Source organism: Xenopus laevis, chromosome 5L (assembly GCF_017654675.1).
Source record: "Xenopus laevis strain J_2021 chromosome 5L, Xenopus_laevis_v10.1, whole genome shotgun sequence".
Taxonomy (NCBI): Eukaryota; Metazoa; Chordata; class Amphibia; order Anura; family Pipidae; genus Xenopus; species Xenopus laevis.
The window spans coordinates 70201299-70327985 of NC_054379.1; the positions used below are offsets into that span (position 1 = coordinate 70201299).

The 126687-nt window shown below is 37.2% G+C and overlaps 1 long non-coding RNA gene across 1 annotated transcript; it reads right to left on the reverse strand.

Moving 5' to 3' along the window:
* Positions 1–11364: 11364 nt before the first annotated feature.
* Positions 11365–102973, reverse strand: LOC121393697. The gene is made up of 6 exons (XR_005961268.1): positions 102738–102973; positions 24859–24970; positions 22442–22505; positions 13255–13335; positions 12702–12892; positions 11365–11390 (listed from the first exon to the last, which is right to left on the reverse strand). It is a non-coding gene; the product is annotated as an uncharacterized LOC121393697 (long non-coding RNA).
* Positions 102974–126687: the final 23714 nt, after the last annotated feature.

Below are 126687 nucleotides of genomic sequence, written 5' to 3' on the forward strand. Positions count from 1 at the left end.
AGATACGCTGCAGGCCCTTACAGAATTTGAACAGGGTACACTTATATTCGGAGGGGACTTTAATGTGGCCCTGGAACCGCTAGTGGATACCTCCTCAGGGCATTCCTGCATCTCACATAAAAAAATTGAAACCTTTAAAAAACAACTCAGAGCCCACACCCTAATAGATACATGGCGCCTCATCAATCCTACAACTAGGGATTACTCGTTTTATTCTCCAGTGCACAATGTCTATTCTAGGCTAGATCATATTTTCATTCGTCACTCTGACGTTACACTCCTTAAAGATGCTACGATAGATGTCATCTCCTGGTCCGACCATGCCCCGATTACTTGTACTCTCCTGCACTCATTGCCTATACGTAAATCCTCCACGTGGCGACTCAACGATACCCTTTTACGCGATCCACAGATTAAACTTGACATAGGCCAATCCCTGAAACTCTACTTTGCTGAAAACAATACCGAAGGGATTAGTCCCTGGACTTTATGGATGGCACACAAATGCGTGATCAGGGGGGAGCTAATTAAAATTGGTGCCAGGAAAAAGGCAGAGCATCGTGCTGCACTCACTAACTTAATAGCCAAAGTCCATGCTCTCGAAGCGCAACATAAGCAATCTAAACTTGCCCACATTTTTGAAGCCCTTACCCAAGCGAGAAAGGAACTCCGGGACAATTACTCCCTTTATTCCAACAAAGCCATTGAGTTCAACAAAAATTTTTTTTTGAGCATGGTAATAAATGCGGAAGACTGTTGGCAGCTATGCTCAAGAAAAAACAGCTTCGCAATCATATCACACAGATTAGATCCCCGCAGGGCCGCTTAGCTACCACTACGGCTGAAATAGCTGAAGTATTTAGACAATTCTATATCAATTTGTATCAATTACCTCAAACCCGAACACTTGGCCCTACCCTTACTGAAAGGCTACAAGCTTGCAGGAATTATATCCGCGGCTCCAATGTTCCTGTGATAGACAATGAGACCCGTGAGTTTTTAGACTCGCCGTTATCTAAGGAGGAAATCGCTTTAGCCCTGAAAACCACTAAATCTGGCAAAGCTCCGGGACCCGACGGCTTTACCATCTCCTACTACAAGGAAATGGAAAGCTATCTGACTCCCTATTTACTCGCTGCGTTCAATTCCGTATCCACTGGAGCCTCCATTCCACAAGAAGCCCTTGAGGCTCACATCACACTGATACATAAAAAAGGCAAAGACCCCTTAGACCCAGGCAACTTTCGTCCTATTTCCCTACTGAACACCGATATTAAATTATATGCCAAAGTGTTCGCCATGAGGCTCAATCAAATTCTCTCCCTTTTGGTTCACTCAGAACAGGTTGGTTTTGTCCCTGGTCGTGAGGCCAGAGACAACACCAACAAATTGTTTAGTATATTGCATCATTCCAAGATTGCTGGCTACCCTCTAGTAATGTTATCCACGGACGCTGAAAAGGCGTTTGATAGGGTTGATTGGGATTTCCTTCGCGCCACACTACTGGAATTTAACCTAGGCCCTAATATGATAAAGTGGATCTCTGATCTGTATACTCTCCCGACAGCCAAATTGAAGATTAATGGTGATTTATCGGATGCTTTTGCTATTAGGAACGGTACGCGCCAGGGTTGCCCGCTCTCACCCTTGCTCTTCATCCTTGCCTTAGAAAGTTTTCTTAATAGAGTTCGGGCCAACCCAGATATTAACGGTGTTCGAGTGGGCCTTAGGGAGCATAAAATAGCAGCCTATGCAGACGATCTTTTATTTTTTGTCAGGACACCACGAATTTCTTTGCCTAACTTGCTACTGGAGCTTCAAACCTATAACAAATTTAGCAATTTTAAGATAAACTTGTCGAAATCAGTGGCTTTCAATATCTCCTATCCTCCTGCTGATTTCGCGGCTATCTTACAAAACTTCCCGATAAAACCTGCTTATTCTCACTTTGTTTATTTAGGACTTAAAATATTCTCAGACCCTAAGCAAACTACTGAACACAATTATAAGGACTTGCTACAAGCTATCTCTCGCGACCTTCAGAACTGGTCCAAGCCACTTTTCTCTTGGATAGGTAGAATAAACGTACTGAAGATGAATGTCCTCCCGCGTTTTTTGTACCTATCCCAAACAATTCCATACCCCCCCCCCAAATTGCTGTTTCGGAATTTGAATAGCATCACTAGTAAATTTGTCTGGGCGAACAAGAACCCTAGAATCGCCCGTCAAAAGCTCTCAGCGAGCAAAAAACAGGGAGGACTGGGTCTCCCCAATTGGGTTAACTATCATAAGGCTGCTGTCTTAACCAGATGTCTGGATTGGTCCTTTCATAGACAGTCCAAATTGTGGACTAGAATTGAGCAAGATTCCATGGTCACACCCTTGTGGGCTAGCATATGGATGCCACACTCTCAAAGAGTATTCAGAGATAAAACCGATCTAAAGCTAAGGTACACTCTGGACACCTGGGACGGCCTGGTCAAGACTGGTAAATGGATTAATACCCCCCCTTTACATACCCCAGTTTTTGGTAACTCTGCATTCGCCCCTGGTCTAGATCTAGATTATTATAAAGGCTGGAAGCGACAATTGCATTCGGGGGCCAGCTTTTTTTATGTCGGGAATCGATTGAAACATATAGAAGAACTCATTCCTACTCAAGATATTTCTGATTTGGATAGGTTCAAGTACCGCCAGATTAGGCACTTTATTACTTCGATATTTCCTTTGCACATTCCACGTCCCGAGCCTACTGCAATAGAACTTGCCTGGGTGAAAGACAAGGCCCCTCCGAAAGCGATTTCCTTTTTCTATCAGATTATGTCTGAATTATCCCGGCGCCCGGCTCTTTACTTTAAATCTAAATGGGAATCTGACCTGGCCCTTGAGATACCTATGGACTCTTGGGACAAAATTACTCAGCTAATGCACACCTCCTCTACCTGTACGAAACTGCAGGAACTTAATTATAAGATATATACTAAATGGTACAAATACCCTACTAAGTTGGCTTTGATTTATGGGACAGCCTCGCCTCTCTGCTGGAGGTGCAAGGTCAATCAGGGCTCTTTATTGCATATATTTTGGAGCTGCCCCGTTCTGAAGCCATTCTGGATAGCCGTGAGGAATGCCATTTTAGAGATTACCGGGACTGACATTGAGGACGATCCCCTCGTAGCTTTACTACACAATACACATCTTTCCTGGTCTACTTACAAAAAATCTTTGACACCAATATTACTAGATTCCGCCAAGGCGCTAATTCCACTACACTGGAAACGGACTGACCCTCCAGTTATAAGAGACTGGTGTAACAAGGTGATGGAAGTCTATAGATTTGAGCTGCTGAGACCTACCTCGGAAAGAGAAACGAGGAATTTCACGAAAAAATGGTTTTATTGGACCCAATTCGTACATTCTGACCAGTACCTGCGGCTTTTCCAAACCTGAAGTCAGAGTAGGCTAAGGTGACTTTTTCGGGCCGTTGAATGTTTACTTTTATTTATATGGGATTTCTCTCACTAGCTTTTTCCCCCGGGCTTCGGCTGCGCTGACTCAGGTAATGGTCTTGTTGTTGCTAAGGGACATTTACTGATTTTTCCGTGAATAATCCTGGACAATTCTCTTTCTCTTTTCCCCTTTCCCATTCTTTCCCTTCTGATCTTTTTCTCTTTTCTTGACTTCTTCTATCCTTTCCGTTTTACTTGTTTGTTTTTTTTTGCTACAATAGCTTTTGATATACAAAAATACATATTGGTTTCCACCCCACTGACTTCTGTCTACACTGTCACATATGTACTCATTTGATATTACCCAGACGTTTCTCGTTTGGAGAGTCGATTGTTGAATTTAGGATTGTCTTAGATAGCATTGTGTCGACCACTCCGAGCTCATTCTCCATTTGCTCTAGCTGTTGTCACGTCATTGTGGTAGCTCGGAAACTGGTTTGACTGTAGACATGCTACTATGTTCTCTTATGTACTGCTGTGACCTGTTGCTTGCATTATGTCTTTTAATCTGTACTGTGGAGTGTGTGTAACCAATAAAAAATTTTATTTTGAAAAAAAAAAAGGTATCAGGAGGTAGTAGCCAGATCTGAGCTGGCTTATAAGTAAACTGTGTCAACAATTTTCAGAGCCAAATGAAAAACATTGGACTATTGCTAAACATGTGATGAGATACTTGAAAGGTACTATTGATTTTGAGTTAAGCTATAGAAAATGTAAGGAGAACTTAAAACTTGAGGTATATAGTGATACTTATTGGGCCTCAGACGTAAATGACAGAAGAAGTACAACAATGAAATGAAATGGACAGTGAATGTCAATATGAGAAAGAAGGTGCAATAGCTCTCACAAAGAACCCGGTTTGACGTCAAAGGTGCAAACATGTTGATATCAAATACCATTTTCTTAGATCTGTACTAAGCGAGGGGAAGATAACTCTTGAGTATTGTTCCACAAACAAAATGGTAGAAGATGTTATGACTAAGCCAGTAACAAAGTTTAAACTGGGGGAATTTGTACATTACATATTTGGAGTATAAACTAGTGTACTATACATTTATGCTAAATATTTCTTTCTGTAATATGAGAGCAGGTGGGGGTGTTAAGATATGTATTAATGTGTGTGCTCTCATACAGATCCCATAGTAACCTGATACAGTGTCATATAACATGATCTATGTCTGCTAATGCAGAAGTGTTAATAAAGTTTTGTCTTCTTGAAGCAAGAAAAGCATGGTGTCTGTGTGCAGTTTCTCCTCTATCTAAAGAAAGCTGCAGGCTCACGTGAGATTGGGCTACTGGTTATCCCATCTCTTAAGCAGAATGGAAACAGACCTGCTATCTAGAATGATACCTGAATGGGCTTTTCAGGATAACGGATCTTTACATAATTTGGATCTTCATCTTAAGTCTAATAGAAAATCAAGTAAACATTACATAAACTCAATATGTTGCTTTTGCTTCCAATTAGGATTAATTATATGTTAGTTTGGATCAAGTACAATGTACTGTTTTATTAGAAAGAAAAATAAAATCATTTTAAAAAATTTGGATTTTTTAGTAAAATAGAGTCTGTGGGGTATATTTATCAAAAAGTAAAGATAGAGATGGCCAGTTCTCTAAAATGAAATTATGCCACTCTCCATTCATTTCTATGGGATTTTGAAAGGCACATTTATCAAAGGATGAACTTTCACCCATTGATAAACTGTTTTAAAAATCCCATCGAAATGAATGGAGAGTGGAGGAATCTCTAACTTCACTTTTTGATAAATATACCCCTATGGGAGATGGCCTATCTCAGGCCTCAGGGTTTATCAAGTGGAAACTCTATGGGAAAAAACTGGAACTGAATTTGGAGAAAAGTTTTTTCTCCTCGAATCGAATCTTGTCCATGACTTGACATGCTAGACCATGAGATAACTTTTTCCTCATTGAATTGAATCTGGCCCATAGGCTGGACCATTAGCAAATGCCCTTGTGCTATAGGAAATGTCAGTTATTGAACTCATTGTACAGTAGCCTATTCAAAAGTTGCATTTATAGAATGTGACTAATTAACAAATGAAAGCAATAATTATACCTTACGTTAATTCAAGTGCATATGCATCACAAATCCTACTGACAATACTTTAATCAAATAAAACATGACAAGTAATAACACAAGAATCAGACATTCAGGAAACTGTTTCCTAAATAAACTCAATTTATCTCCAGTGTCAAGCTTTGCCATGTCTGCAACCTTCTTGTCATCCAAAACTACTCAGAGTAGAAGTGACACATTCTTCATTTTTGTAATTGAACTTAATACATTTTTTGCAAACTGGGAATTCCAGCCTGCTAACTAGTATGTTAATCAAAATTTGGGTTACAGCTTCAAGTCCTTAAGTAATGCTGAATGATTCCAGGGTTCCATCAGGAAATTTACCAAGACACATTTCTTCCAACAGCTGCCAAAGAGAATGTCTGTTTTCAATACTTGAAAAATAAACCTGATTTGCACTTTTTAAATAACCACATTTTTACTGCTTCTACTTGACTGCTGAGGAGCCCTCGCCTGTTTTGTGTAGCACATTCTGTTAAAACATTTTCCACATCAAACGTCTGCCTTCCCACTCTCAGTGCTTTATTGATACACTTCTTAGGATAGCATTTTGCTCACAACCAGACAAACTAATTGTCCCAATCCTTTATACAAGGTCTGCACAGATTTCAGCTTAAAAACAAAGATTGCTCTGAAAAGTTTCCCTGAAATTAAAATAACATTTAAAGGGGGTCCTTTTGTTTACAGGTATGAGTCAAGATGTTATTAATAATAAAAGTGTGGAAATCGATAAGCTGCCAAAGTTACTGTTTGCTGCTAGCATTTAGTTTTGGAAGTCAGGTAAGAGGCTGCAGTTTTTCAGTCTACTTTAACAGCTGGGAAAATCGAAGGGGTTATTTATGACCTCCAAAGCATTCTACCTTTTTGGTACATCACCTACCTGCCTTGCTGAATTGCTGCAGCCTTTTGAGCTCTATTTAATAGTGCAGAGACCTGTGGCTGCCTCAAACAATATAGATTCTGACTGCATTATTCAATGCTATATTTATGAGGTCCAGGAGAGGCTGGCCTGTACCTCCTGGCAAGCTGTCTGCTTCTCATGCCGGATTGGAAGGAGCAGAGTGCAGAATTTCCCAGGGTGCAAGTACTTGTTAGGTGAGCATTAAGAAGCAGGCTCTTGTGCCTTCAGTTCTTTAGTATTTGCCCTCAGGGAAAAGTAAATGTCCACCATAGTCTCTTATATTGCATAGCAGAAATGTAGCAGAACTCTATAAACCATAAAAGCTATTATGAGAAAATGAGAAACATTTGATAAATACCGTCATGTTTTTAGGGTTTTTTTTTTATCTTTTGGGACCTTACTTGGAAAACTTACTACTTTTGAGAGAGCAGGTAGAAAAGAAAGGAAAAGGATGTGCAAATAAATATTTCAATTTCCAAATTTAAAAATTACGTTAAATTGAGATGATCAAGAGCTGAAAACCACCTTTTGTGCCAATGATCCTGCTCATCCACAAGGAAGAAAATCACCTTATTTATTTGGTTGCTTAGACTGCGACTTGCCTGTCTTTCATTACTTTGGCTGAGTGTCTAAATGCTCCCAGTGCACCTATCAACTTTTCTTCTACACACTTTTATTAGCAGTTTGGATTCTAGCAATTCAGTTCTTCTGTAAGAATGTAATGCAAAAACACAGATAAAACATGTTAATGACACCTTTGGATACACACAATTCTCAGCGTGTAACATTCCTAACAGTAAACAAGTGATACTGTCAAATTTTGTGGAGCGATATAAACTTCTCACATTTTGCTTTTGTTCTGCTACAAAAATTTTACTTTCCAATTTCAGCTTGGAAAATGTTGTTCTGTTGAGTAGTACAGGGACAAAACACAGCAGCAGTCCAAAAAGAAGAAATGCAAATGTGTTTATTCACCTAATACTAACAAAGCACCCTCACAACACTTTGCTATTAAGTGGCACTAGGGTTTTGTGAATAAATATGCCTACACTGCATCTTTTCTGAATGCTTCTGCTTTTTTTTATTGAGAAAGACTTTAACCCTGCATAATGACCTAAAAGAGATATCACTGCTGTGTCCTAGTCACCTTGATAATCATCTGTTGACCAATAAATATGATGACTGGTTAACTTTAATTTTAAATGTATCTTACCGGTACATTTTCCAAGGGTTTGATATATATACAGTAATAATTAAGGCCACCAAAACAACTGGTTACAAAATAGGCATCTGTCAGGGTTTGGGAACTGCACATGACCATGTGTTGCAGAAACTCTTCTGCATAATAGGGAATAATACCACTAACAACAGTTGTATTGCCCTATATGCATGAGGAGGGTTAACAAAGAGTGCAGAAGATAAGAAATCAGTAAAAACACTAAAGTCCTGTAGTAGATTATTCTACAGATTTTCTAGATCTGTCCTCAGTAATAATAAGAGATAGATAAGCAGTCCTGTGTTTTTTGCTACTGTTCCAGTTATTCTCAGACAAAGCCCACTAAATGGCTTAAAATGTCTTGGAATGAGAGAAATTCAGACATTGCAATTTGTCATTCCTGGACTCCAGAAAAACATCAGCCACCTTGAGTTAATCCCCATCCTCAGTGGACTAGGACAGGCCCCCACCTTCCGATCCTAATTACTACTATACATAAGGACAAACAAGATTACTGATATAAGGGATGGAAGGTGAAGGTGAAAGGTGTCTGCTGTTCCTCTGCAGTCCAGGAATGAGTCTGATTTTCTCTCCTGTACTCCTGAAACAGCATACACCTTAGGTATACCAAAGCTACTGGGAGGGATCAATTAAAAATAGTAAGATTAATGACAAGACAAGTATTTGCATGATACTCTTTACTTACACACCACACTCAAACAGAAATTAACTTGGATACAAGCACATCAGTAAGTTGAAAATACTGTTCGCTAATTTACATCAAGAACAAATAACCCAAAAACCGAGTACTTGGGGCATCTCATGTCAAACTTCTAGAAACAAACAAAGGTATCTGGACTGAACCATGCTGCAGCTCTGCAAACTTTTCTATTAACTTCTCCCTTGACTGTCCAAGAATTGTCCATTGCTCTTGCCGGGTGTGCTTTCACTTCATGCAGCATTTGCAAACCCTGCTCCCTGTATACTGCTGATATGCAGGAGGTTACCCATCTGCTGAGGGTTTTCTTTGAAGCAATCTGGCCCTTCCTATGCCCTTGAGAAATAACAAACATTTTGTTGAGTCTTTCTTATAGAAGCTGTCCATTTCTTCTCAGTCTCAAGCAAATGTGGCTGTGTCTCAATGATCTTGGCAGTTTATGAATAATAATTTCTGGATTTGTTCCTAATCTAAATGAACAGCAACATACAGTGGTTTTGATGCTTTTCTGTTTTGATGCACACTGCTGTTCATCTGAGTCATTTGAATTATGGTTTATATATTTTCTCTGTGCGCAACAGGAGCACCAAATAGAGCATCACTTACATATCTATCTATTTTTTTTTTTTTTTAAATAATCTTTATTCAATTTTCAAAAGTATACAGAAAGCAAAAGAAGGCATCAAAAAGTAATAATAGTTGGCAGTATGACAGTTTCTGACAAAACTCAATATTGTTAAAGATGTACATCACAGTGCCAGCATATTAAATCAACATTGCATTAACACATCTGTTGCCTCGAGAAACTTCCCGTATCATGGAATGAGGAAGGAAATCAAGGGACAGTAAAGGTAGAAAAAAGGAGGAAAGAAAAGAAAGAAAGAAGGAGGAGGAAACAATAAAGTATCTCAACTAAAATGATGAACCATCTCAGTATATTGATATCCATGGTGGTATTCATGATGTGGGTGTGACATATGCAAAGTAGTATTAAAGTTTTGGACTGTTCTTTCTAAAGAGGTTGTCGGAACTATTATTTTGGCAATATTAGGACACAAATGTTATACTTCAAGTCCTCTATATTCATGTCTATCTAGTTTTATGGCTACATGCATGGACTTGTGTTTATCGAGTCCTTGATCAATGGACAATGCTTGTAGTTCACTTTTTTGTCTCGCTCAGACAATAACAACAAAGAATGCAAAATTTACAATGCAGTCATTCAGCTGACACCCTCTGCAAAGATGTGAATTAAGTCCCATGAAGGACATACTGTAGGGGCAAATTCATTATAGGGTGAATTTTTGCCAGCAACCACTTCGCCACACTCCTCGCCACTTCGCCAGGTACTAATTCGTTACCACTACACTAATATGTGAAGTTGCGTCTCAGCAGCCGAACGCTGGTTAATTTTCACTAGTGTTACTTCGACTTGGTGAACATTTCCTAGCAAATTTTCGCTAGCGTTCCTTTCTGCCTCGAAAACTTTGCTAGCACTCTTGCACTTAGGTTGGATACCTAAAAGTCATATGGACATCTTTTGTAGTAATGTTGGTGCAAGTGGCCACTTTTCGAAACACATGTCCAATGAGCCATAATAAAGACAGAAGAGATCCTCTAATGCCCTACACGTGAGCCCATCCTTAAACAAATGTGGCATGCCCCTCAAATTAGTTTTAAAAAATTGTTCACATTTAATTCTTTAATAGTTCGGACTTTTGAAGGCAAAAAAAGTCACCAGCGTTTTTTTACAACTTTAATGCATTTTCGTGATACAGGATATGATGTTACTGACATAAGATTGAGGTTCGTTTTAGCAGTTCGCCTGGTCTGAGGGGGCGAAGTAAACTGGCAAAATAGGTAACTTCCTGAAAAAAATTGCATCTTACTGAATTTGCGGAGTTATGACCGTTCGATAGAACGAAAAGTCATCTGGCAATAGGGTGCGAACGAACTCTATTGATGGTCTCATTCGCTAGCAAATTGTCCTCTCCGCCTGTTAGTGAATTGGCGATGACCCTGCGGATGAGATTTCTGGCAAATTGTTGCTAGCGATGACCACTTCGCCCTTTAGTGAATCTGCCCCAATAGAGGTCTGGCTTTTGGCTTCAATTTCAGAGAAAGAAAATTTCATTTTAATACTGACAAAACTGTGGTCGCAGTTAGCCAGTAGCAAAAATAACAAATAATAACAAATAAAACGTATTGTAGAAGTGATTCCTATATATAAAAGAAACACATACCTATTTTGCCTAATGAAGGGGCCTTAGTGCTTTGAAAGCTTGCAAATTCTGTTCGGCCCATAGCATAATTGGATGCATGTCCTTTATTAGAGCTTTGCACCTTGTGCCACCTTGATTCTTTATGTAACAATATATTCTTAGAAAATCAGATGGCACACACAGAAGCATATGTGCTAATTAGTTGTAGTTTTATTGAGATCCCCACATTCTTTATGTAACTTACTACTGTTGTATTGTCCAGTCTGCACAACAGGGAATGACCTCAAAGGTATAAGGCAAAACTTTGAATTGCCTGCCAAAGCACTTTCATATTTAAGATGTTTGAAGATACAACTGGAGCTGGATTAATCCAAGTGCCTTGGGCCTAATGGGTGAGAAGTGAACTTCCCATCGTTCCAGAGGAAGCATTACTTGGCTAAATTGCCTTAATCTCTCCACCAGCTCAATTCCTAACAGACCTTGCATGATAGTTCTATCTACTGGTAAAGGGTGCTTCTGTCCCAAAAAACATGTCTGAAGTGGCCTGGAATGCCTCTGAGTCCAAGGGACTAGACTGATACAAGATGTCGGTACAAAATGTTGGGAGGCACATGCTCATGTATAAATTCGAGGTGCTCATTCAGTACAAGGCTGTGTATCGAAGTCTCCAAAGTACATTCAAAAAGTAGAAAGTGGATTGCACACACAAAAGAAGTTTTATTTCTAAACAAAAAAGAAAAAGCAAAATCGGTTACAAAACCAGTGCATTTGCCCTACACGTTTCGACCACAGCCGTGGTGGCACAAAAAATGAGAATAAAGCAAATAAAAGGCAGAACGAGTTTAGTATAAGAAATTTATGTCACTGTGTCAAGCATTCTGCAGCACTCGAAACTAGGCGGTGTGTGATGTCACATCCACAATAAAGTGATACACTTGATAAAGGGCTTGTGGTCCGAAACATGTAGTGGCACAAAAACCAATAAATTAAATTGCAGCAAAGCTCTGCTTTTGAGGCTTACTTCACCTTTTTTGACTATTTACTAATGTGGACATAGGCTTGTGGTGACATGGATGTGGTTTAAAGTGGTGGTGGTGGTTTAAAAACAGGGAGTGGCTAACACTGGCTTCCAATATCGGTCCTTGTAGGCCAGAAAAATTCACTAGAGTCTGTAAAATCCTCACCCATCCTTGTTTCCAAGCAAGCCTATCCAAGCATCATTGGTACATTTGCATTTTGCCTTAATACCTGTTTATTATACTATGTGTATTTTACTGCTATGTGCATCCGGGTTGTAGACTGTGATTCAATGTTTCCCTCTCAGCAGTAATCTGTGTTAGGCCTCATTAGGACTGTATAACACGTATCAGATGTTTGTATATGTTTTATTGTATTTCATCTGTATCTTATATATCCAGAATGTATTCTGATACCACTGTATTGTTTGTATCTAAAGTTCTACCTTCTTTTGATCATCATCATTAAACAAGTTACAGAACCTATATAGTGTGGTCATTGAAGAGCGAGTAAACTGCCTGGTGATTCACCTCTCACAGTGACGGGGACAGGACAATAAGTATCTTTGAAATTGTTCTCTGCAACGTAGATAGGCTAAATGAGATGAACTGGTACTGGTGAGACCCCACTGCAAACTTCTCTCTTATCTTCCAGGGTTATGGGTTAATGCTAGTATGTATCCCTGAGAACCATGTAACTTATCTAATCATTCTCTTAAATGCTTTGACTTATCAGCTTGAGTGTTTCCATCCTGAAATGTCTTATCCTGACAAATTTGTTTACCTCTTTGAGGTCTAGAATATTTTAAGGTTTGTTAAAGTGGGGAATATATCTCTTCTCCTCCTTCTGCTCTTGGCACTTGAGTGAGGACCTCTTGTTGAAGTAAAATCTCTATTGACTGCACAGTAGTAGAAAACTTGTTTATGTACAAACAACCGATGCATTTCTGATCAGAATTGTTTGTTGAAGATCAAACTAATAAATAAAAACTGAAATACAGACTGAAATAGAGCTTACCACTTGACAATTTTCTTTGGAATCCAGGAATGGAAATTTCTGTAGCAGTATTCTTCCGAATGCCAGCTTGTACCTCAACTTTAGGATATCTAAAACCCAGTTGTCGGTGCGCCAAACTGACCAGGTTCTGAAGACGTTCTTTAATCTTCTTCCCACCACCAAAACCTGGGTATGCCCTATTTTAGTATCCTCTGTTGGAGCAAAAGGAAACAATTCTGTAGTTGAACATCTGTCTTTCTGTCCTCTCTGGAGCATGCTCTGTCCTTCACACCAGGAACTTCCTGGATTGTAAGACTTAAAATCTATTCTGCTGTTGAGCATATTGTAGGTAGCTAAACCGTCTCCTATTCTTCTGTTGTGGTAAGAAAAATCTTTTCCCACCAGATGCTTGGGACATGTATGATGGACAACACAAAAAAATAATGACAGAGACACCCACAGAGCTGGAGGATAAAGGCTGCAGCATTTATCATCTTCACATTGAATAAATATAAACCCCAAGTTTAATTTAACAAACACAAATTGTGCTTGAATTGAGCTGGCAGGAACTTACCTGTGTTGAGATACCTCAGTATCATCCAAATCACCGAAGAAACAGACTTCCTCATCAAGAGAAATAAATTCTTCATCTGATCTGCAGAAGTAAATGGTGTAGTATCAACAGTTGCTAAATGATTAAAGCAATCATCACAGAATTTTTTTCCTTCAAATCTTAGATTATCACATGCATGATAAGATCTTCTTTTCCATGACATAGGATCCATATATTATAGCAGCACATACAGCAGATAGAGAAACAGGAAAGAGTAGGCAAAGCTGACCCAGGCAGAACTTAAGAAGTGCAATAGCCAAATAAGAACGACTGAGTAAGTGACACTCCTAAAATATGCCCCCAGAAGGACAGTGCACATGACTAGCACCATACCTCCCAACATTTTGGAAATAAAAAGAGGGACAAAAGAGTTGGCGCCTGTAGCACAGTGAAAATTTTTTTGGTCATGCCAAATTTTTTGAGCCACACCCCCAAATTACCCTGTTCATTTTACAAAATGTGGCAGGTTATGAAAGTTTGAACATAGTTCTGTGTTTTGTTTTCAGTTACTACAGTTTTGCTAATGAAGGTGAATTGCCCTTTAAAGGACCAGTAACACCAAAAAATTTTATCTAAAAATTCCATTCCAAATGCTAAATGGGACATAGACATGTGGGAAAAGTTTCTCTGATCTGATTAGAACAAATTTTAACTTATTGACCTTAGCATAAAATGCTCTATGTCACTTTAAGCCAACACTTCTCATTGCCACTAGGGATGTAGCGAACTGTTCGCCGGCGAACTAGTTCGCGCGAACTTCGACTGTTCGCGTCCGCCGAATGTTCGCGAACGTCGCGCGACGTTCGCCAATATGTGTTCGCGTTCGATTCGAACAAAAATCGTTCGACCATTCGACCATTCGATTCCTTCGACCGCTAAAATCGAAGGATTTTCGTTCGAATCGAACGATCAAAGCCATTCGATTGAATGAAATCATTCGATCGAATGGTTTCGATCGTTCGATTCGAACGAAAATCCTTCGATCGAACGATTAAAATCCTTCGATCGTTCGAATCGAACGATTTTGCGGATGTTCGAAGTTCGCGAACTGTTCGCGAACTGTTCGCATTTTTGCCGGTGTTCGCGAACGGCGTTCGCGAACACATAAACGGCAGTTCGCTACATCCCTAATTGCCACAAGAACAGTGTGAGCTGGAACTGGGAAACTAATGAGGTTCAGTCTGCTAAAGACCTAGAACTAGGGCAGAATTGCCCCTTTTAGCATGACAATAAACACACAGCTATTTTGATGTCTATTTGGCCTAGTCAAAGACCAGACCTAAATATGAATTTGTGGCAAAGACTTGAAAACTGCTGTTCACCAATGGTCCCTATCCAATCTGACAGAGCCTGAGCTTGAAGATGCAAAAATTTCAGGATACAACAAACAAGTAGATAACAATTCACAAAGAGTCATACAATTCACCAACTGTACCAATGCCACAATATTAATCTCTTTTAAGATATTTAAATTCCATGCAGAACTACGTAGTTACCAACTGAAGTGGTTCTCAGTCTGACATTTCAGCCACATAGTAAAACACTGTCCAAGGTGAAAAGGGATTGTTTGCTATGTTCAAGATACACACAAAGGGGCAGATTTATCAAAATGTAAGATTAGAGTTCACCACAAAAAAAATCCACTCACTTTCTATTCGTTCCTATGGGATTTTTAGAATTTTATTTTATCAATGAGTGAAAGTTAAAGTTCACTATTTGATAAATACAATTCTAAAAATCCCATAGGAACGAATAGAAAGTGAGTGGATTTTTTTTGTGGTTAGCTCTAATCTCACATTTTGATGAATTAGCTCCTTAGTAAAGTTTCAAACTGTTGTGTGAAGTATCCCTAACTATCTTTTCAAGTGTCTAAACATTTAGGGGCAGATTTATCAAAATGTGAGATTAGAGCTTAATAAATAAAAACTCACCCACATTCTATTCATTCCTTTTGAAGTGTATTTATCAATGAGTGAAAGTCAGAACTCACCATTTGATGAACACAGTTCTCAAAATCCCATAAGAATGAATAGAACATGGGAGAGTTTTTATTTATTAAGCTTTGAAATCACATTTTGATAAATCTGCCCCATGATCTAGTCTGTTACTATGGGCAAATTTATCAAGTGAGAAATTAGAGCTAACCACAGTAAAACTCACCCACTCTCTATTCATTCCTATGGGACTTTGAGAATGGACCAGGAGGGACTTCAGCCCTCCTGAGTCATGGGAGGGTGGCAGCCTTAATTAATTGTCTGTCCTACGTAGTTTTTAGTGGATTTAACTTAGCTTGATCCCTTCCTTTCTTCTAATTGGCTGATTCAAAAAATGGGGTACATCTATTCCAAAAATGGCGTTAGAGTTGGCCTATGTAAGCAGGCACTTGTAGAGCTGGAGGCTCCGGTCAGCTGAATAATGAAGACCAGGATGGCGATTCCACCCCCCCACCCAGTTATTAAAAAAAAATATTGTAATTTGGTTGTATTGGAGGTATGCCCTTGGCTATCAGGACAGGAGGGGGCTTAGTTCTTCAGTTCTAGTTCTACAGTTGGGGGCAGATTAATCAAAGGTCGAGGTGAATTTTTGAATTAAAAAAATAGAGTATGAAAAATCAAAGTTTTTGGGGGGGAAAAACTTTGATTCGAATTCGATCTAATGCGCTATTACTTTGATTCATATGATTCTAATTCAGCTGAATAAGGACCTATTCGATCGATAACGGACCAATTTGGCCAAAAAAAACCTTCAACTTAATTTCGGTTGATCTTTTTGAATTCAAATTTCGACGTTTTTCAAATTCGAAATTAGACCCTTGATAAATATGACCCTAGGTGTGTAAATGCTAATTACATCTCCCATGCTACATACTTAGTTTAATACGTACTTAGTTTAACTTGTTATCAAATACATTTTTATGAAGATGTCATTATTCACTTGTTGCCATGAATATAACATATATAACAGTGAGATGTTGGATTGGATCAGATACTGCCAAGTAGAAACGCAACTGAGTTTTGTGCACTAAAAATTACAAGAGAATTACATTTAGTTTTCACTAAGTTGTGTGGTCTTTCTTCCTTCACATAACTGAACAGAAACAAATGTTATTTAATACATAATGCAATGTCCGTTTACACGCTGTCTGTGATGGATTCAGCCTACATATTAAATTACCTGACTGCTTTAGAAAATTATGTGTCTAGACATGTTAGAACCCCTTATGTGACTGCAAATGCATGAACCATATTTATCCTATTTCTCCGTTTGTACTGTGCATATTGTATGTATTACACAAAGCAGTAAAATGAAGACAAAGTGCATATAAGGATACTTGTTATATAAAAGACAATGACAAGGGTGTTTCTGAAACACTTCAAAATGCAAAAATGTGGGAAAATATACTAAAATGGACAATTGCATTTGGCACTACTTGAATATGAGAAAACATCTAGAGGCAGAGCTGAGTAAATCATTCACAGCATTCATTCATAATATATACATAAGTTAACAGGAGGCAAAATATACTGAAGGATATATGTGTTATTTCAAAACCAAAATCTATAGACATGTGCTAATATATCCTATGTTGTCCATTATGAAAACTTTCCCTTGGCTGAACCATGCCATCTACTCTGCTGGATATTAAAAAAACTTCTACAACTAGAAAGAACAACTAAAAGAGTGACATCTAATATACTGTATATTCCAAGCAAAAAGAGCATCCCCCCAAAGGCTGTATTAGAACTACGTATCTGTCAATAGTAATCAGAATTTGACTGAACGAAGACAAAATTAAAAGAGACTGATGCTGAATGGGGGATAGTGAATAGAGACTTCAGAAATGATACCGAATTTTAATTGATTAAAAAATCTCATTTCGGTATAATGAAGCTTGTATTCAATTGAATTTGGCACAAAACAACAAAACACATTATAATAACAATAATGTATGCTGACCGGGTAATCAGTGAGAAAACTCCACTGCAGATAAAGAATGATGGGGACAGCATTTTTACCTCTCATCAGTACTCTTGTTTTAATAAAAAAATCTTTGTGTTGACATTGATACATTTTAGAAACATGTTGGGTGCAGGTAGGATTCAGTTAAACATATTAAAAAGATCTTTCACAAAAACTATAAAGGACAAAACCATTGTAATGTTTCCTTAGCAGGATATCTCTCTATCAGTAAACTGTGACTACAGTGATACTCACGGCATGTTCTTAGAAGTCTTCCAAAAACAAACACAAATTCCCACTAAATACACCTCTGATTGAAATTCACCATATAAATGTAGTTAGTGTACCAATAAATATGGATCCCATTCATCACTGCAGATTGCTGAAATGGTTAAATTTTGCTGTCACCATAAGCCCATTTGATTTCTCCTGTTTATTTTTTTTTATTCATCCAGTGTATGTGTACAGAAAGGCATTTCAATAGAAGTTATTCAATAAAAATTTATTCAATAAAAAATCTTAATTCAAGCTCTGGGGTTGTCTTGTCCTCTGACAAAAATCCATTTTACTTCTCTTTTGTTTTAGCAAAGTGGATAAACGTTTTTTAAACATACTTTTGTTCCATTCCATATCTGATATATGACCGCGTGTACATTCTTTTAGTGCTCTAGCCGTTTGATCTATGTATTGCTTCCCATATTTTGTACATGTTAACAAGTAAATGCCATTCTTAGGGGCAAATGTACTTACCTTCGAAGTTGCGCCAGAGTTGGCTTTGCCACACTTCGCCAGGCGAAGTTTCACCACGGCGCCACTAATTCACTAAAATCCGAAGTTGCGCTCAGGGAGGCGAAAGGTATCAAAGTTATGCTAGAGTTAATTGTCAAAAAAAAGGGAAGTTACGCTAGCGATGCCTAATTTGCATACGGTGCCAAGTTAAAGTACAATGGATGTATATGTAGCAGCAAATACATTACACTACACAAGCTGGGAAAGCGTCATAAAATAAAATAGAGTTGTTATTTTGCCCTAGACATGTGCCCACTGTATAGTTTAGGTGCCATTTGCTAGGAAATGTAGGGAGGAAGGAGGGTACTCCCAAAAAATGTTATGATCTTTTTCAGCCTATCACCCTTAAAAAAGTAAAAGACGCCAGCGTTTTTTGGGACTTAGAAACAATTTAAACTTTTTTTGAAGCAATCCCTATCTACTCTATTGCACTTCGCCTGGTCTGAGGTGGTGAAGGCAAGTCTGGCGCAAGAGGTAAAGTTCAGTAAAACGCGCAAGTTAGTGAATTAGCGTAGTTACGTCCCTTCGCCATAGCGCAACTTCACCTGGCATAAGGTTGCGAAGTAGTGTTAGAGTAGGTCCACTTCGCTAGCGAATTTACGCCAGCACCCGTTAGTAAATCGGCGAAGTAACGAAATTATGTCACCCTGGCGAATTTTAGCTAGCATTAGCCACTTCGCCCTTTAGTAAATTTGCCCCTTAGAGTTGCAATTTGTATATTGCTCTTATTGGTCACTGTAGAAAGTGAAGGTCTTTGCCACAGACACATAGGGGCAAATTCCCTATGCGCCGAAGCGCCTAACGATAGCGTCAATTCGCTAGCGTTGGCCATTTTCGTTACTTCGCAAATTCACTAACGGACGCTGGCGTAACATTGCTAGTGTAACTTCGCCCCCTTACGCCTGGCGAATTTGCGCAACGGACGTAACTACGCAAATTCACTAACGCGCGCATTGTTCTGAACGCTACCTTTTACGCTAGACTTCCTTCGCCACCTCAGACCAGGCGAAGCGCAATAGAGTAGATAGGGATTTCTTCAAAAAAAGTTAAAATTTTAAAAAAGTCCCAAAAATCGCTGGCGTTTTTTCTATATTATGGCTGAAAAAGATCGAAAATTTTTTTGGGGCTCCCCTCCTTCCCCCCTACATTTCCTAACTCATGGCAACTTAACTATACAGTGGGCACATGTGTAGGGCAAAATAAAAATTTTATTTGATGTTTTGAAGGTTTCCCAGGCATTTGTAGTGCTGCTCATATTCCTCCATTGAAATGTGAATTTGGCGCCGTATGCAAATTAACCATCGCTAGCGTAACTTCGCTTCGCTTAGCGAATCAACGCTAGCACAACTTTGCAACCTTATGCTACCCCTGAGTGCAACTTTGGATTTTAGTGAATTTGCGAAGCGCTGGCGAAACTACGCCTGGCGAAGTGCGGCGAAGTGCGGCAAAGTGCAGCGGAGTTACGCCTGGCGCAACTATGAATCTTAGTGAATTTGCCCCATAGGGGGAATTTTCGGTATTGCGAAAGAGCGTTACTACGCAAATTCACTAAGTTTTTGATTTTACTGACCGTTACCTCTATCGCCAGACTTGCCTTCGCCACCTCAGACCAGGCGAAGTGCAATAGAGTAGATAGGAGTTCCTCAAAAGAAGTTGAAAATGTTTCTAAGTCCCAAAAAACACTGGCGTTTTTTCCTATTTAAAGGGTGATAGACTGAAAAAGATCGTAAATTTTTTGGGGGTACCCTCCTTCCTCTCTAAATTTGCTTACATATGGCACATAAACTATACTGTGGGCACATGTGTAGGGCATTATAACAACTTTATATAATTTTATTAAGGTTCCCTGGCCTTGTGTAGTGTAATGTATTTGCTGCAGCATATACGGCCATTGTACTTTAACTGCATGCCGTATGCTAATTAGCCAACGCTAGCTTAACTTCGAACTGCTGAGCGTAATTTCGCCAGCGTTCGGTACCCTGTGCGCAACTTCGGATCTTCATGAATTAGCGTTGTCCAGGTGAATTTACGCCTGTCGAAGTGTTGTGATGTGCGCAAAGCCAGCGCTGACGAATTTTCGCTCGTCAGTGAATTTGCCCCCTAGTTGCATGTCAGACACCAGGTGAAACCACATCTGTACAAGCCCTTGCATATCAACCAAGTGGGATTGTGTAAATTTCCATAAGCATGGAGTGCACCCAGGCAAGCTTTCACATGCAAATGGGATTATCGTCTTATATATTGACATGTGTGTTTAAATTACAACATATATGTGGTATCTGTAATTTATAAAAAATGTGTATATGTATTTCATTTTAAAGGAAGTTCTTGTATGGCAACTGCATTCATTTAGACCATCTTAAAGGCAGTATATATTCAGTTCAAAGGGAATCTATTATATAAGGGACAGAGAATGCTAGAATCACAAGAAGAAACGATTGTGCTGTGTATAGATTCCTACCTGCCAGTTACTGCACGCAATAGAAAAATGGTTATCTTGAAATTAAGACATTTATGATGCAACTATTGTTTGTCAATAACAAGATAACATGAAAAAATATATAGATCTGAAAATTCCAGCAAGATGCTGTTCTAAGTATGCTCTTAGTAGTTCATGGTGGCACAAGCTACTTCTTGGTGTGGAGCATAATGGTTGGGTGGCCTTACATATTTCTGAAAGTATGGTATACTGTATATATGCAGCCTATATCATAAGACTTTGATGGACACTATTTTTGTTTCCTTAGATTAAAGTGTTTCATCACCTTTTTTGATGTCATTAGAGCTATTTTACAGCTCTAATATCCAATTTAAATAAATAATATGCAAATTCTTAGAAACTTCATATAAATATTATTGCTTTTCATGCAATGCACACATGGCAACCCTGGTCTATCAATGCCTATAAGAAAAAAAAAACTGATAATTAACCAAACAAGTAAGAAAATGTATTGCAAGTGGCAACTATTTATTTTATTCAATATATTTTTTATTCAGCAAAAAATAAGTTTTGAACAAACAGACCTATCATTTTAATCAGTGGAAACAGATATGCAATATTTCTGTTTGGCATAATGAATTTATTTTTGTTTCTGAACTGATCTGACAGGAAAATATAATTATTCCTCAAATTCCCAGTCTTTTCTTTCGAATGAAAGAAAAATAATCTATCCTTCTCACTACATCACAGAAGCCTGACAGGTATGAGAAAGTTGGATTCCTACAGCACCAGAGTTCACAGGTTTAACAGAATATTTAGTGTGTGTGTGAGGAATGTCTCTCATTCTGCCTCAAATTAAGGCAATAACATTATGATGCTTTTTTTTTTATCGTGATTACATGCAGGGTTGGAGTGAGCTGGAAAGACACAGGGAAAAAACCAAGTGGGTCCTGCCTGCCCAGGCCTGCTCCCCTGATCAGCCGTCCCTGTTAAAGAGACAGAAAGAGATCAATGGTACACAGTGTGATGCATTGCAACTCAGCATGCAGGGGGAGATTGGACATTGGGGGAAGGGTCCTGCTGGGTGCGAGCAGGGCCCTAAGTGTTACAGTCCTAGTTTCTGAAGGAAACACTATATCTATGTATACTTTTCAGTTCCCCCCCATTTAACAACTCCTTAATTCCTTATTTTTATTGGAATCTTTCTATCATTTCATCTCTTTCTTCTCTTTCATAGAAATTATATTTTGAGGTTTTTCAAAATTTTAATGCACTATTCTCCTAGCTGTGATATATTAGCTGTGGTACAATGGTGTTACATTTCTGTTATTTCTCATCAGTTATTAATACAGTGCCAAAATATGGACTTCCTATTTGCTTTACGCATGGCTTTAATATACTGCTTTTATAAACTTACTTTAAATACTCTCTGGGATCCATGGCAAGGACCCTATCTGATTTTACATATGTATCAACATTTCAAGGAGGTTGTGCAGATTAAGCCCCATAATTAGAGCTATTATATAACATAGTGCTGATTTGACTTTGCTAAGGCTAATAGCAATAGCACTGCGTTTACCTATAGCATTTTATGAAATTGAGCTCTAGGGAGCATGCATATATCTTGACATTATGTTAAAAAGGTGCCTTATTATGGTACATAGATGTATTTTGTTTCACTTACTTTTTGCCTAGATGAAGAGTAGACTATATATGCTTTTAAGTACCAAGAGAACTTTTTAAACAAAGCAATGAATGTGCTATGGTTCGGTGGTAATGGGAAAGAGACAACATCTGTAGCTGGTAAATGCATGTTTTTTTACAGCTCAAGTGTCTTGAGGATATCTTGGTAACATGCAGTTTCTTTTGATAATCATCATAAATAAAAGAAAATGAATTGCAAATGTAAGACAAATTGGGCCGAAATATATTTTGACAATGCTAAAATATTTTACCTACCATTGTTTATTTAACAATCAGTTTTGTAGTTTGGATTTGAAATCCCACACAGAGATTAGGAAGTCTAAAAAAAAGATAACAAAATAAACCAATTTTATTCTACAGTATTAGTTTTCATGGTAATAGAGGGCAGGAAAAGGTTTGCTTATAAATGTAAAAGCTATATAATAAATGCCATTATTCAGTTATTACGTGGCTTGACAGTTATATATATCATTACATTTAAAGGTAAAAGAGAGACAGAGAAACAGGATTAATAATTGCATTACAAAGTTATTAAAGATTGCATGCCTGTATTTTGGCAATTTCAGTCCTGAAAATCTAAATTAGTCTGTTAGATTGGGATGGACTGAAATTTATCATAGATATGTTTTATCTAACAAATCTGCATCTATAAGCAGAGGCCAAATACACGTATAGCATGTGAACCACACATACCCATAGAAAGAGAAAGTTATTTATAAAAATCTACAAATTAGAAGGTTATTTATATGGTGTCGAAATACAGAATCAGGGATTAGGTAGCTAGGATCAGCTTTCTGGGGTAAAGCAGCCACGGCACAATCACAACTCATGAGAGTGTAGTCTCTTTTCGGCAGTATATTTATTCACTTTCCACAAATACACAAAATAAACAGTTCAAAATAAAATCTTACACAACTTAATGGGTTCTAACTAACACAGGTCAGTTGTCCTAACTAACCAGGAGTAGGCCTACTGCCTGTCTCCCCAAAACAGAGAACATTCAGAAAAAACAAAATCCCAAACCTTGTGGTGATTTCAATCATCTCAGTGAGCTCACTGTCAGGGGGCCTATCGGCTCTCAGTGGGAGAAGTCAGGAAGCCCAACAAGGGTTAAAGTCCAAGTATGCAGTACAAATAGGAATCAGGCACAATCGTTAGTAAAAGTCCAGGCAAGAGTTCAAACAGGCAGGCAGATAAGGATCAGAGTCAGGATCACAGGAGGAACCAAAACCATGAATCAGACAGACAATAATACACCCAGGTACTCACGGGATAGAAGACCTATAATTGGGCAGGGTTTCAGCATCCAGGGCGCCCTTTTATTACAAAATCCCAACACCAGCGATGACGTCATCATGCAGCGACGCCGCACCCATTTGTTCAACATGGGCGCCGCCATCTTGGATTTTCATTGCGACCGCCGGGGAGGTAAGCAGCGCCATTGGGTGCTTCCAGCAGTCCTGACACTCACACAGGCAGCTTTCCTGTGTCTTTTTCCCAGACTGGAGCTCTCCCCACTTTCATTGAGCTGCCTTTTAATTATCCACCTGAGATGCCTCAGGTAGACCCAAAAGACCCAGGCTGGACTAGCAGTCCCAGCCCTCTGGAACCTGAGACATAAATAAGCTCCATCCTGGACTATACTAGTGGTGACCTCACCACAACAGGTATGGGAAACCTTATCTGGGCTCGTAGAAAGCTACTAATTATGGAATGCCATCCCCCAAGTTATTCTAATGTATAAAAGTGGTCTTATTTTTCTTTTGTAATAAAAAAGTACCTTGTACTTGATCCTAACTAAGCAAAATGAATCCATATTGATTTCAAAGCAATCCTATTGGGGTTATTTATTGTTTACATGATTTTTAGCAAACTTCTCCGCCCCCATATAATATAATAAAAGGCACAGTTGCAGTAACCCATAGCAATCAATAAGATGTTTACTTTAAAACAGGTGACCAGTAAATTCTACCTGCTGATTGGTAGCTACAATATGTGTAACTGCACCTGGGCAAACTAAGTGCCTTTTATTATATAACCAATTTTAAGGTATAATAATCCAAATCAAAAACCCAGGTACCAAACATTGTGTATAATAGATCCTGTACCTGTAGCTGTTTTTATTACATTGGGGAAAGTGAGAGGAGTGTTGAAATAGCTGTCGTTGTAGTGTTAGAAATGGGGTCAAAGTAGTAACAGTCACTGAAATATGTACTAATATTATAAAGACATCAGAAAACTAAAGAGATCTAACCGGGTCTGAGTTGCAAAATTCTTTTTCCAAGTAATGATAAAACAGTACCTGTACTTGATGGTTTCATAAATCCATATTGGTGGCAAAACAATCATATTGGTTTATTTAATGTTTAATTATTTTTAGTAGCCTTAAGGTGATACAGACACTAAAAAGCTACTCTTCAAAATAAACATGGGGATCAGATAGGCAATGTAGATGGCAAATACTTTTATGGCAAAATTATAAATAGCATGCAAAAACAATGTTATGATAGATGTATAAAAAGGTTTCATTTCTGGTGTCAGTATGTCAAAAAATGGCCAGCCAAGTTGCATTGAACTCATATCAGAAGGAAACATACTGTATATTTTGTAAAATGTCTCTGTTTAAATAAGGTCTATGACATTAGAAAATATATGAGAGGCCATTTACTTACCTCAGGTGCAGTTGCAGGCTTACAAAAAATTTGACTCATCAGTGCAATTTGCATTAGGTGCATCTCCCTCCTCGCAGTCACAATGATGCTGTAGTTATGGGAAAATGTTGCACTGTAGGTATAAAAACATGTGTCCAAATTTGTGCTTTGCTCTGGACTTGCAGTAAGAAAATAACCCCTATAAAGTCTTCCAAAGAACACACCATATGTCTTCTAGCTCAGCAGTCCCCAGTTTGAAGGATGACTACTAGAATTACAATTCTAGCTACAGGTTTCTCTACAGACTTGCAAAAATTCTACTAAAAGCAGAACCCTAAGTAGACAACTAACTATAATGTTTCTCTTCCATGAAGCAGGAAACTTCTGCTAACATCAGTCTTCACCAATGTCCTTTTGAGGCCCCAGAACTTTCTGCAGTGGTACCAACAGATAACCCACATTGTACAGACAAGGGTGAAGCTAGATAGTAATTAAGGTCAGGAAAAAAGGTCACGGCAGGCAGCAAGATGCATAGTCAAAGACAGGCAAGACTCCTTAACAATCTAAATAACCAGAAGCCAGCTTGGCCAACATAAAATGGTAATTAGGAATTTAAAGGCACACTGGCACCAAAGAAGGCAAAGAGAAAATGATTGCCCCCTGGCATCTTAAAATGCATATCACTATGAATTGGCATGAGCACAGCACAATTTCATCTGAGACATGCGCACCCGTGTAGAGACAATGGGGTTCCCATCTGGGGATCAGTGTATCTGGAGGTAAGGGGACATGCACATTTCAAGTCTACTGTTACAGAACTTTTTGCATTCCCTTAATCAAAAATAAATAAAAAAACAGAGCAATCCATCTGGGCACAGGTTTCATAGCCATGTAATAGGCAGCATGAGGATAGGACTGTGGAAAACTCCTATTTGCTTCTTAGTTATGCATTATTTGTGCAACTGCCAAGGGAAACAGCCTGCCTTAATGCAGGGAAAACGTGGGTGGCACTTTATTGCAGTGAATTCTTTTCGTTAAGAATAGGTAGGTGTAAGGGCACCCATAATTGAGTAAATCTTAAATAAATGCAGCTGACTTTTATGCAATACAAAAGGGAACATTGAAGTAAATACAGTATATACAGGTATATACAGGTGTGGGACCTATAATCCAGGTACTGCTTTATTAACAGAGAAAATGCATTTTTAAAAATGTAAATTATTTGGTTAAAATGGAGTCTTCCCTTAATTTTCTGGACATTGGGCTTCCAGATTATGGATCTCATGCTCAAACTATAATGCTTGATCCACCCTTCCAAAGGCAATTGTTGTAGGGAAGATTCAGTCTACTAATGTATACAGTCAAGATATTTTTTCTCATTAATAACAAAATATCACATCATTTATTAGCAGGTAATGTGTTACTAAATGGTTAATTCCATAACAACCCTTGGTGTCCCAGAGACTTGCCCTTATGCCTTTCTCTTTGCTTTCTCCTGCTCATCATCAGCAAGTGTTATAAATAAATATGAATGCAGTTCAGGTCTGTCCTTTGTATCATGGAAGAAATAGTAATCGTAGAGCGTATATGAGGTCAGTTTAAAAAAAGCACTGACATTTCTTACTTTATGGGGATCTCCCTGGTTCAGTTTCATATTCCTTCAGTAAGTAAACTGGCATCTCAAATGACTTTTAGTGGAAGCTGCACAATGCAACAGGTGTGGAAGACAGCTTACTCTTATATTACCAGCCCTTGTGCATTAGTTATGGGTTTTTAGGAAGTGTCTCTTTGGGACATAACATAAAAATAGAGCTGTGAACAAATCCTACAATGACATAAGCATGTAATGAATTGATAACCATAACTAATGTCCTTACACTGGAAATAGTTTCTGTGATCATTTCAATGCCCATTATTGTAATATTTCTAGCACAGAGGTGTAAGTACTTGGTCTTTACTTGAGTAATAATCTATTTGTCAAATTGTATTTTTAGAGCCAAACAAATAATATGCTTATAAACGGTGCTTAGTGATGTCATTGGTTATCATCTGTGTTTAGTGATAATAGTGCAATTTGTGTCACATGACTTAAGGAAATGTTCACCCACTTTCTGTTCATCCATATGGGAGTTTTAGAAGTGTATTAATGAAATAGTGAACTGCCCCTAAATATTTCACAGCTTATCAAAAAGCAAACATCACATTGTTTTTTCAACGTATCTTTTATCACATTAAAAAATCACAATAAAAATCTTTTGGGATCCTCACAAATTACAAAAGCATCAAGCTTTTAAACTTCAAACATTCTATAGAAACTGAAATTCTGCTCATAAATGAATTTTCTACAATAATTTGACAGACTTTTCTCCATTTAGAGAATCATGACAGCTATTTGTGCTTTGAGGGCCAGTTGTAAGGCTTGGATCTTACAAAGCTGAATGATTTATAATGTTTGGTTTTGCAAAACTGGTTATTAAATAACATATCATTCAGCACTGAGCAAAGCTAAATCCTGCAGTTCTCATAATTAACATCTCTGGCTGTTTGATACAGATAGCAGAAGTAACCACAGCATAGATTAAAATTTATAGAGGAACCACAGAATTTTGCCTAGCTGTAATCTAACAAAATTAATTCCTCCAGCACTTGACAGAAACACAGAAAGCCGTGAAGCCTTTTATTGTCTTCTTGTCGAAGCTGGAAACTCACTCTTTTTTGGAAAATCACAGTCACAGATTTTCAGTGCTAAATTAGGTATTAGATATCGCAAAAATTGACAAAATTGTTCCACAAATTGATTCCATTCTTTAACATTATCTGTATCAAGAAACACTCTTTGCAGTTCTATATCAGGGGTGATTCTGGAGCCCAGATTCTGACCCCCTTTCACTCCGTGCTTAAAAATCAGCATCAGAACGGGTCACGGAAGGGGGGGCTGCATCGCTAGTGCAATGAAAGCAATATCGCTTTCTGCACTAGCGGAGCCGAATTTCTGTTTTTTGCGGCTTTTGCTTCACCTTGCCTCATGGCAGGAGTGGTCCTGATCATTGCACACTGCATCAGTGTATCTGTACTGCCTCCTGGTCTGTATTGTATGCAAGTGTGCTTATTGACATGGGAATATTGGATGTGCCACCTTCAAGCTGGTGGTAATTCCAGGGTTCCCACTGTCAGCTGTGACAATAGGTGCAGCAGACTTGCAGCTAGTGGATAAAAGGCAAATGTCATAGCAATATCTAGCGGTGGAAGTGACACAAACCCCACTACCGCCAGCTGCAATAATTTTAATGCATTGGACACAACTGCGCAATTGCTGTGCTTAACCACAATAATAATAGGCACACACAAACTAAAAAAAGGCACAAATCCCTTTTAAAAAAATATATTTTATTAGCACATCATATTTGCATAACAGTTAAAAAATAAGATAAATCCTAAAGAATAAATCAAAATTATTTCACAATGTATTGACATGTAAGATCATAGGAGTTTTCATATCAATAAGAATAAGAGAAGAACAGCTCATAGATAACCTGTCAATGGAGAGCACTGTATGCTATTTGCTGTAGTTCTGCACTGCTTTCTTTGTACATTAAGCATATGCCATCATAATTCAATGCCTGCTTAAAGTAAAAATACTGGAACATTACCCAAAATAAAAATAAGTTCTCTTTACAAAACTCAACTTCTATATGTAGCTTGCATACTGTATCAAACATATAGATTTATAAATGCTTTCAATAGTTTATTTTGTACTTTTGTACATAGTGATGATTATTACTCCCTATGAAATTACTTTGTCTAATTTGACGTTGAAACAATTTGTCCTTTATTTTATTCATTTTGCTCTATGCACAATATGAAAAATGGCCCACTAGAAGCCAAACATATTCCATGTGTGTGGTTCCCAGTCCTTTATCAACTCAAGTGATGTGTTATGGTTAGATTTCCAGAATATTAACACAATATGGCATAATACCGCACAATTCATCTTAATATAGTTTTCTTTTTCTTGGTAGCACAACAAAAGTCTCATTATAATGAAAAAAAGTAGCTATTCTTGGAACATAAATATTTTGTTTAAAATGAATTTCAAGCTAAAAAGAAAGTTAGCTATCCTATGTACACAAATACAAAAACTTAATGACCTATTTATTATAAAAGATGAAACCATATTTCCTTACTACTTATTTCAGATTACTTGAGCTTTAAATGTCAAAACTACAACTAACTTTTACTTTCAGCCAACCTGTACTTTTTTCCATATAGACCAGGGACGTCCAACCTGCAGCTGTTGAGGGGTGGTAGGACATGAAGGTCAGGACAGTAAATGTCCATGTGTTATGTTGAATGTTATGCTATCTTGTACATGAAGGATTTGCCATTATATCCTGACTCAATTCCAACTCTCAGATTACAGTTCAGAAAATCACTCAGTACAGGATGAATGTAAAAAGCCCTCTCTGGTTCCTTCTCTGTTATATGGGCCCACTCCCTTTCAGACTCATGTCTATGGTGGTGAGTTGCAGTTGCCCTATCATGTGGAGTTAGGCTTATCCTATGTCCAGCCAGTGTGATTATAATTATCATGGGCCAGAATAAGTTCCCATCTGAAGATACCTGTCATATGAATTCACAGAACTCTTTTTTGGAAGTTCTAGTTAAGAGAACCAGAAGGTTTATTTTAGCAGGTGCATCTAGATCAGACGACATGTTTCTGCTTTTTTGGATGCTTTTGTTGTTGTTCAGCCTCCTCCTCCTTTTCAGGCTTTGCTTCTTGTACTAGGCCAAGACTTTAATTCATTTTTTTGGACTTCCTGGTCACATCTGAACATATGGCCTCTTCTGGGTTGGGTGGTAGGCCTGTCATCAAGATCTTTAATTCATTTGCCACCCCTCCTTTGCTTTTTTCACCATCCCTGAGACTCAGACCATGAAAAATTATGATAAACAAGCTTGACATCCTGCCTGGATTTAAAGCAGGGATCTGTAGATGATGTGTAAATTTCTGTGCAATCTGCAATACCTTGCTCTTTATGAGCAGATAGGTTTATGGTTCAATTTTTTCCCATCTTTGAGCTTTCAGGTAATCGTAGTCTGCTTCAGTTAGTTTACTGTGGGCTTTTCTCTAAAATACCTACTGTAGCTCCGAGCTCATTCGCTCTCTATTGTACGTCAAGTGCTATGATTCTACGTCTTTCCCTAGTATTGACCTGTTCTGACCTTGTTTTGTTCCTGTTTTTGGGTTTGCCTCACAATTCAGTCTACAGTTATTAATTTGGTTCTGCCTTTGTCCATCTGACTATGCTTAGCTCTGTCCTTACCTTATTTACTGATTCGGCTATCTGCAATCTGACCAAGTATGAGGTGTAAAGGAATATTATACTATTTAGCCTATGATTAAGCGCCTTTGTGCACTAAATGAATAAGGCTTTATGTCCTATATTTGCCTAAACTAAATTCTGCAGTTATTTTACTCTGTGGGAGTGCCTGCTGTTCTCTACATGGCTTGATACCTCCAGCTTGAGCTGTCAGTCTGGGGCATGTGCAACCACACCCACGTGTAACCTGGAAAGATTCTCTACTTTCATGTTTACACATCAAGAATTTCTCTATCATAATTTGAATATTGTACTGAGCTAAGATTCTGGTCTGTTGATACCCAGTGTAATGACAGATTTTTATAGCCATTTCCAAGTAGACTTTTTCAATGGAATCAGAGATTAATACTATCAGAGCTTGTCTTATTATATGCTGCCCACCTCTTTAGGTCTTACAACTGAAGAAGCCACTTGGATGAGGGGTGAAACGTCAAGAAAACTCAGAAAGTCCAGTAATGCTCTTTGGATTTTGTAAGGAATCAACTGCCTTCCAATACCTTGTTAATGATGTCCTGTGTAATGTTGCCTTTTACATTCCCACTGCCTGTTTAGATTAGATCCTGATCTCCTCTATAAAAGAGCTCATCTGTCATGTTAACCATATCCTTTACCATCTGAAAGAGAATAAGATTGAAATGGTTTCTTTTCATCAATCAAATATGCTTTTAAGTTGAAATGGACCCTGCCAAAGTTTCCTGTTGAACTGTTTTTTGGGCTTTGTCAGTAACTACAGATGTTTTAAGGTTGTTTTAAGGATTGCTACCCAAATCACAGCTCTTATGAAAAAAGAGGCTAAAGTCCTGTGGATTTCTGAGGCTTAATATACTTTGCCAGAATTAAACAGGGTTTAAAAAATGCTATAACACTACCCCAAAAGAATCATATATGCATCTATTTGACTAAAAGTCCAAAGCATCAAAGCCATTCCTTGAACTTCCGCATTGTTGTGCTTGTTACCACTGCCGTTTGGTCTCCTATTAAATAGTTGCACAAGTGAGTCTATTTAAGCAGGGGAACCCTGATTCTATATGGTACCCAAAGTGGCTTGCGTCACTAGACACAGAGTGCTTGCATTTACATGCTTCAGCAGTATTGTTGCCAGGCTTTCAGATTTTGTTGCTGTGGTCTGTTTTAGCTTCTTTCTATTCCTGATGAACTGATATTTCCATGGATTTTGTTGTGGATCTTCATTACATAACATCATGTTTGTGGCAGTTCTCCCATAATCAGGGCAACTGGGTTGAGCATCATTCTTCCTTGGGAACAATGATTCATGAGTCCACAATTTTCTTTACAACTTGTGGTTATGGTTATGGCCCTAATCCTGCTGCTTTCCCTATTTTTGTTGAAGGTGAATGCAGAATCTCTAGTTTGGTCCCAGGTCCATCAAGCCTTGACTAAATCTATTTACCTTCTCTAAAAAGCTGCTGACAAATAATTGTCCAGCAACTGCCTTTTACATTGGTGACATATGACATCAAACATTGTCAACCCTCTCCAAAGTGAGAGCCTAGTAATATTAAATTGTTCACAATTACAGTCAAAACGAATCTAACAAATCATCAGTCCACTAAGAAGCCTCTGTATAATAAGCTGCTCTTTATCTAAAAAGATAACAGGCTGTAGCTGGGTAAAGGAAGGGGTGTTATATATGCAGAGGGCTATTCAGTGGACTGTTGATTTGTTTGGGAACAGAAAATAGAATGTAACTTTAGTTTAGAGCAAGAAATCACAATAATTTCTTAATTAAAACAATAAGCAAGAAATATGTTCAGCACAAGTTTATTCATTAAACTAATGATGAAAAATGGGGTATCCTGCACCTTTGAACAGCAAAGGAGAAAATAAATAAGCAAAGGAAGAAAGCACATAAATCATTGTTATTTACCCACTACTTTACTTTTAGTTTAATTATATATCCTCCCTTATAAATTTAAAATTTTGTTGGGCTAAATTATTAATTCCTTTCCTTACTTTTGGGATGTCTGATTTAATCAACAATTGCATAATTATATCTCTGGAGATCTGTAGCATCATAATGTTCTGCACCGCTCAGCGGATAAAATCAATTTCTCAGGTCAGCATGATTTCTGGAAAAACATCCAGTTCTTTGTGATTAAGATAAAATAAAATTGTGGGTTAAGCAAATCAGCTTCTCTATTAAATGCTTTTTAAGTTGCTCCATGTGTTCATGCAGGAAAGGAAATGTACTAAATAGCAACAAAAAAAAAATCTTTTTCAAAGAAATTTTTTGCATTGTACTTTCAGAGCATTTTGAGAGATTATAAAGTGTGCTGGAAAGCCAAGACTGAAATGATTTAAGGTCAGCTGATCTACGGTCAGTTATTTTGTAATCCGCATTCCGAGGAAACCCCTCACGGTAGAGGGTAATTCACAAATACCCCCTAAAAGACAGTGAGGACAAACTGTCTGTCTAGGAGACTGCAAGGTGTAAAGCCAGACAGAGCTAAATGAATAAACAGCTAACTAAATTATCATACCCATGCTATAGTGGAGTGGTCTGGTTGTTGTATGTCCATAAATATCTTTCAGATAATTACAAATAAAAAATCCATTGCATCCATCCATTAATTTATCCTTCTTCTAAAAGAGTCCAAACACTCCCACATTATGATGATCTATCTCAGGGTTAACCAATATTCTGATAAGGTCAGAATAATATATGTGTTAGTCTTGGGGTGTTTGGACATTTCCCACCTGACCTGTCTGCTGAAGTGTGTGTTTTAGTGCTTAGCTGGAAACAAAGTCTGATTAGCCTTCAGTAAGCTTCGATGTACAGAGTCGGGTGCTTGTGGCCCTTAAACAGGGTCATGGCAGCTTTTAAGTTTTGGTGTGTTGGGGCTGCTTTACAGGTTAGCGAGGAACTGCGTGGTTATACATGTTAGCCTTTACAGCTGCAGTCTGTGGTGGCACACGTGACATGAGTTAATAGGTATTGGGTTAACTTGTACCACTGCAGTTATTGTACTTTCATTTTTTAGTTAACTGCTTAAAACGTATCATTGTTGACATAGTTCAATGCACTAGTTGCAATCTTTGTCAGTAAATGAGCCCTTGTATAGCTTCGTAGGCATTCACCATTACTTTGAGGCATTTTGATGGCATGTTAGTAGGTGTATTCTGATAATTAGATGGCATTAAATCATTTTCCAAATTTGTAATACACTGTGTTTTAAATTCAAGATCCTGAAAATATTTGAATGGATTTGTTTTTTGCAGATGTTTCTTGACATCGCAATCTGTATTCTTTTTCATGCAATAATCCAAAAAAGTCAGGGTTTTCGTCCGACAACTCAAAGTCGTATGATTCGAGCATTGGATTCAAAAAAGTCACATGATTAGAATTATCTCATGATTTTTTCAAGACTTTTCCCGCAAGCTTTCAAGCTGATTTTTTTATATATGAGTTACATTCGTGGATCTGAGTTAGGTCAAATTGTTTTATTAAAAAATGCGATAAATTTATGTTTTAGTAAATGCCCCCAGATGAGGGAATGTAATATGTTTTGATAGAGCTAAAAACCTGCGCAAAGACACTTGCAAAGTTGCAAACAAATAGCTTTTGCGAACATTCATAACACGCGTAATTAAATTTCGCAACTGCAAAGTCCTTTTAGCGACAAAATATTTAACAAAACTCCAGAGCAGGTGTTAACACTAAATCTTTGCTTAACGAAAATGCGCAATATAATATTCACCAACTGATTTTACATTGCAAGCTAAACATTCGTAAAGATGCCATTTTAAATAACGCTTGTGACTTTTAATTACATTCCTCCTTAAATGTATAAACCCCATACAAGCTCTTGAAAAATAATACTTTTTCCGCAGTGATAATTCTTTTAAAATATAAGTTAAGGTTATAAAGATTGGGAGAAAGATTCTTTTTCAAATTTAGCTATTTATCATATATCTTAGTACAGCGTGTTGGGCTATGGGATCCTTAACTCGTCCATCATTTTTTCCATCATGATTTCAAAGAATCCAAACAACACCTTATAACAATTTCACTAAGGATTTATGTTCATTGTCAGTCCATGTACTGATTTTAAAATGTTCATCAGTTGGTATCTATTTTTATATACTTTTTTATATATACTGCCTGTATAATAATATTTGTGAGGATATTAAAAACTACTTTTTATATGTGTAAACACAACTTATGCGGACAGTAAGGGAAAGTGGTAGAATTTATGTCAGCTTAGTTCTAAACAGTTTTCTTTTGATGAAAACCCAGTTTATCTGTGAGCACTCTACACATGTCTTCTGTTAAGCAGTGAGCACAACTAGGTACAACGTGACTTTCTACTTTCTGCTTCTTTGTTATAGACATGTCTTCACTATGTTGCAATAGGCTTTCTTTCAAGTTCATAGCACATATAAAAATAACATCACCAGTCATGATGCATACAAAACTAAAAAAAATATCTGTTTTATTAAAAATGATTTTTTTATAATTTTTCTTCACTTTTTAGAGGATTGAGAGCATACTAACAAAATATTTGGGTATGTCATGGAAGAGTAAATACAGTCTTTGGCCATGCAGTAAAATAACTGAAGAGTAGCAGCTTCGGGCTTTATAGATAGCACCCCCATAAAGCTACTTAAGCTTTACCCAGTGTCACATTTCTGCCAGTAACAGCATTATCTTTCTACTATGACAGTGTGTTTGTCTATTGTTTAAAGCCAAGAAGTGGCTATTTTAATAGCAGGTCAAGCCTCAGCCAAATGTGTTGAATTGAAGGCCACCATGGAAGAATGGTATGATATTGTCTTTCCTACAGCAAGTGAACTGCAGTCAGCTTAGGATAATATCCATTACACTGTAATACTGTATTATATTACAGCTCATTCAAATACCTAATTGACTTGCACATTCAACATTTATAGACATAACCTAATTTGGATGAAAATGATAACTTTAAAGTTAAATGTTTGCAAAAAATCTAAAATAAGCACTTTGTCTAAACCACCCCAACCAACTATCCCCTTTTCTGAATTTACGCTGCAAATGTTGTACTATTACATCATAAAACTAATAATTTTCAATCACACTCATATTGTTCCTGTGTTTACATAACAAATGCAGCATTAGTTCATTATAAGCTCTAGCCAACATAGCTCCTGGTCCTCCTGTTTTATTTTGTAACCCTGATTGCACTTTTTTGTGAAATTATGTAGTTTTAGATTTCATTACCAAGTACCCTAAATATTTTGGATTTCTACATGCAAGCAATAGTAGTATTGAAAGAAAAATCTAAATCAGTGCCAGGTTGCTTTAGGAAGTAGGCTCTTTGTACAAGAACATGGTTGGAATGGGCTGGCTGGACACAGAGAAAAAACCCAGTGGGCCCTGGTCCTCATGGGCCCCTGACAGCCAAGACCTGCTCCTCTGGCTGCCCCACAAAGACACAATGTTCTAAAATAGCCCAATGCACACCTTAGCAAATTTAGCACACCATGGTGTATGCAAAAGCAAAAAAATGCTTTAATATACTTAAAACATACATATAGCAATATATCCATATTACAAACAATAGCGTGTACATACCACCAGTGTTCAAAGTACAAATCAGCAAATATGTTAAAGCCGACACGTTGTGCAAAAGGTGAGAAATCCCAACATTTCGGATAACCTAATTTTTAAGGGGTTTCTAGTGTGAAAAACAATGCTGAAATGTTTAAATAACTAAAAAGAGGAACAAACAATCCATGAAGTGCACATGCCAAACAGTGACTTTCACTATGTCAGTTCTGCTGACATCACATCAGCAGTCATGACTAGCTGTTGGCTAAGGGTTCTGTCAATCAGACTCCCAGGTGGAAAAGAAAAAAATAACCACTTGCTACACACAAGCATTCTGCAAACATTTTGATGTGGCACAAGTCCTGTGATGTGGCACATGTGTAATGTATTGTGTAAAATAAAAGGGCAGATCGGTAGGCACAGCTTTAAGGGTCCTAGTCTTTGGGGGTATGCAAACTAATATTACTGCTCCGTATGTCACAGAGGTCACAAATCTTAAGTCTATAAGGTATCCCAAAAATTTGGGTGACTGATCACTTCTGCTCTGTTTATAGCCTTCATAGTTCACATTGCGGAATTGGTTATGCTTTATGCCTTTCTTTCTAACACTCTAGGGCAAGTGTGTGACTCCACTGATTATCCTCTGGCTTCTTTTCTCTTTCCCAGGGGAAACTCCTTACAAACATATTTACACACACACACGCAGCAGAATGAAACTAATCTGCAGGGAAATAAATGGCCAAATATTTGACCCTTCTTGCAAAATGCATATGCTTCTTCTTCAGGCTGCAGTAAACCACAGTATGAACATAGTACTGCACTCATCAAGTCATGAAATAAGTTAAATATAAAAAAAAGATATCCAATAATAAATTGTATGACCTGAAGAGTTTGGTATTATTGTGTATATATAATATATATATAATATATATGTATTTATTTCCTGCTTAATTGTGGCAAACAGCTAATAAAAAGAAAAACCTTTGCTTGTACTATTGTACTATGAAAAGGCTATGAACAAACTTGAGCTTTAGCTTCTGTTGCAGATATGCACATGAAAAGAATGCCAAAGAATGTCAAAGGAAATAATATTACATTCTGCTCTAAATATTTTAATGTGTCGAATGTAGTGACGGTGGCCTGATAAAAAACCACTAGAACACCCCAAAAATATAAATAATTTATTTCCTGCATTCAGTTTCTGTAGCAACTTCCAGTGTTAGCCCACTAAACACCACAGCCTCACAAAGTTTTTTTTTCAAATTTCCACCATTCTACAAATGATGTAATACCCTGTAAGTATTTATTTAAAGGAGAAGGAAAGCTACGGAGGCATTTTATTGCCAATAGATTAGCTGCAACAGTGCAAGCTAGAATGCTATATTTATTCTGTAGAATGTTTTACCATACCTGAGTAAAATGCTCTAGAAACTCTCTGTTTGTTTAAGTTAGGAGCTGCAGTATTAATGTGGTGTTACATCACTTCCTGCCTGAGTCTCTCCCTGCTCTGGGCTCAGATTACAGTAGAGAAGGGAGGGGGGAGGGGAAGAGGAGCAAACTGAGCATGCTCTTGCCCAGGGCAAAAAGGTTTAAGCTGAAGGCAGGAAGTCTGATACAGAAGCCCATGTGTACACAATAGAAGGAAAGAAATGCAGTGTTTCTTTTGACAGGGGACTCAGAGGAACATTACTTTGGGGGTTTACTGGTATATTTAGATTGGCCTTTCTGATAAGGCTTACTTAGTTTTAACCTTTCCTTCTCCTTTAAGCACAGAGTATTGCAGTGCCACCACTACCCTGAGACAGGGGGACCAAGAGGAGAAAGATATAAATAAAGCTACAGAGAACAGCTTGAAGCCATTGATTCTCACTCTCAGAGGGAAGCTGTCTTTCTTTGTTTCTAATACAAACCCTCTGCATAACGTACATCAGTTTTAATCTAATCACTTGCCAGTCTTGAGTTGCCCTTGAAAATGTTTTTTATGAAAAAATGAGTATAATCAGATGCTGCAGGACACTGTGGTTGCTTTTCATCTTCGAAGTTAATTTTCTATGGAATTTGACATAGTCGATTTATAAGATCCACATGTACGCGCCAGCTAATCAGTCTATTTCACATTCTTATTGAATCAGGAATTCAAATTGCGTGTGCAATGACTAAATGTGCAATAAATGTGAAAAACCTGCTATTCTATATATATATATATTTATATTATACTTGCTAAAAGGCTACTGTGTGCTACTGCTAAGAGCATATATAATACAAGTGGCACACTCCAATCTGAATTGTAAATTATGGGTCAGCACTCAAGGAAAATTATGTATATGGAAACATTTGCCACTTATCAGAAGTGCAAAGCTTTTTCCATATACACATTTGTATTATGCACACAGGCATAACGTGCAATTTGGAATTGAGTGTTCCAGTTCAAATATACAAATATATTTTATAAAGGATAGAGTGCTATCAGAAATGTCACTTTAAGTTAATAGTCGACTAGAAAATAATTGAAACATTAAATAAAGCCAATAGTCTGTAATTCGGAGCTTTCTGATTTTTAAATTGCAATAATTATATCAAAACTTTATATACTTTACCAAGTTTACCAATCATTCCTTTTGGACAATTGTACAGGAAGTGCCTAAATATAAAATGAAATGAGAATTCCTCAAATGCCTTCCTGTAAAATGGCCAAAATGTTACAGGTTAAACATAATTTTCTGCTACTTCCAAACTTTTTTGCAAAAATTAATTATATGCTACTAATCAATGTCATTGTCAAGAGGGATTTGTATATATGGCATTATAATATACTATCTGCAGGGTTAAAACTGCCTATACATTTCTAGTACTGTACTGAGAGCAATCAACTGCCAGTAGTTGCTGGAAGAGTAGCAGGTTGGGCAACACTGAAATGTTACTGCCTTCATGTTGCACTACTGTTACTCTCTGATACGCATTCTATATGACTTCCTCTGCCTACTTACAGTCACTGCTCTATGGGACCCCACTGGTTGCGGGGTCTAAGGAAGTCTCTTTGCAACAGCTCAAAATGTTTTTATAAAAAATAATTTTGCAGTACAAATGGTGAGATCAACATATATTAATAGGCTACTGTAGAAAAATATTCTGGCTATTGTGCCAAAGTCATGCAATACCACATGCTCCACCTTAACACAGAAAAACACACTTTTTGAATTTTAGGCTGTCTTAAACACAATCAGCACATCTGTATTATATGATAGAATTCATGTGAGGTAAATCCTTAATATTGCTGCCAGGTCTACATGAAACCTGATCTGAGTCTGAATGCTCACTACCTAATTTGTTCTACTGATGAAAGGATCCAGGCATTCCTGAATATGGCCCCTGCCTGGAGATGTCAGATAAGGGTTTTTATTTTTGTTTGCATTTTTTCTTCAGCTGGTCAATGGACAGGTTCTTACATTAACATAAATCTAAAATGAATTGTAAGGCTTACTTGCAATTAATTTTTATATTTCTTGCCGCTCACAGAGGCATTGGAAATGAAATCCCAGAGTAGGTATTAGATATGATGTCAGGAGGTTTAGGAACAGATAACTTTTGATGGTCTGTGGATAGCATCTAGAAAACTAAGCTCTGTGGAAGATTCTGTACATTAAGATAATAGCTTTTGAAGGGATCTTATAATTGTTAGACTAAATAGAAAATAAGAATTCATATTTAAATAAAAATTAAACCTATACGATATTATTTAAGCGTAAAAAAAAAATCTATATCTATCTATAGCTATATCTATATCTATATCTATATATCTATGTATCTATATCTATATCTCTATATCTCTATATCTCTCTATCTATCTATCTATCCATTATCTCTATATATATATATATATATATATATATATATATATATATATATATATATATATATATATATATATATATATATATATATTTGCTCTGATATTTTTAAAATGTTCCTGGTATGGGACCTGTTATCCAGAATGCACGGGGGCCGGGGTTTTCCAGATAAGGGTTCTTTCTGTAATTTTGATCTCCATACTTAAAGTCTTGCTAAAAAAAAATCATTTAAACATTAATTAAATGCAACATAATTGTCTTAAAAGTAATAAAGATTTATTATATTTTAGTTTGGATCAAGTACAAGGTGCTGTTTTATAATTACAGAGAAAATTAAATAGGTTTTAGCATTTTTAATAATTTGATTAAAATTGTGTTTTTGGGAAATGGCCTTCCTGTAAGTCAGAGCTTTCTGCATAACAGGTTTCCAGTAACAGATCCCATACCTGTACTGGAAAACATTACACACACCACTATTGGTGAAAAGGAAGCACACAAGACAGAGGACCTTTAACAAAACTTCGATTGTTACTCTCAATTTACCACATTTAATCCAGTTTACTTACTAATGTGTCTGCATAGGTAACCTCCAGATATTCTTGTTTGCTCCAACACTCCAAAACATACAGTACAGAAAGGTAAATTGTCTTCTGATTACATAGATGTGTGTTGCTTGAACATGACAGGGTCTTCAGATTTTAAGCTCAACTGGGAGAAAGACTGATGATGAGTATAGTCGGTGCCATATAAACAAAGGATAATGGAATGCCAAATAGCACAGGGTGGAATATACAGGTACAGGATCTGTTATCTGGAAACATATTATCCAGAAAGCTCTGAATTACGGAACCCATATGGACTCCATTTTCTTCAAATTATTTTGTACTTAATCCTAATATAATTCATCCCTACTGGAAACAAAACCAGTCTGTTTGGTTTATTTAGGGGATTATTTACTAAAACTTGTTTCTTTCATGATATTACCAACTCCCATCCATGAATTTGGCTAATGTACTAATAATTAAACTCTAAAAAAATCGGATTAAAAAACTCAAACTAAAAGTTTATGACCTTAAAAAACTCCAATTTATAGAGTTTTTGAGTGAAAACCAGCCTCAAATACCCCAAAAACCCAGAAAACTGTGAAAGCAAAAAACATCTTCCAGTATTTAAAGGCCATAGACTTTTACATGAATTCTTTTGGGGCATAATAAATCTCTGAAAATTCAGTTTTTTTTAGTGAAAACAAATTAGAATTTTTAGAGAAAACAAAACTAGACCTTTAATAAATACATAATTTAATGTTTAAATGATTTTCTGGTAGATTTAAAGTATAAATATCCAAATTACCGAAAGATCCCTTATCTGGAAAACCTCGATAACAGGTCTCATTCATGTACACACTAAAAATAACTCTCAACATATACTATAAACACATTAAGATAATTAAGTTAAATGATTCAGAATAAATAGCAAATATGGTACCGGTCAAAGAGAAGTTAAATACTTATTTTAATCCTGTACACACATACCAATTTTTAATATACTCTGAAATAAATTGTATGAGCCTATTTATCAAAGGTCGGATCTTAGTGGTTTTATGGTGGTGGCAAACGCCCAGCGACAAATCTTTCTAACTAATCTCCCCAAATGCCTTCTCGTCCACAAGAATGCGAATCCCGGCAGGATACCGCTTCATTTCCTGAAAGTGGCCAGAAGTTGTCTCAAGAGGAAACTTCAGGTGTCTTCGGTATTCTGAAGCAATGCGTATGCCATTCCGCTGGCGATTCTCATTCTTGCCGGCGGGAAGTCATTTGGGGAGATTAGTCACCCGCAGTAGAGAAGATTTGTCGCTGGGTGACTAATCGCCCCAACTGAGAGAGAGAGATTTTTGAAACCACAAACTCTTAGGGTCCCATTTATTAAAACTTGAATTTACCTGGTTGAGGTTTTTAAAGATAAAGGTCAAGGTTTTTAAAAATAAAAACTGGGTTAAAAGTCTGGAGTGAGTTGATGTCTAACAGAACATTACTTCCTGCTTTGCAGCTCTCTATCTCTGAGTTAGTCAGCTACTTGAAGGTGGACCACATGGGACATAACTGTTCAGTGAGTTTGCAATTGATCCTCAGCATTCAGCACAGATTCAAAAACAAACAGTTATGACCCATGTGCCCCCCATGGTACTGATTGGTCACTGCCTGGTAACCAATCAGTCGAAGAACCAAGAGAGCTGAAAAACAGAAAGTAGTGTTCTGGCTATTATGTTAGACATCCAGTCACTCCAGACTTTATAGATTAAGGGGCAGATTTACTAAACTCGAGTGAATAGTTGGAATGCAAAAATATTAGAATTTCGAAGTATTTTTTTGGGTACTTCGACCATTAAATTAGTCAAATTTGATCAAATTCGATCGAATCGAATGATTCGAACAATTCGAAGTAAAAATTGTTCGAATATTCGACCATTCGATAATCGAAGTACTGTCTCTTTAAAAAAAACATCGACTTCATACTTCGCCACATTAAAGCTACCGAAGTACAATGTTAGCCTATGGGGACCTTCCAGAGCACTTTTCTAAGTTTTTTTTGATCTAATACAAATCATTTGATCGATCGCTTAAAATCATTCGAATCGTTCGATTCAAAGGATTTTATCATTCGATCGAAGGATTTTTATTCGATCGTTCGACGAACGTTTTGCACTACAATCCTTCGAATTCGATATTCGAATTCGAAGGATTTTACTTCGAGGGTCGAATTTGAGGGTTTTTTAACTCTCGAAATTCGACCCTTGATAACTATATTGGCAAAAGTTTTATCTATTTACCCAGTTCTTATTTTTATACTGAACAATTCCTTTAAGGGGAAAACTTTGTGGAAGGGAGTTTGGTTGACTTAGTTTTCATAAAAAACTTAGATTAATTTTAGTAAATCAGTTTTAAGTTTTAGTAAACCAGCCCCTTAGTGTTATGCTTGACCGAAAAATACATGCGTAAATAATATATACTATAATTTTAATAAACATATGGGCAAAAAGCATACAAAGTCAGCAGCTAGTGCTGTTCTGTCAATCCTTGTGGTTATCAGAGGAACTGGGATATATTCTGCTTCCATCTTTATGTAAAATAAAGGAAAATGCTGCTTATTAATGTCAATATTACTGTATATACAAGTCCCCTATACTGTTTGCAACCTATTGTAAAAGCCTCTTTCTTTGTTTGTTTCAGGCATCCATGGCCTGCTTTGAGAGTATCTCCAATACTAAGCATGGTCATTAGGAAGGGAATTCATAAGAATAATAATATGGGTTGCAAATACACAATAGTTCAGGCTGTGCCAAGCTAACATTTAGGCTAAAGGATAAACCATGACTTTAATTTAAACAAATGTCAGTGCACATTATATTACAGTTTAACAAGTGATTCATGTGAACATAAGCAGGGAGTAGGGTCAAAAAAATACGATTCAGTTAACTCCCTGCATCTGGGTGGCTTTCTGGAAGGCATGCATCGATGTTTTAAGACTGGTTTCTAATCAAATCTAAAAAATTAGATTCTTACTTAGGCTGAAATGAAGAAATAAATTAGAAACAAATATTTTACTTGGGGACAACAGTTAAAAATACATGAAAACACTACTGTGTTTGGTTTAAACCGGTCAGATGTAATCATTAAGAAGAATTTATTTGAGCCCCATACACATTAGTGTTTACTGGTCAATAAAATCTGCCTTTATGTCAACCATTAGACCTGAAGTGAAGGTACTATGTAGCATAGCTAGAAAATACATGACTTCTGTGACTTGACACAAGTAGCATTCTCTCCATGCAAAGAAATGTTGCTGAAACTCACATTTTTTCACCCCATAGGGCTGCTGGGTAATGGTGGTTACTGTTCAGTTAAAAAATCACTTCAGATTTACTAAGCTCTTTGCCAGCGCTGGAACAATTTGCTCCAGAACAGAAAAGAGCTTTTCAGAATTGTTAATCCCCCCATTAACTCCATTACATTTGTTTTAACACAATGCTCATTCATTATTGAGGATTAAAGATTCAGTGTGGCATTAGACTAATGGCACACCAGCAGAAAAATGCATTAAAGAGCCCATGCTGTCTGACTTTCAAAAAAGTGTATAGTAAGTAAGTATTATCCGGATCTATTATTCGGAGTTTTCTGGGCAAGGGGTTTTAAATATTTAAATGTTAAATAAACCCAAGAGAATTGTTTTGCCACCAATATGTTTTCAGGCATCTTTGGTGATGTTTTATTATTTTTTATAAAAAAAAAAAATAGTTTTTATTATTGGACTTGGACTTCAATGGGCTGTATGGTAAGGGGCCATCCAGTAATTCAGTGCTTTCTAGATATTGGTGGTGGTGGAGGTGTGAAATATTACGGAATATACAGTGGGAAGCAAAATAAATTCAGAATGCTTTATATAGAAGGAAGCTACTTACCCACTTCCCTTGTGCTTGATAACGTAAACACAGCTGTATCTGTAGACATTCAAACTAATATTCATGTTTGCAACACTTCTTCAATTTACAACAAAAATAACTAATTTGTGAAAATATGTTCTAAGACTGACATGGTTAACTTTAGATTTCTTGAACTTAAAACACTTAAAATGTGGATTTCTTAGGCTGATTATGTTTAGCAAACCATATCTAAGTAGCACCCTTAAATAATAATTTTGTTTTGAAACCTTCCTTTTGATGTGGTTAGCGCACGTGTTCTTTCTTTCATTGATATCCAATAATCATGTTTGAGGTCATGGAAATGAATTACAGATGTGGTTTGTGATGTAATTATTAAGCAGAAGAAGGCTTAGTTGTGGTCTCAATTATGGTTTTAGAAAGAGTTAATTATGGTTCAATGACTTCCATTCTACAATGTGCAATACCATAAAGGCAATGGTTTATGGCAATAAGTGAACATTTAATATGTTTCATTGGTATAATTGGTAATTTTCTTTTCTAGAAATCCATATATTGTATCCATAATGTTCTCTGAATTTAACCTGGGAGAGTTGCGTAATATGTTGTTGGCTCAAGTAATGGTACATAAATTTCTGTGAAGCACGAGTTCCTCTGTGTGAGCATTTCAAACAAACAGCAGTTCCTAATAGTTCTTTCTATTTCTTGGTGGATAATATGCCAGCAAATCTTTACCCACTGAGGTTCCTTGGCTTATTGGCAACATTGGAATGATGTCATACAAAAAAAAATATTCTGTCAAAGCGAATTAAAATATAATGTGATTCTTTTGTTTTTAAGTTGGAGTGCATTTTATTATTTCCATATGTTAAATGAAACAAATATAAATGTATTTTTATAGGGGTACTAATGCCATGTGCAACGAACATAGCTCAATTGTGTCAGTATTACTTTCACAGAAATGGTTCAGCACAAGAAAAGTTTACCTGGAAGTGTTCAAAGTGTAGGGAGATCTATTAGTTTTGAAAATTGCAGTCATGCTCAAGTGGAACAAATGTGTTTCCTATCAAAATGTTTTAAGCTGACATTAATAGATAAAAAAAACCTGCATCTATGATGACGGCATTGTATTAACAATTAACTGATAAATATATTGATACTACTGATCATTTGATATTAATAATACTGAAGGATGCATATTCTGTCATATATTTGTCATATAAGTCATATATTGTATGGCAGGGTTAAAGGTTAAAATCCCATAAGAATGAATAGAAAATGGGTGTTTTTTTGTCGTGAGTTCTAATTTAACACTTTGATAAATCTGGCCCTAGATGTTATATAGTAGAGTATAGACAAGGTATATTATTCATATCATCCTTTACCCCATTGTCACTGGTGCACAAACACATCCTAAGACAATTAACCTGCCAGTATGTTTCCTGATGTCAAAGGTAGCCTTCATGCAAACATAGGGTAAAACATACAAACTCCACATAGATAAGATCATGTTTGTAATTAACCCTCAGAATACAGCACTGTCTGCCAGGAATGCTTTCCTCCTGGAAGGACTTCATCCAATTCTGTACATTTAAAGTTGCCAAGTATACTAGGTATGACCCTAGTATGTGAATAGTATATGTATCTGTTCTGCTATTTTTCTGCACAATTGCTGTCTACGCAAATCTTGACTAAATAAAGGCAGGCCTATGTTTATGTACTATCATAGCACCTTACTACACTGCCTCCAATCTGTGGGGCCTATTCTGACAAAAGGATGGAAACTGGAGGCATGATCTGGTCCCAGTAGAGGTGCAGGGAAATGTTGTTTATTAAAAGTCAGTTAGTCTGGACTGCGAACAGTAGAAGTCAAGGCAACTTAGTTAAGTGGAAAAAAAAATTTCCGTTTATATATTAATCTGTACATAAAATAGGGATGAGCGAAAGATTTTTACTGTGGAAATGACGGCAATAGACTCCAATCGGAGAAAAAAATATGTTGACGCACATCAAAAAAAAATTTCGCCCATAGACTTTAATGCATTTCGGCAAATTTTCATCAGCTGCAAATTTTTGGTGAAGCAAAATGTATCAAATTCACCCATAGCCTTGATTAAGTGTCCCTCTGTGGCATGAAACGTGGAAGCCTTGTTTATTGATTATGTACAGATTAAAATTAATTAGAATGTTTTTACACTCCACTAAGCTGCCTTGACTTCTGGTGTTTGGAGTCCGTAAAATGCCAGGGGCATTAAACAAACTTGTTTAAGTAAAATACTTTCTAGTGCAGGTAGCATTACTCATTATCATAAAACGCCCTATTTAATTCAATGCAAAACTATTATTTAAACTACGAACAATTTATTTTGCAACAAAACCCAATATATTTGACTTATTTAATTTATTCCTATAAAATACATCCTGTTTTACACTGTTTCTATGAGTTCTCCTCTATGTAGCCATCTTTTTTTCAGTTGTTTACAGATAACCCAACATTGATCTTTTATCCACAGTGGAGCATAAAGCTAATGGCAGATAAGTAATTTTCCCTGCCAACATTAAAATGCCAATGGTGAATAGGCCAATACCACCCACATCAGCACTGTGTGTGTTTTGTACGGAATGAATGAGATCCACCTTTCACCCAATCATTTACTGACCCCGCGTGCACAGTGAAAGGCAGATCTCATTATTTTATTCAAGTATGTCTAGAGTGCTGTACAAGAGTGCTGATGTGGGTGGTCTAGAGTGCTGGCATAGTCTAGAGTGCTGGCATAGTGCCGAGAGACGGGCGAATTGCTAATGTGGTGCTTCTATTCAAAAAAGGATCCGATTCTCAGCCTCAAAACTATAGGCCACTTAGTCTGACGTCAGTGGTAGGAAAGCTTTTCGAAGGGTTAATAAAGGATAAGATACTGGACTTCATCGCAAATCATAATACTATGAGTTTGTGCCAGCATGGTTTTATGCGTAATAGATCTTGCCAGACTAACTTAATTTCTTTTTATGAGAAGGTAAGTAGAGACCTCGATTCTGGGATGGCAGTGGATGTGATTTACTTAGACTTTGCTAAAGCATTTGATACAGTGCCACACAAAAGGTTACTGGTTAAATTAAGGAATGTTAGCCTCGAACATAGTATTTGTACTTGGATAGAAAACTGGCTAAAAGATAGACTACAAAGGGTAGTGGTAAATGGAACATTTTCTAATTGGACCAGTGTTGTTAGTGGAGTACCGTAGGGCTCTGTTCTAGGTCCCTTGCTTTTCAACTTGTTTAATGACCTGGAGGTGGGCATTGAAAGTACTATTTCTTTTTTTGCAGATGATACTAAATTGTGCAGAACTATAGGTTCCATGCAGGATGCTGCCACTTTGCAGAGTGATTTGTCTAAATTGGAAAACTGGGCAGCAAACTGGAAAATGAGGTTCAATGTTGATAAATGCAAGGTTATGCACTTTGGCAAAAGTAATATAAATGCAAGTTATACACTAAATGGCAGTGTGCTGGGAGTTTCCTTAAATGAGAAGGATCTAGGGGTCTTTGTAGATAACAAGTTGTCTAATTCTGGGCAGTGTCATTCTGTGGCTACTAAAGCAAATGAAGTTCTGTCTTGCATAAAAAAGGGCATTCACTCAAGGGATGAAAACATAATTATGCCTCTTTATAGGTCCCTGGTAAGGCCTCATCTGGAGTATGAAGTGTAGTTTTGGACTCCAGTCCTTAAGAGGGATATAAATGAGCTGGAGAGAGTGCAGAGACGTGCAACTAAATTGGTTAGAGGTATGGAAGACTTCAATTATGAGGGTAGACTGTCAAGGTTGGGGTTGTTTTCTCTGGAAAAAAGGCGCTTGCGAGGGGACATGATTACACTTTACAAGTACATTAGAGGACATTATAGACAAATAGCAGGGGACCTTTTTACCCATAAAGTGGATCACAGTACCAGAGGCCACCCCTTTAGACTAGAAGAAAAGAACTTTCATTTGAAGCAACGTAGGGGGTTCTTCACAGTCAGGACAGTAAGGTTGTGGAATGCACAGCCGGGTGATGTTGTGATGGCTGATTCAGTTAATGCCTTTAAGAATGGCTTGGATGATTTTTTGGACAGACATAATATCAAAGGCTATTGTGATACTAAGCTCTATAGTTAGTATAGGTATGGGTATATAGAATTTAATTAAATGTAGGGGAGTGTGTGTGTATGGATGCTGGGTTTTCATTTGGAGGGGTTGAACTTTGTATGAAGCAGCTATAGGATCTGCAAAGGTGTGAATCATACCGCCCAATCTCCCTCTTAACAGCTGACATAAAGATACTAGCAAAAGTCCTAGCGAATCGCCTTGCTAAGGTAATTACCCGCCTAGTGGGAGGTGATCAAACAGGATTCATCCCGGGTAAGACAACAGCCATCAACCTAAGGAGGCTATATCTGAACTTATCCATACCACATCCTAACAGCACAAAAAGGGCAGTGGCTGCACTTGATATTGCCAAAGCCTTCGACACAGTCATGGGGGAGGTATTATCTACTGCCAGGTTTGGTGCAACATTTACTTTGTATGTTAAATTACTGTATGATAAACGTAATGCTTTTCTCAGAGTAAATACATCCTCATCATCTACATTCAACCTGAGGAGAGGCACTAGACAGGGATGTCCCCTTTCCCTCCTCCTATTTGCTCTGGCAATAGAGCCATTTGCCCAAGCAGTGAGGACTTATTCATGGATAGTGGGCCTGAGGGTGGAGGAAAGAGTGGAGAAAATCCAGCTCTTTGTGGACGACATCCTAATATACCTGGGGGATAGGGGCCCTTCACTGACCAACTTAACTGCCCTTACAGCCCAATTTGGGAGGCTTTCGGGACAGGTTGCATAAAATAAACCCCTGACATATCCCCACTGTGCAACCGTTGCAACAATCAGCAAGGTACCCTATTACATACCATGTGGGACTGTCCTAGACTTGAATAGTACTGGTCAGATATGCGACACCCTCTCCCATTAGCTAGGTTCCCATTGCCTAGAAACCCTAAGGTTTGCCTCCTGGGGATAATGGCCGACCAGGATATACCATCTGGGAAGCAGGCTTACCTACAGAGAGTGCTATTTCTGGCCAGAAAGGGTATAACATATTTATAGAAAGGCCCTGACCCTCCGACATATGAGCAATGGTACAAGGCAGTTGGAGACTTATGTTATATAGAGAAAGCTATCTACACAAAAAATGGGAATTACCAGAGGTATGAGGAAATCTGGGATAATTGGCTCAGGGCACAAGAGGTCTTGAATATTTAAAATAAAACAGTTTACTTGCATTATATGTAAATGTTAAACCCTGTGTGAACAGAGAATGGATAACCTGTGAACATGTGAAACTGATGAAAATGTACCTGTAAGTTACAGGATAGTCAGGCAGGCAAGGGTCAGGATAATCAGAATTCAGGATAGTCAGACAGGCATGATCAATATCAGGAATCAGACAAAATCGCACCCAGGATACTAAACAAATTAGACCTAACAACGGGCAATTCTTTGAATGGAAAGCCCCTTTAAATACTGTTAATTCTCGCGCCATTGTGCACTGACGTCATGACGCAGACGACGTTGCGTGCATAAAAGCCAGAAGTGAGCGCCGTGCGTGCCCTAAGGCAGACCAGAGCAAATGGGCAAACTAGAAGCACTGCAGAGTGGGTGTTCCCGCCGGCCCACTAGACCACCAGGGTGAGTGCCCCTTACATTACCCCCCCCTCAAGGAGGGGCCACCGGACCCCCAGGCTTGTTAGGAAACTTGTTAGGTCAGCCCTAACATAGGAAACAGGAGCCCAGCAGTTCTCCTCAGGGCCATATCCCTTTCGCTGTACCAAGTATTGTAACTTACCTCGCACAAGGCGAGAGTCAAGGAGTTTCTGAACTAAAAATTCGGGCTGACCTTCTACCAACACTGGAGGAAGACAAGATTGTTGTCGGACCTGTATGGCTGGTTTCAAAAGAGAGACATGGGAGGAATCAGAGATTTTAAAATTATCAGGTAGTTTGAGACTAACACAGGAAAGAGTAATAGTTTCCACAATAGGATGAGGACCAATAAACCTGGGACCCAACATGAGAGAAGGAACCTTAAGTTTGATATTCTTTGTGGATAACCAGACTGGGTCTCCTACCTGATATTTGGGTGCCTCCCTACAAAACCTATTGGCTGCTTTTTTTTGAGCAACAATAGCTGCAGAAAGGGAGTCATGTGCCCCAGACCAAATTTTTGAAAAATTAGTTATGGAAGCATTAACAGAAGGTACAGAGGATAAACGACCACAGTATGAAAATGCCTCAGGATGTAACCCATACACAATAAAAAATGGAGATTGCCCGGTAGAAGCATGAGATGAATTATTATAAGTAAATTCTGCCCAGGGTAACAACACAGACCAAGTGCATTGATTATCAGACACTTATAGCATCTTAAGAATTGTTCAAGGGACTGGTTAACTCTTTCCGTCTGACCATTGGTTTGTGGGTGATAAGCCGTGGAAATAGATAAATCGATCCCAACCAACGAGCAAAAGGCTTGCCAGAACTTAGAAACAAATTGTACCCCTCTATCAGAAACAATGTTGATAAGAAAACCATGTAGTTTGAAAATGCGAGAAACAAATAATTCTGCCAAAATTATCAAAGAGGAAAGGTGTGGAAGAGGAATAAAATGACTCATTTTGCTGAATCTATAAACCTCCACCCAAATCATAGTTTTACCCTGTGAAGGAGGAAGGTCCACAATAAAATCCATAGACAGATGGGACCAGGGTCTATTAGGAATAGGCAACGGCCTTAAACAACTCTTGTGATAAATTGCTAGAGGATTTTGACCTTTGACAAACAGGACAAGTATTGACAAACTTTTGTACATCTTGTTTAAATGAAGGCCACCACACATTGCGAGACAATAAAGCAGACATTTTAGCAATACCAGGATGTCCCGCCATTTTAGAATTGTGAGCTTCACTAAGTTCCTGTTCCCTCAGATTTTCAGGAACAAATAATTTCCCAGAAGGAGTATCCACTCTCTCCAGCTCATTTATATCCCTCTTAAGGACTGGAGTCCAAAACTGCACTGCATACTCCAGATGAGGCCTCACCAGGGACCTATAAAGAGGCATAATTATGTTTTCATAATGCCCTTTTTTATGCAAGACAGAACTTTATTTGTAGCCACAGAATGACACTGCCTAGAATTAGTCAACTTCTTATCTACAAAAATCCCTAGATCCTTCTCATTTAAGGAAACTCCCAGCACACTGCCATTTAGTGCATAACTTGCTTTTATTGTATCTCCTGATCAGCCCCAGAGCTTCTGAACCAATGCGTGTGTGGTTGGGCTTCATGCCGCCCCCTAAAATCCTGCCATTTCACAAATCAAGGCCTGCCTCCTTGTGTGGCCCTCTGTGTTTTTTTTTTATTATTTCACTATTTTGTTCAACAACTCCCAGTTTGGAATATCTGGCTGCTAAATTACCTGAGCAACCAAGAAATGGTTTGAATTCAAGACTGGTATATGCATAGTTGAGGACCTGAATATAAAAATAAGTAATAAAAAATGTAACAATAACAATAAAATTGTAGTGTTAAAAGCAAATTTTTTGGGCTGCTGGGGTCTGTGAACCCCACGAGGAAAGAGTCAGAAGAGTTAACTTAAAGGTGAACCAACCCTTTAACAACAGTTAGGGTTTATATTAATAAAGTAGGTTGCTTGTATAAATTAGCTCTTTGTATTTTTGTATGTAAGAATTTTTTGCACAGTTTTATGAAACTTTTATAACGGCATATTTATATAGGAGCAGTTTATGCAAATACTTTTAGGTAGATTTCAGCAGCAGTTTGTTATGTTTTGGTAGCCGAGGATGAGTAGAGTATAACAGTGCTTTATTCGCAGGCTCATGCAGCCATTACACAACAGTAAGCAATTATCAAACTGTAATCTTTTATTAGAAAACCGTGTTTAATTTAAAAGGAATGTTAAGGACTTAGACGTAATGAATCTGTGTAAGCTATGCCCTGTGAGGAGGGATGTTATGAAGAATATGTAGTTCATAAAAACTTGTCTTTGGACTCCACTCAAAGGAGAGGGTGAATGTGATGGATGGCCTAAGGTAGGAGGCATCAGTAAAGGAGAAGCCAATACCCCAAGTTTGGCTGGACACCTTAGTGGCAGTCTAGAGAAAAGTACCTCATGAATAACAGCTTTTAGTTAGTGGCAGGGTATTTCCTGTTATATAAAACTCTTTATGAAAAATACATTGTTTTTTTCTATTAAGGCGCTAATACACAATATTCTACAATCTGCCTATAATAACTAATCCTTGCCCCTAGAGTTTACAGTCTGTGACTGTCCATGGCTTAATGCATCCAATCAGGCTTTATGTCTTGTCATGTGATCCTTGCTGACAATCTAAACATTCCAGCAAGCTACTGTTTGGATTCAAACTCCAGTGTTTGTATTTCTGGGACTGTGTTCTTACCATCTGAGCCACTGGAGGGGTTTAGGGCTGGTCCTGACCCTGACCACCACTTGTATTCTTTCTGTCTGCTCTTGCTTCTGACTACCATATTAGGTTCATGTGTTGATAATCATGTAATCTTTATAAGCCGGTTCCTGACCATTGCTCTGTCATTAAGCTCACAGACATAGATCTATCCCTCCTGCTATATGTGTTTCTGAGACCCCATCTGGTTTCTAGTTCTTGAGTCCCTGCCTTGTTCTGTGACCCCAGCCTTGTTCCTGCACTCCTGCCTCTTCTTGTCCTGTCTCTGTGGACTTCCCGGTTTTGACCTTTAGCCTGTTCTTGGATATCATTGCCTGCTGCCAGACCTGACCTTTTGGCCTGATTACAGGACTCTGTTTCTGCCTGGCAATCACTGGCCTGTATATTTTTTTTATATTTTTCACCTTGCACCTATTCCTATTTTGTTTTTTGTCTCCATTAAACTCTGCATTTTCTTCATTGCTTTAAAATTTGGTTCTGCCATTTATGGATGTACCCTTGGTAACCCAGTATGCAGACTCCCACCTGATTGCTTTTCTGAGGTGTCAGATTGAAACAGCTACATTATGATTCTCAGGGCCCAAAAAGCACTTGTGTTTTACTGACCCATGAAATATGAGAAATCTTATTTAAACAGTGTCCACATATTGCAATACATGTTTAAATGATCCTTTATGAGACACAAGATGTGGTGTTTAAATGCAAAATATGGTTGAATGTACTTAGTAGTAATACATTTTCATGCACAATCCAAAAAGAAACCCAGTTCACAGTTCATGCTATGGGTCTTTTTACCAATACTTGCTCATCGCAATGCTGCTTAGCCCAGCCTCCGCCAGCCTGCTCCCTATCCATTCACACATTCCACCGGTAACGCACCAGAGGCTGCTTTCAAAATGCTTTTTGCCGCCCCTGGTAACTTCTGGGGAGCTGCCGCCTGAGGCAAGGTACGCACCTTGCCTCATGGCAGAAACTCCCCTGCCATCATCACTCTGAGCAGCTATCATTTGCTTCCTTACTTCCCCTTCTGCCAGTCGGCCCGTCTGTCTGCCAATTGGAGCTATATATATATATCTAGTATAGGTAAATCTAAAACAACTGGACTTGCTGAGTAATCATTGAAGACATTTCACTACTCATCCGAGCAGCTTCTTCAGTTCAACTGACTGGTGTGGAAAGTTCTCGGAATATAAACTCTTTCACTAATCCAATCACAATGCCACATTGTAACTCTTCACACAATTCTTCACACAGAGTTGTTGATTCTGTGTAGTTACTGTTATAGGATTACCCAATGTGTCATGCAACTCCTAGAAACAGGTGTTACTTGTGAGAGTTGCATGAATGGACGTGTGAAGTGTTCTGAATCCACCGGGGTACAGATGTGAGAACAGCATTGTATGTAGCAGATGGGTGGTGTTTAAGGCACCCGCCTATGTTCAGGGATGGTTTCTCCACCTTGACATGAATCGCCTCTTTCACATCTCATTCAAACCAGCGGCCTTCTGTCTAACCAAGTATGTTTGTTGCTAGATTTGTGCCTTAACACCACATACTTCAAATAAAAGGACCGTTTATATAGACAGAAACATGGCTGTGCAATGGGTTCTCCAGTCTCTCCCATTGTAGCTAACTTGTACATGGAGGAAGTGGAAAGGAGGGCCTCACTTACATTCCAGGGAACTACACTGAGTCACTGGTTCAGGTATGTGGATGACACTTGGGTTAATATCAAATCCAATGAAGTGGCGGCCTTTACAGAACACATTAACTCAGTGGGAAATAACATCAAGTTCACAAGGGAAGATGTCCACGAGAACAAACTTGCCTTTTTGGACTGTTTGATATGCATCCGAGGCGGGTAAACTGAAAACAGAAGTATACAGGAAACCCACTCATACAAATCAATGTCTGTTGCTCGATTCCAACCATCCGCTGGAACACAAACTGGGTGTCAGAACTCTGCACCACAGGGCGGAATGTGTGGCAACTGATACAGAGTCCACAGACAAAGAACAAAAACATCTCAGAAGAGCTTTGAAAGTGGGTGGCTACCCAGACAGGAACACCAATCAAAATAACCGCCCAGAGACACATAGTAGGTGTAACCTAGTCATCTCATTTGTAGTTGGAGTGTCAGAGAAACTCTAGCATCACACTGAGATAAAAACTGGTACACCTAAAGGATCCAACACCAAAAGAAAAACAAAGCAATATGGTATACGGAGTTCAGTGTAGCGAGGAGTGCACAGATCTATACATTGGGAAGACAAAACAACCAAGCAAATGTTTCAGCATAGGAGGGCAAACTCTACAGGCCAAGGTGTCTTTCTACACCTAAAAGACAAGGGACAATCCTTTGAAGATAGCAAGGTCCAAATCTTGGATAAAGAAGACCGCTTGTTTGAACGAAGCATGAAAGAGGTGATTCATGTCAAGGTGGAGACACCATCCCTGAACAGAGGCGGGGGCCTTCGACACCACCTGTCTGCTACATACAATGCTGTTCTCACATCTGTACCCCGGCGGATTCAGAACACTTCACACATCCATGCATGCAAGTCTCACAAGTAACACCTGTTTCTAGGAGTTGCATGACACATTGGGTAATCCGAGAACTTCCCACACCAAGCGGTTGAACTGAAGAAGCTGCTCTGATGAGTAGTGAAACATCTTCAATGATTACTCAGCAAGTCCAGTATATACAATACTTTGTGCGTTGTGTCTACAGTACAACTCTTTATTATTTATATTACTTTCTAATATTTATGATAAGAAGTATTTACTATTTTACTTTGATTGTGTGGGATCTCTTTTATATATAATATATATATATAGAGAGAGAGAGAGAGGGAGAGAGAGAGAGACTGCTACATAATTCCTCACAAAGCCTTCCCAAATATGAAACATTTTTCATATCTTTTTAAATAGAATAACTGCATTCATATGTGTTCAATAGTTTTCCAGATGTTAACTTATTGTGATTTACTCATGTAAATATGTTCTAGAGGCTTTGTAAAAGCTAGAACTTAATGTATCTGGATCTGTTTTCATGTAGATCATGCTAAAGAAAGTAAATGTTTGGTTTAATAAACATTGATTATTAGAAAATATTTACTGTTTTTTTTCAAGTTTGTATAGGAGAGAATTGAGACTTGAGAGTCAAGATAATGTCATCCCAGTCCATATGGTCAGCCCGGCACATGGGTAAACTCAGCTTCACTCACCCAAAACATATCATATGAACCATCCTTGGGTGCAATTGCTGTGAACATCAAAGGATATGTTGATTTATTTGCATCTGGAGAGCACTGTTTGCTTTGATCCTTTATACATTTACTTATCTACATATCAAGATTTCCTAAAGGTCAGAGTTCAGTCATCGTATTGTGTTTGATTTACTGATATAGTATTATGCTATCTTTCCCATGGTATTCAGTGAAACCCACATTATACTATAGACCAACCTCAAAAGTACACCTTTTATGACACAAGTCTTGGGTGAATATATTACTTTAGAAAACAATAAAGTGAAACAATATTCCAATGACCCAAGTGACCTTGAACTGCCTGAGGATGCTTTCTTCTCTACAGAATCAAAACAAGATAGCCTTGACCAAAAGCAATGTATTCTCAAGGGCCAAGAAGGGTTTCTTTATTCAACCACAAGCAAACAAAAACACTACTAATGTATCATCACCTTGACTTGACAGACAAAAAAACACAGTGTGCAAGGAATTTCAAGCTGCCTTTTGAACTGAACACCATCTCAGCACTAGCTCATTTTATGTTATTGCTAAAACTCAAAACAAATGCAATGGTGATATTACATTAAAGGATAAAATTGTCATAAAAGATAAATGCAGGATGGGGTGTTTTTGTTGATAGTCTGTTGAATTAGGCTACTTATCATAATAAATCTACCCAATCAAAACTTCTCCCCCTAAGATTTCCATATCACTAAATGTCATGTCCTTTTTTAATTGAGAACTATTTGTTGGTTATAAATTACCTAAATGGATAAAGGCATGCATTTATTATATGGGTTCCTACTCAATCTGCCTTGCTCCCTAAAATACCTGAGAGGTAGATTTAGTGACCCCCACCCCCAACTCTGTGCAATGCAAACAACAAAGATCAGATCCCACAAATCCAAAAATTACATAATGGAGCATAAAACTGCTTCTGTATATAACTCATGACTATGTTCTCAGTCATCAATTAAGTGAACATAAAGTGTGACAGTTATTTATTAATCACTTATTATATGCTAAGGCTCTGATGTTATATTATTAATAGCTGGTGTTTTGCCTGTGCAATTTAATGTTATAGCTTTAAAATAATGGAAAAAAATGCGCTCTGACTTGCAAACCATTTGCATTGCTCAGAAGTTCTCTAATGTTATGGAATTCCACAAAGTTGCTCTCAGGCAAGTAGCCAGGTCTTGGCTGTTATATATGGCTGGTATATGATGATGTTTCTACTGCCCAACAATTTTCCTTCAAGGTACTCATTCCGTTCCTCTTAGATAGGATAAGGGTTGCATTGAAAGTACTGCCTTTCTGTATTACGGGGCAGCAGCAAACTTTTTAGATATTAGTTTTTCTCATAAACACGGCATTCTCATACAACCTCTTGTACCATCATTTAGGCTATTGGCCATCGATTGAAGTTCCATAGGGTGTGGGTTAGTGTCTACCAGGTCTGATAATCTCATCATGTCCATGGGTAGTTACTATGAACAAATCTTCTACATCATTAATTGTCCCCATTTTCCTGTGATTCTAGGCTTCCCCTGATTACAAAAACACAACCCTCAAGTGGATTGGGTTGCTAACTAGTTATGTCAATGGGGAATAGACTGTGGGAATACTTGTCTAAAACCTTTTCATTGTTTACCGACTATAAAAATCAATTGTATATTGAATCTGCTAAGCGCTTGAATCCCAGGCAGGCCATTTGGGCATTATTTTTTTACCTGCTTTAACTTTATTATCACCTACAAGACCAGGGATAGAAATGCTAAGGCAGATGCCCTTTCCAGAAGTTTTGTCTCTAATCCCTGAGAGAGGTCTGAACCAATTGTCTCTAAGGAAGTGATTGTAGCAACACCGAGCCCAGATCTGCATTCCTCTTTGTCTGAAGCCCAGGTTAATTTACACATTAATGTACTTCCGGGCAAACTCTTCGTTCCGAAAAAATGTTGTGAGGCGGTTTTGGTGGATACTCACTCTCCCAAGGTAGCCAGGCATCCAGGCTGCAGTAAAACCTTTTCTCTTCTGTCCTGCACCTTCTGGTGGCCAACATTAAGACAGGATGTTGGTAACTATATTGATTCATGTCCAGTCTGTCAATGTTCAAAATCTTCCAGGTCCTTACCTCATTGGCTGCTACAGTCGCTTCCTATTGCTGAAAGGCCATGGATAAGACTCATATTTCCATGGATTCCATTGTGGAATTACCTAATCTCCCCGAATCTGAGCGTGTGCCCTGACCCTTATGGTCCTAAGGAGAGATCTTGGGTCCCTGCCTCTGATGTTTGGGCTGATCGGCTTATACGTCAATTTCATGCTAAATTCTTGACTAGGGGTCCAATATAACAGCACCTGGGAGGTGGCTAGGATGCCTGCTGCCTTGCCTGCGGGGATGCCCATTGCCTCCTCTCTTGCATGCCCCTTATTGGTTTGATGCACGTGCTGCTCGTTCACGTCTTTTATTCTCAATGCCATGCATGACGTCAGGGCGTATGGCGTGAAATTCCAATATTTAAAGCTGCCACATACTATTCTTTCTGCCTAACGTAGGTCTATTTTACATAGTTCCTGGGTGTTTCTCTATTCCTTGACCATTGCTTGTCCTTGACCACCACTGTATTGCTACCTTAACTGAACATTGCTTGTTACTGACTATTGAGTTCTACATGACAGGTTTAACTGGAGTATTTTTGGATTTGGATTTTTAGCAGCAGCGTATAATAAATTTCTAAAAATTTAGTTTTTCCTCTAAAAATTCAAGTTTTTTCCCTTTAAAAACTTACCAGAGTGCTTGGGACCTTGGGTTTTCTTGATAAGGGGGGGTTTCTGTAATTTGGCTCTCCATACCTTAACTGTACTATGGGATCATTTAAACATTAATTTAATGTTTATGGATGAATTATATCTTAGTTGGGAATTATATCTTAGTTGGGATCAAGTACAAGGTACTGTTTTATTATTACAGAGAAAAAAGGAAATATTTGATTAAAATGGAGTCTATGGGAGATGGCCTTCCCGTGGTTCAGAACATTCTGGGTAACAGGTTTACTGACAATAGATTCCATACCTCTAACCCAAAATAATAGGGTATTATATTATTATTACCACATATAAGTGCCAATATATTCCACAGCATTGATTAATACATATGACCATTTTTGCCGAAATGGATAAATATGTGTGCCAGGTCTAGTACCCGATAACCTTTGAAGAGCAAAGCAGTACATTCTACCTGCTAAATGCTTGCTATGTGTTATCAGACCTATATTAATGGTTTCAACTTTTATTACTTACACTAGTGTTCTGACCTACTGCCATACAATATCATAAGATGATGATACAGACTAGAGACTTTTGGCAGACTCCTCTCATATATCCACTGGCTGTAGCATTGGCCAGCACTGCATGTGCTCTTCTACTGCTTATTTACTAAAGTATTTAGAAGCATGCAAACCTACTATCAAAATTATAGTTGGTGCATTCATGGTGTTTCTTCTTATTGGGTGTCACTGTCAACATACTGGCCTTTGTATATTATTACAGCATCATATTCTTTGTAACACCCCTGGCTTGCTTGCACTCTGTCAAGATCATTATGATTAGAAATATTGCTGCCACCGGCATTGTGCATGTATTATGAACTGGGGCCTCTCTTTTCCTGGAATTGTTGCCTGACATTTATTTACACTCCTTTGATGCTGAAATAAGCTGTTTATTATGTTTATTGGTACATGTACTTTACTAATTAAACGTTGAGCTGGGTTGAAACTAAAGTCAAAGCTCAACCTTTACCAAAACCCTTTCTATAAAGCTGATAATACATTAAACAACTGGTATATAAACATATTTTCCACCTTACTAATCAAACAAACTGACAAAAATGGAAAATTGGTATGCAGGCCTCTAAGTAACTTGAAGATTGACAACTGAAAACAACAGTAATTATAACAAAGTACCTGTTTACTTGGCAAATGAGAGCATACTCCACAGTCAAACGTAATTTTCTGGTTAAAGATATACTGTCGTCAAAATAAATACCTTTGCCTGAAAACAACATGTAATATTCTGTAAAGTAGTATAGTTTTGGAAAACAAGTTTTTCTTCATTTCTGGAAAAGTTATTGGTACTTTACTTGTATGATTGGTTGGTGGAATTAAATGCTACTAGTTCTGTTACCTATAATATGTTACAAAAATATGAGCAGGCACTCCACAAAAACAGAACATGGAGGCTAAATAAAATAGTATCCCTTTTAAAAGTTACCACTATGAAGATTTCTGGGGTTATGCAGTTAAATGACCAATACAATCCAGCACTGGATGTATTATCTATTTATTCCTCGGTAATTATTAAACAGAATATTTTTGCAATGGAATACAGAAATTGACGATGACTCGTTTATGATTGCAATAGTTCACAGATTGTGTCTTCTTGAACTCATCTATACTTGTTTTGTCAAATAGAGGCAATAGAGCCCTCTCCTTTACACTTACCTTGAGTATTTCCAAGCTTTGTTTTTTGTGTTGCTCATAGAGGTAGCACCAATTAAATTACACAAAGCTGTACACTCTGTTTTTCTATAAAAATATAAAAATATGTCAATAATTATCCCCATATAGCTAGGAATTGAATTAAGTGGGGGGAACATAAGAATTTGTGACAACAGCACAATTCAAACACAATAGGGGTCATTTATAAATTGAAAGAAGGAGTCACAGTGCAGAAAATTGGTTGCAATCCACCATGTTTTTGAAGTTTGCACCCCTCCTTTCATACTAGATGAATCGCTGTAGGTCTCTAAGGTCTGTTTCAGGCCTGTGGCTGATGCAGAAGACAGTGTTGGTTGCACTGGGCTGCACTGTATTTATGAGGGTTGTCATACAGGGGTAGAAGTTAAGGAGCACTGGCGGGTATAGGTACTTACTGCCTGGTAGCACCAAAATAGGGCTTCCCACAGTGTACTGCACCTTGTGTGGGATTTTTCATCTGGAATGAGGTGTAGAGTGCAGCCAGTGCCTCAAGAGAAGTGCTTCCCTAATAAGAACTAAGGGGCATACTTTTGCACATCTTGCTGAAATAAAGTTTTTATTTCTGCTTTATGCTTTTTAGAAGTGTAATTCTGTTTGTACTTATACTTTTAACATCAATACTTATAAACAGCAAAATACCTGACTGGTTCAAAGTAAAGGATAATGTGGGAAAGATTATATAACTGCACTTTGTTGAGTGCTAGAGTATTCCCAAGTGCTCAAATACAGATGTAAAAAATACAACAAATGACATTTGCTTAATGATGTTGTACAGTTACGGTAACATCATTAGGATCCAGGATTAGAATGTCACACCATGAACACATAAGCACCTGTGGCACTACAAAGACCTGCCAATTGTGACCCTGCAACATAAGGGCAGTCCCCTTGACAGAAGGAAAGTGAATGATTACATTGCCTCAGGCAGAATCTGGGGGGCAGTAAGCTGCCTCTATAAAAAAAAGTAACAAAATGCACATTTTACAAATAACATTCTTACATTCTTTATTGCAGAGAACTTTAAAGTGGATTAAACAATATCTAATCTAAAGTCTGAGTATGGTCAAAGTAAAAACAATAAAAACATATATTATCTATACCAATAATGTTTATCTCTTTTCCTATGTTTCCCTTAAAGAGGACATTACTATAAATAAATGAAAGTGTTCTAATAAAGTCTATGATGAGTGCATCAATAGGAGGGGCAAGAGTTGTGACAGCTCTAATACATTTTGTGAATATATTGTGATTTTTTCTTCCTTGAACATGAAGGGGCACATTTACTAAGCTCGAGTGAAGGATTCGAAGTAAAAAAACTTTGGATTTCGAAGGTTTTTTTTGGGGTACTTCGACAATCGAATAGGCTACTTCGACCTTCAACTACGGCTTCGATTCGAACTAAAAATCGTTCGACTATTCGACCATTTGATAGTCTAAGTACTGTCTCTTTAAAAAAAACTTGACTACATACTTCGCCACTTTAAACCTACCGAGCTCCAATGTTAGCCTTCCCCATAAGTTTTCTAAGATATTTCTGATGCAAGGAAAATCGGTCGATCGATAGATCAAAATCCTTCGAATCGAATGATTATTCCTTCGATCGATCAAAGTATTTGCAATAAATCCTTCGACTTCGATATTCGAAGGATTTTACTTCGTTGGTCGAATATCAAGGGTTAATTGACCCTCGATATTTGACCCTTAGTAAATGTGCCCCAAAGTGATCTATGATCAGTCTGTACTCTCAGTATAAGCAGCTATAAGCAGCTATGCCAGCTATGGGCTACAGTGTTTTTTTAGCGTATCTGTGATTATAATGTATTTTTTTTTTGTAAAAATTCAAAAGTCTCATTCCTTTCTATGAATCTGCTGAATACTTCCACCACCTTAATGAGGCAGCTGGGCAGTATGCATATACTGTTCCATTTGGGTGTAGCTGTTGATTTGCAGTGGGAAACACACATGATGGAAGGAATATCATTGATATAGATACCAATTGCCAACATATTTACCACTGCTTTGAAGTTTACGTGCTTTCAAGGACTAAAGATTTTGCTGTGACTTGCTGACTAGTGTTTCTTTTAGCCTTCACTTCACATAGTTTATAAGCAACATTTTTGTAATGTCTTAAACTTCTGTAAGGCTGAAGAAAGCAACTAAATGGGGCTTGAACTGACAGTCCAGCATCTCCTGCCATAATGAATTAATTTGACGACAGGATAGTTCATTCCCCTGGGTCGGCATTCAGAACAGCAATTAGGTGAATAACCACATACAATTAATGTGATTTGTCAGATATTGTTACACAAACCTTCATCTTCATAATTGATTCTGAATTATTTTTATCACTGACACAGCCAGGTTGATGTAGTTATCAACTGCGTTGACCTCTATTTGAAAAGGCTTCAATATGTGATGGGCATGATCAAGAATGCTTGTGTAATGCTGCTGCTTTTTCTAACTTTTTGTTGCATAGTTTCTACTCAGCTTGTTTCGCCCTTACTCAATACTGGTTTACAATGCAATTTATGATATTCTATGAGCCAGAAGCAGAAGTTACTTCATTTTTTTAAAACTAATATACATCAGTTAGATCAACAAAGAGTTTGTATTGTACATGTATTTGACGAATGTTTAGTGACCCATTCATCATTGTAAAAAATAAAGATTGCCTGGTTTTCAGTCCCTGGGTAGACAAAAAACATATGTGGAAAGGTGCTATTTTATGTCTTCACCACTCCCCATAACACACTTATGGGGGAATGTAATAAAAGTCTCAAAGAGCAAAACAATTTGCACAAATAACAATAAGAATTTGCATTTCGCAATGTAATACGCTTCTTTGAACTATTATTGCATTGCGAATTTTAATTGCACATTACAAATTTTAATTGTGCATTGTCCACTTTTTAGAAGTGCTTGAAGGTGTCGTAAGACTTTTATTACATTAATTGCACACTGGCGCAAACTGTAAAATTTGCAAACCTTCTTCCACTGTCGGAAGTGGTGGCTAAACAAAAGCTATATTAAATTCGCATAAAGGCATAACTTTTCGCATTGCGAATATTTTTTCCGTTACCGACTTTTATTACATTCCCCTATTAGTACTGTATATTAAGGATTGGTCAAGTACACTCATTTCATTACTCCTCAGTACACAAAACAAAAGGGTGATCTATAGGTTACAATCACTTCTGCCTGGAGGTTTTTATTGATTAAGTTTTTTTACTTTCAGGGAAAAAAATGTAATAATCTTTTCAAATATCAATCTTGAATATGTTAAATTCCATAGGGATACTGACATTTGTATACAACAGATACATTGGTGATTGAAATAATGGGAAATTCAAAGTAAATGCATAGGTTATATTTGCAACAAGTGAGATTTTGTTTGTATTCCTGCTCCAATTTCCATCCTGTAGACAAACATCTATTTTCTGTATGCTACATAATCTGCATTACAGATATTCTCACAAGATATATGGCTTTACAAAAATCATATGCATTTCTACTATGACAGATTAGTTATAAAGTGACAGACTTCATCTTTCTAACAGTAAAGTCATAACAGAATTAAAAATTTTTTTTAAGGAATTCTACTGCTTTATTATACATTTTACATGGGGACTAAGTTTTACCTAAAACTCCCAAAAATGGTTGCCCCTTTATTGGCCAGATCCGGTGACTGTAGCAGGGAATGATGGGAGCTACGACATTGAGCTGGCCACTGCCACTGTATAAACTATAGGAAAAATGGCAATAGCACTCCCTTTAGTGAAAAAATTTAATTTTTATTATTACATAGTATCTATTTCCAACGTTTCAGTCCCTATTGGGACCTTTTTCAAGGAAGATATATATATATATATATATATATATATATATATATATATATATATATAACAAGGGAAAGTTTTGCTCACCACTAGTTTTTAAAACCATTAGGCGAGGGTGCAACGAGGCTGTGACCACAAAATATATATCTAGACAATTATAAGAGTCCTCAGCACTCAACCCATCAATATATTTAAGACAGAGACATTTTGTGCATACTGCTACTGAAAAATACCTTACCCTTTAAACAAAACAGGGATTGTTTGTCCATATATTGCAATATATTTAAGCTGGCCAACTACATCAAAGTCATCCCATGTCTGGCCAGTCCTACACTCAATTTTCATCTGATTCATTAAAGGGATACTGTCAAGGGAAATTTTTTTTTTTCAAAATGAATCAGTTAATAGTGCTGCTCCAGCAGAATTCTGCACTGAAATCCATTTCTCAAAAGAGCAAACAGATTTTTTTATATTAAATTTTGAAATCTGACATGGGGCTAGACATTTTGTCAATTTCCCAGCTGCCCCTGGTCATGTGACTTGTGCCTGCACTTTAGGAGAGAAATGCTTTCTGGCAGGCTGCTGTTTTTCCTTCTCAATGTAACTGAATGTGTCTCAGTGGGACATGGGTTTTACTATTGAGTGTTGTTCTTAGATCTACCAGGCAGCTCTTATCTTGTGTTAGGGAGCTGCTATCTGGTTACCTTCCCTTGTTCTTTTGTTTGGCTGCTGGGGGGGAAAGGGAGGGGGGTTATATCACTCCAACTTGCATTACAGCAGTAAAGAGTGATTGAAGTTTATCAGAGCACAAGTCACATGACTTGGGGCAGCTGGGAAATTGACAATATGTCTAGCCCCATGTCAGATTTCAAAACTGAATATAAAAAAATCTGTTTGCTCTTTTGAGAAATGGATTTCAGAGAAGAATTCTGCTGGAGCAGCACTATTAACTGATTCATTTTGAAAAAAAATATTTTTTCCCATGACAGTATCCCTTTAAGAATTCTATTGCTTCATTATACATTTTACAAAGGGACAACTACGTTTTACCTGCAACTTACTTGCTGCTTTCAAAGTAAAACTCCCAAACTTGGCTGCCCTTTTATTAGACACCAGTGGGATCACCTGACTATAGTTGGAGAGGGTGGGAGCTACAACATGGAGCTGGTCACTGTTCCTGTATAACTATAACAAACAAGGGAAAGTTGTGCTCACCACTAGTTTTTAAAACCATTAGGCGGGGGTGCAATGAGGCTGTGACCACAAAATACATATAGACAAATACAAGAGTCCTCAGCACTCAACCCCTCTCCAACTATAGTCAGGTGATTAAATATATACAGTAATAGGTGCTGATAATTCATGACACAGTTGAAAGGAATTCCCTTTAGAAAAAAATTATATTCCATGAGATGACAAGTATGTTTATAGATTGCCCCTGCTTTTGTACACTTGCGTTTTGCGAAACTAAGTTATAACCTTTTTCTCTTGAGTTTTTACATTTCAACTAAATATCAAGGAAAACTTCACACTGCTCTAAAACAAGCCTCTCATGGCATGTGTCTAACACTTAACACTTTACATTTACATTGCAAGCAGCTTTTCACTGTTGATATCAAATAACTTCCCAAAATGGACATTGATTAGTCATGTGACAAGTATTAAATGATTCTGATGAGATGTTAAAAGACATTTTCACACCCTAAAGGACATGCACTTGGAAATTCAGAACCATTTATTTTTGAGCAGGTTGAAATAATTTTGTTAAGAAAAACAAGCTGCTATTGAATTCATTTTTCATTAGAAACAGTAATTCGGGACTAGGGTACTCCAAAAACTCAATCGTTCACATATGTAACGGTACAAAATATGCTAAATGGTTTCTTCATTTGTCATCGGCCTTGTTGAGTGAATACTGACAAAAGGGTCCTTCTTAGAAGAAAAAGAATAAAATCAAACACAGGTTTGCTTTCAAAATGTAAGATATTCAATGTAAAAAACTACATCAACTTATCACCAACATTTAACATATGTAATGACCTAGAAACTGAAATCATAAAGAAATGCGACAGTGCTAAACGTTTGGATGACAGAACAAATGCTTCGAGGGCAAACAGTACTCTAAAGAAAAAAATACTTATTTTAATTACTTCCTGTGACATTTTATTCACTTATTCCCTAAAATGTTATGTTTTAGACAAAATCTGCATATGTTACTAAATTATTTCCTGAAGTGAGTGGATTCCATATGGTTCCAAGAAAGTAAAAATGCTTGGCGCATGGGTCATTCCTAATGAAATTCTTGGTTATTTAGCTCCAGGCATTGCACTGTTTGCATTAATGTTCTTTAACATGAAAAAAAAAAAATCTTGAAGGGAGTTTACAGTCTGCTTGATTGGCCATACCATGAAAAACTTAATCTTCCATAAAGATGCCTTTACTAATAGGGGAACTGAACATGCCAAATGTTTAAGCACCATTTCATTTTAACAGGAAGTCATTACTTTCTGCGCTAAACTAAGGTTATGTGGTTTAGAAATGCAAAAACACCAGCGCCTGAAGTAGTCACTTTCTACTGTATGTGTTGTAAGCCTAGCTATCCTGGCCTGAACAGACAGCATAAAGGCTGAAGTCATGGAAAATATGATGGCTTGTTAGTGCCCATAAAATATTTAGACAAGTGGCAACATGACGGGAAGATAGAAAGAGCACAATTGCATTGACCCATCATTCTTTAGTACTTTCCAGTAAGTCCATGCCAGTTTTAACCACTAGGTTTTTCCTTTGATCAAAAACTGGTTGTGCCTATTACTTAAACAGCAACATGATACCTTTATTATGGGGTGGCTTATTCATCAAAATTTAAATTTGTGAATTTTACCGTTTGTTTTAAATTCAAATTAACTTGTAAAATTCAAATATTTGTTTATTTATGAAAGAACAGAAAAAAGCTCAAATCTATTGACTTCAGATTCTGATTTCCATTGGGTCTACAGCTTCCATTGACTGCTACATGAATTTGCCAGCTTTTTGATGCTGAATTTTTTGGCTCTTAATAAATCTCTACAATTGTAAGTTTGAAAACCCTTATTAGATTTTTTAGTTTTCAAATTACTGTAAAGATGAATTCAAACATTGATAAATCAGCCACTTACTGACTTTAGTAATTAAAATGTTAGGTTAGTATGGACATCAGTCTATGCTGTCAATGCATTTTTATGTGTCCACGTTTGTATGTCATTATATAAATTTTCTTACTGCAGTGTTCAAAAAACTGTATAGGTACTTGGGTACATAACAAATATATTGCTTTTATTAATGTATTTAAGTGGATTAGAGGAGCTTCTGCCTTGAGTAGCTGTCTTGGTTTAGATGTATGAATTTCAAGTTGCTTATGAGCTACTGGTTGGGGATTACTGGTATATGGGACCTTTTTCCTTAATTGTTATATACAATGATAAAGAACTGGTAGTAGTAGCCATTTCCATTTTTTTAAATATTGTATACTCCAATGTACTTCCCAATGTAAAAATAATAAAGGGCTACAGGGGGTGTCATCAGAAGATAAGGCCCGTGGCACAGGTACCATTGGCTGCTACTGCTAGTGCGAAAAGTGGCATCCTAAATACTTTCCAATACCTATCACAGCTTCCCTATGAAAAAAATGGGAAGAGCTCTAAAACACATTGAGGAATCTGTTAAGGCTGTAGTAGTCAGAATTCTTCTATGTTTGTTTGTCTGCCCTAAACTAAATCACAGATCAGTGGTCGTGAACTTTTTATTAAATTAGAGCATTGACTGTTGAATATGTAGTGTAATCTACCACATAAGTACTGAATTGCATCAGGAATCCATTTATTTTATTAGGTTGTAGCATAGTGCATTACTCTAATTTAAATTCAATAAATTTGCACATTCTGAGAATTTAACAAGAAAAATGAAGTTGGCAGATGATGTTTGTCAGTATGCACTCCAAAGATTATATACATACAGTAGATGTATATAAAGCTGATCCTTCATTAGCATGGATACATCTCCAGTGACTAATACAGTCCTATAGATTTTAGAGAGTTTAAGAAATGCAGAATTGGCGAACCGGTGGACTTGGTGTAGAGAACTAAAACTCTTTTAAAGTGCATGGGTCCCTGAACATGTTAAGTTGCAAATTTACTGTCTCATAAATCGGTCTGCTTTGTAAGTAATTTATATACAGCCAAGAGAAAATCCACTAAATCCATGGTACAAATTAGCAATTTCATGTGCTCTTAAACTCTTACATCATTCAGTCATGAATAATACAGTAATGTGAGGCTGCTACCACACAAGAGCAAAAGTATAACTGCTTAGCCTTTCTCTAACTGGTGCTGTAGCAGAAATAAAACAGACATTCAGTATAAAAGATAGACCTAAATAGTATAAATGCTTGCACAGAAATGAGTGTGAGGAGCAAATCGCTTTCCTAATGTTTAAAACTTACTTACTAAAAATGTTTTTCTTCTTTTGTTTTTGTTTCTTAGCTTGACATAGGATACACATTCTGATGTGAATGTAAATGCCTCAAGGTGCTTTCCAGCAAATAAAAGAAGTCCTGCAATGTTTCTAGGCAAAGAAAGCTGAAGAAGCTGACCTCAGCGAAATGCATCAGATGTGACATCACTTCTAGTCTTAGCAGTGAGTGGATGTACAGGTGGAACAAACGGGAGAGGGAGATGCTGGCAGCAACCATTTATATGACAATGGTTCACCTCCATGATCTGCACTATAAGACTGGATTGTTTGATATGCTCTCAGAAGTGTCACTTATTGCACTAAGTTTTAAAAAAATAAAGGCAAATTACACTATGGGTGCTGTCCCTGCTTTTTAATGTCTTTACTGAAAAAGGAATACCGTGAAGTTGATATTGATATGCTGTTTTGAAATCAGGAATCTTGTAAATTGCCAATCCCACCAGAAGTGAAGAAGCCACATGGTGAGTTTTACCGATTAAAGAAAACACAATTGCACCTTATTTTAATTAATTTTACCTTTTGAAACAAGAACTACAAGCACCTTGTTTTACTTAATTATAATTGTATTCTGGAGATAGCACCTTGTAGAAATCACTATGGCTCTTTAGAACACAGAAAAGTCTGTGCATAGACTTTCTATGGTTCAAAATACACACAGATTAGTGTTGTAACTCTTTGGTGACTGTACTGAATATTAACAATATTGTACTAGGTTCTCTTATTTGATTTTTTCTATAGCCTGTGGCACTGATCTATTATTTCTAGGCAAAGAGAAAAAGAAAATTTGCCAGTGCACGGTTTGGCTATAAAAATAATTATAATAAAAAAACAAGATTTTGTTACCACACTTTGGTCAAAATATGCAAGCTCATGTGCCACGCCAAGGCCCCTCATTGTATGTCTGTCCTACACTATTTGTGAGCATTATAAGTTTGTAGTGCATTTAAAATCAAGTCCCCCAGCAACCAATGTGACTAAGTGGTAAGACCTTTGCACACTTATCCTTAGCTCAGGAGCTCTAGTGAGAAAGCTGGGAGCTTTTAAGCCCCAGCCCACAAACATGCACCTGTAAATAATTACCTTCCTACACTATCTATTATAATTTTAAGTTTGTAGTGCATTTAAAAATAAGTCCCCCAGTAGACAATGTGACTGAGTATTAAGACCACGGTACACTTTCCCTTAACTCATGGGCAATAGTGAAATAGCAAAGAGCTTTTTAGCCAAAACCAATTAACATACATCTATAAATAATTCTCTGTTTTAAAGGCTGAATGGCAGCTATAGGGAATGTTTGGCTACAATTTGTACACGAAACACAGAAAGAAATTGCCAGTGTTTGGTATAACTCACTCTGTGGCGTTGACCAGCTGCTATAAACACCATTGTGCCAGCGTTCAGTCTAACCCACATATTACAAAAAATTAGGTGTTAGAACCACACTTTGGCATATGCAAGTTCACATGCCACACCAAGGCCCCTCAATGTACGTGATGCAACTAGAACCCAAACGACTGAAAGACGAACTTATGCAACCGAGAAAATTCTGTAACTATAATAATGTTTAAAAATATATAAATCCCAGAGATGCAAACCTGGATCCTAAGTTCTAAGGGTCTATTTTGGCACCGTCTGCCCCTTGATCCCTGCTCTGCAGCTTCAAAGGATTTTGTGTGACATTTATATGTATTTCTATGCATTAGAGCTGGTATATATGGATTTAGGTTCAAATTACTGAAAGAGGGTGACAAGCCTGCTACTGCAGGTGATTGGATGAGGAGGGTATAGATCAGGGTGAAAAACATGGGTGGATTGACATGTCTGAAATACTTTTTTATCTCTAGTCTAATATTTTTTTTAATCTTTTATATCTAAATCATCACATTGTTGTCTTTCTTTTAGCTCGAGAAGCTAAAAATTGTCAGGGATAAAGTTCATTTTCCAACTCATTTAAAGGTGCCTATGCCATCATGGAAAGCTGTGTAAATCACAAAGATAATAATTCATGATTGTCATCCCACACATAAATCACACTACTTGACACACAGCAATTCATTTGGATGCCTGCTACATTTGATCAAGCAGAAAAAGAAAATTCCAACACAACCAAAAAATTCCAACAAGTCAGGCTCCTTGTCACTCCACAAACCAACAATAACATTTTGACTTTATGTAACTATGTAAAATGCATCTATACTGACTGCCAATATGCAGGGATGAGCATAATTATAACACATTAATCCCCTTGCAAAGGTATTAACCCTTGCTGGGAACAGAGCCTCCTGAGTGCCATCACCCTTTATATTTAAGAAGAACAGACAGTACAATACTAGGGTTTCTCTTTCATTCTTTTAAAACCGGATCCATAATAAAGTGTTGCATTTGTGAGGATTGTGTATCAGATATTGCCCATCAATAAGAGATTAAAATGTGAAATGTGATACTGCTGAATCAGAATTTCTGATGTAATTCTCCATGTTTTTTTACACAGAGAATGCAATTTTTTCACAATTAAAGCATAAATTAACCCTGCTGTTTTTTTATTGTTTGTTTTGTAAGAATTGGATTGGTACTAATTATAACTTAGTTTGTATCAAGTATAAGGTACTGTTTTATTACAACAGAGGGGAAAAAAACATTTTGAAAAATTTTGATAATTTTGCATAAAATTGAGTCTATAGGAGACAGCCTTTCTGTAATTTGGAGCTTTCTGCATAATGGATTTCTGAATAACTGATCCCAAACCCGTATTATGAATTTGTAGTGGCTGTACTAGGGATTGATGCATAGGTCCTGAAAAGGACTAGGCAATGAACAATGAGCATGGGTTAAATCAAATCATGAAATGGACATTGGCAAAGTTCAGCATTTTGTTAGTATGAAGCAATATACATTGTCAGTCACAACATAAATTTTGGGTTTAGTGCTGACAAAAAAAGGTTAAAGCCTGTCACTACTTTCCAGCATTTATTGATTTTCCTACTTGAGAGTCAAATGCAAAATGAAGAACACTGAAAGCCTGATAAGAAGCAGCTCCCAGAGTATCAGTAACACGATCCACGGGAACAAGCCAAAAGTGCTGTGGTTTTATTATCTCAAGAATAACAAGTAGTAACATTGTGTGTGGTAGAATGTATGTACAAGCTCCAGTATGTGCTGTGAGGCACAAGGCCAAGGTCTGCGTGTCTTGAGCATCAGGAGAATATATACAGTTTTACTACCACAATCTTAAAGGGGAACTGTCATTAAAAGAAAATTGCCTCCAAAAGCATACTAATTATTTTTATAAAGAGGTTTTAGCACTTATGCTCTTTTTGGCATAGAGATAGTTTCTCAACCTAAAATTTTTCCTACTGTAAACAGCTAAGCCATTGTGTTTATCGGTACTACACAGCAAATAGCTGACTCACGCTGGAATCAGCCAGTCAGAGAATGTGAAATCTCTCAGTGACTCACAGCATGAGTGTGTTGTGTAATTTGCAAACAAGTATGGGATGAGGAATGCATGAACACATTGCTAAATAGGCAAACAACTGCAAGAAAAAATAATAAATAATATTAAAAATAAGGCTTAAATGATCCAATCGTTTCAGCCTTTATAGACTACATTTTTGGCAAACTAATTATATTGAAAACATTTATTTATTTCACACAGCCTATCTATTTACCCAGTTTTTATTCTTTACACTGAACAAATCCTTTAAGACATACTCCCCAATACTCGCAGTTCTGACTGCTGCTGTGCCTGAAATTATTATGCAGCTTGCTGGTTATCATGTACCATGCTTACATGACAAGTAGACAGCATAGTTGTGTCATTGTTTTTCTTTTCTATCCCTTAAAGGACAAGGAAAGTTTTTTTCTCATTACCCCTTTATCTAGTGTCACTTTGTGTACCTGATCACTAAGATAAAGTTTCAAAAATGTGCTCCTGTGTCTTATAGAGCCCAGTGGAAGCTAACGATATTTCTTCTTTCTCTGCACCAACATTTTCCAATCTCTGACGTTATAAACATGGCGCTGGCGACCACAATGCAAATTCGCCAAATCTCTTCCTTCTCCTGTGACGTTAGTACGTCTAAAAAGCTTGTGCACTGTTACAAAATGCGAGACGTGTGCAGACTCCCCGGTTTTGGGGGCAAATTCACTAAACAACGAAACGCCTAACGCTAGCGTGAATGCGCCAGCGTAGCGCATTTTCGTTATTTCGCCGATTCACTAACGGACGCTGGCGTAAATTTGCTAGTGTTACTTCGCACCCTTACGCCTGCCGAATTTGCGCAACGGACGTAACTACGCAAATTCACTGGCGCAAATTATTCTGAACGCTACCTTTTATGCCAGACTTCCTTTGCCACCTCAGACCAGGCGAAGTGCAATAGTGTAGATAGGGATTGCTTCAAAAAATTTTCTAAGTCCCAAAAAACGCTGGCGTTTTTTCATTTTTTATGGGTGATAGGCTGAAAAAGATCGAAAAATTTTTTGGGGCTACCCTCCTTTCCCCCTACATTTCCTAACTCATGGCAACTTAACTATACAGTGGGCACATGTGTAGGGCAAAATAAAAATTTTATTTGCTTTTTGAAGGTTTCCCAGGCTTGTGTAGTAATGCTACATATACCTCCATTGTAACTTGAATTTGGCGCCGTATGCAAATTAAGGATCGCTAGCGTAACTTTGCTTGGCGAATTAACGCTAGTGCAACTTCGCAACCTTACGCTTCCCCTGAGCGCAACTTCGGATTTTAGTGAATTTGCGTATCGCTGGCGAAAATACACCTGGCGAAGCAGACGCTGGCGCAATAACGAATCTTAGTGAATGTCCCACTTGGTCTCACTGCAGGAGCGTTGCATGTGGGGCATTTCAATTATTTTTTCTAATACAATGCTGCAGATCTGACAGCAAACTTTAAAAAAGGATGGCAAGTTGGCAACACAGGAGCTATGACTCTCAAAGAAGACTTCTTTATTATTACACTTATCCTTTAAGAAGCCATTTGGAGGTTTATTTGGGTTTGTGTAGTGAAAGATACCAAGTTTTCTTCAGGGCAAGTCACCAATAGCAAACAATCAACAGGAAGCATTTATAGGTCACTTGTTTAAATGCAAACATATTATTTGTTTTTTTACTGCACTTTGGCAACTTAGTGTCTTGTATAACATACTGGTTTGGAGTCTGGTACGATGAGCAAAAATTTTTAGTAATGAAGGACTTCAGAACTTGCCGTTTGTTTTGGAATCATAGTGATGAACTGTGTTTATTCAGGGCGAGGAATTGAAAGGTATATTGTGTAACATCAATTGGTCAATCATCTGTTTGCATAGATGAGTCTTTGGAGACACGTCAAAAGCTTAAATTGTGGACTTTGTATTTGCTTCTTTACCTGATTTTAAGCTTAATTTGAATTGCTGATAAACACTTTTTAAATGCATATGAAGGCAACAGAGGCCAATTGCTGAAAACATGGCGTAATCTGAGTAATTTTAATAAACATGAGTCAGCGCTGAAAGATCAGGGAAACAAGTGTATAGCAAAAATATATTATAGTGTAGTATATTATATGACTAGTTATATAGCATGTTTTTTCAAATCCCAAATACTGCTATCTATATTCTTCTTAACATGGGGTATATATTTTCTATACACACCATTTGAATTCAACATGTGTAGATCTTAGGTGGGTACTCACAGATGTTTAAGCTATTGACTTGTATATATCAAAGGACCAAAGTCATGTTGCCAGAAGTTACTTCCTGTTATTATTGAATATACAAAGTGCCGAAATAGTGTAAAAACCTTTATTATATATACAAATTCAGTTTAAAATGATACTCACAATTGTGATGTTTAAAAAGTCATATCAATCCCTTAGTACACTAGTATTATTTTAGAGTCTCAAATTGATGATAAAATTCCTCTTTGTCTCCTCTTTCGCGTGTCTCCTTATATGCTCTTGGGGATGATGTCAGACGCCTCTGACTGACGCGTTCAGCGATTCCTGTCTTACTCAGAGGTTTTAATGACACAGTGCACATGCTTCATCTCTCTTAAGGGACTCAGTTGCCATGGTGTAGCGTCTATTTGTTTTACTTTACTTTCTTTACTACAGATTGACTGTGTTGGCATGGTAACCCTCTCTTATCTCCCACTGTTCCACTCTGTATTACTTCTGGCTAAAGATCTCTTCCATGAAATGCAAATTACACTTCTTAAATACAAATTTCCTAATCACCAAATAAAAACTTATGTACAAACAGGAAAAATTAAGCCAATATTACCGAAAGAAAATATTAATGATTAATTATGTTATCAATAAATAACCCAACCTCTAATTGGTAACCACTTGACCCAACATTACTGAAATACTGTGTTAATCAGAAGTATATATATATATATATATATATATATATATATATATATATATATATATATATATATGTGTGTACTGTATATCAAAGGATAAATACAGTAAAAAAAATGTAAAACATTTTAAAACTCTCCTGAGAAATACACTAAGTTAATACTCACTATGGCTTAAGGATGATTTATATATACATATATATAAACAATAAAAAACTTTATTAGAATAACTTTATTATCAAGATAAAGACCCCATTGAGGGTCAAAACGTAGTTTCTAATAAAGTTTTTATTGTTTAGGTCCCTAGAGTGCAACAGTATTTTTTGCAAAACTCTATATAACATTACTATTAGCACCAGGGCATTATCTTTTTTAGTGTGTGCAGCAGCCCTACGTACTTTATATATATATATATATATATATATATATATATATATATATATATATATACTGTCAGTACAGTGAACGCACTCCTCCCGGATTTAGATTGTCGATGGTGGTGCGTTGGTCAAGGCTTTATGATATATTCCAATAAATGGACCCGCACTCTTTCATTTTGGTGAAATAAATCAATGTGCTTTATTCACAAATTCATCTCCAACGTTTCGGTCCTCATCCTTGAAAAAGGTCCCAGAGGGGACCGAAACGTTGGAGATGAATTTGTGAATAAAGCACATTGATTTATTATATATATATATATATATATACCTTAATGACAAGGGATTTGTCTTTCTTTACATTTTCCAGGGCTAGTTTTTCACTTTTTGTTATATTTGATTTATTGGTTTTATTATTTTGAACTTCATATATTTAATGCAATTGTGCCAAATCCCTCTTTACTAGTTCTTCATATATCTTTATATGTTATTTCTTTTTTATTGGGTGGGGATATATTCAGACTTATTGTTTAAAGAGGCATGGATATATTTCGGAGCTTATCACTTACTGATTGATACTGTAATTTCTCTCAGTATAATCGATTTTCAAAACTGCCTTCGGTAGCATCAATTTTTTTTTAAACTTTTTCTGTACCTATAAACATTCCAAACGTATTCATTCTACTGGTTGGTGCCAATGTGCTAATCTCTAATACTTAAATTTTGTCTTGTGTTTACACTTTTTTACTTAAATTAAAGATTCCTTTAGATATTAGTGATTTTCCTTTAGTTAGTGATTTTCCTTGATGCCCCGTTGTGTACATCTTTGTGTATTCCCACGTGTTGCCTCTCTGTTTCAAGTCTCCTATCATTTTCCAATGTGCTGTGTGGCGTACTAGTCACCAGTGGTGTATAACGATTTTGAAAAATCTCACCTTCTTCTCGTTTATAATGCTTATAATACAGGTCTTCACATTCTGTTACAAATTCTGAATCCCCTTTTCAAAAGGTGGGCTCTATTTCAGCCCTCGTGTGATTCTATTTTCGAAATATTTACCTGGTGGGATTTTACTCTTTTCTTTTGACATAAACCATTGCTAATTAATCAAAACAAGCAAACATTTTCATGTCCAAAAGATTACTCTAAGCTCAGCAATTGACTAATTCCCCTTTAAAAATAGTATCCAGATCATAAGCCTTTGCATACATACTCCTCCAGAGGACCGTGGATTTGTAGAAAAATAAAGACTCTTTTTATAGTAGATTCCCCTTTTTTCCCGAAAAAAACTCATTCTCTCACGAGCAGAAATCCATTTAATTTGAATAAACGTGAGTCAGCACTGAAAGTTCAGAGAAACAAGCATATAGCAAAAAGATATTATAGTGTAGAATATTATATATAGCTTGGTTTTTTAGACCCCAAACACCAAAAGGGGGACTCCGGTGATCTTGGATAACCTACTATAAAAAAAAGTATCTGAGTAACAAGTGGAAACATTTTTTACAGGCAACTGCATGTGTGTTCTGTTTAATGCACATTGTTATAACCAGATGTCCATGGGTATGCAAGTATTAAATCTGGTGAGCTTGTTCTGTAAAAGAGACATTAACATCTATGCATCAAAGTCTTTGCCAACTCCACAACACATAGCTCACACTTGCTAAGAATTACATTTAACATTTTTCAAATCAATTACATTTTAAGCACTCTATTTCCCCTACTGGGTACCATTAATTAATGGACTCTAAATTCCTTTGATCAGTTTGCCCCATGCATATAAGTAAATGTAATGTATAACTCCCTCTGACTTCATTCTTAGGTTTGGGTTTCTTCTGTTGTATTGTTTGTATTTTTACCAATAGATAACACATCACTGAGGAAAATGTTGGCTCATTAAAAACAAGCTATAACAGAAGGCAAATATATATTTAAGTAATGTAGAATCTGATTCCCATCAGTTAGTAAGTTACAATATACCAAAGACATTCAAAGAATTTGAAAAACTTGCCAAATCCTTTCATTTGCTAAAAATGTGAGATTGGTCTTTGTACCCAAGTCATATTTGTTACAGCAGAATTAATGTGCTTTCATTTTAACTAAATATCTGTGCTCAGAATACTGTATATTTCATTATTATTTTCATTAATGGGGCACTATCCCTATTTAACATATGCTTATTTATTTGAATGTTTGCTAAAAAAGGAGCAGACGTCATAGCACAAATCATGTAGTATCAGTTTATAGAGTATTACTAAAACCAAGGGCAGAAGAAACCCATCCTGTAGTTTAGTACAGGTATGGGATCCATTATCTGGAAACCCGTTATCCAGAAAGCTCCGAATTATGGAAAGGCTGTCTCCTATAGACTCCATTTTATACAATAATACACATTTTTAAAAATTATTTCCTTTTTCCGCTGTAATAATAAAGCAGTACATTGTACTTGATCCAAACTAAGATATAATTGATCCCAATTGGAAGCAAAGCCAGCCTATTGTGCTTATTTAATGTTTAAAAGTTTTTCTAGTAGATATAAGGTATGATGATCCCAATTACGGAAAGGTCTGTTATCTGGAAAATTCCAGGTCCTGAGCATTCTGGATAACATGTCCCATACCAGTACTAATATACACATATACTAACTCTACTAATATACACATATACTAACTACTTATGTACACATGTACTAATGTGTAGACTGCCCACATAATATCAGTGAAAATGTATTTTATTGTGCACAATAAGCAAACAGCACTAAAGTTAGCCTTCAGACAAAGCATGTCAAGTGTCTAGTCTCAGTCTTTTTCTCCTGTTTAAAAGGTAACAAAAATGGTTAGCTAAAATGTCCCTCATGGCACCACTATAGTAGATTGTTAGTTACATTAGGCTCTTATATCTGGTTAAGGCCCTCACAATATAAATGATGTGCATACTGATTTACCTAACACTTTATACCATGATTTCCTAATGTTTTTTTGATGGGGGGGGTTAAATTACAAGCATCTACTTTGCAACCTAAAATTAGTTTTCGAATCAGTTTCTGCCTTGCAGCACTAGGGTTCATTCTAGGGAGTTTATATATGTTCTCCCATGTCTACATGGGTTTCCTCCTTCACTCTATAAACAAGGCAGATTACTGATGAATCTGACACCAGAAATTAAACTATCATAATATTGCCTTTGAAAGCTACTTATAACTTTTCCATAAAGTATTTGCAGGATACCTTTACATTACCTGTCTGATGCCCCATGTTCCTCTATGAGGAGGTTGCCAAATTTGTGCAGCAGGAGTCGGTTAGCATTAGAAACTTTAACTGACAGGCTGAGATGGGACAGTCAGGTTGGCAAAACAGGCTTAGAAACTTTAACGAACAATAACTTACAAAAACAAACCTCTCAGCAAAAAACAATCAACATGACCTATAGGTAACTTTTAATGCACATTAATATTTTAAAAAGTAGTTTTTTAGTGTCAGTATCCCTTTAAAGGATTTGCCTTGACAAAGCCAAAGGCGAAATGCGCGTTGGCAGACCTCTAGCACTTTAATATTTGGATTGGATTACTAATACTGCTTTTATAACTTTTTTAAGTTTGGAGATTTTAACCTAATGTTACAGCATTTGTACCTCTTCAATCTCTTTAATTACAAGGCTCTGGTGGATTTGTGGTTTTATAGGGAAGTTCAGCTCTCCTTCTAAGATAGCAAAGTAGACTTGAGACCACAGTCCCCAGTGTTCTACTTTCTCCCTGTGTGGGGTCCCAGGGCCTAGAAAAACAACCAGGCAGTAGTTTCTTGGGACTTCTCCACCTCTTCACTATTTTCAATTATCTTACTTTTTTTTCTCAAATGCTGGTTTTGGTTTATTAATTCACTACCTATACTAGACAGCATTGACTGTCCATGATAAAACCGATTTTATTTTTCACGGCACATTGGCAATTTGAGATTGCTATTTGATTTTGGCACTAGCACTTTAAAAGTATTAATTTAATGGTGGGTCATCTGTGTTTTACCTAATGTAATTTAAGAATTGCTTTATAGAAAGAATCAGCACATAGCAAATTTACTTAAGGTTGAATATCGAGGGTTAATTAACCCTCGATATTCAACTGTCGAAGTTAAATCCTTCGACTTCAATTAGTTCGATTCGAAGGATTTTAATCCATCGATCGAACGATTTTTGTTAGACCAAAAAAAGATTGCTAAGCCTATGGGTACCTTCCCCATAGGCTAACATTGACTTTGGTAGCTTTTAGGTGGCGAACAAGGGGGGCGAAGTTGTTTCTTAAAGAGACAGTACTTCGACTATCGAATGAATGAATAGTCGATCTATTTTTAGTTCAAATTGTTCGATTCGAAGTCGTAGTCGAAGGTCGAAGTAGCCCATTCGATGGTCGAAGTAGCCAAAAAAAACATTCAAAATTCGAATTCTATTCCTTCACTCGAGCTAAGTAAATGGGCCCCATAATGTTCGTGTAAGCATTAAATTAATGAACAAAGCACGCAGATAACACTGTTTACAACAAAGCAATTGCCAGTATTATATTATTCAACCTATCTATTTATTGCACTAAGCACTGGTTTAATTCTGAATTGGTCTGGGGTGTGGAAGTTAGGGTGGTTTTATTTCTTTTATCTATGCTTTAGATTGATTTGTATAAGTAATACATACCACCCTCCATCCAGGAAGTGAATTGTTTTAATTAGTAAGGTTCCTACAAACCAACCTTTTCTAATTTAAAGGGATTCTGTCATGATTTTTATGATGTCGTTTTTTTAGTTGTAATATTGGTGTTTAGGCAGCCATCTCAGGCCATTTTGCCTGGTCATGTGCTTTTTAGCACTTTAGGATGGAACTGATTTCTGGCAGGCTATTGTTTCTCCTACTCAATGTAACTAAATGTGACGCAGTGGGACCTAGATTTTACTATTGAGTTTTGTTCTTATATCTACCAGGCAGCTGTTATCTTGTGTCAGGGAGCTGCTATCTGGTTACCTTCCATTTTTCTGTTTTTAGGCTGCTGGGGGTGATATCACTCCAACTTACAGTACAGCAGTAAAGAGTGACTGAAGTTCACCAGAGCACAAGTCACATGACTGGGGCAGCTGGGAAACTGACAATACGTCTAGCCCCATGTCAGATTTCAAAATGAAATATAAAAAAGAGAAATCGATTTCAGTGCAGTATTCTGCTGCAGCAGCACTATTAACTGATGCATTTTAAAAAAAAACTATTTACCATGACAATATCCCTTTAAAAATCAGAAGCCTGTTTATACTGTGATTGTCACTACAGGAACTAGCTCTATAAATGTCCCTAATCTGCACTTTTATCTGCTCACTACTTAGCTCTTCTAGAGTATCTTAACTTAGAAATCAACCCCTGAGATTCTAACCAACACTTTAAGGATCCGATATTATACAAGCTTACCATGTCTAAGCTCAACCAAGTTCCACCAATATATCCTACCCAGGAAAACACCATGCATACAGATAGGTCTTTAACCTCAAAATTCACTAAGGGCAATCACACACTACTATAAGAGAAGACATTGTAGGGATGTCACTTAACAGCATCCTTATTTAAAGGAGAACTAAAGCCTAACTAAAGAAGTAGGCTAGAAATGTTGGAAATTATGATTTGGGCTTTTGTACCAACCATCTGAAGATATCCCAGCAAGATATCCCCCATCTTCTTTTCTACTGATTCACTGCACATGCTTTGTGCTGCTGTCAGTTACTGAGCATAGGGACCGAAAATATACAGTACACAGGGAGGCACATTTATTTAAGGGTCATTTTTAGAATTCAAATGAGTTTTTGAATAAAAAGAATATCTAAAACCTAATACTAATTTTACTGACTCGAAAACTCGAATTCAAATCTAATTCAAGTTTTTTTAAACTCGATTAAATTCAAATATACTCGAAATTCAACTTAAAAAAAATTGAATATCTAAAACTCAGATGGATTTTACCAACTCGTTTGCCCATAACGAAAATAAAACACCAGCACACATTTAACCTTACATTCGCAAAGACTTTATTAAGAAATATCTTTCCAATACTCCGCTTGCGCTCCTCTTCTGAAAAGGCGACATGGCGACGATCCATCTGGCAGCGCACGATTTCTCCTCCCTCCTTCTATAGGTGATAGCCAGGGAGGAGAAATTGAGCGCCGCCAGATGGATCGTCACCATGTCACCTTTTCAGAAAAGGAGCACAAGCAGAGTAAGATATCAGTAAGATATTTCTTAATAAAGTATTTGCGAATGTAAAGTTAAATGTGTACTGGTGTTTTTTTTTCTTTAAGGGAGAACTAATTTCTTATAAAAAGTAATTTCATGTTACTGTTCCTTTAACAAAGCCTTTGTTCTCTCTTTCTCTCTCTTTTATGATTTCCACAAAGTTATTTGATTTGCCTCATTCCATTCTCCAATTTTAAGTCAGATGTTTACTCTGAGCCAAATGCAATTCTCTCCACCTGTAAATTATACTATATCCACCTGCTTCGGAAAGAGTCTAATCAGGTTTAGTATAATTTTACAGTGACGGAAAATAGTTATAAAAAAAGGAAGCTTTAAAAGTTATTTCATTTCATGTTGCTGTATTAAGTCAATTAAAAAAGATGCTTTCTACTGTATTTTACTACCCTCTCCTGATTCTTTTACAAACTTGAAAAAATGTACTGCTTATTGTAAAATATAAGGATTCTGAAAGTCAACATACATTTTCATGAACATATAAACACATTATATTATAATATTAGTCTCAGCTAGTTTGAGAGGAGGAAGAATTAGGGTAGAAAAGAGGTATTTTAAGTGATTAGCATTCTATGTTGCTCCTTCCTTGTTTTCCTGAATGCTGCACAAAATAGGGGTATGCCAGGGATGCCACAATTCTGCTTTTGTGGTGCCTGTATAGTACGCAATGCCAATAGGTGCTGGCAAAACCATATATAAGTGGCACATTACTTTATGTTCCATTCTGCAAATGCAACTAATTGTTGCATCTACAGGTGCTGTGCACAAATTAACGAGGGGCAAAGTACCAAAACATGGTATGTTACCCCTGAATTTTTCCTTTGCACCATGCATCCCAGAGGAAGGTAATCCTGTCATTCTGCAACTTTTAAATAACACAATAGATAATAAGCTCTATAGCAGATGTTTAGATGGTATGGAGTAACACAAGGCCATCTTTATTTGTTTGCAGTCATATACCCTGTGCCACTGTCTTTGCTATCCCCTACATAGTTTTATTGGTGGATGTATGCAGTCAGAACTGTAGCAAGTAGGTAAGATGGTAGAAAGGGCTTGGCATTTAGGATACATAAGCAGAGTGTGGGTAGGTAGTACCGCGGAATCCCCTAAGGATCTATGTTGAGCTTTTTTTGGGAGCATAACTGCTGTTGCACCCCAATAGACTTTTCAGCATATCTGGACATGTATGGATTTGTTTTTTAGTCTCATGAGACAACAATAACATTTATGAACTGTGAAGAATGCATGTAAGTTTAGGTGTTTCTATATTGCTAGGATTGACAGGGTAGGTTGACTATGATCACAAACAAAAATATAGTTCACTTGTAATTAATGTTCACTCACTTGTATTACCCAATTTCAGGCTGTGTAGAGGTATATAAACCAGAATAGGGATACTAAAAACAAGACAAAGCAGTAAAACCCCACACTACCTTACAAAAATTAATTGAGATCTAATTATATAAGTGCTTAGTGCTATTATAAACATATGCTTAGTTCTCAATCAATTTAGCACCAACATACAATTAATGGTATTTCAATCGATTGTGTTATATATCAATAATTAAAAAGATTAAGGTGCTCAAGTGCTATAAATCAGGTGATGTGACCTGCAATAAAATTTATCTACACACAATAGATGAATAATCTTAAAGTTCATGGTTCTTATATGGATTAAATGAGGTGCTAGTGCTGTAGTGATAATTTTAAAGTGAGTTCATGGTCTCAAACAATTAAAAATAAAGCGTAAGCAATTCGTGAATAAAATCTAGAATTCAGAAAATAGTATAGAGGTGGAGTTGTCCCGAAGAAACTAGCTGCGTTGTTCTAAGCACTTATATAATTAGATCTCAATTAATTTTAGTAAGGTAGTGTGGGGTTTTACTGCTTTTTCTTGTTTTTAGTAGGGTAGGTTGACTAGCCAAAGTTTTATCAGTACAGAATGTGCTATTTACTCATATTAAAGATATTTGTCACTAAATATATATACGTGTGTGTATATGCAGTATATATATATATATATGTGTATATATATATATATATATATATATATATATATATATATATATATATATACAACAATGATGTCACCTCTACAAGAATGTTAAACATTTATATGATGCGATTAGTAACTTCTGATGCATTGAATTGCATAAAAGTAAAACGTTTGTTCCTTAACCGTCACTTAACATGTTTTCACAGCTAGTACAAAGTTACTGCTAATTGCAATATACACATAATATACATACCATTAGCCAATGTAGAGCAGGAACAGGCTAAATAAACAGGCAGTTAATATATGCTGTCTGATATATTTAAAAATATACACATATAACATTCCAGAGAAATACGATACTAGAAAATAACAGACCCAGGTCCAACAGAAAGCATTCGTATTGCGCACACTTTCTTGTTTTGGACTCCCTCTAGAGTTTACCAGGAGAATGATCTCTCCCATGTTCTGTTCTTGAAATGATACTTTTGGCAGATTTATTCCTGAGGACATCCGCAGACATTATTAACCAGTGTATTTACTGTTTATATAAAAGGCACTTTCAGATCATTGTATGTTTGCAGATACAGGTGGTATACCATATACTGAGTATATCCTATTATGTAAATATTGATCTCTGAACAGCAGGGATCTCAGGGATTTTTTTTTGTAAAGTATCCTTGTAAAAGAATAGAAAATAACAGAATGTTGAAAAAATCTCAAAGAAAAAAACAGTGGTGAGAACAGAACTTCAAGTACACAGTAATTACACTATTGAGCAGAGATAAATGTATATGCATAAAGATAATTTAGTATTGGCTTACATACACATACTATACAGTTTTTTAAAGAAGTGTTCACAAAATCTACATTTTCTGCACATGGCTGACAAACAATTAGATTGACTGTTGCAATGATGTAAAAGGGAAATGATCTGCAGCAAGTAGCAGGGGTCTTTATCTCTGCTACAAGTAGCAGCAATCAGAATACCCTTGTGACACTGCCCTTATGTCACAGACAAATGAGCATCCCAGAAAAGAAAATTTCCTTTGTACTCATCTTTCTGTTCTCAGTGGATTATGGAGCTCCTCTTAACGTCCTGTTGAAAGGCTACCCTAAAACTCAGCAGGACTTTACTTGGACAGATAATAGTTACCAGGGAAGTTTCCACTCATTCCCTGGATTCCAAATAAACTATGATTTTCTAAGATATGGTGCAGAAAAGTTTTGAAACAAAAATAGGGGAAGAAAGGCAATATATATCTGAAGGCCAGTATTAAAAAATGGGGGGAGGGGTTGTTATGTTGATGAAGAGACAAAAAAGTATACCAGAGAATCTGTAGTTTATATCTATATCTAACTGTCTACAACACTCTTTCATAATCATTTCTACTTCTAATGTACATTACTATTTCCATGACCAGTTTGCTTCTCATTTCACAAAGGATATTATAATTCACCTAAGTATTCCATGACCAGAAAAATCCAACCAGTGGCCTTCATGTATAATGGAATGCCTTGGTGACTCTTAAAATATTTCTGTTTTACTTGCCCATTTTATTCCTTTCATATTCTGCCTTCTATTTGTTTGGATGGCACAATCTTACAATTGTTCTAACTTTTTGGTTTTACAGAATAATATTTTTATTGATGCACAGTTGTTATTGTTTCTGGTTCATGTGGGCCTTATCTGTGTGAAAAAAAACTGATGCACACTGTTAAATTTTAGATTACTAAGTTCCATTAAAGCAGGGATGCCTTAAAGGTAGATCAGGATCTACCAGTAGACCTCTAGCTGCTGATCAGTAGATCTCAAGACACTGTCAACAAACAGCTTGCCTAAAATAACTCTTCTTTTTCATGCTTTTCTTTCAGATATTTATTATGTTAAGGTTACATAAGGAATAGTTAAATATAGCAATAAAATGATCTCATAAAGCAATATAATATTTAAGTAATATTTTCCATGGAACAGAATGCTAACAATGCTTTTATGGATGTAGAGCATAACGGGACAACATCACTAAAAGTAGACCTTGTATAATTAAAGTATGGACACTCCTGCATTAACGCTTATCCTCCTGCAGCTGCACAAATAAGCACACAGTAGGGTGAGTTTCATCAGGAACCATTGCTATGTTTTTGAAATACTGTATAGCTATGGGAAGTGCCTCCAGAGGGAATCAATGGCAAGACATGGAGAAACAATGTTCCCTGCCTACTATAAACTATTTTCTCAAAGAGTACATTACAGTATAAAATGGAGAAAACATGACACATAACATGGCTTACTAACTACTCCCTTTTCTGTTTTAAAGAAATATTAAATGGAAAAAAAATCCAATGTTTGATAGGAATTTATTTTTTAGTTCTGCGCTAAAACAATTGACAATTCCTTGGACACCTATTGGCCCTCTTTAGCCATTGACTAATCCATATTAATACAGGCATACAGGCTTAACTAATAGCAAGTCTGCTGTATAGGAAGTTACAACCCTTTTCCTGTCTTTAAATCCTTCTGCTTATCACTAGCTGTTGTAATCTGCATTGTTTAGCCACAGACAGAGATAAAAGCAAATCAGTGTGGAGTCCTTGTTCCCGCTTTGCAATGCAGATTGCAGCTGTGAGCCGCAAGATGAGCTGTGAGATAGTGGCAAAATTAATATAACATATTTGGCTGATACAGAAAATAGGGATTAAATGAGTTTTGGACCATAGAATATAGACATAGTATATGCAAAATGCATTAATGTATATAAATATGAGGTATGTTGTCTTCCTTTATTGAACAAAACATATAGATCTATTTGTTTATTTTCATTAACTATTATTTACATAGCTCCAATGGAGCTTACAATCTAAAGTCCCAATCAAATTCATACACAGTAGGTCAAATTAATCAGGAGCCAATTTACCTTACATCTGTGTATTTTGCAATATAAAATCCACAAAGGGTTTCTCTAGCCCTAAAATGATTAACTTGCAATGTTGTTTTTATTGCAGCAATCTCCTTCATTTTCATTTTAAACTCCCAGTGTTTTCTTGGGTGTTATATAAAATGAGTTTTGATTTTGTATATTTGATGTACATCTTTGCTGCCATGTCTGTGTTCTGTAATAGGCTTGCACGACTCTGAGTTCTGTATGATTGAATGTTTATTGTATGATTTGCTATGAAAACTCTATAAGAAGGCTGGATATTTTTACAACTGGCTAGATTTCCTGTGCTTTCACCTTGTAATATTTGCACATGGGGCTCCTGTAGATTTCAGCTTTTCAAAACTTCATTGCCCCAATCAACGAGTCTCCTTTGGTACATGCTATAAAGCACTGAAGTGAGGTCTGCTGGAACCATGTAGAATCTCATAGACTGGAACTCAAGCCCTTTTCTTCTTTGTTTGTTTATTTAATAACACTGCTGTTTAAAAAGGTGGTGGTTTCTTATCCACTAGAACTGTGTTTTTTTGTGTCTGGGATCCTCTGGTTTGGCAGCTTTAGCACCTCATTAATTAGAACTGTGACAGGGTCCTGCTGGTTTACAACCCCCTGTACGGTTGTTAGAAAATCACAATCCTGTGTTAGAATGTGAAATGCTACACCTAGTTAGGCACCAGGTGCCCTGCTGGACTCTGGGTCACTGAAAGTTAATTAGCAGACTGTCCTAGCAGAATCCCTTATTTGTTACATATGCTGTACATCATTCCAAAAATATAAAGGAAACATGAACTGAATAGTACTTTGCTTCTGTATGAGTTTCCAGGGCTCAGCAACATTCTGAAACATGGCTGAACTTTTGATAACTGAAATTTTATGTGCTGCTGTTCTGCTGTTGTCTCTGAATTTCTTACTTTTTATGCACTTACTCAGCCAGAGGCTGTTCATTAAGTGCTCAGGAACAACTCAGATTGAGAAGTGGGAATGACAATGGTTTCCCTGTTGCTGAATATGCAATTGCAAGGGCCTTCACAAGAAATAAATTCCATCTCTGCCTGAGAGATGCTATTTCATATGGAAGAGGTAAATAGAATATAGAATTGTAGGGACATTAGCCAGCAAATAGATGCAGGAGCAATTGTGGAGAAAAAAAAAACAATGCAGGGTTGCTTTTCAGTTAAAGGGACATTATCTTGATGAAGCATAGCTTTTGTAAATAATATGTGATGAAAGGGCTTTTATTGCTGACTAATAAAAGCCCATGAGTATCTTTAAGTCCATTTCTCAGAAAGGCTTGCTTCAAAAAATATTGCTCAGTAACTTGCTTTCTGACATTTTCTGGAAGGTCTTACACATAGGAAAAAAAACACATATACACATGACCAATATACACATGAACAATAGAACCTATGCCAATATGCTTATTAGAACATTTATGCAGTTAACTGAATGGAATTTGTAAAAATGTTTGCTTCCAATGAACAGGTAACCCTAACTATAAAAATCTTATGTTTTTAACAGTCTAGAAGGTATTGTTTAATAAAAATATCTAGTTTCTAATAGTATTTAAAATAACACAGATTTATGTTTAAAAAGTACATTATATACCTGTAGGCCTCTTTATTGTTTGTACTTATCTCATATATCATTTTAATATCACATTTTTTGTTTTTTTTACTACAACAAAAAGTACCTTACAATTTATGGTTTCCAGCACTTAATTTTTAGACTAGTGGCAGAGAGAACTGGCTTTAGTAAAGTTGGAATGTTGGGATCTTCTGGATACGTGTGCCAAATGTTTAAGAGCCAGCAATGAAGTCAATTCTTCATTATATAAATCAAAAAGTAAAAGTATTGCAAACAGCCATCTTTCACTATTCCAGTTCCCTGCAAAAGAATGTATAAAAATGTTTGCCCATATATGTTTTTTTATTGCTTACAATCTGCTATTTCTGGTAAATATTAATGGGTTGAAAATTAAAATTATTACTAAAAAAATTAAAACTTTATGGCTATTTATGTGATAAACCAAGGTATTCCCAGTGTATATGCAATGCTTCATTCAAAGGTTAAGCAACCATTTAACTACACACACACACACATTATATTTTTATATACTGTGTATATATATATATATATATATATATATATATATATATATATATATATATATATAATACAGAGTAGTTCAGCACACCAAAAACATAGCTAAGTAATCCCAACTAGATTACCTTGATGCTATCCATTGCAGCTGTATTTAGTGCATCCTCTGTATTTAGTGCATCCTCTTCCTTTTGGAATATATATATATATATATATATATATATATATATATATATATATATATATATATATATATATATATATATATATATATATATCTATATATATAGACAAATACAAGAGTCCTCTGCACTATTAGACACCAGTGGGATCACCTGAAAGGGTAAGGCATTTTTCAGTAGCAGTATGCACAAAATGTCTCAATGTCTTAAATATATTGATAATGGGTTGAGTGCAGAGGACTCTTGTATTTGTCTAGATGTATTTTGTGATCACAGCCTCATTGCACCCCCCGCCTAATGGTTTTAAAAATTAGTGGTGAGCACAACTTTCCCTTGTTTGTTATAGTTGTACAGGAGCAGTGACCAGCTCCATGTTGTAGACCCCACCCTTCCCAGCTATAGTCAGGTGATCCCACTGGTGTCTAATAAAAGGGCAGCCAAGTTTGGGAGTTTTACTTTGAAAGCAGCTAGTAAGATGCAGGTAAAACATAGTCCCTTTGTAAAATGTATAATGAAGCAATAGAATTCTTAATGAATCAGATGAAAATTGAGCGTAGGACTGGCCAGATATGGGATGACTTTGACGTAGTTGGCCAGTTTAAATATATTCCAATATATGGACAAACAATCCCTGTTTTGTTTAAAGGGTAAGGCATTTTTCAGTAGTAGTATGCACAAAATGTCTCTGTCTTAAATATATTCATAGCGGGGAGGACTCTTGTATTTGTCTATATGTATTTTGTGGTCACAGCATCATTGCACCCCCACCTAATGGTTTTAAAATTTAGTGGTGAGCACAACTTTCCCTTGTTTGATATATATATTACAATTATTACATTTTTTTATTGTAGAGCTTCAGACTAACGTTTCGGCCTCCTACAAGGCCTTTCTCAAAGTGTCTTATTTAACAAAAGGGATGCATTATATACATGATATGGTGGGAAGAACCATTATGATGATGCCCTGTGTTAATTAGCAATGCCAGCTAATTGTCTTACAAGTAAAACCCCCTTGTATACAGTTTAACTGCTTATCATTTAATAAGTATTTTGTATCAATATGCCCCTCTCCTTAATTAATCTAAGTCTCCACACATCACTGTTTATCTTAAAAAAAAGAACACATTTTAAAAACAAATCGCAACTCATATCTGCTATCGATATTGCTATCAACATCTAATGCTTTTGTAGCAGAAATTAAAAAGCCAAAGTTACTTATGTTACAGTCTTTGAGGATGTATCGATTAACACATGGACATATTCCTCTTTTTATGTTACAATAGTCTAGTAATACACTATAATTGCCATATCTTAAGGTCTGTGTGTGCTGATCTCTTTAACCCCACAATGTATCAAAAAAAACTTTCATTACAGTGGCTCATCCCCCTATCCCTATATACTCATCGCTTAATGTACATGTCACAAGGATCAGTCCGCTTAACCCCTCCCCAGTGGATATCTCCCAACTGAAATACCAGAATACCCCTGGAAAAACTCTGTATCCCCAGAATACCCAACCATAATTAAATGAGTAAATTGCTCAAATATAAATAAATAAATAGACCCACACTGGTGTAACATCCCCCTCGCGGCAACTTTGGGCGACTTCGGAAACGAATCGGCGTGTGTGATTAGCGTTGGCGATTTTTCATTTTAGCCGGCGCAGAGTGAGGGAAGGCGTTCGGGGAGATTGGTCACCGCAAAGTTGAGGCGATTAGTCGCCAGGCGACTACATCTCCCCGAAACGCTCAGTGTGACCTTACCCTAATAGTGTGATAGGACATAAGATATCACTTAATAACTAACATGTGTATAAAATGTATTAATTAATTTAAATTAAATTCCCATGTTTAAGTGAGACGAATCTATATTCAGTCAAAGGGATACTGTCATGGGAAAACATGTTTTTTCAAAATGCATCAGTTAACAGTGCTGCTCCAACAGAATTCTGCACTGAAATCCATTTTTCAAAAGAGCAAACAGATTTTTTTTTATATTCAATTTTGAAATCTGACATGGGGCTAGACATATTGACAGTTTACCAGCTGCCCCAGTCATGTGACTTGTGCTCTGATAAACTTCAGTCACTCTTTACTGCTGTACTGCAAGTTGGAGCAATATCACCCCCTGCCTCCTCCACCCCCAGCAGCCTAACAACAGAACAATGGGAAGGTAACCAGATAGCAACTCCCTAACACAAGATAACAGCTCCCTGGTAGATCAGAAAAACAACACTCAATAGTGAATGCCAAGTCCCACTGAGACTGATTCAGTTACATTAAAGGAGAAGGAAACCCTTTTGGCGCAAACCCCTCCTCCCCCCCCGTAGGTGTATTAATTATGGGAAGGACATCTCCCATAGACTCCATCTTAATCAAATAATTAAAATTTTATGTTTAATGTTTTTAATGTTTTCTCTGTAATAACAAAAGAACCTTGTACTTGATCCAAACTAAGATATAATAGAAGGAGTTGTTCACCTTTGGGATAACTTTTAGTATGATGTAGAGAGTGATATTCTGAGACAATTTGCAATTGGTTGTCATTTTTTATTATTGAAGGTTTTTGAGTTATTTAGCTTTTTATTCCGCAGCTCTTCAATTTGTATCTTAAGCAATTTGGTAACTATGGTCCAAATTACCCTAGCAACCATGCATTGATGATTGAATAAGAGACTGGAATAAGAATAGGAGAGGCCTGAATAGAAGGATCAGTAAAAAAGAGTAACAATAACAATACATTTGTAGTTTCCAGACAGGGAATTTTCAAATATTCTTTGTAAATAAATTATCCAATCCATGAGATTTACAAGACAAATGAAACTACAAAGACAGATTTTTTCAGAAGGTCCCTTTGACATCTTGCTCTTATTTTCTCCAGTCACATATTTATTCCATCTTTAACCATTTATCCTTTATAATAGGCATAAAAGCCACCCTCCAGGGTTCCCTAGCTTTAGTATACTGTAGTTTTTCTCTTGTGGATAATTAGCTACCTTTATCCTGTCAGTAAAATACAAATGACAAGGTTATTTTTTGTCAAGCTCTAAACAAGTATTATTGGACCACCAAAGCCTTTAAACAATATATCTTAATTTAAGATAGCAGTGGGACCATTGGCTAAATCATACAATTTTACTAGGCAAGGCCATTCTGTTAGAAATGTGTTAGAAATGTGTTTGGTTGGTGATTATAAACCAAGCTCAACCAAACTCCCAGCCACTATTTTATCTTATTTATCAATAAAATAACTCGAAAAAGTCGGACTGGGGAAAACACTTGATAAAATTGAGCGAAAACTCAAATTGTTCAAATTTTTTCAACTTCACTCACCAATCACTCAATTTTTTCGGGGTTATCGCCCAAAAACCCCAAATTTTGGGGATTATTAAGATAAACCCAGTGCAGACCATGATATCTTCAAATTGGGATAGGGAAATCTGCCACTTACTTATACATGACCTCGAAAGGTTTGAGATGTCCGGTTTTTGGTTTCGGGATTTTTGCAGCATCAGAGTATAATAAAAAAATGTTAGTTTTTTTTTCCCACGACCAGAAACATTGAGGTTTAATAAATAACCTCCTAAGTGTAGTTGGATTTAGGATGATCATATATCATGGTCAAAACCTTTTAATGCAAAGGGCTGCTGTAGCTATTCCCAGAAGTAATCCTCATTGAATGCTGACTTACTAGGTACCTGTGCTGGTGTCTGCGTCCCAATTTAACCTAGATTGAAGCAAAGTATTAGAGTACGCAGGATGTGGTTTGCTCCATGAACATGACAATGTTTAAACACTGAGTGAGCTTAAGGCAGTGCTGTAAAAATAGAGCAGAACCAGCAGCTACTTTTTAATAAACCACTGGTATAATGTCATAAGTTGAGTGGAGTGCGCAAGCCAGTACCCACAAGGAAAGAAAGGGGGTTTGTTAGCCTGTGCAGAACAGGGAATATAATAAAGTAATAGTTTTACAGGTTTTCAGTGCCTTCTGTTTGTAACTATTTTGGCACCTCTTACCTTTACAATTCTCTTTTCTACACAGTAAAAATCATACATCTTGTCAATTTTACTGGGAAATTTCCTCTTTGCATGTGCTGCATATTAGTAAAATCCAGAATTTTGCAAAACTCTGGTGTCATCTACTGTATATTTTAAGTGTTGCTAACAGAAGATGCCTGGTGTTTAATTTGGGTGATGATTGCGAGTAATGGGATCCTCACAGCATTTCAAATTTAAAGTGAGGCTGGACTATCCTCTCTATAATTTGACATGGACTAATTTTGTTTCCTAAGGTACTGAGAGATGATGATGCTATATAAATAAATACTGATAACGATGATTTTAACATAGGTGCTTCTGGAAAACCACAGTTTTCTGAAACAAGCATGCAAGCAAAGAACTTGGTCTATAAGACACTGCAGACAGATTTCAATATTGATAGGTGAACTTGAAGGGAATTAGTTAACAAAAATCTATGTAGCAGTCAGGTAGCCATTGTAACTGTAGCCTTACAAACATGGAAACAATCTTAATTCACCCAAATAACAAATTGGTCAATGTGTACCAAGGCTAACAAACATAGTTATATGATTAAGTTATTCAGCAAACCATATGTCAAATCAAGGAAGATGACACCCATGACAAAACTATGAGTAGAAAAATATTTGTGCTCGAAGAAACAAAGAGCTGGAATTCTCCAAGACTTTAGTTTTCAAGGTAATAATGTTAAAGTAAACTTGAGCAGATGAGCACCTACTTAACTCTGTAAACTAGGTCTGTTCTCTCAAAGAAAACATTTCTAAAAAACAATTACACTGAACAGATTGATGTGTGTAGCCAGTATACTTGCCCTTACAGGAAAATAATGTGTGAAACACAGCAAGCTATACAAACTCAGCACTGTAAACATGACAGTGATTATTCAGTCTGCTCCTTTCTTCTAAATATTAGGCATTCGGGGAGCAAATTCAGTGAATAAATTAAAACGTGCTTCAGGAGAGAAGCAGCAAACGTTTTGTAACTGTAGGACCTGTTTTACAGGAGCAGTACAAACAGTTCTAAACAATTTAAAGATATGATGTGTGTGGTCTTGTGTGTTAGCATGAAGTGTGAAAGCCATAATGACTATTACCTTTATAAACCATTAACGATTCTAAACCTCAGTGATGCTTCACACTGCAAATCAAGACAAGTATTAAGAGATACATTAGTTGCAGGTACTAAACTGTAGCTAAATCATAACAAAATGGGGTTGGGGTGCATGTCATGCCCCCCTCCTGGTATTACATGGTAATAAATGCTCTCATGAGTTCTAAACTTAATCTAATCATTTAGCCCTCATTTCAGTAAATGCAACCTTAATATGGGAGGCCGATTTATCAACATTCTCATTTTAGTGGTTTTAGAGGTTGTTGAAACCACGAATAAACTCATTTTCTCTAAAACCATGAATGCCATGTAATTTATTAAAAGATTTGAATAGAAAAAACACGAATAGAAAAAAAATGCTGAATGACAGCTACTATCGAAAAACAAAACCTGGAAACCTCCAAAAGTCTGAATGGTTAAAAAAAGGTCCAATAGAATCCAGCCCCACTCCCACAGATTTATATAGGACTTGCTGACTACTTTTACTTGGAGAAATTTTGTATTAGAGTTTTTTGTGGTTGTTACATTTAATAAATCTTGAATTTTTAGAGTTGTAGGGAAATAATAAAACCATGAATTTTACAGAATAAATGCAGTTTGTGAAAAAAATAGAAACCTGAATGTTAAATCAGTTAATCAGTTTAATTAGCCCCTAAGTCTAAGAAGCTATGGTATTTTTCTATGAGGTATATTTGATGAGGTCTGATTATTATTTTTCCTTATATGGGTAATGTAAAAGTCCCAGTAATTTTTTTTAACATCCACTGCATGGATGTGTTGAATTCTTTACTGCTATAGCCTATCATAACTCTGTTATTGGGGATAAATGTTAAATATTATACCAAACATACTTTAAGCATGTTGACTTATTACATACATTACCCTATTACCTTGCTTCCTATGTTTACATCATCAAATGTTTTTCATTCTGACTCAACACAGTGACAGTTCTCATCTGCAACTTACTTTTTGGCATCCGTGAAATTGAACTGAGGACTAGAACGACATGAACAGAGGTAACATCAGCAGGTAGAGCCCAGACATATAATTTCTTTGACATAACATCTGTAAGGTTGAGTGGACCATTTACCATTGTTGACCTTAACTAATTCAGTTGCCATTTTAGCCCGTTATTTTGCCTCCTAATGTTTCTTTAAAAATAAACATTCAACAACAGACTATCACTAAATTGTGTCCTTTGGGCTTAGAGCCTAAAAAGTCTATAAAAAAAAGATTTGGGCATTGAATTACTGTTACTAACAAAAAAAGGTTATATTTGTTTCTGCTTAAGGCATTTCCCATGAAGAACCCTTCCAAAATCAATGTGTGCGCAAGAAAGCAGGACAATCAAAGCACTTGTAATGAACGTAGGCCTCTGTGAGGTAATTTACTTTAGAAGGAAAAAAACTAAACTTCAAGAAACAAAAGCATATCTTGAAAATACTGCATTAATTTACCAGATCAACATGAGATTTCAGAAAAATTCAATTCCATTTTTTACCTTTTCTTCTTTTTGTTTGCATCTCTGTGTTTTGTTAATAAAGGGATCATAAACTGCAAATGCTGTAAAACCTATCTGCCCCATTTCCTCAAGAATTCAACCTTTGCCTCCCTATGCTATAAAATTGCTTTAAAATTAAGTGAATTGAGCCTTGATAGATTTCTACAATAATTTATGTCTACCTGACTTGTTATTTACATGTAACATCCCCCTCTACCACCACATAGTAGGCATAAAGAGAAAAACATTTTCAGCAGAGTTTTTAATAGGAAAAACCTATAGGTAACCATATACGGGTCAAATAACTGCTGATTCATCCAGTACAGAGCAAGTCAGAAAATGAATAGCCCCTGTATCAGATGGAATGCCAGTTGAAAATCGTCCAAATAGATGGTGGGTTTGAAAATCCTGTCTGGCTAAGACCAATAATGGTATGCTCCATTTGTTGTACCATTAGCCCAGCTTATGAGTGGCCAATTCAGACAAAGATCCAGTCAACTGGCAACCTTGCCAAATAAACAAATCTTTATGTATGTGTGCATCTTTATGTATGGCAATTTTAAGGCTAATGTCAAACCTGGTGTTTTCTCTGCCAGAGTATTTTGTATATGGCAGGTTTACTTGAGTTTTGGATAATTCTCCACCAACATAAATAATCAGGTGTGGCATTAGCATAAGGCTAGTGCCACACTGGGTGTATACGCGCAGGCCAAGAAACAACCTCTCTGCTCACATTCCACTTGTGCATGCCTCTACACTGACAGGCATTGCGTCAGCCAGGGAGAAGATTTTGGTGCAGCAAATATGAGTGTCAGGATCCAAGATGGATGTGCTCATGGAAATGTAGTGATGCAACGACACGTATTTCGGCAGACAGGAGAGGACAGGTTGGCAGACACCCAGGTTCAATGCCTGAATATGGGTTCTAGTGTTACTGGGTGCACTAGAATAATTTGACTGATTCCTGGATCCTGACCTTCTTGCTATATCTCCGCTACGCTGATTGCTGCCTACCCGTGACTTTTTGCCTGGATATTGACCTTGTTCTGATGAATCCTTTGTGTACCGCAAACTGGGCTTTCACCTGACATTCATCACCGCATCTTTCTACTTGGTCCCGACTCTAACCAAATAGACCCTGACAGTGAGTATGCATTTTAGCCCCAAAATTGTAGGGTCTGCACCCAGTAGCCTTATGTGGCACTACCCTAAAGAACCAGTAATGTGAAAAAGGAATTTTACATTAAAGGATTGTATCAATTGATCCAGTACCTGCAAACCAACCATTTCTTGACAACAAATTACCTATTTTAAATAAAAGAGATTTTCATTCTATAGTTCCATAAACCATGATTGACATTTGATCCCTCTCTTTTATCCTGCAGAACCTTTCTGTTATCCATTGTATAGACATCTTTTTGCCCTATCCAACTGACTGCTACATCCATGCATGGCTACGCAGCAGCCTATTTATATAAACTGCAGTAGTATTTCTGAAGCAAACCAGATTTTAAACAGGTAATGATGCATTATATTTAAATAGTAAAATATTAAATGCAAGTTTCAATGCTGGAGTTCTTATATCAGACAAAGAAGGCCAGCCACTAGCCATTAGGCTGTGCCCCCCTGCTGGCTTATTCTATGGGGAATATGATACTTCAGGAGAAATGTGACAGGGCATAAGGAAAGCTGTGGCCAGCTCTTTTTTATGTGGGAATGTTATAAAAGTCATTAATGGAAAAAATATGTACAATGCAAACAATTTTCCTTTGTGCAAACATGTTTCCTTTGGGTATATTTAATGTGTTTTCCAAACCAGTAGTGCCTCATCCACCAGCCAAAAACAGATGGCACATTATTTTTGTCAAAAAAATAAATGCACCAATTTTAAGCTGGTCTTAAAAAATGCTCTGTGCTCATTTAAAATTTTGCAGTGTAATTACTGTCAAATGAAGAATATGCCTCTTCAAAATGCGTTTGCTTTAAATTTTCTGTAATATGTTCTGTGTACAAGTTCCATTAAATCCTTTTATTGGAGAGCAATGCAGTCTTAAGCTGAAACTGCTAGAATGGGCAGTAACACCTTGGTGGAAGCAAAGGAAAGCAGAGAAATAATTATACATACATACCTCAATACTACCTTCCAAACAAAAAAGCTTCCTGGAATTCGCATGTCCATTTATATGGTAATTAAGGCCAATTTGCTAGTATGTTGTTAGAGAAAAAAACAGCCTATCCCTGGACATTTCCTCGCACTTGATTGATTTAGCATCAGTGAGAGTCATTATTAGTTTCATGTGTTAACACCTTCGAAGTTAAATTCCACACATCTACACATTTAAATTACAATATGGTGCTGCAGAGGATTGTAAAACGGGTACTGTTACTAAAGAATTTAGGAGTAATAACCTGATTACAACCTTTAAGTCAACACCATCAAGAAAGTGTGTGTATTGCTACAATTCTATTTATTGGTCGCTCAAAAAGAGGCAGCTATTTAGATACAGCTACTACATTTTTAAACTTACTCCAGGCGAAGAAATATTTTTTTTTATAAACGAAACAAGCTCTTTACTGTATGAGAGCCTACAGCATCACAAAAAAATGCTATAATACAATACATGAAAAAGCATTTATATTTTTTAGATGCAGAACATATATTTTGTAAGCAAGCAAAATGAAAGGAACTCCCACATGTTATCCCTACGTGATTTATACCAGGAAGAAAGCCTTGTCTTTGAAGGAATCTGTTATCTAAAAAGCTCCAGACCTGGGGTTTTCAAAATAAGCAGTTGTAACTTGAATGGACATAACTCAAGTCTGCTAAAAGACTCTAGAAAGCTCCAAATAATGGAAAAGCCATTTCCCATAGACTCCGTTTTAAGCAAACAATTCACATCATTAAATTGTGTCCTATCCTTTTTATCCTATTATAATTTCACAGTACCTTGAACTTGATCCTTATTAAGATATAATGGGACAAATTCACTGTGGTGAATCCTTCGCAGGTGAATTTTCACCTGCGAAGGATTCGCCACACCTAGCGACACTTTGCCAGGTGTAAATTTGCTACTACGCTAATTCACTAAAATGCGAAGTTGCGTCTCAGCAGACGAGTTTCACTAGCGTTAATTCATCAGCGCAAGCATTTCATAGTGAACTTCTGCTAATGTTCGTTTCTGCCTAGTGAAACTTTGTTAGTACACTTGCGCTTAGGTAAATTTTAATAGGGCCTGTACATATAGGTAATATATATGTCTTTATTAGAGATGTTGGTGCAAATGCTTAAAGTGGCCACTTATTATTAAAAATGTTCAAGGAAGCATAATAAAGACTAAAGAGATCCTTTAATGCCCTAGACATGAGCCCACCCTAAAACAAATGTGGCAAGCCCCTCAAATGGTTAAAAAAAGTTAAAATAAAATTTGTATTAGTTACAAGTTTTAAAGACGCTATAAAATATGAAAAAACTTCAGTTTTTTTATCATTTTAATGACTTTCTAGCATACAGGATATGATGTCACTTACATAAGATTGAGGAGGATGTAGCTTCATTTTATCAGTTCGCCAGGTCTAAGCTGGCAAAGGAAACTCTGGCGAAAGAGGTAACGCAAAATGTAAAATTTGCACTGGTGGGGAATTTGCTGAGTAACGATCATTCATCTGAGTCATTGAGATCATTCATTAATGAATGCCATCAATTCGTACAACTGCATCTATATTTGTACGACTACAAACTGGGATTACAATTGTAAATTACCCTTTACTTTTTTTTCAGTAAGGGGCAATAACCCTTGAATAAAATATTGTGCAGCCTTCATTTTACTTATTATTTTATATTGGGTTTCATTGTGAGTAGCATGCATTGTCAGTTTACCATATGTGGTAAAGTCATATGTGAGTTTTTTGTTTTATTTTCAGAAAATTTCTTGAATTTATATGTCTCTGAGATATATCACATATATGGTTACACTGGTGTATATACTCATCTGAGATTTAGGATTTGAGGGTTAGGGGGATAATAGGCACATTATTAAGAGGAAGTCTTTATGTTTTAACTCTCAAAATAAATTGTGAAAAAACACATACCTTTCAAAAAATATAGCTGCATTATTTGTCCATTAAAAACTACAGTATGTGATGTCCATTAAATGTAAATAAACTGAGTGGTTGGATATAAAGATGTCAAGTCGCAAATAAGTAAATAGCTTCAAGTAACTACAAAAAGGAATATCAAACGTATTGAAAGCAGGTGCTTCCACAAAGTTATGGTTTTTATTGGACATTTTATTTATCAGTCATGAATTTTGAAAACAATAAAATGTTTTTATATATTTTCCTGCTGGGTAAAATGAGTGATCCCACGTGTGAGTGATGTGGAATTCAAAAGTATTCCCTTGGAAAACCTAAGCAACTGTTAAATATTTGAGGAATGGTGTGGCAACCCCAACACATATGCAAGTGAAACACTCAACCGAAGCATTTGGAACACATATTCCCATTCTTCATGCTACTGAATGGCGTGCCTGGTGCACCATATGTAAAAAAGTTTGCTCCATCTATATATTAACACACATATGTAGATAAATCTCCCTTAGAAAAAAATCTTATGCCAATAAGTTAGAAAGGAATGGAAGCCTATCCAAATATTTTACAAAGAGATATCAGTAGCTTTAAGTAAATAGTAGTTGTAGGTGAAGATTTGGTAAGAGCTACAGTAACAAGGTCTGCTCACACCATATGAAATTTTTGTGAGCAAAATGAAATTTTTCACCATAATCTAAGGCTTATGGCACCATTGGCATTTTCTCCACCAGAGTAAAAAGCCAACAGAGCAACCAGCCCCATGTATGTTACAGGAATGAAGGCAAACGTACACTGGAACTATGGATGAACTGCATATAATCCTTGACTGTGATCTCCACACTACTGTCAATCCTGTTTGTAACTTCGGAGACAGTGAAACATGCAGTTATTAGGGCTCATTTAGGTCAACAGTTGTAGTGGGCAACTTATGATTTTACCCACAGTGAGTTGCAGCTAGAACCACCTTCATTAAAGGTACTTGTTCTTCACACTTCCGTATAGTTGTGCTCAGCACTGCTCAGTTTTTCCTGCCTTCCATTCCGAATCAGGCACAGCTGCGCCTATTCAAGCTTGGTGCTCGGGGAACCCTGGAGCTACCGCCTGGTCAAGAGGTGAAGGTAGCTATATGGTTCCCTTAGCACCCTGCGTCAATTGCCACAGCACAGTTACATCTAAAGTATTGGCAACAGACACCACTTGCATAATAAACACCAGAAATGATGCCAGGCAGACTTAAAAAATATTTAGGGCAACTGCATCTGATTTGAAATTAAGTTCACATGTAGTTGCATCCATTGTTGCTTATCATTTGCAGTTGCACCAGAAGCAGCACAATTGCGTCAGATGCAGCTCAATTGCGTCCAGTTCAATGGCTGCATTGTGCCCCAAATTTCGGAGGAATTCTGGAGAAAAATTGTGCATTGTGGGAGAAAAACATGGTGAATGCACTTATTCCGTCAGGGGAAGTGAATGGGTCCTATAGTATTGTTTCCTTTGTTTTGCTAGTTACCTTTTGTTAGGAGCCTGAATTCCCTTAACCAGTATTTCCAACTTTTTCCCCATCCATTTCAAATCCCATCACATAACAAACAAGGCTTTATTTGTTTGCTTTTTTTTTGTTTTGTTTTGCTTTGGTGAGCAGTAACATTTATTTTCGAACCAATGTTTTAATAGTTGGTAAAGCTTTTGTTTGCTGTTTTACATTGTATGCTTTTAAACAATTAACTTCTCTTGCCTGAATCCTTTTGGTTAACTGCACTGGCTTAATAGCGTGTAGCAATCATCTTCCACATGAAAGGAATACTTGCTCTCCAGGCTATAGTACAAATGCGCACAATATGTCCATCTACAGTACTTGGCAAATTAACACTATTCTAACATACACGTTTCCCAACACCATCCTTACCCCAAGGAGCCCATATTTCGCACTGTGATTTCTTAAACCAAGGTGCCACAATTTATTTATTACAATTTAAAGAAAAAAAATATAACTGGTGAAGGGAAAAACATTTAAGAACCCTGCTCCTCAGCAGGGAGCATTCAGGTTAGTGACCCTACCTTTAGTGGCTGCTGTATAAAAAGTAAATCCAGCTTCTATAGTAAACCATACAGAGGATATGCTATTTATATCACTCTGTGTTGACAACTTTTGACCAATCATGGTCCAGTAAGGCTGAAAAAAAAAAGATATAGCGCCTAAAATGTGTTCCCTTTGTCCCTGGTTAGTGATGGGCGAATTTATTCGCCAGACGCGAATTAGCGATGAATTTGCGCGATTCACCGCTGACGAATAAATTCGCAAAATGGCCGCGAAAATTTGCTGCCGAAAATGGACGCCGGTGTTTGGTTTTCGGACGCCGAAGCATTTTCGCCAAAAAACGGACGCCGGCGTCAAAAACAAGACGCCAGTGCCGTTTCGCAAATTTCGCACGAAATTCGCACATTTTTCGGCGAAGCGACACGGCGAAAATTCGCCCATCACTATCCCTGGTCAGTAGAAAGACAGTGAGTGAGGGGAGGTGGAGTCCTTAAATTAATTGGGGGGTGAGCAGGGAACTACCCATATATGTTTGCTGCCATGTGGATAGCTGGATTTTCAAGTTTTTTTCGTAGGGTTTTGCCCAAAAACTTGAATAATTTGAGCTATTTGAGGGTTTTTTTCAAGATTAATTCGAGTTTTCAGGTTCTTAACCCAGAACTTGCTGAATCACATTTTTTCCATAACTCTAACATTCGACCTTCGAAAACGAACCCCCTAAGTTTTCTCTTATTATTGTGGGCTGTGAAATGCAAGAGCTAGTGGAAAGCACTGCCATTTTGGGAGAGCCATGCTTCTACCTTCAAAACTGGATTTGGGTGAGACGTTTACTTTAAACTACAGGGGAGTGAAGGCTTGTTTTAGACTGGATGAATTGAGTAATACGTTGCTTAATTGACCTTGAACTGCAACATACTTTTGTACCCAAATCAATCTATTCTATTTCCACCCTGCCTTATTTGGTGTTGAACTACAATACACCCACGCTCCAATACAACTTTATTAACTAGAGACTTCTATATATAAAAGTATTTTTTACCTCGAGAAAGAGCACTGTGATAGGAGGAATTTTTCATACTTGTCGTGATTCTCCTTTCCTGGCCATCCCCCTGCATTTACGGAACGCATTTTAGGACATCCTGCGGTGAAATACCCTTCCTTCCTGCGATGTCCTATGCCTTCTGAATGGTGCATCGGGTACTTTTACCGGCACTCATCGTCCAAATCTGCAGTCAAACCTCCGTCCTCTACCCTCCCTTCTCAGCCATCAGTCATGCTAACTCCGCCCTCAGCCTTGCATCGCAGGAAGGAAGGGTATTTCATTGCAGGATGTCCTAAAATGCGTTCCGTAAGCATTAACTAATCGGGCAGTCACTCCCCCTACAAATGCGTCTCCAAGCAGTGCTTTTTAAACCCCACCCCTACTTCCTGCCTTGTCAGTGTAACAAAGCTCCCAATAATAGGGTGGGAATGCTGACCAGGGGGATGGACAGGAAAGGAGAATCATGGTAAGTACGACAAATTCCACCCTTCCCTGGCCATACCGGTCAGCATTGACTAATCATGTAAATACGCAATAATCCGAATAGACAGCACTTCTGGGCTGTTTTTATTGTAGCGGGTATCTGATCGCACACCTTGTGAGATCAGATACCTGCTACAATAAAAACAGCCCAGAAGTGCCGTCTATTCGGATTATTGCGTATGATACAGTGGGGACACTGGAGACTGAGCACCTGGCATAGGGAGAAGTCTGCGGTGAGCTTGAGTGGTCTCTATTTTTGTTTTTTTAATCATGTAAATACCCAAGCAATATCATCAGGGAGGGAAGACGAACTAAATCTGCTGCAGAAATACGTTTATTTGGCTCCAGCCACTGACCAAATTACCTCATAACCTAAATTTGCTCTTTTAGCAGCCCTAACATCTAAACGATAATGCTTAAGGAAGGCCCCCAGAGCACCGTGCACCAAACGTGAAGTGGTGTAAAACACCTATCCAGCCAGCACCGCTGGCTGCCATGAGGGGTGTCTGCCAAGGACACCTTGAGTCAACCAAACTGACCAGTGTTTCAGGTGGCGAAAGGCATGAACTGCACCTGGAAGGTGATGCAAGGGAGAAAAGAAAAAAAGACAAGGCAGGAAGTGAGAGAGGAGTTTAAAAGTCACTGCTTGGAGACGCATTTGTAGGGGGAGTGACTACCTGATTAGTTAATGCTGACCAGGGATGAAATACTGAATATGAACAACTTAATTGACTATATGCATTTCTTTCTATTTTTACCGAGGCCCTCAGCAGATTTTAAATTTTTAAGAGTTTATGTACTTTGTATCTCAGTAATAAATGTATCCACAGTAGACTTGCAAAATCCTTAATGAATTGCATTAAAGAGGGATCCAACTCCACATACTGTATACTTTCTATTATGTCTAATTCTTATTGGAGTTGAGTTTAAAATGGTATAAAACTACCATGGCATGTGCTCAAGGCTGAGATTATACATATTTAAGTGATAGATTATCTAGCTATAGTTGTGTTTTTAGAAACCATAAATAAGACAGTTTTCGAGTGCAAGAAGCTATGCATATTACTATAAATAGGGCTGTATATCTGAGTTATGCTACAAGCAGTATATGCAGACTCTTTTTTATCTATTCCATACTATACAGTCCTGCCATGCATTTCCCATTTATCACAGGAACGCATTCAGAATTCAGTGCAGAAAGAAACGGTGCTGGAAAATGTCTTAAGTGCAATGCTAAAAACATGTTACGTCATTGCTAATAATATAAATGGTATTTGTTATTATTATTTTGGGTTGGATGTATTTGGCCTTACTGTGTTTTAAAACTTATCATGAACCTGTTCCAAAACATTTCACCTTAGTAGGTGAAAGCTCTTTTAACTGCAATGCTCAATGAGGCCTCATTCCAAATTGTCTAAAAGCAATTTGGTGGCCATGCACATGTCAATAAAAGCTGCTGACATATTGGTAACCCAACTAATACCTGGTTGAGATATCTATCTGGCATGTTAAGTGGTCCACACCCAACAGGTCTCCATAGACCCATGTGATTTGACCCAGCATGTGGATGGCCAAAGCAAGCAGAAATCAACTCATTTGATCTCCCTGCCAAATGAGCAGATCTGAGCTTAACTTAAGGACCCGAAACAGCACCCTTCCCCTAGGAGTTAAAGTGCTAGTTAAAGAAACATGCTTTTTAGGTTGCAGCTCATTTATTTCTCACAGTAATTGCAATCTTAAGCTCCCCATAGACACGATGATTCTTCTTGCCGAATGACCGATTTTAGGGAAGCCCGACCGTTCCTTCGAAATTATTGTGCGGTTAGTGGGATTCGAACGATCGTACATCTTACGATTTTTCAGCCGACATCTGTCAGGAAATTGATCGGCCAGGAAAAAATCTTTGTCGGCCCCAGTACAATCTATCTATGTTTGCAGGGCCAAGCAGGCAGCTCCCCTTTGTTTTCCTGCCAAATTGGTCTTTTTAGTTGATGGTAAATTCGTACGATCGTATGATCGTTCTGAGAAGATCGTGGTCTCACGATCAGGATCTGATCTTTTAAAAATCTCAACATCTATGGCCAGCTTAACACAGGATGGTTGCTGCCGGTGAAATAGGGAATTCCATTGGTTGTCAGTGACATGCTTCTATTGGTTGAAAATGTCAGGGTCATTAGGGTGATGATCCAGTTCTGGATTTTATAAAACCTACTTTTCCTTCATTCTAATGCCAATCATTTCAATACCTCTCAGTGCCTGCTGGCGTGTGTAGTAAGTTTCATAAACTGAATATGCATAGAAGCAAAAAATTCACCAGACACTCAACAGCAAGTGAAGCGGGGCAGACCCCTGCGTGTTTATTCAGGTCTTGTGATGTAACGTTTCGTCAGAAGGGGTCCGCCACCGAAACGTTACATCACAAGACTTGAATAAACACGCAGGGGTCCGCCCTGCTTCACTTGCTGTTGAGTGTCTGGTGAATTTTTTGCTTCTATGCATGTTGGAGAGGTGCCGACCTCTTTTCCGGACACCAAGCTAATTGATTGGAGTGTAAAATAACAGCAGCATATCTGGCGTTCATATAGTAGTGGGTATTCTGGTCATTATAAGAACTGCCAATTTAAATGCTTATCAAAAATGCTTAATGCTGTTATTGAAATGCAGAGCCCTTTGTTGCTGCCAACAACCTGCATCTACAAAAGCATCACCTGGAGTAATTGCTGATTGGTTGCTACTGTCAACAACACTGGTACTATTTAGGTGTTATGTTAGTAAACCAGCCTTTCAATGATGCAACTATTGATTTATAACCTACAGCTATGAATTTCATATTCTATAATACTGAATGTACAATAATACAACCATGAATATCTGCCTCGCATACGTGGTATTGGGCTAATGTTCTGCTTATACAGTACAAAAAACGTTAATAAAGATGCAGCCAAAATTTAGAAGAATTTTTGGCATAATGAAAATTTTTATAAATATCATCAATCTCTTTAAGTGGGGAATTCTTAAATGTGGGGTTTTCCTGAAATTAGAGTTAAATTAGAGTTAAATATATACAGGTATTGGATTTGTTATCCGGAAATTCATTATCCAGAAAGCTCTGAATTACAGAAAGGCTATCTCCCATAGACTCCATTCTAATCAAATAACTACATTTTTTGCAGTCAAAACAATTCTATTTGGTTTATTTAATATTTAAATGTTTTTTAGTAGCAATTTGTATTTTAGTGTGGCAATGCAAATTATGGAAAGATCCTTATCTGGAAAATCCAAGGTTCTGAGCATTCTGGATAACAGGTCCCATACCTATGTTTATGCTAGTACATCTACCAAATTAAAAAGTTTTTAACATTTACTGAAGCCAAATTTTTTTTTTTTGAATAACTGCTTCAGAATAGAATGTAACATTAACATAGCAAAATAAATGTAATAACAGCAAAAAATGTACACCAACTTTATATTGTTGTATGTAGTTCTCAATGTAACTTGATATCCTTCATAGATATCAATAAAACAGTGCATCCAGTGTATACTATACAGATATGGAATGTGTTATCCAGAAACCAATTACTCATAAAGAATATATACCTTTACTATTGCAAAAGCTTGAGAAACATGCCAAACAAGAGGGAAAAAAGCAAGAGTTAATCAAACAGACTACAATATTATAAACAGCTAAAAGTTCTTGTTCATTTGTGTCTGCCAGGCAGCATGCTCCAGTGGATCGGAGACAAAAACCAAACACAGAAAAAATAAATCAAATTAGATTTTTTCTGTATTAGGCATGCCTGTGACTACAAACTCCCAGGGATGACAGTTAGCATGTGCAGTGCCAAATGCACGGCACAGAAACACAAGAAAAGGCTTGTAGGTATATAACTTTAGACTTGCAGTTTTAAAAGCACTACCATGATAATCATGAGGTTAAATGTTTTACTTCTCTATGCTCTCACATATTGATTTTTGTTTTTAACCTAAAAAATGCTTATGTTACTTTTTACTAAAAAAAAAAAGGCATTTCTCTTTTAAAATAAATACCAGCTTGATTTACTCAAAGTTTTTAAACTGTTAAGACTTAAGTGAGGCACATTTTTTATTATTAATATTTTTATATATATTGGAACAATGCAAGAAATAGAATTATATTGTAACTTAAATGAGTAGCAAATGTTGAATTGTGTCAGGGAATTCATTTTATGTTTACCAATATCTGTTTGCATAAGCACAAAATGACCAAACCTAATTCAGAGCAAAGCCCCTCTGCATGGGATCAATACCTAGCAGAGTGTATTGTTTCCATATTGGCCTGAGGGAGCAATGCAGCACTGCCAGAGATCATCAAAAGCAAACACGCTCACTTTACATAGCAGGGGAAGTCATCAGACCATACAAAGGAAACCGGACCAAGAACAATAAACCCACTGCTTTCTGAAAGAACTGCTTCACAGGGACAAGATAATAAAGTTGGTGCATGCTCAGGGCAGTTACAAAAATCCCCTATATCATCTGCTGCAGGGCTGTCAGGAGAAGCTCCGGAATTACTCCCTGCAGTTTTTGATCAACATCTATCTGCATCATACATCACTAATATTCTAGTGGGGTAACGAGGAAAAGTTTTGAACACAATCAATATTAGCAGAATTAATGATAAACATGTGCTATTTCCAAAGCTTAGTTATTACACTGTAAATTTAAATTACAGGTATAGGCCCTGTTATTCAGAATGCTTAGGACCTGGGGTTTTTCGGATCTTTCTGTAATTTGGATCACCATACTTTGGTCTTCTAAATAACTCATTCAAACAACAATAGGATTAGTTTGCCTCCGATTAGAATTAATTATATCTTAGTTGGGATCAAGTACAGGGTTTTATTTTATACAGAGAAAAGGGAAATCATTTTAAAAAAAAATTGAATTATTTGGTTATAATGGAGTTTATGGGAGATGGCCTTCCCGTAATTCTGATAACGGGTTTCCAGGTGACAGATCTTATACCTGTACCACCAAAAATGCTTTCCATTTAGATTTTAAAAAGTTTCATTACCTAAAAAAATATGTTTTCCCACTTAATTTTTTTTATTAAGTCTAATACAACCAAAATTGTTTGCACTAAATAAGGGCTAAATATTCTGTGCCTGGTGCCAAACTTACACAAAGAAAAGCTGTCAATATTTAGCATCTATTTTTCTTTAACTACATTATATACATGCATCATTTGTAATGTATATACAATTATAAATTGTGTGTGTGTGTGTGTGTATATATATATATATATATATATATATATATATATATATATATATATATATATATATATATATATATATATATATATATATATATATGTGTGTATGTATGTATATTTTTATTTGTAAAGCGCTCCTTGAGGGCAAAGCACTGTACAACAAAACAATAAATTAGTAGTAACAAACAAGGGGTCATTGGAATAAAAAGTAACAAAGTGCATTATTAGAAATACAATTCACAAAAATATAAAATATAATTACAATGCAGATTAAGTGCTCAGTGTCAAGGAAACAAAAGGCTAGAGGACCCTACCCCTAGGGCTTACAGTCTAAATGGGAGGGTAACATACAGACACAATTCAGAGGGGTATTAAGGTGCTGTGGGTTACAGTTTGTTACACTGTTATAGAATTGCCAGTTCAGGTGTTATCCAGGTGCTCCCAGAGGTAGTCTTTGAGTTTTGTTTTAAAAACATTGAGGGAGGATTCTCTCCTGAGAGATTCAGGAATGGCATTCCAAATATAAGGAGTCGCAAGAGAGAAGGGTTTGATACGGGAAACAGCAGTAGTAGTGGGGGGTACAACCAAGCGGTTGGCCAGAGAGGAGCGGAGGTTTCGGGCAGGAACATATAGAGAGACAAGAGATGAGATGTAGTTAGGTGCAGAGGAATGAAGGGCTTTGAAGGTTATGAGGAGGAGTTTATAAGTTATTCTTTGTTTTATAGGAAGCCATGATAAGGACTTCAGCAGCGGAGGGGCCTGTACCCTTTTGGATGAGAGGAGGGTAATTCTTGCAGTTGACTATATATATATATATATATATATATATATATATATATATATATATATATATATATATATATATATATATATATTATATTTCAATAAGGCTCTGCCATCCATACATAAGCTTAGTCACTCAAATAAAGCAGGCTAAAAATGCATTTAAATGGTTTCTGTTGGGGCATGCCACACCAATTGAAGCACAGACAGTCCTTGTAAGAAAGAATGGATTCAATTTTAGTCATATATTATATGGAATTATGGAATGGATTTGAAGATTATATATTATGGATTAATATCTCTTAAAAATAATATCCATGGACTCCATATTATCTCTTCTGCCCAATAATTTACCAGGGTTCATACCCCTTTTTTTCCTATACCCATATACTGCCTCCTGGAACCCAACCCATTACAATTTCCTACTTACGTTGCAATGCTTAAAGTCTTCCAATATTTAATTAATAAGAACCATCTTGCCTAAAACACATAAAGCACATTACAAGTGACCAATCCACTGCCATCAGCCCGGTGTTCCAGCAGCACATGGGGTGGATTTCAATTTAGAAATGCACACCTGTGCAGTTTTGGGCTGAGATCAAGCCTGTGGCAAATTACAGTGAATTAGTATTTTGTCTGCCAGTCATAATTCCACTGGCAGGTGTGACATTAGCCTAATGCTTTCTTTTCCACCCACCATATTTATTAGTAACAAAAAAGACTGACAGATTGATCGCTAGATAGGTATACAAATAGCCATTCAGAGCTTTGTTAATTCAAGCTTACGTATATTTTTACATAGCTCATACAACTGGCATCACTACCGATCTGCTGTTATATTCAGTTGTTTTTTTCCCTATTCATTTGCAATTTGTTTGTGCCAAACCAGGTTTTACAACTTGCGTACAGCATGTAGACACTTCCTGTGGGAAGATTTGGTGGTGTCATGTGTGTATACCACTAGCAGATTATACCACACAAGCAAAGGCCCTTGCACACATGCTATTAATATCTGGGGTTTCCATCTCATCTCTTTAAATCCAGACACATATGAAACCCACATGCCGGATGGCTGATTAGTCATCAAGTTTTCATCTTGCTAACTGCTCGGCTGTGTACATATCAATGCCATGCGCTGCAGCATCCGAACTAAACACTGATCAGCCACTATCATATAGTTCTTAAATGAAATGTTCTAATAATGATAGAAATGGTTTACTTGTGCCCACAAATAATGTGTAAATGAACTGATACACTGATTCTAGACATACACTCAGGATAACAGCAATAGACAGAAAGGGGGGACAAATAGAAACGAGGTACATTCCTGTGAAGTATATTCCTCCTGTGAGTAAAGTTAACCTCAAACCTAATTATTGTCAAATTTGACATTAGTCAAAAATTACGCATTTGTTGTGCAGATCTCAAGCTCCTGCAACAACAAATCCATTGTTTGAGTGTGCATGAATGTGTTTTTTGGAAAATAAATTAACCAACCCTCCAATAAATATTAATATTCAAACAGTCCCCAGGTACCAAATTAAAGGGACGTAAACCTTTTTGATATTCACTCTACACTGTGCACATCTGAAGACTGGCAATGACTCTGACACAAAATTGCAATTACAATTGGGTGTCAGTTGATATTGCCTTTGTTATAATTACTTGCTGCGTAATAAAGTACTGATAATAGTGAAATTACCTGATGATAACACCAAGAAACAATACATATATTATTAATAGCACTTTTTCAGTGAAATTAAAACTGCTAGACTAAAAAAAGTTAGCATCTGGTCTTCAGTTACGTAATAGATTCATTGCAAATATGACATGTTTATATTTGTCCTCATATCACAGGAGTAAACAACAACATGCAAGATGCATTTGTTTGTAATTAGGTAAATGATCCTGAAAAGAGGGTTGTGTAGCTCAAAATGAATTTGCAGCTGAGACGCCAACTAAACTCTCATAGAATGCACAGCTAACACTGCTTGGGTTTTCCAAAGATTAATTGGGGTTCCACAGCTATGGTATACAAAATACTCCCAAATAAGTTTCCCCAAACTTCGAATGTCTTTGCAGCCACCAGGGGGGAGTTGAGCCTGATGCAATGGCGTCTGATGTGTTAAGATTGACTTTTGCACTTCAAAGTGAATTTGATGCAATTGTGATGAAAATTTGGTTGACAACAGTTCTAATGTTAATTGAGAGTAACATGTGCGCCCAGTTATTTTGGTGTATCTGCTCTGCACCTATTGACACAGGGAGCTATGGGAACCCTGGAGCTACTGCCTGGTTCAGAAGTGGCAGTAGCTCCAGATTTATCCTGCATCAATTGGTACAGCAGCTGGGTATATCTGAACCAGTAAAATGTTTTTTATTTTCTCCACAAATATGCTCCCATAATCCTACATCTCCATGTTGTCTACTCCATTTTGTTATCCTTAAAATGATTGCAGTGTTGTTACATTGATTGAAAAATCTTTTCAAAATGCAACATTTTGAATATAAAGCACTTATGAAGATATATGGACACCCCAATTGAGGGCCCACACATCTCCCCGCTGTCAGTACATTCATTAGAAACTTGAATTACAGCTTTTGTTACATTTTTTCAATGCGTTTCCTAACATTTTGTTTAGGTTGGACATACCGATTTTGGAGCGATCCAGTGTGATGCGCATTTATCCAATGCGCCACGACTGTAGGATGCAGGCACTGCGTCTGCATCTGACAGTCGTGTTGTGTCAGTTCAACGCTACGACTTCATCCGAAAATGCATTCACTTACCTTATTTCCGTTGCATCCGATTTGCACAGCGTGTCGAATCGCTCTAAAATCGTCCGCGTAGACCTACCCTTATACACGGGTGTTGTTTGTGCATTTGATGAGCACTTCAGTTTAAGCAAACATAAATGCATAAGCCAATTGATTTCATTGATGGGATGTATTCATTAGCATTCAGAGTTGCGTTTTATTGCATTTGCATCTAATTGGATTTTTTAGATGCAACATGCTGCATTTTCTTGTGCTTGAAGAATACTGAAAAGAAAATATAATAAAAGGTTGCATTTTGAACTCACAAAACCACACTTAGCTGCGATAAAGAAATGCATATAAATACATTATGCAGTTTTACACTCTCAGAATGAGTTTGTAAATGCATTAATAAAATGCCCTTGTCAAAGAGCCCAAAATGGTTCTGCTGAACTGCAATCTTCAGATTTGGTTTATTCTTCTCAAAACATTTTAATGCATATCTATTTGAATCAAATTTAAAAAACAGCAGTATCCACCCAAGGCCACAATCTACCCCTATAGACTGTCATATTATTGTTCATCATATGTGTCCCTTCTGATGGCTTGCCATTGATACCTGGCCAAAAAAGTGCAGATTTGAAAGTCCCCTTTTTTTCATAATGTGTATTGATCAATCCCCACTTTGTTGTAATATTGTAATAAATGTAACCAGATCCTTTATTTTTATTTTACTTAACTTATGAGTGCGCCAAAATACCCTCTGTATTTTTGTATTTTAGAAGGAGGTAGGCCAAACTTGATTGTAGCATCCTCACACCTGTCCCTTTAAAGGTCTTATGCCCATAAAGATTTTGGTTTCAGAGATCTCTCCCCCATTAAATCAACAGTGAGAGGTAATCAGTCTGTGAAACCAATGCTTTGGTCAGGAGACACTTTTTCCAAGAAATGCAGCCAAGAATAGAGACGCCAGTCTCTGAGATATAAGATAGATAGGACCACCATCTGGGGTTTACCTTGACACAATGGCTTGCCAATGTTGGCATCATACACTTGTAAATAAAAAAACCCTGAAAATGTACACAAACTAAATTAGTAATAGAACAGGGTGCAATGGAATATACATTGATCAATCAAGTTTTTTTTGTAGGTCTGAAAATGTCATATAACCAGGACCTAATTGGCCAGTTCATGTAGTCCTCTCCTGATTTGGCCCAGCCCATGGGTGGTCAAATCAAGCATCAAGTCATGGTACTGGCCATTTAGGCATTGCAGATCACTGACTTAGTGAGGAAAAAAATAGAATGAGCAACTCACAAAAAAAATCATTAAATTTATTGAAAAATAAGTAAATAAAATATAGACTATAGTTCAAATGATTTCATTCTACTCAAAGCACCCTTTTAAATTAAATGTCTTTTAGAAAATATGAAGAGTGGTACAAAAAGGAGTAGGAAGTTTGAAACCAATTTTTTTCTTTCCACTGTAAAAAGTCTAATCTAGTAGCTGAAACAAAGCACTTTTGTATGGTTCACCCCCCTGATGCTCCAGCCACAAGTTGTTATGAAAAACAAGCAATAAAATGGTCACTAATAAGAGTAGGGCGCCACTATAATTTTCCATAGTACATGGTTATGGTTGGAAAATTGCATATTTAGTTTCTACAAATATCTGTCCAAACATCATTAAAAGGGGGATGGTTTATGGAGATATATAACGGCCAGCCAGTGGCGGCTTAAGGGGCCTTGTGCTCAAGATATGCCCCCCTCCCATACCATCTACACAATTAAACCAGCCACTGGGTACTGTTTTACCTGTTATTTATGTATATACATGCTGGCAATGAGATATAAAGTTTCACAATGTTCCAACTTAAATTTCCCATAAAGGGATGCTCTCATTTTTTTTTTAATATATACATAAGTGTTAAAGAAATACTATTTGTTAAAAAAGGTATTATATAACCATATGTTTTTTGTTTTATCTTCTCCACTACAGGCATGGGACAGGTATACAGAATACCTGTGACCTGGGGTTTTTCAAATAACAGATCTTTACGTAATTTGGATATTCATCCATGAACGCTACTAGAAAATTATGTAAGCATTAAATAAACCCAATAGGTTGGTTGAATTATATCTTAATTGGGATCAAGTACAAATTTGGATTATTTGGATAAAAATGGAGTCTATGGGAAATGGCTATTCCAAAATTTGGAGTTTCCGAATAATGGATCCCATACCTGTACCAAAAAATCCTTTTACTACAGGGTTGTGATATAAGAAAACAAAATGAACTCAACCCACTGACTCTTTTAAAACAAGACTGATATAGAACCACAGTAGTTTATAAAAGCAGAAGCCCATATCTTCCACTGATTATGCTAGCAGAGAAGTGGCTATAACTTTTTTTCATATTATGTTTATTTTTTTCTCAAATTAGGCTCTTGTCACACTTAGAATATTCTCCATTGGCTTTTTCAGCCAATAGAGAACCTCTGATATTTGCATGGCCGGCATGAACATTTTGAGGTGCTTCTCTACCAGCTGAAAACACAAGGGGAGATTAGACCTTATGTGCCATCAGTTTTAAACCAAATACAAAAGACAAACCTTGTTTTAACTTCCCTTTAAAATCTGACATTTTACATGAAAGGGGGCAGTTTTGAAAACGATTCCTAGACTATAGTGATTTCTAGGGGAAAACTAGCACCACAATATTTGAATTCTCCGGATATATACAGCAATGTAAACAGAAGTAAGATTTATCAAAAAGCAAACTGGTGATTACTAAAATTTTGTCAGCAGTTTGATATTTTCCCCATCAAAATTTTACTGACTGTTAGGATGAAGTAGCTGGCTAATTTGGTGTTACGTAAATAAAAGTTGCCTTTTCCACTAACATATATAAAAGTAAAAGATCTTTTTTTGTTGTCAAGAGGTTTACAGAGACGAAGTCCAGATAACTTTTTCATGGATTTGAAGTAGCAATTTTATCATTTTATCACATGACCTTTTTACCCATAACTCCTTCATTGCCCAAAATGGTCAAAATTGCTTCCCTTACAATTAAACTGATTAAAATAGAAACACACGTGTAAGCGTTTTTTGCCGTCTAGAAATGCTCCCATTGCCTACTGCCAACAACAGCAGTACAGATGAAATGGTTGTATGGCTAACAATGTAATATTTTTATAGACTGAAAAAGAAGTTCTTTTATGACAATTATATATACAATTTCTGATAAATAAGAAGCGACACTCTAGATTTTCTTGCAAAAAGGATACAAGCAAGTGTATTGTCCGAAACGTCACATCTGTGATGAGATTTGAATATATTATTTTTGCAAGAAAATCCTGAGTGCCGCTTCTTATTTATCAGAAATTGTCAATATATGGGGATGAGACGACGTCCCTATGAAGGCAGAGCACCAGGTCTGTTTGCACTGGTGAGTGTGCTAAGGTATCTAACGACTTTACTTATTTATTTATATATACAGGTATAGGATCCCTTATCCGGAAACCCGATATCCAGAAAGCTCCGAATTACGGAATGGTGGTCTCCCATAGACTCCATTTTATCCAACTAATCCAAATTTTTAAAAATGATTTCCTTTTTCTCTGTAATAACAAAACAGTAGCTTTTACTTGATCCCAACTAAGATATAATTAATCCTTATTTAAAGCAACACCAGCCTATTAGGTTTATTTCATGTTTAAATGAATTTCTAGTAGACTTAAGGCATGAAGACCCAAATTACGGAAAGATCCGTTATCCAGAAAACCTCAGGTCCCGAGCATTCTGGATAACGGGTCCCATACCTGTATATATATATATATATATATATATATATATATATATATATATATATATATATATATATATATATCTATATATAACCCTCTCACAAACCGCACTCCAAGGACTTGTAAGGTGTCAAAATTCAAAATGCCTTTATTGCATTTTGAATTTTGACACCTTACAACTCCTTGGAGTGCGGTTTGTGAGAGGGTTATACAGTTATATTTTACCAGCACCCAGGCGGATGTTTTTTGTTTGGAAGAGAGTGCACCTGACTAGGACTGCTCTATATATATATATATCTATATATATATATATATATATATATATATATATATATATATATATATATATAGTATCAGACAGTGCCCGCACTCAGTCAAAGACGAAGCCAGAGGTGCACAATCAAGTTTGTAGTAATAATGAATAGAAGAGTGTGCTGATCTTCTATTCATTATATATTTCATTATATATATATATATATATATATATATATATATATATATATATATATATATATATATATATATATATATATATAAAGACGAAAAGATGGACAGCACTCACTTGTTAATGCTTAAATTCTGTATTAAAAGATAAGAACTTTACATCACCATATATGTGCACATATCATTCGGCGACGTTTCGAGCCATGTTGGCCCTTTCTCAAGCCATGTGTATCAATGGTATAAAGGCATAATCCGTAATCAAAATGGAATTTAAAGTCCAGAGAAGGAAGTGACATGCAATGTATTTTTCACACATAGTGCGGGGCTTCCACCCCATAACCTGAATGGAATCAAAGATACATAATATATATTTAGTATAATAACAGCCATTGTTACTCACACATACTTTGCAAAAATGTAGCAAATTAATTATAAAAATAAATACAAATCATAATCTTTATTAAGGCCGTGAGGGTGAAGTGTGTGTAGTTTATTGATCCACCACACATCCCGCTGTTTCAATCTTAGCTCCCGATCCCCCCTCTTTTCAGTGGGGGTACAGTTTCTAGCACCGTATATCGTAGCTGGTCACTGGTGTGTCCATGCTCTCGAAAATGCCTAGAAAGTGGCAATGCTAGATTGCCTGATTTAATTGTTGATTTATGTTGGGAAATCCGTGACTTCACTTTCTGCACAGTTTCCCCAACATATAATTTGTTGCATGGGCACACAATCACGTAAACCACATACTGTGACAAACAAGTGTGGTAGCCCCTAATTTGGATTGTCTCCCCAGTATCAGGATGTATAAAGTTCTTTCCTCGGATTACATGTTTGCATTGTACACAATTTAAACACTGGTACATACCCGTATTTCTGATACCCAAAAAAGTGTTGGTGCCAACATCTTCTTTAGATGTCTTGTTCCTAGATAACACTGAACCAATTGTTTTGCCCCTTTTATACGAGGTCATGGGAGGTAAGGCGAACTCCCTTATTGTGGGATATGCTCTACGTAGTATGTACCAGTGTTTACGCAAAATCACATTAACCCTATTGCTCATTGGTCCATATTCACTAATAAAAGTGGTCCTCGGTTCCCTAGTTCTCCTTGTTCTTTTGTTTTTAATTATTTTCCCCGCTCTTTCGAGAACCTGTGAAGGGTAACCTCTCTGTCTGAATTTATCTCTCATCTGTCCAACTTGTACCTCTCTCACTGTGGGATTACTCACTACTCTCTGCACCCGCAACATTTGGCTGATCGGTATAGATTGTTTAGTATGCATCGGATGATTGCTCCCAAAGTGTAATATTTGGTTTCGATCAGTGGGCTTTGAATATAGCCTAGTCTGCAGGCCATGGTCTCTATAAATCAGAACATCCAAAAAAGAAATTTCATTAATACTAAACACATGTGAAAATTTAATGGACGGATGGAACCCATTCAGACGTTTGTGGAACCGCGATAGGGAGTCAATGTCACCCCGCCACACTACGAATATATCGTCGATATATCTCCACCAGGCCACTGCGTGTGTCTGATAGAGATCATCGCGATACACAAACAGTTCTTCAAGCCAAACCATGAAGGTATTGGCGTATGACGGGGCGACATTAGATCCCATCGCGGTTCCACGTAACTGTAAATAGAAATTTTCCTGAAAAATAAAATAATTCATTCTCAAAATAATTTCCAAGGCTTCAAGAAAAAATTCAATTTGTTCGTCTGGATACTGTACACTAGCACGTAATAACCATTCACAGGCCCTTAACCCCTCCTCATGGGGTATCGAGGTGTACAGGCTGGAAACATCGAATGAAGCCAGCATGATATCCTCACTGTCCTGTATATTTAGACTATCTAGTCTTTCCAAAAAATGCCCACTATCCTTAACATAGGATTGTGTAGTGGTCACCAAGGGTCCAAGGATCCTGTCCAAGAATATCGCCAACGGGCAAAATATAGAATTAATACCCGAAACTATCGGGCGACCTGGGGGATGGACAGGATCCTTGTGAATCTTGGGTAATGTATATAGAGTAGGTATACGTGGAAAAGTGACAGTTAAGTATGTTTTCAGACTATCTGAAATCACATTGTTATTTACCTTGGCAGTTAACATGTGTGTAATTCTCCCTGAAATCTCTGTAGTGGGATCTCTGTCTAATTTCCTGTAAACAGCCTTATCAGATAATTGCCCCAAAATCTCCTCTACATAGTATGCAGTATCCATGATCACAATCGCACCCCCTTTATCTGAGGGTTTGATTGTGATCATGCTTTCATTCATCAACTTATCCAATGCTTCTTTTTCTGCCCTAGTAACATTATGTATCACTCTAGGGATATCAGACCCCTGCTGATACAATAGTTCAAGATCTTGTTGTATGTTATTAATATATGTTTCCACGGCAGGGTAGGTAGTTGGTGGAACAAACCTACTTTTGCTGCGGAGACCAAACATTTGTGGGGTGAGCAATGAGGACTCATCCACATCAGTGATTGGTATGTCTCTAGTGTCTATAGTAGAGAAATGTACCTTCAACCGTAGTGTCCGATAGAACCTGTAGAGGTCGATATCCATTTGGAAACGATCCATTGGAGCCGTTAAACAAAAATTCAAACCTTTACCCAAAACTGCCACCTGTGATTCGCTAAGTTGAAATGAAGAGAGATTGAACACTACTTGTTCCCCTTCTTTCCCTGTTTGTTCCTCTGGGGAAGTATTCTTTTTTTGCTTGTGGCCGTGTTTTCTGCCGCCTCTCCGTCTCCTCGGATGTCTAAAAAATGGCGTGTATCTAGATTGGCATCCTCCCGTTGTTCCTCAATTCGTGATTGCCTCTCCATGTTTCGTGGTACGCTTGCACTCCTTGGCCCCTCTCTCTTGGTACCATCCCAGTGATTCCAAGCATATACTCGTCCTCTCTCATAATCAACCGTGTCTCGATCGTATTTCTGTCTCTTTTGCTTCTCATTCTCTGATTTGTACTTATCCAGTTTAATTTGCATCTGGTTTTTAAGCTCAGCCAATTTTTTTTTTTTTTTTTTCGTCTTTACATATTATGGGAAGCTAACCGGAGCATCCCCAAGGACGAGCACCACATCTACATTCTTCTAAGCGTGAGTGCTGTTACTAACCTCCTTGTATATATTTGTATATATATATATATATATATATATATATATAGAGTTCAAGAGGACCCGCACACCTTGGTTAGTGAACCAAAAATTTCTTTATTTTCAAACTTGTGCATCCAACGTTTCGACCCACATTAGGGCCTTTATAAAGGCCCTAATGTGGGTCGAAACGTTGGATGCACAAGTTTGAAAAATAAAGAAATTTTTGGTTCACTAACCAAGGTGTGCGGGTCCTCTTGAACTCTACATAAATACTTTGACCCAGCACCCACGTTCATGGAAGACTGGTTTAGAGTGCAAGCGTCTGATTCATATATATATATATATATATATATATATATATATTCGCAGGAACAGCGACACTCACAGGATTTTCTTTGCGGGTAAAAGTATCAATACCTTATTTCTGACCACCCTAGGGTGCCTATCATTTACACGCTCCCCAAGATTCACAAATCCCAGTCTGCACCCCCCGGGAGACCAATTATATCGGCGGTGGGCTCACTATTTCAACCAGTTGCCACTTTTGTGGATTCCTTCTTACAACCACTAGTTACTACTATGCCCTCGTACACCCGGGATGCCACCCATGTCATCCAGATCCTCAATGGCCTTGGCGCACTTCCAGAACATTGCCTATTAGCCACCATGGATGTCAGCAGCCTGTACACGGTTATACCACATGAGCAAGGACTTGTGGCATGCAGACAAGCACTGGAAACACGGTCTGATAAGTCTGTCCCAACCGAATTTCTTATTGATCTCCTAGAGCTGGCCTTAACTAAGAATTACTTTAGATTCGAGAACACTTTTTACCTACAGATATCTGGCACAGCAATGGGCAGTGCCCTGGCACCGTCCTATGCGAACCTCTTCATGCTACACTACGAACAGGAATACATCCAAAAGAGAGCTGCTGACAGATTGGTTGCATACCTTCGTTACATCGATGACCTGCTACTAATATGGGATGGGGATGCCTCATCGCTCACCGAATTTTTCGACACACTAAACTCCATGGATACACCGATCAGGTTCACGTTGAAATTTGATGAACATAGCATAGAATTCCTTGATCTATTGATATACAAGACAAGTGATGGCTTAGGGACCAGTCTCTACAGGAAACCGACCGACCGTAATACCACCTTACACGCGGCCAGCGATCACCCACCTTCTACCATCCGGGCGATCCCGTACTCGCAGTTCCTGCGGACTATACGTAACAACAATGATCCAGAGAAAGCACAGCTGCAATTAAGAGAAACATTTGCTAGGTTTCTGGACAGAGGTAAAAAGGGGGAGATGCTATTCCAACAACTCCAGAAGGCGTTGCAATTCTCACAATCTGATCTTCTCATTAAGAAAACCACGGAAAAATCACTAGATCCCCAATTGATCTTTACATCTAAATTTTCACATATCTCTAAACATCTCAAACAAAGCATTCAAAAGAATAGGCCCATAATTGCTATGGACAATAGCCTCTCTCTCTTTGGGGCTCGTCCCCCCATTTTTGGCAATGGAAAGAACCAAAACCTCAAGGACATCTTGGTGAAAACTGATTTTTTGGATAAATCTCAGGTGCCCTCTAATTGGCTGAGTGGACAGCAAAAATTGGGGTGTTACCGATGCCCAGACTGCACTACATGCAGGTCCCTCCTGGTCGGTAAAGACTTCCCTCACCCTCACACGGGTAAGCGCTTTGACATACGATACAGACTTTACTTGTACCACATCCTTTGTAGTATACATTGTTACATGCCCATGTGGCCTCTACTACGTGGGGAAAGCAACCACTTCACTACGTGACAGGATCGCGAACCATAGATCGGCAATCAGCAAAGCCATTAAAGAAAACTCTGCCAAGCAGCCAGTGGCGCGACATTTCCTACAGATGGGCCACGGTTTACCGACTTTCCGGTGTATGGCAATAGACTTCCAGCCACCTCTGCCACGTGGGGGCAACAGGGACCAGGCTCTTCTCAGGAGAGAAGCAAGATGGATACACAGACTGGACACCGTTACCCCTCGAGGACTTAATGAGACATTACATTTGGGCTGTTTCATTTGAACATCCCATATAATATGTTTTTTTCCTGTTCTCTTCCGTGCTTTTGCATCTACCTAATGCTTAGTAGTTTGTGACCCGTGTTGTATGCTAGGTTCATATTTTTGGCCTCAATGAATTTGCAGTATGAACTGCTTCTATTTGTACAACTAGGTTGTGTACACACCTTGTACTTTTGCCTTAAACCTATTACCGTATTATTTTGTATCCCCTGCCTCTAACAGCTTCTGGCATACTTTACTTGTTTTTAATCTTCCTCTCTTTCTCCCTCTAAACCTTTCTCCCTCTAAATCTTTTTCCACATTTTTGCCCCGCACATGTCAGACACTATCAGATCCATGCCTGTTGCGCTTGATGGGTCCATGTTACAGTAATATGTGGGTAGAAGCAGAAGTACCCGTCCACCTGAAGGCCAGATGAGTGGACTCTTAACTGCCTCCATTTGCCAGGATTAGACATGGAGTGGAGCGCTTGATCATAAGACACACAAGTACCTCCAACTGCCTAAGATAGATACGGAGTGGAGTGCATAATCTCTTATCCCAAGTTGGGCAGTATTACAGATATCCACGGTTGCTCCTTGGTTACTCATACGCTCAGAGATTTGATCTCTTTGTTCCGCTCTGTGCCGCACATACTCTCGATATAGCCTACTTAGTGAGCTGCTGACAGCGTTGTCCGGTTGCCCCGGCAACCCCCTTCTACTAATATACTGACGGCGAGAGCGAGTGGCTGGTGACACACCCACCGCCACACTGTTCGCCGATTGGACGGCACTGGCGCTTCAGCGGTCGCCATGGCAACCTTCCCCCACTCGAGGATTGGCGTACGGATGCTTGATAGAGCTCGAGCGCACGCCCACCACTATACTGTCTATTGATTGGACTGCGGCGACACCGCAGTGAATTTGATTGGTTTGCGGCTTGGTTCTAGGATAATAGTATTTCCCTGACACGGAGGCAATCCCTTCTTTCGCTACTCCCTTTCCTTAATCTTTTCTTCTATCTACTCTCGCTGTCTTTAGCTCGCACTGCTACACTAAGTAGCACCTCTGATGTCCTGCACTTCCCCCGCCACATCCTATACTTTTTAACTTTGACCCCGAAACTCTGTCACATGTTTGGTGGTTGCTTAGCAACAAATTAGGGCGCCAAAAACGGCCAGTGGGTTTAAATTCTGGGGTGGTGGTGGGATTCTGGTTGTTGGTTTGTAATCTCCTGACGAAGATCCTGTGAGGGATCGAAACGTTGAGTGGAATAAACATACTTTTACCCGCAAAGAAAATCCTGTGAGTGTCGCTGTTCCTGCGAATATCTATTACCTTTCTGCTGGCACCCAGGCTATTACGGAGTCAACGGTGTGCACCTTTGGACTTGGTATATATATATATATATATATATATATATATATATATACACTGTAGATACTTAGGTGCTTTCTAATGGTGTCTTAGACTGTAAGCAACAGGTTTGCCATCAGGGGGTCACAGGGGGAACAGTTGTCCCGGGCCCGCAGGGTTTTGTGCCTAAGGGGGGCCCGGCCATGCTTCATTTACTTGATTAGCCTGGACCCCCTGCTTTCAGCGTGCTGCACAGCAGCTCTGTGCTGGAAGATTTTCTCCTATTAAGATTTACTGTAACCTCATTGGTCCTTTAAGAATAAGTCCCGGTAAATCTGCATTGGGATTGGATCCCCTTATCCAATCCCTGTACAGCTTTACCGTGCACAGAGTTGCTGTGCAGCACGCTGAAAGCAGGGGGGCCAGGCTAATCAAGTAAGTGAAGCATGGCCTGGCCCCCCCCCTAGAAACTAAACCCTGGCAAGCAATTTTTTTAAAAATTTGGGGGGATATGGCCAATTTTTTTTTTACTTGCAGGGGGCCCCTGATCAACAATGGCTTTTTATAACTTGTGGGGGGCATCAATTTTTTTACTTGCAGGGGGCCCCTTATCACCAATGTTTTTTAAGAATTAAACTTTTATGAGGGGCCCTGGTCGCAAATGTTTTTTTTTTACTTATAGGGGGGCCCTGATCACCAATTATTTTTTTTTAACTTGTAGGGGGGCCCTGGTCACCAATTATTATTATTTTAACTTGTAGGGGGGCCCTGATCACCAATTATTTTTTTTTAACTTGTATGGGGGCCCTGATCACCAATTATTTTTTTAAACTTGTAGGGGGGCCCTGATCACCAATTTTTTTTTAACTTGTAGGGGGGCCCTGATCACCAATTATTTTTTCTAACTTGTAGGGGGGGCCCTGATCACCAATTATGTTTTTTTAACTTGTAGGGGGGCCCTGATCACCAATTTTTTTAACTTGTAGGGGGGGCCTGACCACCAATTTTTTTTAAAAAAATTTATGGGGGGCCCTGGCACCACAGTTTTTTTAACTTATAAGGGAGCTTGACCATCAATAGCTTTTTATAATGTGTGTGTGTGGGGTGGTTACCTATTTTAGCACTGATGTTTATGTGGTCTTTTAACTGTAGTGTGGAGTGGGTTGGATCTGGGTGGCATAGGTGGACAGTGGGGGACCAGCTCCCATCTGCTCCCTAAGTAGTTAGGCAGATTCACTCTGGGAAACAAATGGAAGGGTGGTCTGGGAGGGCTGGCTGTGCTAATGACCAGTTTTTGGAGCAAACTCTGACGTTTGGTTACTAAAAGGCACATTTATTCTTTGGCTAAGAGGGAATGCCATCCTTTTGTGGTATTCTGGAACCAACTACTAATTACCAGAATTAATACTGGGCGTCTTACTATCTGTTTATATATAGATAAGAGCAGGGGGATAATCTACATATACCCCATCATTGACTATATTTGTATAGATAGTGGCTGATTGGATATCAGTGCACTATTTCCCCACTTGTCCATCCTATGTGTTTTTAAGTTGTATGTAATTTTATGGACATGGTCCAGCTTCATTGAAGAGGATCCCCAATGATGTGTTTTTGTAGCGTGATCTTTTAAGTGAAATAAATAAAAGTTGAGTTTTAATTGACAAATCACCTCAGCACCTGAACTAGTTAACTGGAGGAATGCAGGAGGGATACAGAAGTAATTATGTATTCCACCTTGTATTTCCTCAATAGATATATATGATTGTTACAATTGTTATAATTTAACTTGCGGGTGCACTGCTACTTTGTTTCACTTTCTGTTACTCTGATAGTTAAGACTTTGGGTTAATTGAAGAATTTTTCCCTTAAAATTATAGAGATAAAAGTACACAGATATACCTTTCCCTTATGCAGCATTGAATGGGAATTTGTATGTAAAATTAAATATTTCCAGATATAAACAAGCATTGGCATTCAGTTACTGGCGAAAAACAAGTAGCTTACACACTACTTTTGCTGCCAGGAAGATGCTATCGGACCAGTAACAGTGAGAGCAATACCTTTTGATAAATGTGCATCCTCTGTGCCAGACTCCAGCTTTAACTTTTCAGCTACAGTTTAAACACATAAAGGTATGGGATCCGTTATCCTGAAACCCGATATCCAGAAAACTCCAAATTACAGGAAAGCCATCTCCCATCCATTATAAACAAATAAGTCATATTTTAAAAAAAATATTCCCTTTTCTCTGTAATAATAAAACAGTACCTTGTACTTGATCCCAACTGAAATACAACTAATCCTTATTGAAGGCAAAACAATCTTATTGGGTTTATTTATTATTTAAAATATTTTCAAATAGAATTAAGGTATGGAAATCCAAATTAAGGAAAGATCCCTTATCTGGAATACCCTAGGTCCTGAACATTCAGCATAACAGGTCCCATACCTGTATCAGTAAAACAAATATGGCTATAGCTTTTACATGTACTTGTAAAACAAACCAAAGCAATGAAATCCCATAAGACTTGGTGTTTAGTTCCAAACCAAATTGTTCACAGAAGTATTGTACCTGTACAAAGAATAAAAATGCACTAAACTGTAGTTGGTGATTCATTAATATCTTTTTCTATTGTAATTAAATTCTGAAAAGCCCGTTTTAAAATGCAAGGTGCAGTTAAAGCACTTAATTGTGCACAAAACTGGGCTTATTTAATTGCAATTAAGAATTATGTTTGCATCCTTTCATCTATGCATATTGCTCTGTAGCTGCTTATTGTGCTAAAACACTGGTTGTGCAAGTTTTGCTGCATAATGCAAGATTGAAATATAAGAGCATGGAATTCTGGGAATTAACTCCTAACTTGAAGATGTTACTTCACAGACTCCCTTTTATTTATACATTAAAGCCAGATACAGCAAAAAGCCTGAATCAGAAAATCCACATCTCAGACCTGCCAATGCTGTATATAAGTCAATCACAAAGGTGCCTATCCTTTTTTGAAGTTCTTGTGGTCTGCACTGGAATTAGCCCGAAAATCTGACCATTTCGGACCTTTCAGGCAAAAATCCTAAGGCTTTTCAGGAAAAATCTTGAAAAAATCGTACAATTCAGGTCTTTTTTACCTGAACCAATTAAATCAAGCTTTTTTTAATAATACATAAGGTAAAATCAGGTATTAGAGTTTGGTCATGGTTTTTTATTTAAAAAATTAGCTAAATTCGGATTTTAGTAAATAACCCTCTTATTGTATCAAAGAGGGAACCAAATCCTGCATTTTTTTATATTGAAAATATAGTGGATTGTACTTGATCAAGTAGAATGTGTCTGTACAACAATAGGATCCCTTCCACAGAAGAGAAATTCAGTAAAGGGGCTTGGTTACTGCAATTCTTATTTTGTTATGTTTATAATCACAGGTGTTTTGTCTTGTTAAAAGAAACCAGATGATGAAAAGAGTCGCAATGGCAGAAAAACATATTACTGGGTCCCAAAGTAAAATCTGTTTTACCACCAACACACTCGTTGAGGCATATGATCTGTTTAAGAGCCACTTGGATATCTGCAGTAAGAATGTTGCTGTGTGTAGCATTGCTCATCTTTTGAGGTGTCATTGACTGATTATTACTATAAAGTAGAACTGGAGCCTTACAGCTGCACTACAGTGCTTGGCACCCCCACACAGTCTGCAGGAGTTGGACCTCAACAGAAATTAAAGCACGAATGTGTGGGCAACACAACCATATTTCCCCCTTTTACCATTTTGCTTGGTTAAAGTACATATCCTTCAATATTCCTATCTACATCTGTAACTCCTGGGAAATCTGCCCCAATTGGTGCCCCACTAAACTATAAACACTATGCTTAC